Genomic DNA, 144,179 nt, shown 5'->3' on the forward strand with positions numbered 1-144,179 from the left:
GCTCCTCGGAGCCTAATAAATACTTGAGTCATAGAGTTATGTTGTGATGCCATGTTGTATTTACACATATCGAGCATATTGTGTGTATAATTGAAATGTTTGGTATGTGTGGGATCAGACAACCTAGTTGTTTATCATTGGTAGCCTCTCTTATGGGGAAATGTAGTCTTGTGCTTCCATGAGCCATAGTAGTCCGCTACAACCCGGTTCACCGGAGTCCTGCTAGCCCAGCACTACTGCTCCGGAACACTTGACTGGCCGGCATGTCATTCACTTCGTTCATGTGTCTGTCCCTTCGGGGAAATGTCACGCGGTGACATCCGGAGTCCTGCCTAGCCTGCTACAACCCGGTTCACTGGAGTCCTGTTAGCCCAGTGCTACAGCCCGGATCCACACGCTGCTGACCGACATGCTCGATGTTGATTCATGTATGCCTGTCCCTATAAGTTAGTGCCACTTTGGGTTCACGACTAGTCATGTCGGCCCGGGTTCTCTGTCATATGGATGCTAGCAACACTATCATATACTTGAGCCAAAAGGCACAAACGGTCCTGGGCCATGGTAAGGCGACACCCATGGGAATACCGTGCGTGAGGCCGCAAAGTGATATGAGGTGTTACCGGCTAGATCGATGTGACTTGGAATCGGGGTCCTGACATTTTCCCTCCCCTTCTTTGTTCTAGGTAAACCTAAAAAAATTCCATAGATATGTCCTCCCAAGGAACACTAGGTATAGGCAAAGGCATATATAAACCATGAGTATTGAGTCGTTAGTTAGCTTTTTGACGTGTAGTGCAGCGAACAACAAAACACTCAACATCCCGTCTCATCTTTGGCCAAAAGAAATGTGTAGAAAGTATATCCTCCGTTTTCTTCACGCCGAAGTGTCCAATTAATCCTCCTCCATGCACCTCCTACAACAACAAAAGACAAACGGAGCTAGCTGGAATGCATAGCTTGTTAGCACGAAACACAAATCCATCGTTAACAACGAACTTGTTCCAAGTTCTCCCTTCCTTACAATTCTGCAATACATCTTTAAATTCAGCATCATGTACATATTGATCTTTGATGGTCTCCAAACCAAATATTTTAAAGTCAAGTTGTGAAAGCATAGTATAACAACGAGACAATGCATCAACAATAACATTTTCTTTACCCTTCTTGTGTTTAATGACATAAGGTAAAGTCTCAATGAATTCAACCCGTTTAGCATGTCTATGGTTCATTTTTGCTTGACTTTTAATGTGTTTCAAAGATTCATGATCGGAATGTATAACAAATTCCTTGGGCCATAAATAATGTTGCCATGTTTCTAAGGTCCGAACAAGAGCATATAATTCTTTATCATAAGTAGAATAGTTCAGACTAGGCCCACTCAATTTTTCAGAAAAGTATGCAACATGTTTGCCATCTTGTAATAACACACCTCCTAATCCAATTCCACTAGCATCACATTCAAGCTCAAAAGTCTTATTAAAATCAGGAAGTTGGAGTAAAGGAACATGTGTCAACTTATCTTTCAATGCCGTGAAGGCTTCTTCCTGTGCGGTACCCCAAACAAAAGGTACACCCTTCTTTGTAAGCTCATTGAGAGGTGCATCAATGGTGCTGAAATCTCTCACAAAACGCCTATAGAATCCAGCGAGGCCAAGAAAACTCCTCACTTGTGTGGCCGTTTTGGGCTGCGGCCAACTCTCAATAGCTTCAATCCTGGATTTATCAACTTCAATTCCCTGTGGAGTAACAACATAGCCAAGAAAAGATACTTGGTCGGTGCAAAAGGTGCACTTCCCAAGGTTACCAAACAAACATGCATCACGTAGAGCAATAAAAACAACACGTAAATGTTCCAAATGTTCCTCCAAAGATCTGCTATAAATTAGTATATCATCAAAATAGACTACCACAAATCGTCTAATGAAAGCACGTAAAACTTTGTTCATTAATCTCGTGAAAGTACTAGGTGCAATAGTTAACCCAAAAGGCATGACTAACCACTCATATAATCCAAACTTAGTTTTAAATGTTATTTTCCATTCATCTCCTGATTTCATACGAATTTGATGGTATCCACTATGCAAATCAACTTTGGAGAAAATTGTAGAGCCACTCAATTCATTAAGCATATCATCTAGCCTAGTAATAGGATGACGATAACGAATAGTAATCTTATTAATGCCTCTACAATCAACACACATACGCGATGTACCATCCTTTTTTGGCACTAAAATGATAGGAACAACACAAGGACTAAGGGATTCGTGTATATAACCTTTGTCGAGCAGCTCCTGTACTTGACGCATAATCTCCTTCGTCTCCTTTGGATTGGTACGGTATGGCGCACGGTTGGGTAATGATGCACCAGGAATTAATTTAATTTGATGCTCAATCCCTCGAATAGGTGGTAATCCCAGTGGCACGTCTTGTGGAAAGACGTAAGCGAACTCCTGCAAAATGTTAGTGACAGCTGGAGGCAAAGAGGAAGGCATGTACTCGAATGAAAATAATGCCTATTTGCACAGAAAAGCATAGGAAACAGATTTGCTAAAATCTAGATCATCAATATCGGATTTGGTGGCAAGTAAACATTCACTTTTCAATTTAATTTCAGAAGCAACACTAGATGCTTTATTATTAGGCTTCATTTGTTGCTCAAATTCTTTTGCCACAATCTGATTTTCGCTCTTATTTTTCTCCTGCTTTGCTTTATTAGCTCTATTAATATCATCTTTCAAAATGGAATCAGGAGTCATAGGAAGCAAAGTAATATTTTTGTCCTTATGAACAAGAGTATACTGATTGTTTCTACCATGGTGTACAGAATTTTTGTCAAATTGCCATGGTCTACCAAGTAATAAGGAACATGCTTGCATAGGTACCACATCACAATCAACATAATCAGCATATGTAGAGATACTAAAATGCACACGAATGGCACGTGTTACCTTAACCTTGCCGCTGTTGTTGAACCATTGGATGTAGTAAGGATGTGGATGTGGTCTTGTGGTGAGAGAGAGCTTCTCCACCATCTCCATGCTAGCCAAGTTGTTGCAGCTCCCTCCAGCTATGATGACGTGAACAGAACGTTCCTTCACAACTCCCTTTGTATGGAACAAATTATGCCTCTGACTTTGCTCGGCTTGTGTAACCTGCACACTCAAAACACGTTGAGCAACTAGACATTCATACCTGTCAGCATCTTCAGCAGCCATGTATTGCGTCTCATGATCAGAATCATCTCCATCGTGTTCTTCATGTGTAATAAGAGCTAAAGTCTCCTCATCATAGTCACTAGCAGACTCATACCCACCATCCTCAGTAGCAATCATCACACGCTGATATTTGCATTCTCTCACAAAATGTCCTCTTCCCTTACAACGAGGACAAATAATATCACTTGTGTGACCTGTTGATGCCATGGAAGAAGAGCTTTGCGCATGCCCGGCAGTTGTGCTCTTGGAAGATAGTGGTGGTTGTGCCTGCTTTCTTGTATCACGGCTGGAGGTGGCACCTGATGGAGGTGCTGGTGCAGTGGAAGTAGAGGATGCACGTGGTGTCCATGATGAAGATCGACCTGCAGAAAAGTTAGTTTGCGCCAATGCCTGTCGATCCTGCACTTCACGTTCAGCTTTACAAGCAAGATGGAATAAACGAGTGATATTATTATACTCCTTATACTCTAGAATGGTCTGAATCTCTCTATTTAATCCACCCATAAAACGTGCAAGCATAGCTTCATTCTCCTCAACAATACCACATCTAATCATGCTAGTTTGTAATTCCTGATAATATTCTTCTGCATAATTTTTTCCTTGTCTTAAACGCTACAATTTTTGAAGTAATTCACGTTGATAATATGGTGGAACCCAACGAGTATGCATAGCAATTTTCAAAGCAGCCCAAGTAGCTGGAATAGGATATAATCCACAATGTTCAGACCACCAAACACATGCAAAACTAGTGAAAGCACAAACAGTAGCAGGAACACGTCTCTCATCGGGATATTGTAAATATGTAAAACATTGTTCAGTTTCTAACTCCCAAGTAAGATATATATTAGGAACATATCTACCCTCAAATGGTGGAATATTCAACTTCAGTTTAGGAAAAAGGTCATGATCTCATACCTCAGGTGGTGGTGTAGCCCTACCGTTGCGATGATATACCTGAGGACAACCTGGTGGTGGTGGTGCTGGTGGTTGCACGTAGTTCTGATTTTGATCAACCTCATCCTCGTAATGGTCCTCCGCCTCTGCAGTAGCAGCAGGAGCTACCGAAGCATCAACAGCGGCACCAGAATTTTTCCCAGGGTCAATGGGAACGCACTGTGCTCGTCCCACTTGATTTGGAAGGTGGCGTTGTTGTTGTTGTTGTTGTTGTTGTTGTTGTTGTTGTTGTTGTTGTTGTTGTTGTTGTTGTTTTTGTTGTTGTTGTAGAGGTGCGATAGGTGCAGCCGGCGGTGGTGGTGGAAGATGCGCTAGCAACTCATTAAACTTGTTATCGAGCTTTGTTTCGAACGTCTTCTCAATGCAATCTATCTTCTCCATGGCCTCTTCAAATCTATTTAGCACATCTTCTACCTGTCCACTCGTCATTTGCTGGAACTTATCATGTAAATCTTTGTTCGTCATGTTCTCCCAGTCAGTCTCATCGGCTTGTGATCCTGCCATGGTTAGCAATAATAGAGAGACACAAGAATATGGTCCTATAGACTACTAGGAAGTGGTGGTGTGGTGGACAGTCACAAATCCGTCAAGCGAATCTCAAATTCTTACCAGTTCTTACCAAGCAGCAAGTGGTGATCGGCAACTGTTGTAGTCAAAACTCTCAAAGCTTGGATAGAGCGATTACCAGGGGGTGTCAAACGTACAAGGTAGATGTATGTGGAGCTGGGAAGGCTTATAAGATGGTAGCAAAAAGATTAGCAATAATCAATTCAGAGATGCAAAGTTGAATAAACGCTCAACGACGATACTGTGCTGGTCCTAGGCACTAGAGACGCGAGCCTAGAACACTAACAAAATCACGACGCGAGCCTAGAACACTAACAATTCAGAGATGCAAAGTTGAATAACGTGCTAGAGACGCGAGCCTAGAACACTAACAAAATCACGACGCTACACGTAAACAAGGGAGGAGCACGCTCTGAAAAAAATCTTTGTTTTTTTCACCTTTTTCCTCTTTTTTTTGCTCCGCAACAATTTTTTTCGAAAAAGTCTACAAATGGTCTAAAAACTTCCTAGCCAGAATTTTCTAGACTTAGTTTTTTTTAGTTTGGAACTATTTTTCTACTGCGGGTAGCACGAAAGTTCGGGAGTCCTAATATGTCATGACTCGGAGTATGGCGTGATCTGGAAATCCAAAACAGAGTAACAAAATACTGGACTCGGACTTGGACTGGTGGCAGAGATGAATCTGGTGGAACTCGGACTGGTGGCGGCGAAGAATCTGGTGGAACTCGGATTGGCGTGATGGCGGCGGATAGGTGATGGCGGATATGGACTTGGATTGGCGGTGAATATGTGGTGGTGGTATATGGCAGCGGCGATGAAGTTGGTCCGGTGGTGGTATAGGGCAGCAGCGATGATGATGATGCGGTGGTGATATATATGGCAGCGGCGACGTGAAAACCTGTGAACAGAACTCGAAACTCCAAAGGACTAGACGCTAAGACTAGCAACTTGACACGACGATGCAACCACAAATTCAACAAACCAAATACAGAAAAGATTATGCAAAGGCTCAGAATGGTTCGGATAGGATGAACTAACCCTAATTTTTTTTGGGTTTTTTCATTGACTATAGGTATGAAGAACAGACTCGATCGAAACTACGAAAAAACTGTAAAATCTCACCGAGCAACCTGAAAATATGATACCACTTGATAGAGGCAAAGGTGTACCAATGTTTCGATGAGATGGTGGTTATCGTTTTCTGTGGGAGTCGACCTTGACGATCCGACTATGAACATGCGAGATGTCGCGCCTTAGCAATCGCTAAACCAACTTCCGAGGGGTTATTGACCATGCCGAAGCAAGATCAACCTGACCACGAGGGTCTGTTTCCTGCGAGCAAACGAAGAACAAGCAAAAAACTGAGATTGCAATCTGGATATTGCGAATATAAGATGAAAGCTTTATTGATCAAGGTGGGGTTCTGTGACGTCTTGGTCTGGTCGTTGAACACAAGCGAAGTACGTGAAGTTGCAGCTATGGCGAACTTTTGATCTAAAGAAAACCCAAAGTCTAAACGATGCCCTAAGGGCTGTATATATGGGGGAGAGAGGGGGGATTTCGTGGCCCTTCGAGGAGGGGTCCGAAACCAACCCTAACTCTTGTTTCCCCACACATACAGACTCTAAAAACTGCCTATAATCAAGTATTTCGAAATTACATGGGCCTGGCCCAAAAATAAGGTGACGTGGCACCTAGAATTGCCTCTGGACGAAATTTACAAAGTGGCATCTTGTATATTACGTCCAAAGCTTCATGCACTCATTATGGAGGCTTCAAAGCCCTGGAATCATCACTTGTAACTCCGTTCTTGTTCCCCTTGCGCATGCCATCATCTCCATGCTTGAACTTGCTCCAAGGTTCATCTTTCCTGTCCAAGCTAGGCCCTTCATTTGTAAGCAAAACAAATGTATCCAATTTAGGAAGCATAATATTCTAATGAACATTAGAATCGTTACCAAGAAACGAAAGTACGTGATAATTCAATTGGCATGCGCGAGCTCTAGTAATTGGTCCAGTATGTATAGCAGCAGGGGTTGTGAGTGTAACAATGGTACTGATGCCCTCACCATCACCTCACCAGGTCCTCAATTCCTTCATCTTCTTGTGGAATGATCAGCGGCAGGACAACAAGCGTGGTCATGTGTCATGTTCTCCTCCCTGGAGTAACTCGCAGGTAACCATGGAGCTCAACTATGGGCATGCCGCCGGCCATCCCTTTTTTACACAAATCGCTTGCACATTACAAGGGGAGCTCCACAACATCGCACCTCGGGAGCCCCTACTGGCTCTCGAACCTCACCCCTGGCCTTGACCACGGCAGTGCAACTTGGCATACCAGCGGCAGCTGAGCCTCGCTCGAGGGCCGGGACCCGAGGATGTAGAGCAATAAGATGAGTGTGGAAAAGGGAAGGTCGGCATGAGCTGTACCTAGAGGCGTCACCACTGAGGCACGATCGGACGTCATAAAAGGAAGTCACCGCAGGTTCACTAAGATAAGTCACCCATGCATATCAGCATGAACCTCATGATCCAACCTCTCATCCCTAGCAACCTCGCTCGGGCAAGGTCGCTTCCCTTTCCGGCCTTCAGGGAGCTGCTTGCATGCCAAAGCGGGCCTCTTGAGCATCGCACCTCAGGATCTCTCACCGGACCTCGGGCCGCTCACTTCCTGACCTCGACCATGACATCACGACCTGGGCATACCACCGATGACTGAAGCCTGCCTGGGGATTGGGTCCTGTCGGCATAGAGCGCTAAGCTACCACGAGTATAGAAAGCGGGGGGGCCGAGCTGGCGTAAGATACGCAATTTCAATATTATACTAGGGAGGATAGCATTGAAGCAAAAGAACAACCATTTTTACAAGCCCCCGTGGGGCCCGTCATAATTTCGCGCGGGGAAACAAAAAGAAGATCTTGAAGGACCCCGGCTGCTGGGTATCACCGACGACACCGAGTGAACGCCGCAGCCGTGCTCTGGGCACGGCAAGAGCTCGGTGGCACGTAGCTGTCGTCGCTGGACTCCGGGGACTCGCTGGGCTCGGCGGAGTTGCTGGATTCCATGAAGTCGTCGCTGCTGTTGGAGGAGCTGTTGGCAATGCTAGGAGCAAGCCCTACACCCGCAGCCGCACCACGTGAACTGCTCCCCCAGGGCAGCACTCTAGGCGTCGGACGTCCTTGTTGAAGACCTTCAAGAACAATGTGGAGGCGCCATCATACTCGAAGTGGATGGCGAGGGCCCCTTCTGTACGGCAGGCGCGGGTGACCTCGCCCCATCCTCGGGTCATGAAGATGCCACCCGGGGGGACGACCTCGAGCTCTACCCCCGTGGCTAGGCTGCAGCATCTGGTGTGTTGCAGCGACAACTCGAGCGGCCCCCTCAGCGGCATCTCCTCGGCAAATAACCCCAGGAACCGGATCCACGTGCGCGGCGGCATTGCTATGAAATTATATCCTACTTATGGTGCATTATTCGGTGTTATTTATGCTTAATTAAAGGGAGGTGATATTCTTGGTTTCGTCCCGCTTCGTTTGGTCCCGTTTCAATTAATTTCACATACGCTATTTGGTTTCATTACTTGCCACCCGTTTTGGCCCAACGGAGGAAGCACATCCGGCGGCGCACTGTTGCGCAGTTCCAGTGAGCTGGCAAAAATAAAATTGCTGATGGGAGGGGTCGATCTCATAGCCTGCCAATCGGCCACACACAGTTTGTCCAACTGACCCAGCTAAAGATATGAGAGAATTTTTTTCTCCCGTTGCAACGCACGGGCCTTTTTTGCTAGTTTATGCTTAATGCTTTCTTATGAGATTGTTCGTTTCTTAGTTGGTCGCTTCCCAATCTTTTGCTAGCCTTCATTTTGCACTAAGTATGATCACTAGTTGTGCATCCAAAATACTTTAACCTAGTTTTGCCACATGAGTCCACTATATCTACCTATATGCGGTATTCTTTGCCATTCTAAGCAAATTTGCATGTGCGATCTCTAATTTTCAAAATAAACTTCTCTTTTGTGTGTTTGTTTTGCTCACGGAGCGGTGAGGGGTGGCTAATATTTTCCATGCTAGATGTGTTATTCTCAAGATGGGTGTTTATTCACTTGTTATTGCACGAGAATAAGTCAAAGGTATTAGGGATGCACAGTCCCGAAATGCAAAAAATGAATTTACTTTATGTTGTCAAATAAAAAATTCCTTGGAAAGTGTTGGTATGGAGGGCACCCGTGGATACGGTTAGCCATGGCAAGTGAAAGTATGGTGGAAAAAGGAATAAACTTTATTTTCTGTTTGGGAACCGCCTATGATATATCTATTCATGGAAAGTATTGGGAACTCTAAGTCATTTTCGTTGGTGGGATGGATACACCTCTCAAAATGTTTTCATCTCTAAGTTTTTCGCTTTGAGCTCTAGCACCTCTACAAATTCCTACTTCCCTCTGCGAAGGGCCTTTCTTTTGCATTATGCAATTTTTATTTTGAGTCTCCATCTTCTCTTATAAAAGCACCAACTAGGAGGCAAAATGATCGTACTTAAGCATTGGGTGTAGCTAATATTCAAGTGTCTTTCATGAATGGATCATTGTTTGAGCATGATGGGCTAGGGATAACTTATTTTAGCATTGATATTTTGAAAGGCATGGTTGCTTGTTGATATGCTTGAGTATCTAAATTATCATGTCCAAACTAGACTATTTCTTTGAACAACTAAAAGTCCAATTGTCCATGCTATAAAGAAAATAATATGATATAACATGATAGGCAGCATTCCACATCAAAAGTTCTGTTTTTATCACTTACCTACTCGAGGACGAGTAGGAGTTAAGCTTGGGGATGCTGATACGTCTCCAACGTATCTATAATTTTTGATTGTTCCATGATGTTATATTATCAATCTTCGATGTTTTATAATCATTTTATAGTCATTTTATATCATTTTTGGTACTAACCTATTGACATAGTGCCAAGTGTCAGTTCCTGTTTTTTTTCATGTTTTTTACATCGCAGAAAATCAATATCAGACGGAGTCCAAATGCCATGAAACTTTATGGAGATTTTTTATGGACCAGAAGGAACATGTTGGGCCTTGATTGCACCTGGGGGAGTCCAAAGGAGGGGACAACCCACCAAGGCGCGCCAGGAGGCCCAGGCATGCCCTGGTGGGTTGTGCCCACCTTGGGTGCCCCCTGGACCACCTCTTTGCTCTATAAATACCCCAAAAATCCCAGAACCCTAGGGGAATCGATGAAATATTCATCCAGTCGCCGTAGAGTCTAGAACCACAAGATCCAATCTAGACACCATCTCGGATGGGGTTCACCACCTCCATTGGTGCCTCTCTGATGATGCATGAGTAGTTCTTTGTAGACCTTCGGGTCCGTAGTTGCTACATCTTGAGCACTTGCATTGGTTTTCCCTTGAAGAGGAAAGGGTGGTGCAGCAAAGTAGCGTAAGTATTTCCCTCAGTTTTTGAGAACCAAGGTATCAATCCAGTAGGAGGCTACGCGGGAGTCCCTCGCACCTACACAAACCAAATAAATCCTCGCAACCAACGCGATAAGGGGTTGTCAATCCCTACACGGTCACTCACGAGAGTGAGATCTGATAGATATGATAAGATAATATTTTTGGTATTTTTATGATAAAGATGCAAAGTAAAATAAAAGCAAAGGAAATAACTAAGTATTGGAAGATTAATATGATGAAGATAGACTCGGGGGCCATAGGTTTCACTAGTGGCTTCTCTCAAGAGCATAAGTATTTTACGGTGGGTGAACAAATTACTGTTGAGCAATTGACAGAATTGAGCATAATTATGAGAATATCTAGGTATGATAATGTATATAGGCATCACATCCGAGACAAGTAGACCGATTCCTGCCTGCATCTACTACTATTACTCCACACATCGACCACTATCCAACATGCATCTAGAGTATTAAGTTCAAGAGAACAGAGTAACGCTTTAAGCAAGATGACATGATGTAGAGGGATAAACTCATGCAATATGATGAAAACCCCATCTTGTTATCCTCGATGGCAACAATACAATACGTGCCTTGCTGCCCCTACTGTCACTTGGAAAGGACACCGCAAGATTGAACCCAAAGCTAAGAACTTCTCCCATTGCAAGAAAGATCAATATAGTAGGCCAAACCAAACTGATAATTCGAAGGGACTTGCAAAGATAACCAATCATACATAAAAGAATTCAGAGAAGATTCAAATATTGTTCATAGATAAACTTGATCATAAACCCACAATTCATCAGTCTCAACAAACACACCGCAAAAAGAAGATTACATCGAATAGATCTCCACAAGAGAGGGGGAGAACTTCGTATTGAGATCCAAAAAGAGAGAAGAAGCCATCTAGCTAATAACTTTGGACCCGAAGGTCTGAGGTAAACTACTCACACTTCATCAAAGAGGCTATGGTGTTGAGGTAGAAGCCCTCCGTGATCGATGCCCCCTCCGACGGAGCTCCGGAACAGGCCCCGAGATGGGATCTCGTGGATACAGAAAGTTACAACGATGGTATTAGGGTTTTGGCTCCGTATCTGATCATTTGGGGGTACATTGTATATATAGGAGGAAGAAGTACGTCGGTGGAGCAACAGGGGGCCCATGAGGGTGGAGGGCGCGCCTGGGGGGGTAGGCGCGCCCCCTACCTCGTGGCCTACCTGTTGGTTGCTTGACGTAGGGTTCAAGTCTCCTGGATCTTGTTTGTTCCAAAAATCATGTTCCCGAAGGTTTCATTCCGTTGGGACTCCGTTTGATATTCCTTTTCTTCGAAACCCTAAAATAGGCAAAAAAAACAGCAATTCTGGGCTGGGCCTCCAGTTAGTAGGTTAGTCCCAAAAATAATATAAAAGTGGATAATAAAGCCCAATAATGTCCAAAACATAAGATAATATAGCATGGAGCAGTAAAAAATTATAGATACATTGGAGACGTATCAAGCATCCCCAAGCTTAATTCCTGCTCATCCTCGAGTAGGTAAATGATAAAAACAGAATTTTTGACGTGGAATGCTACTTGGCATAATTTCAATGTAATTCTTCTTAATTGTGATACGAATATTCAGATCTGAAAGATTCAAGACAAAAGTTTAATATTGACATAAAAATAATAATACTTCAAGCATACTAACTAAGCAATTATGTCTTCTCAAAATAACATGGCCAAAGAAAGTTATCCCTACAAAATCATATAGTCTGGCTATGCTCTATCTTCACCACACAAAGTATTTAAATCATGCACAACCCCGATGACAAGACAAGCAATTGTTTCATACTTTTGACATTCTCAAAACTTTTTCAATCTTCACGCAATACATGAGCGTGAGCCATGGACATAGCACTTTAGGTGGAATAGAATGGTGGTTGTGGAAGAGACAAAATGGAGAAGATAGTCTCACATCAACTAGGCGTATGAACGGGCTATGGAGATGCCCATCAATAGATATCAATGTGAGTGAGTAGGGATTGCCATGCAACGGATGCACTAGAGCTATAAGTATATGAAAGCTCAAAAAGAAACTAAGTGGGTGTGCATCCAACTTGCTTGCTCACGAAGACCTAGGGCATTTTGAGGAAGCCCATCATTGGAATATGCAAGCCAAGTTCTATAATGAAAAATTCCCACTAGTATATGAAAGTGATAACAAAGGAGACTCTCTATCATGAAGATCATGGTGCTACTTTGAAGCACAAGTGTGGTAAAAGGATACTAGCATTGCCCCTTCTCTCTTTTTCTCTCATTTTTTTATTTGGGCCTTTTCCTGTTTTATGGCCTCTTTATTATTATTATTATTATTCGTCTGGAGTCTCATCCCGACTTGTGGGGGAATCATAGTCTTCATCATCCTTTCCTCACTGGGACAATGCTCTAATGATGATCATCACACTTTTGTTTACTTACAACTCAACGATTAAAACTCAATACTTAGAACAAGATATGACTCTATATGAATGCCTCCGGCGGTGTACCAGGATATGCAATGACTCATGAGTGACATGTATGAAAGAATTATGAATGGTAGCTTTGCCACAAATACAATGTGAACTACATGATCTTGCAAAGCAATATGAGAATGATGGAGTGTGTCATAGTAAACGGAACGGTGGAAAGTTGCATGGAAATATATCTCAGAATGGCTATGGAAATGCCATGATAGGTAGGTATGGTGGCTGTTTTGAGGAAGGTATATGGTGGGTGTATGATACCGGCGAAAGGTGCACGGTATTAGAGAGGCTAGCAATGGTGGAAGGGTGAGAGTGCGTATAATCCATGGACTCAACATTAGTCATAAAGAACTCATATAATTATTGCAAAAATCTATAGGTTATCAAAGCAAAGTATTACACGCATGCTCCTAGGGGGATATATTGGTAGGAAAATACCATCGCTCGTCCCCGACCGCCACTCATAAGGAAGACAATCAATAAATAAATCATGCTCCGACTTCATCACATAACGGTTCACCATACGTGCATGCTACGGGAATCACAAACTTTAACACAAGTATTTCTCAAATTCACAACTAATCAACTAGCATGACTCTAATATCATCATCTCCATATCTCGAAACGATCATCAAGTATCAAACTTCTCATAGTATTCAACACACTCATAAGAGAATTTTATTATTAATCTTGTATACCTAGCATATTATGATTATTTAAGCAAATTACCATGCTATTTGAGACTCTCAAAATAATCTAAGTGAAGCATGAGAGATCAATAGTTTCTATAAAACAAATCCACCACCGTTCTCTAAAAGATGTAAGTGAAGTACTAGAGCAAAACTTTATAACTCAAAAGATATAATTGAAGCACATAGAGCATTCTAATAATTTCCAAATCATGAGTGTCTCTCTCAAAAGGTGTGTATAGCAAGGATGATTTTGGTAAACTAAAAATCAAAGACTCAAATCAGACAAGACGCTCCAAGCAAAACACATATCATGTGGTGAATAAAAATATAGCTCCAAGTAAAGTTACCGATAGAAGTAGACGAAAGAGGGGATGCCTTCCGACGCATCCCCAAGCTTTGGATTTTAGGTGTCCTTAGATTATCTTGGGGGTTCCATGGTCATCCCCAAGCTTAGGCTCTTGCCAATCCTTGTTCCATAATCCATCAAATCTTTACCCAAAACTTGAAAACTTCACAACACAAAACTTAAAGTAGAAAATCTCGTGAGCTCCGTTAGCGAAAGAAAACAAAAGACCACTTCAAGGTACTGTAATGAACTCATTATTTATTTATATTTGTGTTAAACCTATTGTATTCCAACTTCTCTGTGGTTTATAAACTATTTTACTAGCCATAGATTCATCAAAATAAGCAAACAACACATGAAAAACAGAATCTGTCAAAAACAGAACAGTCTGTAGTAATCTGTAGCTAGCGCAAGATGTGGAACCCCAAAAATTCTAAAATAAATTTCTGGACGTGAGTAATTTATATATTAATCATGTGAAAAATGAATTAACTAAATATCACTTTCCAAATAAAAATGGCAACAGTTCTCGTGAGCGCTAAAGTTTCTGTTCTTTACAGCAAGATTAACAAGACTTTCCCCAAGTCTTCCCAACGGTTCTACTTGGCACAAACACTAACTAAACACAACCAAAACACAACCAAAACAGAGGCTAGATAAATTATTTATTAAATAACAGCAAGGAAAAATATTGGGTTGTCTCCCAACAAGCGCTTTTCTTTAAAGCCTTATAGCTAGGCATAATATTTCAATGATGCTCACATGAAAGACAAGAATTGAAGCACAAACAGAGCATCATAAAACATGTGACAAACACATCTAAGTCTAACATACTCCCTATGCATAGGCATCTTATAGGCAAACAAATTATCAAGGCAAGCAAAAACTAGCATATGCAAGGAAGCGGAAAGAAACAATAGCAATCTCAACATAACGAGAGGTAATTTAGTAACATGAAAATTTCTACCACCATATTTTCCTCTCTCATAATAATTACATGTAGGATCATAAGCAAATTCAACAAAATAGCGATCACATAAAATATTTTCAACATGATCCACATGCATGCAAAGTTGACACTCTTCCAAAATAGTGGGATTAATATTAACTAAAGTCATGACCTTTCCAAACCCACTTTTAATAATATTGCAAACACTATTATCAATCTCATATTCATCATGGGGCTTAAATAAATTTTCATACCATAAGAAGAATCACCCCAATCATGATCATTGCAAGAAGTAGAGGACATAGCAAAACTAGCATCCCCAAGCTTAGGGTTTTGCATAGTATTAGCACAATTTACATAAATTGAATTTATAATAAAATCATTGCAATCATGCTTTTTATTCAAAGATCTATTGTGAATCGCTCCATAAAGTAATTCATCACACTTTTCAGATTCACGAATTTCAAGCAAAACCTCATAAAGATAATCTAGTGCACAAAACTCACTAGCAATTGGTTCATCATAATTGGATCTCTTAAAAAGATTAGCAAGCGGATGAGGATCCATAGATCTTAGGTTCTCTATTTACTAATAAATAAACAACTATTCCAACCAAACAAGCAAACGAGCCAAGTAAGACATAAAAGCAAACAAAAAGACAGACAAAAGAAGGGCGAATAAAACAGCAAGGGTGAAGTGGGGGAGAGGAAAACGAGAGGCAAATGGAAAATAATGTAATGCGGGAGATAAGGGTTTGTGATGGGTACTTGGTATGTTGACTTTTGCGTAGACCTCCCTGGCAACGGTGCCAGAAATCCTTCTTGCTACCTCTTGAGCACTTGCATTGGTTTTCCCTTGAAGAGGAAAGGGTGGTGCAACAAAGTAGCGTAAGTATTTCCCTCAGTTTTTGAGAACCAAGGTATCAATCCAGTAGGAGGCTACGCGCGAGTCCCTCGCACCTACACAAAACAAATAAATCCTTGCAACCAACGCGATAAGGGGTTGTCAATCCCTACATGGTCACTTATGAGAGTGAGATCTAATAGATATGATAAGATAATATTTTTGGTATTTTTATGATAAAGATGCAAAGTAAAATAAAAGCAAAGGAAATAACAAGTATTGGAAGATTAATATGATGAAGATAGACCCGGGGGCCATAGGTTTCACTAGTGACTTCTCTCAAGAGCATAAGTATTTTATGGTGGGTGAACAAATTACTGTTGAGCAATTGACAGAATTGAGCATAGTTATGAGAATATCTAGGTATGATAATGTATTTAGGCATCACGTCCGAGACAAGTAGAACGAGTACTACCTGCATCTACTACTATTACTCCACACATCGACCGCTATCCAGCATGCATCTAGAGTATTAAGTTCAAGAGAACAGAGTAACGCTTTAAGAAAGATGACATGATGTAGAGGGATAAACTCATGCAATATGATGAAAACCCCATCTTGTTATCCTCAATGGCAACAATACAACAGGGGGGCATCTGGCTAATAACTATGGACCCGAAGGTCTGAGGTAAACTACTCATACTTCATCGGAGAGGCTATGGTGTTGATGTAGAAGCCCTCCGTGATTGATGCCCCCTCTGGCGGAGCTCCGGAACGAGCCCCAAGATGGGATCTCATGGATACAGAAAGTTACGGCGGTGGTATTAGGGTTTTGGCTCCGTATCTGATCGTTTGGGGGTACGTAGGTATATATAGGAGGAAGAAGTATGTCGGTGGAGCAACAGGGGGCCCATGAGGGTGGAGGGCGCGCCTGGGGGGGTAGGCGCTCCCCCTACCTCGTGGCCTCCCTGTTGGTTGCTTGACGTAGGGTCCAAGTCTCCTGGATCTTGTTCTTTCCAAAAATCACGTTCCTGAAGGTTTCATTCCGTTTGGACTCCGTTTGATATTCCTTTTCTTCGAAACCCTAAAATAGGCAAAAAAAACAACAATTCTGGGCTGGGCCTCCGGTTAGTAGGTTAGTCCCAAAAATAATATAAAAGTGGATAATAAAGCCCAATAATGTCCAAAACAGAAGATAATATAGCATGGAGCAATAAAAAATTATAGATATGTTGGAGATGTATTAGTAGTTAGTAGCTAGATGGCTTCATCTCTCTCTCTCTCTCTCTCTCTTGATCCTTAATACTATGGTCTCTTGGAGATCCATATGATGTAACTCTTTTGCGGTGTGTTTGTTGGGATCGATGAACTTTGAGTTTATGATCAGATCTATCTTTTTATATCCATGAAAGTTGTTTGAGTTTCTATGATCTCTTATATGCATGATTGCTTATAGCCCTGTATTTATTCGCTGATATTTTTGTTTTGCTTGGACAACTTGATCTATTTATCTTGCAATGGGAAGAAGTGCTTTGTAGTGGGTTCGATCTGACGGTGCTTGATCCCAGTGACAGAAAGGGAAACGACACGTATGTATTGTTGCTACTAAGGATAAAAGGATGGGGTCTATCTCTACATAGATAGATCTTGTCTACATCATGTCATCGTTCTTACTGCATTACTTCATTTCTCCATGAATTTAATACACTAGATGCATGCTGGATAGCGGTCGATGTGTGGAGTAATAGTAGTAGATGTAGGCAGGAGTCGGTCTACTAATATTAGATGTGATGCCTATATAATGATCATTGACTGGATATCGTCATAATTATTTGAGGTTCTATCAATTTCCCAACAGTAATTTGTTTACCCACCATTTGCTATTTTTCTCGAGAGAAGCCACTAGTGAAACCTACGGCCCCCGGGTCTTCTTTCTCATATATTTGCCTTTGTGATCTACTTTTCTCTTGCATTTATTTCCAAATCTGTTAATCCAAAAACCCAAAAAAAAAATTGCTGCACTTCATTTTATTTACGATCAATTTATTTAATCTATTACAACTTTCTCCTGTCACGCACCAATTTCTGGCACCGTTACCCGAAAGGGATTGACAACCCCTTTAACACGTTGGGTTGCAAGGATTTGTTACCTGTGTGCAGGGGTTGTTTACGTTGTCTTGCTTGGTTCTCCTACTGGTTCGATAACCTTGGTTTCATATCTAAGGGAAACACCTACCGTCGTTGTGCTGCATCATCCCTTCCTCTTTGGGGAAATACCGACATAGCTTCAAGCGACACCAAAAGGAATTTTTGGCGCTGTTGCCGGGGAGGATCTTCAACATATACCAGGTTCCTAATCACAAATCTCATCTCCTCGCAATTTACATTATTTGCCATTTTCCTCTTGTTTTCCTCTCCCCCCACTTCACAAAAATTTGCTATTTTATTCGCCTCTCTTTTTCCGTTCGCCGTTTTCTTGTGAGATCTATCCTTTGCTTGCAATCATGAGTGATTTCAGTATGGCACCAACAGATGATGGCCTAACTCCCAAAATAGGACGTACAGGCAATCTGGATGCTAAAACTTTTATCTTGGGGCAAGGGAATGTTATGGGAAAAGAACGTATCCAAGAATTTTTCAATTGTGTTGGGAAGCTAAGTCTTGTTGATGCTCCTATACTCAAAACTACTAGATCTTATGCGGATGCTATTTCAGCACTAGTTCTGAAACTTGAATGTAAATTTATTCGTACCCATCCTATCTTGCAAGGATTGTTTTTTTAGCTCCCCGTTAAAAAGAATCCTAGAGCTAAAAAGTTGGCCACTCTCGTTCTTATGAATGAGTTTGACTACATAATACGGGAAGCTAGGGAAATCTTTGACTTTTATGGTATGAATCGTGAAAAACCTGTGATAGATGAAATTCTTTACAATAGCAACTATGCTTTAGGACATTTGCTTGGGGATAATAAAATCTTTGATGAGAATCTTAAAAAGGAAGTCCCTATTTTAGATATAATCCAACAGGTTTTCAATAATGTTAATCAACATTATTCTTAGATTGTTGCGGGGAATCAAAAGGGTTCTGATGAACACCAACTTAGGAATGCTAAGGTTTACATGGAAAATATGTTTTATGTTGTATTCACAAAACCCCATGATGGAAATACCTCTAAGAAAGTTAAGAACAAGGATGACAAAACTTAGATCCTTGCTTTACGCCTAGCTAAGGGCGTAAAACTATAGCGCTTGTTGGGAGGCAACCCAATGAATAAAATTTATTTTTGCTTTTTGCTTTCTGTTCTTGTGTGTTAGCACAATTATGCTACTTTTATGATTGTGTTTTTTATGTTTTAGTTAGTGTTTGTGCCAAGTAAAGCCTTTAGGATCTTCTTGGGTGATAGTTGCTTGATCTTGCTGAAAAAATAGAATCTTTTATGCTCACGAAATTAAATTTCATTTTCTACCAGAGAGCGATAAAAATACACCATTCCACTTGCAGTAGATCAATATACAAATTGCTCAAGTCATCCTAATTTTTAGAATTTTTGGAGTTACAAAAGTATTCGAAATAGTCAGATTGCTACAGACTATTCTGTTTTGACAGATTCTGTTTTCTTTGTGTTGTGTGCTTATTTTGATTGCTCTATGGTTTTCTTTGATGAGTTTTTGCCATAGAAAAGTTGGAATACAGTAGATATAGTACAAAAACAAAATATGAATTGGTTTGATACAGTACTTATAGTAGTGATTTATTATTTTCTTACACTAACGGATCTCACGATGGTTTTGTTGAGTTTTGTGTGATTGAAGTTTTCAAGTTTTGGTTTATCTTACAATGGATGAAGGAAGGATGGAAGAGCCTAAGCTTGGGGATGCCCTGGCATCCCAAGCTTGTATCCAAAAATGAGGAACGAACTAAGCTTGGGGATGCCCCCGAGTGGCATCCCCGCTTTCTTCCAAAGATCATTGGTATTTTACACGAAACTATATTTTTATTCGTCACATGATATGTGTTTTGATTGGAGCGTCTTGTATGATATCATTCTTTGCTTGTTTTCCTTTTGTGTTTTAAGTTATCAATCCTTGATGAACACATCTATTTGAGAGAGCCAAAATTATGTCATGACTTGTTAGAATTGCTCTCTATGCTTCACTTAAAATTTTATGAGCAATGGACTTGCTATAAGTTTGGTTGTCGCACCAATATATACAACACTCCTTCCATGTAGGTTTTGTCGCTGAAGTCAAAATTAGACACAAAACACGATGGTGACGGACTAGTCTACCTCCGTCCTGGTTTATTGCTCCCCGTCGTAATCGGTGCCAAATTTTGACCATAAATTTGACTAACAAAAGGTTCATGCATGTTATCATTGAAAACTATGTTCAAATACAAATCAAATGATATAATTTTTGTTGACATGCACTAACATTTTGTCAGTTAAAACTTTGGTCAAAATTTAGCACAAATTACAAAAGGGACTAATAAACTAGGACCTACTAGGTAGTACACCAGGTCAAAGACAGTGATACTACATATAATTAATGCTAAATAAGAGCAAGGGGTCACACATGTCATTTACGACCGACTATATGCGTGCTCCAAGACTCCGAACCACGCCCCACCCCTACACAAAGACTGCCACACGAGCGTTCTGAACTGCCACGTTCGGGTTTCACCTGGCTCTTCATCTCTTCGAGAATACGAACAATGATGTTACTACTTCTATAGTATCGAATCAACTGTTGCATGTCCATCCACCACATGTAGGAGGGATATCTTGTTGTAGTAAGCAAAAGCCTGTCCATGTCTGTGAGCCACTGCACGCATGGGCGAGGGAGAGGGTGTGTAGTGTAGTAAAATCAAGTTTCTCCTCATTGTATGAGTTGACGCGACACATCATAGCACTGGTGATACGTCTCCGTCGTATCTATAATTTTTGATTGTTTCATGCCAATATTATTCAACTTTTACATACTTTTGGCAACCTTTTATATGATTTATTTGGATTAACTTACATATCCAGTGCCCAGTGCCAGTTCCTGTTTGTTGCATGTTTTTCTTTCGCAGAAAATCCATATGAAACAAAGTCCAAACACAATAAAAATTTATGGAGAATTATTTTGGAATATATGTGATTTTTAGGAGGTGGAATCAACGCAAATGGGGCCCCACAGTGCCCACAACCCACCAGGGTGCGCCAGGCACCCCCTGGCGCACCCAGGTGTCTTTTGCCCTTCTCGAAGGTCGGTTGGGACTCTTCTTCTGGCACAAGAAAGATAATTTATGGAAAAAATCGTGTAAAAATTTCAGCGCAATCGGAGTTACGGATCTCTGGGAATTTAAGAAACCGTGAAGGGCCAGATCTGGGGAGCGCGAAATAGAAGAGAACAAAGAGGGAGATCCAATCTCGGAGGGGCTCTCGCCCCTCCACTGCCATGGAGGCCATGGACCATAGGGGGAACTCTCCTCCCATCTAGGGGGAGGCCAAGGAAGAAGAAGAAGGAGGGGGGCTCTCTCCCCTCCACTTCCAGTGGCGCCGGAGTGCCACCGGGGCAACGATCGGGGCGGCGATCTACATCAAGAATCTTGCTACCGTCAACACCATCTCTCTCCCCCTCTAAGAAGCGGTGTAACACCTCTTCTCCTTGATGTAATCTCTACTTAAACATGGTGCTCAACTCCATATATTATTTCCCAATGATCTATGGTTATCCTATGATGTTTGAGTAGATTCATTTTGTCCTGTGGGTTAATCGTGATCTTGGTTGATATGATTGTATATTTTATTTATGGTGTTGTCCTATGGTGCCCTCCGTTCTCGCGTAAATGTGTGGGGCCCCTGCTGTAGGGTGTTGTGATTCACTTATGGTGGGTTGCGAGAATGATAGAAGCTTAAACCCGAGTAGGTGGGTTGTTGCGTATGGGATAAAGAGGACTTGATACTTAATGTTATGGTTGGGTTTCACGACCTTAATGATCTTTTGTAGTTGTGGATGCTTGCTAGAGTTCCAATCATAAGTGCATGTGATCTAAGTAGCGAAAGTATGTTAGCTCATGCCTCTCCCTCATATAGAATTGCAAGAATGATTACCGATACTTGCTATCGATTGCCTAGGGACAAATAACTTTCTTGTCGACACAAACCCTTTTACTAAACACCTAACTTTTATTATCTTGCAAAGTACTTCCAATTTTATTCTTGCAAAGTAGTTCTAGCATCACTCCTACAAACTAGTTTCATACTTGTTTCCGGTAATGCAAACGTCAAGTGTGCGTAGCGTTGTATTGGTGGTCGATAAAACTTGAGGGAATATTTGTTCTGCCTTTAGCTCCTCATTGGTTTCGACACTCTTATTTATCGAAGAAGGCTACAAACGATCCCCTATACTTGTGGGTTATCAAGACCCTTTTTGGCGTCGTTGCCGGGGAGTTATAGCGTGGGGTGAATATTCTCGTGTGTGCTTGTTTGCTTTATCACCAAGTAGTTTTTATTTCCTATTCTAAGTTGTTCTCTATATTTAGTTATGGATATGGAACACGAAACACCAAAAAAATTAGTTGTACCTTCTACTCATGGAGATGGGGAACCTCCTAAAACCCTCGATGCTTGTTATGTTAAAGATATTATGCACTACTTTGATAATCCTGAGAAAACCCCATTCAACTGTATAATGGGAGTAACGTTGGATCAACATGAAAACTTTAGGGATTATCGCTTGACACAAAAAGGGAAACTTTTATGGGCTCAAATTTATATGTTGCGTTGGTATGCTCGGGATCTATGCTTGAGACATGATTATACTTGTTGCTCTAGAATGAATGCTCCACATCTTCCCTTTTCTTGCAAATTTAATGATAATGAAACCTCAACTTCTTATGCTAATTGTATATATGATTACTATGGTGTGGAATGAATAGAAGAATTTGTTGCTTTTAAGGGTGCATATGAAATTGAATCTTTGTTTGAAAAGTTTGAAGATTTTGATGATTTAGTTTATAGACCTGAAAATCTTGCCATCCTTCAATATTTCTATGACAATTATAAATACAATTACGATATTGATGTATTTATTTTGAATAACTCCGTTGTCCAAGAAGAGACTAATATTTTGCAGGAGTCTATGGAAGAAGAAATTGATGAAACAGCGAGCTCATTGGATGAAAAAGATGATGAGGAGAGTGAAGAACCAACGGAGGAAGAGCGGATTAGCTACTCGTGCCCACCTTCTAATGAGATTAACTCTTCAACTCATACATTATTTAACGCCCCTTCCTTCTTACCGAAGGATGAATGCTATGATAATTGCTATGACCCCATTGATTCATTTGAAATATCCATTTTTGATGAACCGGATTCTTGTTATGCTTGTGGCCAAGATGCCAATATGAATTATGCTTATGGAGATGAACTTTTTATAGTTCCTTATGTTAATAATGACATTGTTGCTATTGCACCCACACATGATAGTCCTATTATCTCTTTGAATTCTCCAAACTACACTATATCAGAGAAGTTTGCACTTAATAAGGATTATATTAATGGGTTGCCTTTTACCCTTGCACATGATGATTTTGATGAATATAATATGCATGTGCTTTCTGATCCTACTTGCAATTATTATGAGAGAGGAACTATGTCTCCGCCTTTCTATGTTTCCAACAGGATAAAATTGCAAGAAACTGCTTATGCTATGTATAGGCCTTTACTTGATGTGCATGAATTGTTCTTGTATGACATGACGATGCATAGGAAGAGAGTTAGACTTAGTCATTGCATGATATATGTTGCTTTGTGCTCACTCCTAAATACCAAATCATTGATAATTAAAATTGGCCTTCATATACCTTAGGATCCGCGTGGATCCATTACTTTATGCCTAGCTTAATGGCTTTAAAGAAAGCGCTGCCAAGGAGACAACCCGGAAGTTTTAGAGAGTCATTTATTTCTTTTGAGTGCTTTTATAAAGTTTAAAAACAAAAAAATATAGAGGGGAACAGAAAACTTTTCAAAAAGGAAAGTCAAAGTGAGAGAGACAAGCATTGTTGAAGTGGGGGAGCTCCTTGAACTTTGTTCATGCTCAGGGAAACTTTGTGAATCTTAATTACAGAAACTTTTCAACAAAAATAATTATCCCCTTGTACAATTCCATTGTATTATAAAAATAATGTGCCAAGGTTTGCCTTTAGGATGATTAAATTGCTTGTTGGTTTGTGCGGTGCAAAATAGAAACTTTGGCTGTAGTGCTCGATTTTATATATTTTACAGGAACGTCAAACGGTTCTGAAACTTTTTGCAATGTATTTCTATACAAAAAAATTATTTGTCCTAATTTTTCAGAATTTTTTGAGTTACATGAGTATGGTGGATGTTCAAATCTTTACAGACTTTCCTGTTTTCACAGATTGCTGTTATAGCTTCATTATTTGCGTATGTTTGAATTCTTGTTGAAGCCTCCTTGACTTGGGGCCATAGAATTGTGATAGCATACAGTGTGTAATGTTTGTTTACAATTATACAATAATGTTACAGGAGTACATGATGGGATTTCATTGCCATGTTCACTAACCCCGCTACTAAAAGTTTGGTTAAGTTTTGTGTGGATTTAGTGTTCGAAGATTGAGGAGGTCTCAATGCGAGGAGAAGGAGGAGAGGTAAGAGCTCAAGCTTGGGGATGCCCAAGGCACCCCAAGTAAACATTCAAGGATACTCAAGCGTCTAAGCTTGGGGATGCCCCAGAAGACATCCCATCTTTCTTCAACAAGTATCAGTATGTTTTCGGATTCGTTTCATTCATATGATATGTGCAAATCTTAGAGCGTCTTTTGTGATTATTTTTCACTTTTCTTTTATGCACCATGCTGGTATGAGGTAGTCCATGGTTGATTTATAGAATGCTCATTTTACTTCACTTATATCTTTTGAGTATGGCTTTATAGAGTGCTTCATGTGCTTCACTTATCATTTGAAGTTTGGATTGCCTGTTTCTCTTCACATAGAAAACCGTTGTTCGTAGAATGCTCTTTTGCTTTACTTATATTTATTAGAGAATGGTCCTTTGTATAAAGAATTAAACTCTCATGATTCACTTAGATCTATTTAGAGAGCCAACAGGAATTGGTCAATTGCATGGTTAGTCATAAAATCCTACATAAAACTTATGGATCACTAAATATGATATGTTTAATTCCTTGCAATAGTTTTGTGATATAGAGATGGAATATGTGGGAGGTACTAGTAAACGGTTGTGGTTAGTAAGAATATTGGTGTTAAGGTTTGTGATTCCCGAAGCATGCACATATAGTCTCTCGTTATGCTATGAAGTTGGAGCATGATTTATTATTGATTGTCTTCCTTATGAGTGGCGGTCGAGGACGAGCGATGGTCTTTTCCTACCAATCTATCCCCCTAGGGTCATGCATAGTAGTACTTTGCTTCGATGGCTAATAAACTTTTGCAATAATTATATGAGTTCTTTATGACTAATGTGAGTCCATGGATTATACGCACTCTTACCTTTCCGCAATTTGCTAGCCTCTATGGTACCGTGCATTGCCCTTTCTCACATCGAGACGTGGTGCAAACTTTGTAGGTGCATCCAAACCCCATGATATAATACACTCTATCACACATAAGCTATAACGCCCTCTATGCGGCTATATCTCCCACGTGTCGAAGCACGACTTAGAGGCATAACCGCATTGAAAGCAATGTCGCAAGTGAGGTAATCTTCACACAACCCATGTAATACATAAGGGAAAGAGATACATAGTTGGCTAACAATCGCCACTTCACACAATTACATGAATAAAGCATTACATCAACCAGATACAATCAAGGTCCGACTACGGAACCAAAATAAAAGAAGACTACCCCAAAAGCTACACAGATCCCCGATCGACCCCAACTGGGCTCCACTACTGATCAACTAGAACGAAACAACTCAAAGGACAAGATCTTCATCGAGCTCCTCCTTGAGCTTGGTTGCATCATCTGCACGATATCATCGGCACCTACAAGCTGGTTTTGGAAGTATCTGTGAGTCACGGGGACTCATCAATCTCACACCCTCGTGATCAAGACTATTTAAGCTTATGGGAAGGGTAAAAGGTATGAGGTGGAGCTGCAGCAAGCGACTAGCATATATGGTGGCTAACATACGCAAATGAGAGCGAGAAGAGAAGGCAAAGCACGTTCGAGAATCTATGATCAAGAAGTGATCCTAGAACAACCTATGTCAAGCATAACTCCAACACCGTGTTCACTTCCAGGACTCTGCCGATAAGAGACCATCACGGTTACACACGCGGTTGGTGCATTTTAATTAAGGTCAACTTCAGGTTTTCTACAACCGGACATTAACAAATTCCCATCTACCCATAACCGCGGGCACGGCTTTCGAAAGTTCAATCCCTGCAGGGGTGTCCCAACTTAGCCCATCACAAGCTCTCACGGTCAACGAAGGATACTCCTAGCGGGAAGACCCGACCAGACTCGGAATCCTGGTTACAAGACATTTCGACAATGGTAAAACAAGACCAGCAAAGCCACCCAGATGTGCCGACAAATCCCGATAGGAGCTGCACATATCTCGTTCTCAGGGCACACCGGATGAGCCAGACGTCGGGTGGGCTAGCCTAGAGTTGCCCCTGGTAGCTCTAGACATCGCTTAGTTGGACCAACACTTAGAGAAGCACTGGCCCGGGGGGGTTAAAATAAAGATGACCCCTGAGTCTGCAGAACCCAAGGGAAAGAAAAGGCTAGGTGGCTAATGGTAAAACCAATGTTGGGCCTTGCTGGAGGAGTTTTATTCAAGGCGAACTGTCAAGGGGTTCCCATTATAACCCAACCGCGTAAGGAACGCAAAATCTGGGAACATAACACTGATATGACGGAAACTAGGGCGGCAAGAGTGGAACAAAACACCAGGCATAAGGCCGAGCCTTCCACCCTTTACCAAGTATATAGATGCATTAATTAAATAAGAGATATTGTGATATCCCAACAAAATATCCATGTTCCAACAAGGAACAAACTCCAAATCTTCACCTGCAACTAACAACGCTATAAGAGGGGATGAGCAAAGCGGTAACATAGCCAAACAACGGTTTGCTAGGACAAGTTTGGTTAGAGGCTTTGCTCAACCATATGGGAGGCATGATAAGCAAGTGGTAGGTATCACAGCATAGGCATAGCAAAAGAGCGAGCAACTAGCAAGCAAAGATAGAAGTGATTTCGAGGGTATGTTCATCTTGCCTAAAATCCCGCAAGGAAGAAGAACGAGTCCATGAAGAAGACAAACGAACGTAGCCAACGGATCCTCACAAACGCAATGTTACCGGATTACTGAGAAGAAGTACACCGGAAAGAAAGCAAACAACATAGTAAACAACCACCACATAAACATGGCATGATGCACAATCAAGTATGATGCATGTCCGGTTTAATGAAGCATGGCATGGCAAAATGCACAAACAATCCTACAAATTAAGTGGAGCTCAACATGCAACTCCATTGCATATTGACGAAACACCACATTCGAGTTATTTAGTTCGATCTCGTTTATGTACCCAACAATATTCAATGTTGTTAGCATGGCAAGAGGTGAATCATGATGAAACTATCTATCTAGGCAAGTTTAAATGAGGCCGGAACAACAAAACAACAAGTCCGGAAAAATCCTCATGAGCATATTATAGATTTGGTACTATTCTGCCCTAAACAATATTTTAGAGTTGTTAAACATGCAAAGTAAAGCCACCATGTTAAACTAGCATTTTTCCACCCCATTTACATATAAAGTTTATTAAGTTCGGAGCTACGGTTAATTAATTATGAATTAAAGCATTTTAGCATGACATAGGAGCAAATTTAAACAAACAACAATTTAAACATCTCAAACATGCATGAAAGTTGGATATTTTGAAACTATATGAAATTCTAAACAAGTTACATATATAAATTATTTAGATCCGGTGCACGGTTGTGAAGTTATTAAATGAATGATCATGAAGGGGTTTTCTGCAAAACAGAAAAGCACTGGATAAAGACTAAATCGCAGACAGGGAAAAAAACACTGTATGGGCCGAAACTGGGACAAGCCCAACAGGAAAAAAACAAAAGATGGGGCGCTGGGGTGTGGCCTCACCCAGTGGCCCTTGGCCCATTTCAGTGGACTGCAGCAGGCCTTGCTGGAGGAGCGCATGCAGGCCTGGCGGGCGAGCAGGGAAAAAGGCCGGCTCGGGTCGTGGTCGATTGCAGCTGGACGCGGTCAACGCACCCGGGCGAGCGCTCATCCTCCTGCGGGCGAAGCAGAGGACGGCGTCGAGGATCACTGGCGGGGCTCCTGCGGGTCGCCGGCGAGGTGCAAGTGCGGCTGGCCTTGGACAACGGTGACATGGCTGACGAAGAGGTAGGGGACCGGCTGGAGATGGCTGTGCTCTCGGTCAACGGGCAAACGAGCGGCGTCCCAAGCGCGCGGATGCACGAGGCCGAGGTTGTCGCTGGAGGTCTCCGGTGGTGTGGAGCTTGATGGCAGGGATGGCGCAGAACGGCTAGAACCGGGCGAGGCGACGGAAGGGAGCTACAAGGCATGGCGTGCTGACGGAGGGTCGAGAAGACCACGCGAGGTGACGGCGAGCACAGGGGGCTTGGCATCCTCGTCCTCTTCATATCGGGGAAGGGCAAGGTGGCGGCGCTTGCCATCAGGAGGTGCGAGGAAGGCCGGGGCGGTCCTGATCTGGGCGGACCCAAGGCGAAGGAGCGGTTCCCGGTGATGATTTGGGCATCGGGCGGCCACGGAGCTCCATGTGTTGTTGTGTTCCCTGCGAGAGAGAGGAAGCAAGGAGATGATAGGGAGAGAGAGAAAGGGAAGGGAGAAGAGACACGGGCGCAGGGTGAGGGGGCCAGCCTGATGCAGCGGGCGGTGGCTCCGGCGAGGTCGAGGTGGTTGGATCGAGAGGAGGGGATCAGGGGATGGCCTGGTAGGATCTGGATCGCTCCCGACGAAGGAGGAGACTTGTTCGAGTGCTTCTTTTCGGCTGGTGGGGAGACCGAGGAGAAGTTGGAGGCTCTGGTTAGTTTGCTGGTGATCCCGAGGGGAACCAGAGAGAGTGGCGGTGGAGGGATTCGGAGGATGGGACAGGATAGGCTAGGGTTTGATCTGATATTTATATCAGATGAGTTTAGGTTTGGGGCTAACTCGTCCCTTCGATCAAAATCGGACGGTCGGGAAAAATAGGCTAGGGAGCCCAGATAAGAAAACGGTGATGTTTTGTAGATGTTTGGGGATGATCCGGACACAACGGTGGCAACAGTCCGGGTCGGGTCCGGGAGAGCTTTTCGGACGCGCGCGCGAGGAGGTCCGCGGACTGACGAGAGAGCCTAGGTTGGGCCTGATGGTAGGTAGTGGGCTGTGCGGAAGTCCTCAGGCTGAGAGAAGAGAAGACAGAGGCCCGGCGACTGTTTCCGGAGACCGAAAACGTCCGACGATAGACCGACTATAATGTCACTATAGTTATCCGTCTGGGCATCAAACGAACTCCGATTGCGATGAAACTTGGTAGGCGGTCTACCTACACTATAACAAGACCGCACGCCAACTCTCATACCATTCCGAGAACATTTTTCAGCCACTTATAAAATAATATTTCGGACATGCCGAGGGGGCGTGCAAGGGTGTCTGGACTCAGAATGGACAACGGAAGGAACAAGGAGACCGGGACGGATGCAAGTTTTGAAAACATGATGATGCTATGAACATGATGACATGAAGAAATGCAACACGCAAGCAAATGACATGGCAATGACAGCGAATAACTGGACGACACCTGGCACATCGGCCTCGGGGCGTGACGTAAGCCTTATTATATCTTCCTCAAACAGCCACCATACCTACCTATTATCGCTTTTCCATGGCCATTCCGAGATATATTGACATGCAACTTCCACCGCTTCGGTTTGATGACTTGAGCATTCATTGTCATATTGCTTTGCATGATCATATAGCTGACATAGTAGTTGTGGCTCAGCCACAGTTCATCATTTTTCATACAAGTTACACTAGATCATTTCACATTCTGGTACATTGCTAGAGGCATTCATATAGAGTCATAGTTTGTCATAGTTATCGAGTTGTAATTCTTTTTGAGTTATAAATAAATAGAAGTGTGATGATCATCATTTTCATTTTTAGAGCAGTGTCCCAGTGAGGAAAGGATGATGGAGACTATGATTCCCCCACAAGTCGGGATGAGACTACGGACAATGAGAGAGAGAGAGAAAAAGAAAAGGAAAAAGGAAAAAATAAATAAAGAGAGAAGGGGCATTGTTAGTATCCTTTACCACACTTGTGCTTCAAAGTAGCACCATGTTTTTCATATGGAGAGTTTCCTATGTTGTCACTTTCATATACTAGTGGGAATTTTTCATTATAGGATTAGATGCACACCTACTTAGTTTTCATACTGAGCTTTCATACACTTATAGCCCTTAGTGCATTTGTTGCATGGCAATCCCTACTCCTCACATTGATATCAATTGATGGGCATCTCGATAGCCCGTTGGTTAGCCGCGTCGATGTGATACTTTCTTACTTTTTTCTTCTCTATATTTACCCCTACCATCATACTCTATTCCACCCGTAGTGCTATATCAATGGCTCGCGCTCATGTATTGCCTGAGGGTTGAAAAAGCTGAAGCGCGTTAAAAAGTATGAAACAATTGCTCGGCTTGTCATCGGGGTTGTGCATGATAAATAGTTTGTGTTAAGAAGACAAAGCATGACAAGACTATATGATTTTGTAGGGATAGCTTTCTTTAGCGTTGATATTTTGGAAGACATGATTGTTTGTTGGGATGCATGAGTATTGATGTCTTTATGTCAAATTATAGAATATTGCTTTGAATCATTTATGCCTTAATATTCATGCCATGATTAGATATATGATCAAGTTTATGCTAGGTAGCATTCCACATCAAAAATTAATTTTTTATCATTTACCTACTCGAGGACGAGAAGGAATTAAGCTTGGGGATGCTGATATGTCTCTGTCGTATCTATAATTTTTGATTGTTTCATGCCAATATTATTCAACTTTTACATACTTTTGGCAACTTTTTATATGATTTATTTGGACTAACTTACTTATCCAGTGCCCAGTGCCAGTTCCTGTTTGTTGCATGTTTTTGTTTCACAGAAAATCCATATCAAACGCAGTCCAAACGCGATAAAAATTTACGAATAATTATTTTGGAATATATGTGATTTTTAGGAGGTGGAATCAACGCAAATGGGAGCCCACGGTGCCCACAACCCACCAGGGCGCGCCAGGCACCCCCTGGCGCGCCCAGGTGTCTTCTGCCCTTCTCGAAGGTCGGTTGGGGCCCTTCTTCTGGTGCAAGAAAGATAATTTATGGAAAAAATCATGTAAAAATTTCAGCGCAATCGAATTTATGGATCTCCTGGAATTTAAGAAACCGTGAAGGGCCAGATCAGTGGAGCGCGGAACGGAAGAGAACAGAGAGGGATATCCAATCTCGGAGGGGTTCCCTCCCCTCCACCGCCATGGAGGCCATGGGCCATAGGGGGAACTCTCCTACCATCTATGGGGGAGGCCAAGGAAGAAGAAGATGGCGGGGGCTCCCCCCCCCCGCTTCCGGTGGCGCCGGAGTGCCAACGAGGCAATGGTCCGGACGGCAATCTACATCAACAATCTTGCTACCGTCAACACCAACTCTCCCCCTCTATGCAGCAGTGTAATAGCTCTTCTCCCTGCTGTAATCTCTACTTAAACATGGTGCTCAACTCCATATATTATTTCCCAATGATCTATGGTTATCCTATGATGTTTGAGTAGATCCGTTTTGTCATGTGGGTTAATCGTGATCTTGGTTGGTATGATTGTATATTTTATTTCTGGTGTTGTCCTACGGTGCCCTCCCTTCTCGCGCAAACGTGAGGGCCCCCCCCCCCCGCTGTAGGGTGTTGTGATTCGCTTATGGTGGGCTGCGAGAATGATAGAAGCTTAAACCCGAGTAGGTGGGTTGTTGCGTATGGGATAAAGAGGACTTCATACTTAATGCTATGGTTGGGTTTCACGACCTTAATGATCTTTAGTAGTTGCAGATGCTTGCTAGAGTTTCAATCATAAGTGCATATGATCCAAGTAGAGAAAGTATGTTAGGTCATGCCTGTCACTCATATAGATTTGCAAGAATGATTACCGGTACTTGCTATCGATTGCCTAGGGACAAATAACTTTCTTGTTGACACAAACCCGTTTGCTAAACACCTAACTTTTATTATATTGCAAATTACTTCTAGTTTTATTCTTTCAAAGTAGTTCTAGCATCACTCCTACAAACTAGTTTCATACTTGTTTCTAGTAAAGCAAACATCAAGTCTGCGTAGAGTTGTATCGGTGGTCGATAAAACTTGAGGGAATATTTGTTCTGCCTTTAGCTCCTCGTTGGGTTTGACACTCTTATTTATTGAAGAAGGCTACAAACGATCCCCTATACTTGTGGGTTATCAACTGTCCCCACATGCTTGCCTCTAAACTTGGCTAAAAGACCCGCAGTGTACAATATATTTGCTGCAACCTCTAACATTTACCCCACCACAAATTAAAATATATGTTCCTGGGTTGACCAGATGACCATGCAAACTACAATCACCAGGATGATAGGTAGGGCCAGCAGATTATTATAATCAATAAATGCTTTGAGATGGCCTCATAGCATAGAGCCGACCCTACCGATTTTAAGCTTAGAGGCACGGTACCCGCTATCCTAGACTATGTCACTATACCTCCCCTACAAATGAAACTGTCACACAAGTGTCTGTGTTGCGCTTGGCTCTTTGCATCTTCGGGAAGTCGAATAATGATGGTACTACTGCAGTGGAGTACTATAGTATGCTTTTGACCATCTGACACCGAATGAACTGCTGCATGTCCATCGTGTGCGGGAGGGAGAGCGTGTAGCGAAAGCTTCTCCTAGTCCTGCCAGCCACCACGCTCATGGGCGAGGGAGAGGGCATTGTAATCAAACTTCACCTTGTTGAACGAGTTGACGCGACACATCAAAGCAGTGCACTCAATATATTTCAATAATTTGCATTTACTGATGCATTAATTACAACGCATGCATGCATGCCGTGACTTTCCTTTTGATACTTGCATGTCTTGATAATTAATGCACCTTGAAGTAGTATGAATATGTGATGGTAAAGCTTTGTAATGCCTCGACCCTAAAGCAAGAGATGGTTGTGCACGAGGAGGGTGAGATCATGCCGATGGAACATGACCCGACGATGGAGCTCTCTATGGTCTCTATGGACCTCACCTTGCTCTGCTGCCCCTTGTGCCTCTGCCCCTTGAAGCCTCCAATGTATTAGTTTTGAATACACCTCGTCCGTTGAGCTAATCGAGCAAGGTGCAGGTTTCTTGATTGACGTGCTATTTGATTGATTTTTGCAATGCAAGGGAGGGCACCTGGCCTGCATGTGTCAGCTCGTGCCCTGCAAATGCCCCGTGCCTGTCTGCGGCTACGAAGGCCTGCCCCCGGCGCTCTCCCACCACATCAGCACCGTGCATACCATGCCCATGCACAGGATCTAGTATGGCAAGGTGCTCCAGCTGCAAGCAAGGTTGTCAGAATCGTGATTTTGAATTGGATCGGAGCTCTGATGGTAGGATCACAAATCATAGAATCTTCACTATCAGGATCATAGGAACGTAGATTATATGAACTAAAGTCATAGAATTAGAGGGGTTAGTTTGGATCGTAAAGTTGTAGAATCGTATAACAGAATCGCAATTCTGACAACCTTGGCTGCAAGTGCCACTGTCAGAGCCACAGCTCTTGCTGTTCACGGAGAAGGATGGCCGCGCGTTTTTCTTGGTCGGCAGCGTGCTCGACATCGGCGCACAAATCGTCGTGTCGGTCGTGTGCATCAGAGCGGGGGCGTCCCCACTTCCACACTACGCGGCCAAGCCGTGGGCGAACAGCCCGCCCGGGGAGCCCAAAGGCAGGACCGACGCCATCAAGGTGGAAATGGAGGTGACAAGCAGCAAGGATCCCGATGACGTCGCCGTGCAGGAGATGACCTTCTTCACAGTTCCGCCCAAGCTGCTGGCCGGGGCTAAGCTGGTGTCCCTCCACATTCAGATTGACAAGCTCACGTCCTAAATGATTCTACAGTTCATTATGTTTATATTAGTAATATGCTAATATAGGGGTTAGCTCGATCTACTTTAGCTTAAGAGATGGTGGGTTTTGGTAGCGATGCAGCAATTACTTCGACATCAGATCAGAAGTTAAAGTAATATCCAACAGTCGAACGGATATTTTGTGTCTATTGGATATAAAGATCCTTTGGGTAAGAAGTACTCCTTCCATTTACTTATACAAGGCCACTATAAAAAAAATACATTTTGCATCTATATAAGGCCACCAACAGTAATCGAGACAAAAGATAATGACATTTCTCGTACTAGCAACCCATTTAACACTTGCATGCATGCAAACATAATGAGAGTCCAATCAGCTTCCTATTCGTTCCTTGTGTGCATGCGGCGTATTAATTATCCCAATAAACAAAAATAAAAGCCGGTTTACAAAGCAAGACATTAAATTTTACCTTCGTACCTGTAATCTGAGTTTCTAGCCACTGAAGGGAGTATAACAGCTTATATGCTTGTTTGTTCAGGAAGTGTTGCATACTTGTGTGAGTTGACGCGACACATCAAAGTAGTAGTAGTAGTAGTAGTAGTAGTAGTAGTAGTAGTAGTAGTAGTAGTAGTAGTAGTAGTAGTAGTAGTAGTAGTAGTAGTAGTACTAGTAGTAGTAGTACTCCCTCCGATCCTAATTTCTCTGCGGATAAGTCGAGGTGCAGATACCAAGGAGGGCCTGGTTGTGTCTATACTTGGACAACTCACCCGACTGCGCACCAGGCAGACGAAGCTCGTGTCGTGTTGGTGCCGTGTGCAGCCCGCACATTAACCAAAACCTCACGCCTCCAGCTTAGCCTCCGTGCTTTAAACTTCTCAATCTCAAGGCCAAGGAGCAACGAGAAACCTATGATAGAGCCAATCGGATGGTTGAGACCACTACAATTCGTAGCTATAGATGCGTGTGTGAGAGAGGACGAGTGCATGCGTGCACCTCTTCTCTTCTTGTATAACGTACTCCCTACCAAACACGACATGCAGTGGTTAGGTCATTGCATGCAATGCCAATATTAATTGGAAAATAAACATTAAGTTCTCTCGTTTTCCCCTCCTTCTTGGTCACGGTGCAAATTAAGTATCGAAAACTCTTCAAACCTGCTCACACCGATCACAACCTAAAAGGTTTCCCAATTAGTAGCATATTAGTACTCGGTTATAAATACTATTATGACAAGATGACTGCACATTCCTCCTCAACTCCTCATCCACAAAAACAAACAAGTCATTCAACATCCTTCCCTTGTGTCTGCCATGGCCAGCGTGAGTTCTGGGTCGAGAGATTACCACTAGGGAGAGGCGAGCATGGAAGCAGAAGCACATGACATGTGTCGCCTGATACATCTCCAACGTATCTATAATTTTCGATTGTTCCATGCTATATTATATTCTGTTTTGGACATTATTGGGCTTTATTATACACTTTTATATTAATTTTGGGACTAACCTATTAAACGAAGGCCCAACCCAGAATTGCTATTTTTTGCCTATTTCAGAGTTTCACGGAAAAAATATCAAATGGAGTCCAAACGGAATGAAACCTTCGGGAACGTGATTTCGGAACGAACGTGATCCAGAGGACTTGGACCCTACGTCAAGACATCAACCAGGAGGCCATGAGGTAGGGGGCACGCCTACCCCCCTGGGCGCGCCCTACACCCTCGTGGGCCTCCTGTTGCTCCACCGACGTACTCCTTCCTCCTATATATACCTACGTACCTCCAAACTAACGGATACAGAGCCAAAACCCTAATTCCACCACCGTAACTTTATGTATCCACGAGATCCCATCTTGGGGCCTTTTCTGGAGCTCCGCCGGAGGGGGCATCGAGCACGGAGGGCTTCTACATAACACCATAGCCCCTCCAATGAAGTGTGAGTAGTTTACCTCAGACCTTCAGGTCCATAGTTACTAGGTAGATGGCTTCTTCTCTCTTTTTGGATCTCAATACGAAGTTCTCCCCCTCTCTTGTGGAGATCTATTCGATGTAATCTTCTTTTGCGGTGTGTTTGTTGAGACCGATGAATTGTGGGTTTATGATCAAGTTTATCTATGAACAATATTTGAATCTTCTCTGAATTCTTTTATGTATGATTGGTTATCTTTGCAAGTATCTTCAAATTATCAGTTTGGTTTGGCCTACTAGATTGATCTTTCTTGCAATGGGAGAAGTGCTTAGCTTTGGGTTCAATCTTGCGGTGTCCTTTCCCAGTGACAGTAGGGGAAGCAAGGCACGTACTGTATTGTTGCCATCGAGGATAACAAGATGGGGTTTATATCATATTGCATGAGTTTATCCCTCTACATCATGTCATCTTGCTTAAAGCGTTACTCTATTCTTATGAACTTAATACTCTAGATGCATGGTGGATAGCGGTCGATGTGTGGAGTAATTGTAGTAGATGCAGGCAGGAGTCAGTCTACTTGTCTTGGACGTGATGCCTATATACATGATCATACCTAGATATTCTCATAACTATGTTTAATTCTGTCAATTGCTCAACATAAATTTGTTTACCCACCATGAATACTTATGCTCTTGAGAGAAGCCACTAGTGAAACCTATGGCCCCCGGGTCTATTTTCCATCATATTAATCTAACAACACTTAGTTATTTTTATTGCCTTTTATTTTACTTTGCATTTTTATCACAAAAAATACCAAAAATATTATCTTATCATATCTATCAGATCTCACTCTCGTAAGTGACCGTATAGGGATTGACAACCCATTATCGTGTTGCTTGCGAGGATTTATTTGTTTGTGTAGGTGCGAGGGACTCGTGCGTGGCCTCCTACTGGATTGATACCTTGGTTCTCAAAAACTGAGGGAAATACTTACGCTACTTTGATGCATCACCCTTTCCTCTTCAAGGGAAAACCAACGCAGTGCTCAAGAGGTAGCAAGAAGGATTTCTGGCGCCGTTGCCGGGGAGGTCTACGCAAAAGTCAACACACCAAGTACCCATCACAAACCCTTATATCCCGCATTACATTATTTGCCATTTGCATCTCGTTTTCCTCTCCCCCACTTCACCCTTGCCGTTTTATTCGCCCTCTCTTTTCCGTTTGCCTCTTTTTGCCTGTCTCTCATTTGCTAGTGTGTTGGATTGCTTGCTTGTCACGATGGCTCAAGATAATACTAAATTGTGTGACTTTACCAATACCAACAACAATGATTTGCTTAGCACTCCGATTGCTCCTCTTACCGATACTGAATCTTGTGAAATCAATGCTGCTTTGTTGAATCTTGTCATGAAAGATCAATTCGCCGGCATTCCTAGTGAAGATGCCTCTACCCATCTAAATAGCTTCGTTTATTTCTGTGATATGCAAAAGAAGAAAGATGTGGATAATGATATTGTTAAATTGAAGTTATTTCCTTTTTCGCTTAGAGATCGTGTTAAAGCTTGGTTTTTGTCTTTGGCTAAAAATAGTATTGATTCTTCGAATAAGTGCAAAGGTGCTTTTATCTCTAAGTATTTTCCTCCCGCTAAGATTATCTCTCTTAGAAGGTATTATGAATTTTAAGAAACTTGATCATGAACTTGTTGCACAAGCTTGGGAGAGGATGAAATTAATGATACGTAATTGCCCTACGCATGGTTTGAATTTGTGGATGATTATACAAAAAATTTATGCCAGATTGAATTTTGCTTCTAGAAATCTTTTAGATTCGGCCGCGGGAGGCACTTTTATGGAAATCACTTTAGGAGAAGCTACTAAACTCCTAGATAATATTATGGTTAATTATTGACAATGGCACACTGAAAGATCTACTAATAAAAAAGTGCATGCGATAGAAGAAATTAATGTTTTTCGTGGAAAGATGGATGAAATTATGAAATTATTTGCTAATAAAAGTGTTTCTTCTGATCCTAATGATATGCCTTTGTCTACTTTGATTGAGAATAATAATGAATCTATGGATGTGAATTTTGTTGGTAGGAATAATTTTGGTAACAACGCATATAGAGGAAACTTTAATCCTAGGCCGTATCCTAGTAATTCCTCTAATAATTATGGTAATTCCTACAACAATTCTTATAGAAATTATAATAAGATGTCCTCTGATTTTGAATCTAATATTAAGGAATTTATTACTTCGCAAAAGAATTTCAATGCTTTGATTGAAGAAAAATTGCGTAAGATTGATGAGTTGGCTAGGAGCGTTGATAGAATTTTTCTTGATGTTGATTCTTTGAAACTTAGATCTATTCCACCTAAGCATGATATCAATGAGTCTCTCAAGGCCATGAGAATTTCCATTGATGAGTGCAAAGAAAGAACCGCTAGGATGCGTGCTAAGAAAGATTGCTTTATAAAAGTGAGTTCTTCTAGTTTCCATGATAATAAAGATGAAGATCTAAAAGTTATTGATGTGTCCCCTATTAAATCTTTGTTTTGCAATATGAATCTTGATAACGATGGGACTGAATATGATCCACCTTTACCTAGATGGCGTTCCGAAAATTCTGAGTCTTTAGATCTTGATGCTAAAATTGTTAAAAGTGGGATTGAAGAAGTCAAAACTTTAAATATTAATGAACCCACTATTTTGGATTTCAAGGAATTTAATTATGATAATTCCTCTTTGATAGATTGTATTTCCTTGTTGCAATCCGTGCTAAATTCTCCACATGCTTATAGTCAAAATAAAGCTTTCACTAAACATATCGTTGATGCTTTGATGCCATCTTATGAAGAAAAACTTGAGTTGGAAGTTTCTATCCCTAGAAAACTTTATGATGAGTGGGAACCTACTAATAAAATTAAAATTAAAGATCATGAATGCTATGCTTTATGTGATTTGGGTGCTGGTGTTTCGATGATTCCAAAGACTTTGTGTGATTTGCTAGGTTTCTGTGATTTTGATGATTGCTCTTTAAACTCGGATGTTGCGGATTCCACTATTAAGAAACCTATGGGAAGAATTAATGATGTTCTTATTGTTGAAAATAGGAATTATGTGCCCGTAGATTTTGTTGTTCTTGACATAGATTGCAATCCTTCATGTCCTATTATTCTTGGTAGACCTTTCCTTAGAACGATCGGTGCAATTATTGATATGAAGGAAGGAAATATTAGATTCCAATTTCCGTTAAGAAAAGGCATGTAACACTTTCCTAGAAAGAAATTAAAATCACCATATGAATCTATCATGAGAGCCACTTATGGATTGCCTACCAAAGATGGCAATACCTAGATCTATCCTTGCCTTTTATGCCTAGCTAGGGGCGTTAAACGATAGCACTTGTTGGGAGGCAACCCAATTTTATTTTTATTACTTGATTTTTGCTCCTGTTTAGTAATAAATAATTTATCTAGCCTCTGTTTTGGTTGTGTTTTTGTGTTTAATTAGTGTTTGTGCCAAGTAGAACCGTTGGGAAGACTTGGGGAAAGTCTTTTTAATCTTGCTGTAAAAAACAGAAACTTTAGCGCTCACGAGAATTGCTGAAATTTGTATTTGGAAAGTGATATTTAGTTAATTCTTTTTTAAGATGATTAATAGATAAATTCCTCACGTCCAGAAATTTATTTTAGAATTTTTGGGGTTCCAGAGCTTGCGTTAGCTACAGATTACTACAGACTGTTCTGTTTTTGACAGATTCTGTTTTTCGTGTGTTGTTTGCTTATTTTAATGAGTCTATGGCTAGTAAAATACTTTGTAAACCATAGAGACGTTGGAATACAGTAGGTTTAACACCAACATAAATAAATAATGAGTTCATTATAGTACCTTGAAGTGGTGTTTTGTTTTCTTTCGCTAACGGAGCTCACGAGATTTTCTACTTTAAGTTTTGTGTTGTGAAGTTTTCAAGTTTTGGGTGAAAGATTTGACGGAATATGGAACAAGGAGTGGAAAGATCCTAAGCTTGGGGATGCCCATGGACCCCCAAGATAATCTAAGGACACATAAAAGCCAAAGCTTGGGGATTCCCCGGAAGGCATCCCCTCTTTCGTCTACTTCCATCAGTAACTTTACTTGGAGCTATATTTTTATTCACCACATGATATGTGTTTTGCTGGAGCGTCTTGTATGATTTGAGTCTATGCCTTTTATTTTACCACAATCATCCTTTCTGTACACACCTTTTGAGAGAGACACACGTGATTCGGAAATTATTAAAATACTCTATGTGCTTCACTTATATCTTTTGATATATATAGTTTTTTGCTCTAGTACTTCACTTATATCTTTTAGAGCGCGGTGGTGGTTTTGTTTTATAGAGACTATTATTCTCTCATTCTTCACTTAAATTATTTGAGAGTCTTAAATAGCATGGTAATTTACTTAAATAATCCTAATATGCTAGGTATCCAAGACTAGTAAAAACTTTCTTATGAGTGTGTTGAATACTAAGAGAAGTTTGATGCTTGATGATTGTTTTGAGACATGGAGGTAGTGATATCAAAGTTGTGCTAGTTGAGTAGTTGTGAATTTGAAAAATACTTGTGTTAAAGTTTGCAAGTCCCATAGCATGCACGTATGGTAAACGTTATGTAACAAATTTGAAACATGAGGTGTTCTTTGATTGTCCTCCTTATGAGTGGCGGTCGGGGACAAGCGATGGTCTTTTCCTACCAATCTATCCCCCTAGGAGGATGCGCTTAGTGCTTGGTTTTTGATGACTTGTAGATTTTTGCAATAAGTATGTGAATTCTTTATGACTAATGTTGAGTCCATCGATTATATGCACTCTCACCTTTCCATCATTGCTAGCCTCTTCGGTACCATGCATTGCCCTTTCTCACATTGAGAGTTGGTGCAAACTTCGCCGGTGCATCCAAACCCCGTGATATGATACGCTCTTTCACACATAAACCTCCTTATATCTTGCTCCAAACAGCCACCATACCTACCCATTATGGCATTCCCATAGCCATTCCGAGATATATTGCCATGCAACTTTCCACCATTCCGTTTATCATGACACGTTCATCATTGTCATATTGCTTTGCATGATCATGTAGTTGACATAGTATTTGCGGCAAAGCCACCATTCATAATCCTTTCATACATGTCACTCTTGGTTCATTGCATATCCCGGTACACCGCCGGAGGCATTCATATAGAGTCATACTTTGTTCTAGTATCAAGTTGTAATCATTGAGTTGTAAATAAATAGAAGTGTGATGATCATCATTTTCTAGAGCATTGTCCCAAGTGAGGAAAAAAATAAAAAAGGAGAAAGGCCATAAAAAAGGGAGAAGGCCCAAAAAATGAGAGAAAAAGAGAGAAGGGACAATGTTACTATCCTTTTACCACACTTGTGCTTCAAAGTAGCACCATAATTGTAGCAACCCGACCCGAATGGATCAAGTCTCTGTGCTTAAGTGTCATCCCTGGATCGGTATGCTGACACACACAGTACTCAAGGATTTATAACAGAGGTAAATCACATGTGTAAAGTAAAGTAAATACTATTACCTCAATCCAAAATAGCGGAAGTAACAAGGTTGTGGATTCCCATCAACACCAACGGCAAAGTTGAGTGTAGAAATCGTAACCCTAACGTATCACTTACTCGTCGTAAGATTCCTGCAACATGAGACGTTGCAGCCACAGAGGGTCGGTACATCGAATGTACTGGCAAATTCACACCATGGAGAATGATGAACAATGGCTATCACTACATGCATATTTGGCTGGTGGAAAAGCTCTATGGTTATAGTTTTTGCGAAAAGCCAGTTTTTCCCTATTGCAAAGGAATATATTTTATTTAACTATCATGGTGGTTGTTGAACATTGAGAATGGTTGACAGCATTCTCAATCCCAATTAAGTAGCATCAATAAACCCAATAAAATTAATTTAAAGTAACGTGATGAGATCAATAGGATAATCCAAGAACTAGATACTCAAGACGTCCATAACCGGGGACACGGCTAATCATGATTAGTTTATACACTCTGCAGAGGTTTGCGCACTTTCCCCACAAGACTCGATCGCCTCCGTTTGGTTTCTCGCACTACATGGTGTTTGAGAAGACAGATGACCGAGACATAGTCTTTCAGAAGCACTAGCACCTTACGATCGGGTAGACCGTACCACCTACATCCCCTACATCTGCTAGTCTACCACTGTAAGAGTTCGCATGACTTAGTCAACTATGCTAGAGCCCATAATAGCTTGTGGCTGCACACGGAAGTTTCTAGCATGAATAATCTCATGATCCCTTTGAGCCTGGGTGGCGGTCCATAAAAAAACAGGCAATCCTGATCTACCCAGGTGCCTAGACAAGCAATCCTGGAATAACCCGGTGCCTTAATCCACCCAGATGCGTGTTTAAGTTGCCACCTTAGATAAACCATTAATTAACAATATCACATCTGTCATGGATATCACTCACCCAATCCACGTCTACTAGCATAGCATGGCATAATAAGCAAACGCAGAGGTAACTCCCAAAGGTTTGATAATAACAGGTAATAGGTACTACCTCATCTACTTCCCATCCCACAATTTAATTAGATCCTAATCATGCAATGTGTGAGGATTGATCTAATGCAATAAAACTGGGTATGAAAGGGGATATGATCAAAGTGTGAACTTGCCTGCAATGTTGATGAAGATGATTCGCACTCAAAACTCTTGATAGATCTACTCGTCTCACTCCGGTCAATCTATCGTAAGCAAGCAATAGTAACCACACATAAGCAATCACTCAAAGATCAGAAAGATCAAAGAAGACAATTCGGAAAACAACAAAACCAAGCAAATAACTCTTGCAACATAAAACAATTTCTAACAGTACCAAAATTATATGAATTTGGCCTTATTAGAATGTTTAGGTCAAGAGCTTCGATTTGCAAAAAGAATCAACTCAAACGGAGCTGCGAAACTCAAGTTATGATCAAACGAAGTTTGAATTCAAATCTGATCTAATTCAAATTTAAACTTTTCAAAAACATGTTTGAGTTGGATTACTGGATAGAGGAGATCATAACGAAGACGTTGGCGTTGGTTTCACTGGATTTGGACTAACGGGTAAAAAGTTATGAGTGTTTGAAGTTCAGGGACTAAACTATAAAGAAAAATCTTCACATATATGTCCCTGGCCGAAATTAAAATAGAAAAAGAAAAAGACTAAATTACAAACGTTCGTTACCAAACGCTAACGGATGGATTCGTTCGCTCCGAAGGGATAGACAACGAACGTTCTTTGTATAAGACTAACCACAAAAAAACGATTTAAAAGAAAAACCGGATCGGGTTTTTTTTTTGCGGGTTTTACCGGTTTGCGACGGGTTTGCGGTTTTTGGAGAGAAATCCGATGGCGCGAGGGCGTTCCCCGGCGAGACAGGACGGCGGCGGTGGCTCGGGTCCGGCCGGGGCGGCGGCTCCGGTCGTCCAGGAGGGCGGCGAAAGGGTCGGGGAGGGGCGGCGCGGCGAGGCGAGGCGAATGGCGGTGTCGGCGGCGGTCAACGGTGATGGGATGGAGCGGGGTGGCGGCGGCGGATCTCGCCGGGGGCGGCGGAACGCGGCGCAAGGGCGGCGGCGAAGAGAGGAACGGGGCCCGGGGCTCCGGATTTATAGGGAGGGGAGGAGGTGGCGTGGAGGAGGGGGTAGAAGGAGGCCGAGCGGCGCACGGCGTCCATGGCACGGCGTCGGACACGGCAGGACCCCCGGTCGGGGACGGAGGCGATGAGGAGCTGGGCTGGGCCGCGGCCTGGCCTGGGAGCTGGGCCGGCCCAGTCGGCGAGGGATATTTTTTTTTACATTTGACCAGACAAGCTAAAATAAAAAAAATAAGAAAAAACAAAAATATTATATAGGCATATAATATATCAAAGTTTTCAGAAAAAGATTGTCTACAACATGAACATTTTCCTAGCATTAAATAAAATTCACACAAATTCTAATAATTCAAAGAGTGCTACTGGTCTAATAAAATCCAATAAAAATCATTTTAAAAAATACCAAAATGATTTCAAATTAATTTTTCTCCAATTTTCTGTTGTAGGGAATCATGTTACCCTATTTTCCATATATTTTATTTTTGGAGAAAAATTATTTGAATAAAACTCAATTAACTCCAAATTGAAAATAAATTCAAAAGAACTTTGAATTTAATTATTTGAAACTCCCAACTCATATTTCATATAATTTGAAGAAGTCATTTTATCTTCTCTCGTGAAAATCATTGAGTTGCTTGAACTTTCTAAGTTGCAAATATTTCCCAATGGAATTCAAATATTTTTCAAACACCCTTTTCATTTATTTAAATGGAAGAAGTCATGTCATCTTCTCTCTAGGGTTTTGTATTTGAAAAGAATTTGAATTCACGAAGATCAGAAAGCAAATATGAAAGTTTGGGAAAGTCCTTTTATTCCCTCTCATTTAACTTTCAAAAAGTTTCAAATTCACTCACTTTCAGACAATCAATCAAACAGTCAATCAAATCTATCTATTTATTATTACATTCCAAAATTTAGAATTTTGGGATGTTACAAACCTACCACCCTTAAAAGGAATCTCGTCCTCGAGATTCGCAGAGGCTAGAAAGAAATAGGTTAGGTTCGGGGTCTCTTCAAAATTTCATCAATCGTGTCCGGGGTCTGGGTGCTACCACCCTTAGAAGCATGGTTACGGTTCCCTCAAAACTCATATACTTCATCCATATTGTTAACAGTGTCGGTCTTCTTAGATCTTCAGGATAATTCCTTATCCGGGCTCTTCCGGTAACAGCATAACCTTTTCCTCAATTCTTTTGTCCTTTCATCTTGGTAAGGTTCTTCCGAGACTGGGTCTTCTTAGCTGACGGGTCTGGCGCCACTACTAAACAACTATCGATATCTCATGGTGGTCAACCATTTATGGTTTCTCCTGCGGGAAATGGGTCTGGATTGATCCTCATGGTATAACCTATGGTTGGCAAAAAGCTGCCGTGTATAAGGGAAAAATTCTTATACCATTCTAAAGTTTAACAAGGTTTAATATCGTCGTCTCTCTACTATAGGCAAGTCACTCAGATTTACCATCCCATATAGCAAGGCGAACAATAAGAGTAAGTCGGTATGGTGATCAATCCATCCCGCACCCAAATCATTACCTTGTACATGGTTTAGTGAATCTCGCATTCTAACACTCGGTCATCCTCACAAGCATTGCAAAATTTCTCTTGTCGACGAACTAAGTTCGGATAATTCCATGGATTCTGCAAGCCAAACAAACATCTATCGTTTCTTCACAACTCTCAGGTTTTGCGTTACTCCTATAAAATTGTCTGCCGATAAACGTCGTATCTTCCTCCAGGGTTCTTCCTTCAGCAAGAATGTGCTTGCTTCTTGGCAGGTCTTGGGGCATGTGGGTTATGGCCCATCTCACCACTTGTAAACCTTAGAAGAGTGTCGACACGTCAAGCCATAAAACCATAGAATGGTAGGATGATGGAACCCTTTACAGGCAACTGTTGCCAATCGTAGGATATACAGTGAGATTCAACCCCGGCCATTTTTCCTGCAGGAGAAGCCATAAATTGTTGACCGCCAGGAGGTTCCGATAGTTTCTTAGTATTGACGACAGACATGTCAGCTATGAAGACCCACTCTTCGGAAGAACCTCACCAGGATTGAGAGGACACAAGATTTTGAGAAAAAGTTCATGCCCCGACCGGTAGAGCACCAGTGAAAGAGCTATTCCAGAGTATATGAGAAGACCAACACTGTCAACCCAAAGGATGGAGTACATGAATTTTGTCAGAACCATAACCCTGATATTAAGTCTGGCAGCACACTAGGGTTTTCGATCAATGGATTTGCTGGAAGACCCCAAACCCTAACCCCTTTCTTGTTAGCCTCTTCGAATCTCGAGGACGAGATTCATTTTAAGTGTGGTAGGTTTGAAACATCCCAAAATTCTAAATTTTGGAATGTTATATTTAATAAATAGTTTTGATTGTTTGTTTGATTGTAGTGTGGTTGCTTCTGTGAAATTGAGTGGAATTTGAAACCTTTTTGAAAGTTGAATGACAGGGAATAAAAGGACTTTCCCCAAAATTTTCTATTTGAATCCCTATGTAATTTTTAAGTTTAAATCTATTCGACATTCTCTAACAGAAAAGTGAGAGGAGGAAAATGACACTCCAAAATCAGAGACAAGGTTCGACAATTTGTTGGAAACTTAAATTACATTTCTATTTTAGAGTTATTGCAAAAAAAATCTAAAGTACTTTATTTGATCTTGAAAATGTTCATGTTTTAGGATTTTTTTATTCTAAATTTTTTGGTATATAATATGCCTATATAGAATATTTTTATTCAGTTTATTTTGTTTTGTCGTTGTTTTCTAAAAAAACAAAGCCGCGCTTGCCAGGCCAGGTCGCGGCCCAGCAGCAGGCCAAGGCCGAGCCGAGTGCTAGCTGGCGCTCGAGGCCACCTGCCTCAGGCGCATGAGGCCAAGGAGGCCAGCGCCCGCACACGAGGAGGGTACACCCGCGTTGCCCGATCTCTGCTCTCTCTCGTTGTTTTTCTGCCTGGCGCGTGGACCCCACCCCGCTCTTTTTTTCTTTCCCACGTACGTAGAGAACAGGATCCTACCCGTATACACACCCACCGCCGCCGCATCCGATCCTCTTCAAAACCCTACACGAGTCCACCCCTTCCCCAAGCAAATTGTGTTATAAATAGCCACGACCATCCTCTCCTGACCCCCCCTCGAAAACCCTCGCCAAAACCCACCGTTTCACGCGACCTCATCGTTTGGATCTCGCCGGAGTTTACGCGGTTCACCGGTCGATTCCGACGCGTGTAAGCATCATCGAAACTTTTCCTTCCATAGACTACTATCTCTCGTCGTTGTGATCCTCTTTGACATGTTTCGGACGTCCAGGAAGCATCGGAGCCATTACCTCGAGCTCACAACGCCGCCGGAGTTCATGAAGTTCACCTCAACGCTACGCTCGACCCTGACGTTCCCTCGCCTCAGTATCCATAGAAAATCGGACCCCCTCGGAGTTCTCCATCCGCTAGACATCGCCGTCTCCGCCACTGGTCACTGGAGCCGTAGCCCCCCCTCCCCCGCCGATCTCCACTTCCCTGCCCTCCTCTGTAAGCAACGAGCACCTCCCTCTGTTTGTTTAGTTTTTGAAGCGTTAAGTGCAAATAAGATTAGATCGGTTCTATTAGTCGGTTTACGCGGTTTAGATCAAATCGGTTCGTCGGTTTCTTTTCATTAAATGTGTGTGCATGTTTTTGTTAACTTTCGGCCAAGCGCTGTTTAGATATAGATCGCCCACCTCGTTAGCCCAATAGCAGTAGCCCTATTTGTTTATTTTAATTATTTTCGTTTTTGTTAAAAAAACAAAAAAGTTCCAATCTTGAAAATTTTATATCTCTTAGGTTATTTAATATTTTTAGTTGATTCTTTTTGCTCTAGTTTGAAAATTTCCTCTAGTTTCCGTATAAAATAATTTAGGCCATGTTTGTAGTTTTAAAAATTGTGTTATTTAAGTTTTAGTCAGATTAGTATTTCTGCTATAAAGTGAGCTAGGATTAATTTTTTTAGTGTTTATTTTTTTACTGCTTTGTTTTGACCTTGCCTAGCAGTAGGATTAATTTGGGTATTTATAGATTTTATTAAAATTAGTTTATCACGAAAACAAGCCTGTTTTAGTTTATTTCATTTTGTTGCTGTTTTCTATTGTTTTTATTACTTTAAATATTGTTTCCGCCTCTGTTTCATTTTATTTCTGATTAGTTTCTGTTGTTATAGATGGTGAACTTTTATTTACAGAAAAATATAATGTTTATTTCTTTTTGTTTTTCTGTTTAATCATAACTAGAGTTTTATAGTTTTTTTAGGTGTTTCTTTTTGCTAGTAAAAGTTTATGAAAAATACCTTCTGTTATTTTAATAAACACTATATTTCCTTTCCGTTAATTACTTTAGTGTTTTAATTGCTATTAAGTTTTACTTAGGGCAAAACTATATTAGTTGTTTGTAGTAAAGTCTTAGACTTTCCCTAGTAGTTTTCTTTGTAGTTTTATTCGAGGGTTGTTTGGAATTTGTTTGAGTTTTATTACTGAGTTTCCTTGTTGTTTTGATTGTTATTTTGAGTGGTAGAATGATTTCTTATGTGAATGCCATGTTTATTATTATAGATTTCATCGGAGAGTTGTAGTCTTATCAAGTTTCTGAGAGCGTTATTATTCTTCATCAACTTACCAGGCAAGTTCACTTTGACCATGTTTGTCATACCTATGTTTTGTTTGCATGTAGTAGCACCCTTTCAATAATCCCTCCAGTAGTGATATTGATTTCTTGTAGTTGAGTAGAATGCATGAGGTAGGAACCCATCTCCCTGTTATCAAGCCCGGGACGTTATATAGTTTTAATGCTATGCTATAGTAGACGGGGTTTGGTATGAGTGCATGAGAGTGGTGTGAAGAAGTAGGACTCTACTTCAATGGCGACAACTTCATGATGGCATTGGCAAGGGCTGCATCTTCAGGACTCCTCAAGATTTTGAGACTCGAGACAAGAATTCAATACACACTACTGGGTGAAGGATGGTTGACGGGCACCCTGGAGAAACCAGTGGATGGCCGGGATGCCTGGAGAAGCGCCATGACATCTTGTGGAAAGCTTCACCCAGGCTCAAAGAGACGGAAGAATACTTCATGCCTGGAAGCTTACTTGTGCAACCGCAAGTCACTATGGGCTCTGGCTTGGTTGACCTTAGTGGTGACTCTGGCTGGGATGGTGCTAGCAGATGTAGAACTACGGTAGGATTGGATGAGCACCGGACAATGGTCAGAGGAACTCTTCGGAAGACCATGTTTTGGTCATCTTGTTCTCAAACACCCTGAAGTGCGAGAACATAAAAAGAGGGATCGAATCTTGCGGGTAAAGTGTACAAACCTCTGCAGAGGGTTAAAACCTAATCAATTAGTCGTGCCCCCAGTTACGAACAACTTGAGCCTCTAGACTTGGATCTATCTCGGAACTCTCAACACCGGACTGATAACTTAATTATGGGCAACTTATGATGATTTGGGCTATGAGACATCGGTTGGCGGAACCATGTCATGATAGAAAACTCCGTAGTAGAGACTCCATATAATTCCTTTGTTGTAGGGAAAATAAAATCAGCTTTTACGCAAACAAAACTCGGACCCAGAGCCACAAAGCCATATTGCATATAGAATAGTTTTATCAATCTGCTTTCTCTTATTGTGATCTTGCCGGTACATTCATTGTACTGACCTACACGGCTGCAACATATCATGTTGCAGGAATTTTCTCCGACGAGTAAGAGTTACGTCATAGGGTTACGATCTACACTCAACCTACCGATGGCGTTGATGGGACTCCACACCCGTTTGTTTGTTTCCGCTGTTACTGCTGAGGTATATATCAGTTTTATGTTATGTTTACATGTGATTGCACTTTGATATATACATTGATGTACTGTGTGTGCCAGCATACTGATCCTGGAATGGCACAGATACACAGAGGCTTGACCGTTTGAGGTCGGGTCGCTACACTTATTTACCACCTGAGGTGTTTGCTCTAACCTGGCATGCAGATGTTGGTCATATCATTCATATGGCACCTTGCATTGCTTACATTATACATCTTATATGTCATTAGCTTAGTTTAGATTTGCTTTGTGTGAATGCCACCTGTTTGGTTTCTATATCATATATGGGAATTATGCAATGCCATCTTCTTTAGCTAAGCATCATATACGTGAATCATGCAATGCCATCCTGTTTAGCCAGTCATCATATATGTGAATTGTATTGTGCCATATTTTTTTCATAATGTATTCCATTTGTCAACAATGTTTATACATTCATCTATTCTTTCTGTGCATCAGCCATTTGAGTCGGTCATGGGAAAATCTGGAGTGAAAACAAGCTCTTCTGAGTAGTCAGTGCTACCTGTCGATGCAAATTTCTTGCTGGTTACAGATAGTTCTTTATAGGAGGATTCAGAGACAGATGACAGTCGTATTCCCCCCCCCCCCCGAGGTGCATGCTCTAACTTGGCAGGGTTATATTGCTCATATCATGCATATGGTGTCTTGCATTGCCATGCCATCTGCTTAGATTAGACATGCTTTGTGTGAATGCCTCCTATTTGCTTTCTATATCAGATATGTGAATTATGCAATGCCATGTTTTTCAGCCAGTTATCATATATGTGAATTAAGCACCTCCATGTGGTAAGGCATCATATATGTGAATTATCTCATGCCATCTTTTTTCATTACGTATTCCATTTGTCGACAATCTGTGTATATTGAACTACTCTTCATGTGTATCGGCGATTTGAGCCGGTTATGGAAAAATCAGGAGTGAAACAAGGTCTTCAGAGCAGGCAATGGTACCTGTTGAAGCATATATCTCGATGGTTACAGGTAGCTCCTCAGAGGAGGATTCGGAGACAGATGACCAGTCCTATATCCCACCTAAGGTGTATGCTCTAAGATACAATTTTTATATTTCTCATATCATGCATATGGTGTCTTGCATCGCTTAGTTTAGACATCATATGCATAATATTGAATTCCATCTGCTTAGTTTAGAGATCATACATGCGAGTGCCAGCTGCTTAGTATATGAATCAATTATGTCAATTATATCATGCCATCCTATATACTTAGACAACATGTATGTGAATTATTTCATCCCAACCTATTTTAGAAAGACATCATATAGTTTTGTCATGTCATCCTGTTTAGATACTCGTCATATGTTGAATTATGCCATTCTATCCTGTTAAGTTATCCATCATATATCTAAAATGGTGCCATGCTATCCTGTTTAGTTAGGCATCATATATGTGAAATTCTGTCATGATGTCTGTTTGGTTAGACAACATATATGTGAATTACCACATCTGTCTATCATACAATGTCTATAAGTTCAATTTCTTTTCTTGTTTATCAGCCATTTGAATTGGAGGGGTGATGGCAGTATCTAAGGGAGCAAAAACCAGTTCTTCACAAATACGGTGCTACTCATCGATGCAAATAGAACCATGGTCGTACTGGCCCACGAACTAGCCCCACCACACATAATTGAGACTCTTCCAGATTGCACACTTACACTGTTGGACAGAGAACCAGCTACAACCCATCTAATCCCAACCCCGGCAGATAGTAACCCACTTCTAGTTGACACATCACCATGTCCACCACGGAGTACCCCCACATGAGAAGTTTGGAAAAATATTGCAGTGCCGAAAGCACGAAGACCACCACAGCGAACCCAAACTCCACGTCTAAAGCAGAAGAGAAACTGTTCTCAGGTCAAATTCCGTAGCTATGGTCCATACTCCTTTGCTGTTAAATCACTGTATTTACTCATACCAACTACTTTCGAATTTGAAGGATCCAATTGAAACTCCAATGGTGCAACAGGTATGTTTTAAACCTATTTATTTAACTGGATTGTTGTTCTAACTTCTTCTCTTTTTTTGCGAGGGGTTGTTCTAACTTCTTCCTCTATGTTGATTTCAGTTTTAGTTGTATAAACAGTTATCTTCTCATATGATGCACATTACAAGTGTTGCCAATGTTGTGTAGTTTCTCACACTTATATTCTGTCTATGTTGTTGTGTCTTACATAGATATATGTTTGCTTCATGCTGTTATCCTATCCACCTTACTACTGAACCAGTTTACCAAAATGAGTTTCGTATACTACATGCTAAACCTGTGATGTGTCTGCTTGTTTCTCTTGTAGTATGCGAACAGAATTTTGGAGAAGAGCACCCCACTATGCAATGGTAGAGAAAGTAATGCAAATAAGGTTCGAGATAGTGAGACAACCTTGTTGGTCTCCAAGAAAGGTGATGAAAATGATCTTGTAGACAGTGAGAAAACCCCACAGTCCTGCGTTGATGTACTGTTCGAGTTACTGGCCAGTACCGCTGGCACAAGCTCTTCGAACTCACTGCCTGAATCACTTCGGCTTATTCAGTCTCACCTACAAGCTGAAAGGCATCAGTCAGCTATGCTGCGGCAAGAAGCCAAAGGGCTGAGGAAGTCCCTACATAATTCAAATGCATACTTTCTTGTGCAACAGCAAGCACTGGAGGATTTAAGAGCCAAACAAGAGAAAGTTAATAAGCTATCTAAGCATCTTGCCAGCATTATGGGTACCTAGGATATTGTTTCTTGAGCTCTTTTGAAGTGGTTTCAGTTCTGGACTTGTTTTGCTGTAGTGTTTATTTGCACTAGTCGCCAACTTTAACAACAAGTGTATTTGATATGCTGCTTTGTTCCCTAAATTTGCACTGGTGGCGAACTTTGATGCCCAGTGGATGTAATATGTGTAATAGTCGTGATAGCCTAGCATAAGTTGCTTGCTTATTTATTTCCTTGCTGTCTTATTTATTCGCTTGCTTGTAGTCAGTGCAGTTCTTTTTCCGTGGTTTGCTAGTGGCTGCAATAACCTATTTTTTAAAGCTACGCTACATTAACCATGGGCTACATATTTACTGTAGTGACCTTGGGCCTCCTATGGGCCGTAGAAACAATGGGCCTTCTACGGGCCGTAGAAACAATGGGCCTTCTATAGGGAGTAATATTAATGGGCCTTCTATGGGCCGTATGATTGATTGGCCAAACATGGGCTAATAAGGGACCGCATTATGGGTCGTAAACGGGCTGGAGTTGGAATCGTCCGTTCATGGGCCAACCATAACGGGACGTCGTTAATCGACCGTATTTGAGGACACTACGAAAACGGCCCAATGGATTAACGGGCCACAAACATGCCGACTATAACCACGGGCTGAATTTGGCCCACAAGGAGAAAGGCCATTAACATGCCATAAGTAAGCGAATGCTGGAAATGAGACCAAGAATAAATGGGCCCTGAGAAGGCCGAAATATAACATGGGCTTGAAATGGCCCAATGGAATAATGGACCGTTAATGGTTATAAAGCGATATACTGTTCATTACGGGCCAGTTTCACCATGGGCCGTTAATGGGCCAAGAGTTACAAAGTGCCTCATATGGGCCGAAAGACGTCATGGGCCATACATGGGCTGGAAGTTACAACGGGCTAGAATCATATTGGACGTCCCAAATGACGCTACTGGTCCTAATTCGGATAGGCTGTAACGGGCCCTGGGTTAGCGGGCTGTAAATGGGCTATGTGCGAACAAGCCGTTAACAGGCTTTCCGTGGGCCGGCCCGCTATCTTTTGGCCAAGTCAAACAGGCCGGCCTTCTCACATGAATGGGCCTCTGTTGGGCCGTGCCACATGTCGACATATCATTGGTGCCTTCTGTCCAATGAGTGGATGACATCTGTCTGAACGATGCGCCGACACGTGTTTCCTCCAGCCAATGATGATTTTACACGTGGAAAATCCCCATTGGTCTGAGTTGTTAATGGGTTATCGGGTCCAAATCGGAACTCGATAGCTTAACGGTGGCCCGTTACGGTGGATGCCATGTGTCGGTTACCCTTGATGAAAGCACTTCCATGACGCGTCATTTATCATCATGGAAGTGGACGCTTCCGTGATGATAATTTTGGTATTGTCATGGAGCACTTCTACGACAGCCCAGGTATGACTATCTTGATTCTGTCATAAAATCATCATGGATGTACATGCATGACAAAAAATGTGACCTACTGTGACAAACACGTATCATCATGGAAGTGTATTTTTTTGTAGTGCCAGTTAGCAATTATGACGCGGCGACTGCAGTTCAGTTTGTTAAAATGCTAATATTCTGTTTTGGTTATCCCCATAGTATCATCACTGATAACAGCACTAATCTGCCTAAGGGTGCTATGAAAGAGTTCTGTGATAACCCACAAGTATAGGGGATCGTAACAGTTTTCGAGGGTACAGTATTCAACCCAAATTTATTGATTCGACACAAGGGGAGCCAAAGAAAATTCTCAAGTATTAGCAGCTGAGTTGGCAATTTAACCACACCTGAAAGACTTAATATCTGCAGCAAAGTATTTAATAGCAAAGTAATATGGAAGTAACGGCAACGGTGGAAAAAGCGACAGTAGCAGTTTTGTAGTGGTTGTAACAGTAGTAGCAACGAAAGTAACTTAGCAAATATCAATATGTGAAAAGCTCTGTAACATCCCAAAATTCTAAATTTTGGAATTTTATAATAAATAGATAGATTTGATTGTTTGTTTAATTGTTGTGTGATTGATTGACTAAAAGTGAGTGAAATTTGAAATTTTTGAAAGTTAAATGAGAGGGAATAAAAGGACTTTCCCAAACTTTCATTTTGCATTTATGATCTTTGTGAATTCAAATTCTTTTCAAAAACAAAACCCTATAGAAAAGATGACATGACTTCTTCCATTTAAATAAATGAAAAGGGTGTTTTGAAAAATATTTGAATTCCATTTGGAAATATTTTTCCAATTCAGAAAATTTAAGCAACTCAATAATTTTCACGAGAGAAGATAATATGACTTCTTCAAAATATATGAAATATGAGTTGGAAGTTTTAAAATAATTAAATTCAAAGTCCATTTGAAATTATTTTCAATTTGGAGTTATTTGGATTTTATTCAAATTATTTTTCTCCAAAATAAAAATATATGGAAAATAGGGTAACATGATTCCCTACAATAGAAAATTGGAGACAAATTAGTTTGAAATCATTTTGGTATTTTTAAAATGATTTTTAGTGGGTTTTATTGCACTAGAAGCACTCTTTGCTTTACTTGAATTTTTGAGGATTTTATTTGACGCTAGAAAAATGTTCATCTTGTAGAAAATGTTTTTCTGAAAATTTTGATATATTATATGCCTATATAATATTTTTATTTGTTTTGTTTTGTTTATTTTTGTTTGTCTGAAAAAAATGTTTATTAAAAAAAAGTTTCTGACTGGGCCGGCCCAGCCAACCGGGCCAGGCCACAGCCCAACCACGCCGCACCACCCCCAAGCTCGGGATAGAGTCCCGAGCTTCGCCGCCACTAGCCGGAGTCCGACCGGACTCCGCGTCGACCACGCGCCCCCTCCTCCATGCCACCTCCTCCCCTCGCCCTTAAAAGGCGAGATCCGCTGCCCCGCCCCTCTCTTCTTGCCGCATCTCGCCGCCTGCCGCCGCCCGCATCTCGCCGCCGCTGCTCACTGCCGCACGCCGCCGCTCGCGCCTCTGCTCGCCCACGCCGCTAGCCTCCGCCCGCGTAGTCGCCTCCGCCCGCCACAAGTCGCCACCACCGCCGCCGTTTTCGCCACCTGCAGCCGCGCCCGAAGCTGCCGCCGATCCAAGTCGCCGCCGCCGCCATCTCACCGGAAACCACCACCTCCGGTTTATTCTCTCCGAACCGGTATAACCGCTAGTTTCGCTCGGTTTTTCAATTTAGTTTGGTTTTTATTTAAAACCCTAGACCGTATATGTTTTTTTAGGTTTTATTAAACAGTGAACGTCTGTTGTTTAGTTTCAGAAACTAAACGTTCATTATTTAGCCTTTTCATTTTCTGTTTAGTTACGTCAAGGACCTATTCATAATTATCTTTCTTGCAGACTAGTCCTTCGGTTTCAAACTACCACAAATTTTTGCTCGTTAGTGCAAATCCAACGAAACCAACACCCACTTCTTCGGTATGATCCCCTCTATCCAGTAATCCAATTCAAACATGTTTTTGAAAGTTTAAAATTTGAATTAGACCAGATTTGAATTCAAACTTCATTTGTTCGTAACTTGAGTTTCGTAACTCCGTTTGAGTTGACTCTTTTTGCAAATTGAATCTCTTGACCTAAAATTTCTGATAAGGCCAAACACACATAATTTTGGTATGGTTAGAAATTGTTTTATGTTGCAAGAGTTATTTGCTCGGTTTTGATGCTTTCCGAATTGTTCTTCGTTCTTTCGGACCTTTTGAGTGATTGCTTATGTGTGGTTACTATTGCTTACCTATGATAGATTGAACGGAGTGTGACGAGTATAATTATCAAGAGTTATGAGTGCGAATCATCTTCATCAACATTGCAGGCAAGTTCACACTTTGATCATATCCCTTTCGTACCAAGTTTTTATGCATTAGTTTCACCCTCAAACATTGCATGGTTAGGAATTGATAATATGTGGGTATCGGGAAGTAGTTGATGAGGTAGGAACCTACTTCCCTACATTCAAACCTTGGGAGTTACTTTTACATTATGCTCATATTGCTATGCTATTCTCGTAGACGTGGATTGGTTTGAGAGAATTCATGACAAATGTGAGAGTTATTATTTAATGGTTAACTTAAGGTGGCTACTTTAATACACATCTGGGTGGAATGGTTGGGGCACTCTGGAGCACCCAGTGGTTTGCCCAGGCACCTGGAGAACCCAATGTTTGCCCAAGGGGATCCCGGAGGACTCGTGTGATCACCCTATGGAATGCCACCCAGGCTCAAAGGGGTCATAAGATTATTCATGCTAGAAACTTCCATGTGCAGCCACAAGCTATTATGGGCTCTAGCATAGTTGAGTAAGTTGTGTGAAGCTCTTGAAGAGATATACTAGCAGATGTAGTGGGTTGTAGGTGGTATAGTCTATCCGGAGTAGAGAGTTAATGCTTCTGAAACACTGTGTCTTGGTCATCCATTTCTCAAACACCATGTAGTGCGAGAAAACCAACAGAGGAGATCGGGTCTTGTGGGGAAAAGTGCACAAACCTCTGCAGAGTGTACAAACTAATCATGGTTAGCCATGTCCCCAGTTATGGACATCTTGAGTATCTGGTTCTTAGATTATCATATTGATCTCATCACGTTACTTAAATAATTTGTTGGGTTATTGATGTTAATTTGGGATTTAGTTGGAGGAACCTTCTCAATATTTTCAACCAACTTTGTAGTTAAATAAAATATATTCCTTTGTAGTAGGGAAAAATTGGCTTTTCGCAAAAACATTATAACCATATAGGTTTTCCACCAGCCAAATATGCATGTAGTGATAGCCTTTATTCATCATTACCCTATGGTGTGAATTTGCCAGTACATTCAATGTACCGACCTTTTGTGGCTGCAACGTCTCATGTTGCAGATTCTTACGACGAGTAAGTGATACGTTAGGGTTACGATTTCTACACTCAACTTTGCCATTGGTTTTGATGGGAATCCACAACCTTGCTACTTCCGCTATTTGGATTGAGGTAATAATATTTTCTGTTACTTTATACATGTGATTTACCTCTGTTATAAATCCTCGAGTATTGTGTGTGTCAGCATACCGATCCAGGGATGACACTTAAGCACAAAGACTTGACCGCCTGAGGTCGGGTCGCTACAAGATGGTATCAGAGCACATGTTGACTGTAGGACGTGACCCCTAGAAACTGGCAAGCCCATAGGAAAGATTTTCTCTAAAACTTTTTTTCAAAAAGATCTTTTACCTCTCTTCTCTTCTGAGCTTATTCAAATATTCCCTTTTAGTGAGACCATACCCTTTTTCTCTTTTGACCACACGAAGATTCAGCTGATGAGATCACTCCAAGAAGTACAAGATATTGGACAACTAAGACCACTTTGGAATGAAGAGGATTTTACTATGCTTTATAAAATGGAAACTACAACAGTTGAAGACTCCAAAGACTAGGAGAATTTGAAGGCTTTGAGGAATTTCCAGATTTAGTATGACCTAGGAAGGCTACCCTTATGTAATTTGGTAGACTATTGAAGCTGCCAATATCGAGATCAAGGTGTATCGGAGAAAGACTGGAACATGGAGCATATAACTCAAAGTTTTGTCAAGAAAACTCCAAGGCAGGAGATATCAATTATGGAATGATAGCTCATGGCAATGACACAGGCATAAACACAAGATATCCAAGATGTTATCGCCCATAGAGGACCCAATAGAGGATGAATGGAGATGAACCCATATTTTTCTGGAACAATAAGTCAATTGGAGACAGACCGATGGATCCAGAACATGGAAGGTCATATGGAGTATAACACGATAGCCGGAAAGGATATGGACTAGCATGCTCTTCAGTGCTTTCTAAGAGTTGCTGCTACTTGGTGGAGGATGTACCAAACCATCAATGGATGGAAAAGAGTAACCACTTGGGAAGAATTTAAGTTGACTCTGCAAAGATCTTGTCTTGTGTCCCAGAAGTTGAGGCCTTATGGAAAGGATATGAAGAAACCTTGTGCCTTCAACCTTTGTGGAGAAATAGGATACAACCATAAAGAAAACAAGGACGAATACCCTCATAAGAGGAGGATTACCAAAGGAGTTAGCCGAGGATCTCAGGGAACTTTGGTTGGAGATTGTTCCCAAAGGTTTTGTTGCAGCAATGGAAGTTCAATCTACATTGTTGGGAAAGATCTGTGAAGCACAGAAGGATGACAAAGAGATTGTTGAGGTAAAAGAGAGGATGAGTAAAGGAAAGGCCAAAGGTTTTTGTAAGGATGAGCACGACACCTTATGGTTCGAGGACCGTGTATATGTGCCCAATAATGCAAAGATCAGGAAGTAAATATTTCAGGAGGCTCATGACTCACCATACTCGATTCGCCCTGGAAACACCAAGATGTATTTGGATTTGAAGGGGCGTTTCTGGTGGACTGGTATGAAGAAGAATATTGCGGAGTATGTAGTCGTAGGTGATGTATGCCAGAGAGAGTAAAAGCAAACCACCAGAAGCCAACAGGATTACTGCAGCCTATGCGGATACCCGAATGGAAGTGGGATAAGCTTGGCATGGATTTCATTACCGGATTTCCCAGAACCCGCTCGGGATATGATTCTATCTGGGTAATAGTTGATTCGCTTGACCAAAGTGGCTCACTTTATCCCAGTGAAAACCACCTATACAAGTGCGAAGTTGGCCAAGATATATTTGACCAGGATCGTGTGTCTGCATGGAGTTCCAAGGACCATCGTATCAGATAGAGGAACACAGTTTACCTCAAGGTTTTGAATCAGCTGCACCAGACTTTGGGTACTAGGCTAGAGTTCAGTACAGCCTTTCATCCGCAGACAGATGGATAGACCGAGAGAGTCAATCAGACTTTGGAGGATATGTTGAGAGCGTGTGCGCTAGATCATGGATTAGGGATGATAATCTACTTTACACAGAGTTCTCATACAACAACAGTTACCAAGCCAGTTTGAAGATGGCCCCTTTTGAAGCTTTATATGGGAGAATGAGCCAGACACCGTTGATGTGGGATGAAGTTGGAGACCGTCAGTTGTTTGGACCAAATGTGATCAAGGAGTCAGAGGAGAATGTTAAGTTGATTCGAGATAGACTGAAGGTAGCTCAGTCTAGGTAGAAGAGTTATGCATACTCAAAAACACATGGAGGTAGTCTATGAAATTGGAGACAGAGCATGTCCTTGTGTGTCCCCTCTGCGAGGAGTTCAACAATTTGTAGTTAAGGGAAAGTTAGCCCCGAGATTTGTAGGACCATACCGAGTTTTGGAGCGTGTGGGAAAAGTGGCCAACAAGTTGGAGTCACCCGAAGGACTGTCAGGAGTTCATGATGTGTTTCACATTTGCCAGTTGAAGAAGTGCCATACAGAGATGGCCAATATTCCCCTGTAAGGACGCTTGACCCTAGAAAGGATAATGATGTTCCACGAAGTGGAGTATGGACTTCATAAGTATAAGTTTTTATCTCGGTATGTGGGATAACCCACGAGGATGAAGAGATGAATTAATATTTGATATAAAGGAGGTATGATGTTGGTATTATGGAACGATTATAACTCCATGATGAGTTTGAGTAATCACGTCTTAGTTTGGAACCAATAGAAGGAAGAAGGACCGTACAATTGGATGGATTTAAGCATGCTAGAAAGCTGGATGTTGGAATAATGACTAGTTGCCCAGAGGATGAGTTCAAGGATTTCAAGTGATGAGATGGGCCATAACCCACAGGCCCCAGGACCTGCCAAGAGGCAAGCACACTCTTGCTGAAGGAAAAACCCTGGAAGGAGTTACGACTTTATCAACCGACGATTTTATAGGAGTTTACGCAAAACCCGAGAGTTGTGAAGGAACGATAGATGTTTGTTTGGCTTGTAGAATCAATGGATTTATCCGAACCTTGGTTCGTCGACAAGAGAAATTCTACAATGCTTGTGAGGATGACCGAGTGTTAGAATGCGAGATTCACTAAACCGTATAGAGGGTAATGATTTGGGTGCGGGATGGATTGATCACCATAACTATTTTTTTGGATTTTCTCAAAGTTTTTCAAACACAAGAAGAAAGCATGAAAAATAAACTAACATGGATAATACAAGGAAAATGTATGAACGCCGACAATTGAAATGAGTGTGTGAACACAAATGTAATGTCGGTGAGAAATACATACTGCCCCAAGCTTAGGCTTTTGGCCTAAGTTGGTCTAGGGCCACGGCTCAAAATAAGCCTCTCCTTGATACTCCGAAGGGTCCTAAAGTTTCCATTGGTTGGCGAGCTCCTGTGGCTCCCACTGAAAAACAGGCTCCTGATACGGATCAGGAACTGGTGCTGGCTTAGGTACTAGGGGTTGTGGAAGACATCAAAATATGTAGATGTCCTCGGGCATAATAGTGTACCTGCCTGAACGAATATCGAACAAAGAAGAAGGAGGCAGCATAATAGTGTCACAAGTATCCTGGCTAAATACTAGGTTGTAGAGGAGTCTCTTGTCCTTATCTTTCTTAATAAAGTAGTGCGCTACCATATTGTTATAGTTCAAATATCTAGTGGGAAGCAGCATCTCTTCCTACTCATCATGCCTAATAGGTATCTCAAAGCGTCTAGCGAGGTGGGAGGCGTATATACCTCCAAAGATGGGGCCCTTCACTACTGCAGGATGTTGCTAACGCGACACTACGATCAGAGACCCTTCGACGAAACTGTGTGCGATGCAATAATCGCAAACGGTGGTGTAAAAAACCGTCAAAAAAGGTGCAAAATGTTTGTGATGACGGATGCATCAAACACGGTTCGGATTTTAGTTGCGTGTGCGATGTAGGGCATATGTTTCAGTTCAATTAACTGTTTGTGATGAGGAGGAACAAACGAACGGGCAGCCAAATGAAGGTGTGTGCGATATACATCATACGGTTCACTCGGATGAACTGTTTGTGATTAGGCAACACAAAAGAAACGGTCAGCCAGATCAAGGTGTGTGCAATATACGGCATGTGGTTCACTTGGCCTTGTCATCAGTGTGTGACCTCTGTGGCAACCGTTCGCTCCCCACTAGCCTCTTCTTGTACCGTGGCAATCGTCCACCACCTCTTCGCCTTTCCCTCTCGATTTGGAACTGCTGTCGCACGCTCTTCCTCCCTCCATTTTCCTTCACCCTTCCTTCTACCATTGTTCGATCGTCTTCTCCATGGAGGGAACAGACTGGAAATGACCCAGTTATTCTTGCCCCGATCTAAAAGATGACGTGGTGGAGGAACTCATTGAGCGGTGCGACGTCATCACCTTGGCTAGCATGGCAGGTTCGTTCAAGTCCATTCTCGACTCAAGAAATAACATCATTGCAAAGAACCCAAGGGTTCAGGAGAGGTTTGATCTCCCTTATCTTCTTCGCCATGACGTTGGTCGCTACTGTGGGGACGACGGAAGCATCGCCTTGTGCAAGTTGATGTCGCTTGATAATGATACATGTGATGCTAAGATGCCATCGCTTGAGGGTAAGGCTTGGGCACGTGCAAATGGAGATTGGGTTGTTTATATTGGGTATAACTACGAGTGGGAACTTATGAATGTGTACACTCGTCACTGGGTTCCACTTCCAAAAATCACATACTGCGCTGAGGTTGAGCACACAGATGATCTACGTATGTTCAAATACGATCATGGTGACCGTCGTCTATGGAAGATAGCAATTTGTAGAGTCCCCAAACACTCTTGGGATTACAAGAACTATGAAGTTGTTGCTATCTTCAACAAGCTTGTTGCCGTCCTTACTTCCAAGCCTCGATGGATATTGTTCAAAAATCAAATTTTGTACACGGATGGGTATTGTGATGCAATTCAGTATGAGGGTCTTGTGTTTGCTGCCACCACTCGTGGCACTATTTCTGCATGGAATCCTTATGGTTTCGGTACGTTTGTCTTCCATCGTAATTATAATTGTTTCATCCACATGCATGCAGGTTAGCTAGTTTCCCTTTACTAATTAACCTTCTTGCGTTTCCAAGGTCCTGTGAACATTCCACCACCTATACTTGAAAATGTTTATAACCAAGGGGGAGATGACGATGGTGATGATCACGAGCATGAGGACGAGCAGGACCTATATACTCAGTGGTGCCTGACAACTTATTCCGATGGATCACCTCTTCTTGTATATATACAGGGCACTACTGATGTTACTAACGAAGCAGGTGTTGTCTCCCATGGTCTCACTCTCCGGACCTATTCCAACATCCATTATAGGGTATTCAGGATGGATACTGGTGTGCTAGCGCCAACACCTTCTCCCTGGTTCAGTATTGATAGTCTTGGAGAAAACTCGCTCTTCCTTGGACAAAACTATCCAATGATAGTGAAAGGCGATCCAGCTGTTGTTTACACAACGTTACTACCATTTATGAGAAGCAATTGTATCTATACCTCGGACATTGCTATGGTTCCCTACCCTGGCTATCACAATATGCGTCATGATATAGGCCGCTTCAGCCTGGATGATCAATCCTGCATTGGTCTCGAGATTGACAATAGCTGGCCCTTCCCAAAGAATTAGTTATGGTTCAAAGCAAGCATTTCCAACGCCGAGGATTGGTTGAGCTGAAGTTCATTCCATCGCTTTGTTATTTGTTGTGTGAGAAAAACTTTACTTTACTAGAATGTTTTGTTGGAAATAATCTATAATCTAACATGTATCCTCGTTGTCGTTGTGTGTTTATGACTTGTTGTATGTAATGAATGGTACATTTGCATATGCGTCCCGTCCACTCATGCCTGCTCGCATGGCACACGGGTCGTGTGGCGGCCCGTATATTATTTTTCTATTTGGATGATTAATGTTGCCGCTTTATTGCTTAACCGAAGCATGGCACGTACCCATTGTTGGTCTAACGCTCACGGTTCGAATAAATAATCCGTTTGCGATATTGGTTCCCAATTATTAATAATCTCCCATATGTAATTAGATAAAGATTACATCAAAACTGGTCTCAAATTTGACAAAAAGAAGTACAATGCCACTTTGTATTGGTGTCCATATGAACAGTGCTAGTGATTTTAGTTGCAAAAATTAGATAGTGCTAGTGATTTTTAGCTGCATATTTTGACAAATCGCAGTGTTACAAGGTTGAAAAATGGCAATGTTACTAGATAAACAAATGTCAATCTTTCAAGTTTGACAAATGGCAACATACCCAATATGATAGATGCAAATCTTACCCAACTGTTTCTACCTGGTTGCACACGGGTCATCCAAAACAACTGTTTGCGTTGAAGGGATGCACAAATCCTGCGTTGTGAATTTTTCCTTGACTTAAGGGGGAAGACCATAGCTCTCACTTTGCATATGGGTGTCTAAAACATTTGCGATCAAGAGCTACACAAATCCTGCTAGGCACATTTTCACTTGGCTTCCTGGGGAAGCTATCGGTTTGCATATGGGTGTTCTAACTAAAACGTTTGTGATGAGTGTTTTATATTTAAAAACCATTGACGTTATTTTCAAAAGAAAATCATTTGATAAGTCTGTACATTAAGAGAGAAAAACGCAAGTTCATTCAAACCATGTCTTTCATTCAGTCACACTGCGAATTTATATTCATATGATCGAGAATTCGAGATACAGTATTAAACCCCAAAAAAACTATTTCCGGCGGCGGCGGAGGCGGCGTGCCGCGTCGTCGTAGTCGTTGTCGTCCTCCGGGACGCTGTTGTTGAATTCTTCAAGGCAGCACAGAATGTTCTTCAGTTGTAACTCAAACATCATGTCGTCGCACGATCGACGAGCGGGGTGCGGGAGGACGGCAACTAGCGCCGCTGAGAGGTAGCGGTCGACGGCAGTGTCCCATGCCGCTGAGGGGGGAGCGCACATGGGCATGGGCGCAGTGGGTGCAGCCAAACGCACGGGGACTAGCCCCGCGGTGGGTGGAGGGGCACGCACGGGCACGGGCATGGGCGCGGAGGGTGCATCCAAACGCACGAGGACCGGCGCCGCGGTGGGTGGAGGGGCGCGCATGGGCTCGGGGGCTAGCGCTGGCATGTACATGAGCTCACGCGGGTCCATGAAGGCCTCGCTGACGCCCGCGACTTCCACCTCTGCGATAGTGCTCAGCGACTAGCCCGTCAATGCTATGGGGATTGTCGCTGGTGCGGTCGCGGGGATGGGAGCTGGGATGGGAGCGGGGCAGCAACCATCGCGGCTAGCTCGTTCAGGGCCATGTCCATGAGGCCCCATTCCTCCTTATTTTCTATCTCCTCCGACTCGTAGTCGACTTCACCAAACTTGAAGACTAGTGGGAGATGATCATTCTCCACCATGACGTTGGTGGAGGTCTGCGGGAGGGAGGGGAATGGGAGGCGAACAGTAAGGCCACCCGTATTAAACAGCAGCTCGGGCGCCATTAATGCAGAGGAAGGCGGGCAGCCATGGAAGTTAAAGGGCTCGCTTCCCAGTGAGCCTGCGCAGTGTACAGCTCACACGCTTCCTGGTGAGCCTGCGCATTAGAGGACAGCTTGCACGCCTCTCGGTCAGCCCGCGCACCGGACTCCGCTCGCACGCCCCCTGTTCAGCTAAGCAGTCATGCACACGGCACCTCCCATAGCCATTAAAACCAAGCCACATGGCGTCACGTGAATGGTTAACAGAACGCACACGATTTTAATTATACAAACGTTTGAGATATTAAAGTGGTAGCTATTTTTTCAAAATGCCTTTTGTAACGCCCCAAGTCCGATGCGCCAGGTGTCTTCCAGTTATTCGTTGTTGTTGCCTTGTGGTTTGCTTGCGTGTTGCATCTTGCCATGTCATCATGTGCATTGCATCATCATGTTTTCAAACTTGCAACCGTCAGGGTCTCCCCATTTTTTCCGTTGTCCGTTCTAAGCCCAGACACACTTGCACGCGCCCACGGCATGTCCGAAATAGTATTTTATAAGTGGCCGGAAAATATTGTCGGAATGGGTTGAAAGTTGGCATGCGGTGTAGTTATAGTGTAGATAGGCCGCCTGCCAAGTTTCATCGCATTCGGATCTCGTTTGATAGCCTAACGGTTAAACTATAGCGGCAATATAGCCGGTCAAACGTCGGACGTTTTCGGTCTCCGAAAATAGTCGCCGGGCCTCTCCTTCTCTTCTCTCTTTTCTAGGCCCATCAAACCCCCTTGCCTCCGTGGCCTTTTGTCAGACCTCCCCTCCTTGCACAGTGCATCGACTAACCTCGAGTGCACGTCCGAAAGTTGTCCCGAACCCAACCTAGACAGTCGGCTCCGTTGGGTCCGGATCATCCCCAAATATCCCCAAAATATCATCGTTTTATTTATTGGACTCCCTAGCATTTTATTCTCGTCCATCGGATGATAAAAAAACCCTTCTTCCATTATACATAGTCTATCCCTAGTCTATTTTGGACCTAACCCTATTTCCTAGGGATCCTCTCAGCCGCCGCCACTACTCCCCATCACATCACCAAGATCCGTCGACACCCACCTCCTCTGTTTCCGTGCCTGTCCAACCCCACTCCTCCTCCCGATCCCCATGAATGTTTCTTCCTCGTCGGCCCGCGTAGCAGCCAGCCGCAACGCCTCCCCTCGTTTTCAACCCGAGCCCAACCGGTGGCCGAGGAGCCAGCGTGCCGAGCTCCCTCGCCGGAGCACACTACAAGAAATATGTCAACTTGTGACCCTCACTATTGGCCGCTGAAAGGTCATAGTTTTTCATTTGCGACCTTTTTATGACCAAAAATAGAAGGTCAAAAGCTGGCGGTCGTAAACTGAAATTAACGACCTTCTCTGTGAGAAGGTCATAGATGTTTACGACCAAAATAGAAGGTCGTTGAACCCATGACCTTTTGTTTTAGTCACTGACTGTCTGCCCAGGCCACGTCGGATCCGACGTGGCAATCTAACGTGGCAGAATTACGACCAATTGAAAAGGTCACTGACAACATTCAGCCCGGTCCGATTAGGTGTTTTACATGGGCCGAGCCCAACAATTCAACCCATTTGTTGTTTACTTTTATGTTTTGGGCCAAAACCTTTTACAATGCAATTTTTTGGTGCCTCGGCCTTTTTTCAGCCCACTTGTCAGTTTTCTTTTGTTTCTTTTCTATTTTAAAGTAGGTCCCACTCGTCAAATGGGAACCAATTACCAGGTTTGCTTTTCGGGTACCACACACCAGTTCTATATTTGTGCAATTAGATAATTTGATTCAAAAAGAGCCAATAAGGCATAATATTTCATATAACAGCCAAGCATAGTACAATTCTGGTATTCAGCTATAAAATACAACTAAATATACACATAACTAGCTGCAAGCATAACTATCTCTAGTGAGCTAAAACGCATTGTTGGGTGTGGTTTTTCTTCAGGATTCTTCTTCCTAGAGGTCATGTACACCCAACTTTGGAAGAATGAAAGCCAGCATCTGCAAATAATAAATTATGAAAAGTTAGAAACATAATCAAGTGAATCCATGAATATAAAATTCTCATAACGATGAAAATTTGCTGCAAAACTTTAGATTTAACAGGAAACCATGCATATAACATTCTCATTACAGCGAAAACCGAGATATATTTTGCAAATGATCAAGTAACATATGGACAGTACAACAGGTCAGAGAGCAGCAAGACACAAGCCGTATGCAAAGCAGTCAAATAGTCCAGGGAACGGCAAACATGCATGCATGCAATTGAAGTATGCAACAGGAAACCATGCATATAACATTCTCATTACACTGTTCAAGTATACTATATGCACCTGAATGTAATCAGGTGCATATGTTGCCAGACAAAGATGGCATCTGTATATACCTGGAATCAAATCAATCACAAGGTATAGGGAGGGAATTAGTCACATATATTCTTACTAGTACTGCTAGGTTGCTAGCTAGCTACATGTATCCATGTAGTAAGCAGTCACAAGTCAGAACACACATCTGATGCCACCATCTTATCTTACACTTAAGGAACTAGTAGAACATGATAGGATGACATGTGATGCTACCATCTTATCTTAGAAGAAGAAAAACAACAACACATCTAGCAAGAACGGATTGACAATCACCTAGTTGCCGATCCATGATTTTATAGTACGGTGCAAGATAGCTATCATCATTGAACAATTCAAGATTGAAGAATTCAAAACATCTGAATTGCAGCAAATTGTAATTCTTATTCTGCATAACTCATAAATGGGGATGCATAGAAGCATACTATCAACTCTATAGTCCTACTGAGAACCCACTACCAAGAGGGCCCAAGAACTACACAAATTGGTGGTGCGGCCAATATGTACCTCAAGTACTTATAGATCCTGATGAAATATCATAGACAATTAGTGAAGGTGAATTCTTAGTTCTTATCATATGCCCATTCACAAAAATGACTACTTGAGAGCGTATTCATACATGGGAGGGAAGGAGGTTGGGACATGTACATCTCACCCCTATTCTCTGCTGATTTAGACCTCCACTTGTAACAGTAATCAAATACTGATCTAGTTGTGTGGTAGCACTAGAATCTACAAGATTTTAAAAAGGTTTCGACAGGATGCAGTGAAGTTGTCATAACACAAAAATGAACAATTCCTAAATGTAGCATGGAACAAGCAGTGACACACCCAGGCATTCATCAACCAACATATATTACACAAGTGCATACAGTACTCAACATTCACTCAAAGTATGTTGTGCAGGATGGAACCATTCCATTTTTACCCAAAGTACTACAGAAGTTAACTAAGCTTTTTATGTGAGTCAGAAAATAAGCTTGCAAGCAAGTTTATGTAAGTAATGCACCCTGGAGTACAATACTTCTATGGTTTTCTGCAAATAATTCATGATTTTCTAACTACTCCAAGATGTCCAGTTAATTAACTGGAAAAGTAAGTAAACTTGCAAACTGAGAAAATCTGGTCAGACCACTTGAAATATCTTCGGTGACAGTAGATGTTTAGATAAAACACTTGCAATATCTACCGCAAGAACTTGTTTACTCTTGCAGATTTGCTTGCATGTTCAAAATCTAGAAATATTTAGAAGCATGTTCAGAATACTTACTGAAAATACTGTTGAATGTTGACAAGTTAAATCTTGTTCAATCTTGTTAAATACTCCCAGCAAAATTACTCCACACATGTACAGTTCAATCTTGTTAAATACTCTAAGCAAAATTACTGGAGTACTGGAGTACTAGAAGTTAAATGTAATCCAAGCAAATTGAGAAGTTAATAGTATTGCTGCTAACTTGGAGTAGCTTTGACTATGTACAGAGCAAGATGGAGGGTCTAGCTTACTGCTGCTACTCCACATATCAAATTTTACTTAACAAAGCAAGATGGAGTAACCCAAAAAAATTAACAGAGCAAGAAAATGTACTCGAAATGGCAGTTCACCAGAGATTTTCAAGTTAAAAATACTCCCAGGGGTAAATAACAATGACATGGACGGAGTAAAGGATGGATATTTTAAATTAATCAAGTAATTCTTTTTTTGTTCTCATATTTTCACCCTCTAGACACTGCCTAGAGTGCTTACAAGATGACAAAGTTAATTTTGCGTAACACATATGGATTCTTATCTTCTTCAGTAAGGGAGGCACATTTATAGCTAATTAAGCACGATGAAAGAGACCATCCAATTAAATTACATTTGTATTATCTTCTTCTTCTTCCATAAGGGGGCACATTTACAGCTAATTAAGCATGATGAGAAATTAATTGATTAAGAAGGATCAAGTTCATCATCCAAAACAGTGGAAGGAAGGGGATGGTTAGAAACGGAGGAGTCATCTTCAGATACTCTTGTGCGGCTGCGGCTCCTCTTCAGCAACCTTGGGTCACCTGGCACAAACAACAACCAGAGGAAGTAGGGATCAGTTCAGGAATTTCCTCGCAATTATCTGAACCAAAAAAGATGGTTCCTCTGTTTTTGGAACAGAGATGGAAGTAACAACAAGCTGCAGGGCGCTTCTCTTCTGGATATGCAAAATTACTTTTCTTGGAAGATGCATCATTTTGTGTTGTTAAGAATACGACGGACTATATCTGTTTAGTTTCTTCATACAGTAAAAATTGCTTTTGTAAATTCTGCAGAGGACTGTACTGAACAGAAAATAACAGGGAAACATGACAAGTTCCCCCAAGGCGCATCGGTGAATGCATACCTAGAGGCAGCCAGAGGTGAGGAGCCCCTCCAGCACCTACTTAGTGATGACCCAGACGGCGTAGATGATGCCAGGGAGGTAGCCGAAGAAGGTGAGCAGCAAGCAGATTCAGAACTCGATCTGCAAAAGCACGTTCAACACCAACAGTCAGTTAACCCAACTCTCGACGGAATCACGCTCAGGAGAGAACCTACTGTGAAGTTTAAACATGCAGCTAGCACGGGACCGGGACAAAGCTCGGGAAACTCACCCCACAGGCGAACTTGAGGATGACGCCGAGCGGCGGCAGGATGATGGCGAGGATGATGTCGATGCAATTGGCCATCCCCTCGTCCGCCATCTTCCTTCTCTCTCTCCAAGTGTCCAAGGGAAAGCAAAGGGAGGTGATGTGAACAAGGAGGGCGAGACGGTTCTCCACCTCCTGGTCCACCACGCACATCGGTCGTCCCCTTGCCGTTGTCGTTCCGTGAACACAAGGAAGGAAGGATGGGGGGTCAGATCTGCAGTACGCAAGCCACGCATGAGAGGAGATGGAAGAGTTGGCAAGAACGGCGTACGTACCTTGGGCGTCTAGGTCCCGTCGGAGTTGCGTCGTTGTCGACGACCAGCACAGCATCAAGCTCCGGTGTGGTGTGCCGCGCCACACCGATCCGGCCGGCCTCCATCGCGCAGGTGGATCTTGATGCGGCTGACCTCCATCGCACAGGTGGGTGCGGGTCCGGCACTGCCATCGCAAGAACTGGTGCGCCCCATCCATCGCTAGAACTGGTGCGCCCCATCCATCGCCAGAACTGGTGGGCGTGGGTGGGTGGATCTGTGGAAGAGGGGGTTTCCATGGGTGGATGGACGAGATGAGGAGGGAGGTCGGTCGGAGGTGGGGGTGGGGATGGGGGGGACGGGGAGACGAGGTCGCCGACGGGAGTGGGGATCAACGGCGACAGCAGAGATTGGAGAGGAATCGGGGGTTGGGGAAGAGGAGCAGTTTGTGGGCAGCTCCGCGGGGCTTCACTCGTGAGTCTGGGCTTGGGCTCGATCTTGGGTCAGCCTCGACCTCCTCTACGGTGAGGGTCGTCGACGGTGGCGGTGGGGCTAGGTTGGGGGGCGGCGGCGGCGGATCGAGATCGGAGCGAGGGAGATGGTTGGGGGCGGCGGCTGTGAGTGCGTAGGAGAGAGGGTGAGGGGGTGAGACGGGTTGTGTTAGGGTTAAGTGGGTGAGACGTAAGGGGGTGAAGGCAGCCGTTGGATCCTGGACAATCGGACGCTGTTTGATGAATGATCCGCGTGAGATGTCTATATACCAATCAGAACACAGCAAACAATTTAAAGACCTTATGACCATCTAAATTAGTCGTAATCAAAGATAAGTTTTTCATGAAAAAATCATTTTTCATTTTTCAATGCTCAAAATGAGTTTTTTTAGACAGACCTACCAAATATTTGTTCAAATGATATCATATTTTGCACAAGTTTACATCGTGGATTTGCAAACAATATTGATAAAGGGAGTTTTCATTTCCTTTGCACGAAAAATCAATTTTTCATTTTCTGAGTGCCCAAAATAATTTTTTTTGTGAAAAAGCTACCATATATTTGTTGCAAAATTGGACCAAATCATTTTTCTAAAATACTAGGCCATATTTAATGCACAATTGACCAAATGGTTGGGTGTAAAAAGTTTTGATCCACCTCTCGTGAAAAAGACAAATTCCCGCCGATTCAGCAGGAAGCGGGTCAAATTTGAACTGCAGCTGCCTCATAGTTTGCTCTTTATTTTTTTCAAAAATCATTTCTAGGTACATAAGTATCTATTTCATCGGAGAAACGTCAAAACTTTTCCAAGATTCAACCACTAGCTAGGAACGGTCAAGCCCGCCGTTTTGACTGCATTTTGAAACGGGCATAAAAAATTCAACAAAATCAAAAAATTGGAAAATCTTCGCATTGTGTCATCATATGTGACCAAGTTTCCAGAACAAATAATAAACTTGTAATACGGCAATTATTTTTAAAAAAGTGTTCTCAAAAATGAGCTATCATGCGTGAAGATTCATGGCTTTCAAGCCAAATGATCAATCTTATGACCACATTCATGGCATACTTTGTTCAAATGATCTCATATTGTGCATAAGGGTGCATCTTGGAATTCCAAACAATGTTGCCTAAGGGAGTTTTCATTTTCTTTGGATGGAAAATTCATTTTCCATTTTCTGAGTGCCCGAAATGAGTTTTTTTTTGTGAATGACCTACCATATATTTGTGGCAAAATTGGGCCAAATCAATTTTCTAAAATACTAGGCCATATTTAATGCATAATTGACAAAATGGTTGGGTGTCAAAAGTTTTGATCCACCTCTCGTGAAAAAGACAAATTCCCGCCGATTCAGTAGGAAGCGGGTCAAATTTGAACTACAGTTGCCTCATAGTTTGCTCTTTATTTTTTCCAAAAATCATTTCTAGTTACATAAGTACCTATTTCATCAGAGAAGCGTCAAAAGTTTTCCAAGATTCAACCATTAGCTAGGAACAATCAAGCCTGCTGTTTTGACCGCATTTTGAAACGGGCATAAAAAATTCAATAAAAAGTTAAAAAATTGGAAAACCTTCGCATTGTGTCATCATATGTGACCAAGTTTCCAGGAAAAATAATAAACTTGTAATACGGCAATTATTTTAAAAAAGTGTTCTCAGAAATGAGCTATCACGCGTGAAGATTCATGGTATACTTTATTCAAATGATCTCATATTGTGCACAAGGGTGCATCTTGGAATTCCAAATAATGTTGCCCAAGGGAGTTTTCATTTTCTTTGCACGGAAAATTCATTTTCCATTTTCTGAGTGCCCGAAATGAGTTTTTTTGTGAAGGACCTACCATATATTTGTTGAAAAATTGGGCCAAATAAATTTTATAAAATACTAGGCCATATTTAATGCATGATTGACAAAATAGTTCAGTGTCAAAAGTTTTGATCCACCTCTCGTGAAAAAGACAAATTCCCGCTGATTTAGTAGGAAGCGGGTCAAATTTGAACTGCAGCTGCCTCATAGTTTCCTCTTTATTTCTTCTAAAAATAATTTCTAGTTACATAAGTACCTATTTAATTATAAATACATGGTTTGGTGGCGATACGTCGAGGTTTCGACGGTGGCCGAGGGCCCCAACTCTAGAGCACGTAAACTCACATGCCCGCTGCGTGGTCACCGCGTGACCGTGGCGTTGCCATGTGTTCTAGCGGCCTAGGCATGTCTAGTGGGTTGGGCACTCCCCAAGTAGGTGCTAGGAACAAAATCACAACATAAGATTCTCATGAGGAGACCGATCGATGCTCAAACATGAATAAGCAACCAAGTGTTTGATTAGCGGTACAGGAAATGCACATGGCTAATGGGTATGAGTTTTGGCTGAGGATGATCAGTTACTAAGAAGACCGTATTCACAAATTTCAGCTCAAAAGGAGGAGCCTAGGTGGTACTTGCTTTGCAAAGTACCACACTGGACATAAATACGAATATTGAAGCTGGGCTCAAAATAATGAATGGATTGAGCTGGCATTTGGTGGAGGATGGTTATTTGGGCATAGGAAAGCACTGTAGAAAATGGATACCATTTGGACATGCCAAAGTGGTACTTCCTTCACAAAGTGTTTTTCTGAACAAAATAGAAAAATGAATATTTTTGAATTATTTTTGAACTAGGAAAGGAAGCTTTTTTTACATATTTGACGAAGATATGACCCAAAGAATTTATGAGATTTTTTTGGGAATTTTGGGAATGACAGAAATATAGGTTGCTTCACAGCCTGGGGCAAAAATTGCCACATGGACATGACACATAGGCAACACTAATGAGGTGGCGCCTAGTCATAGCAACCCACCACAATTTACAAGGTTATGACCATCTATATTGGTCGTGATCAGCTAGAAATAAGGCAGCGGACTAGTTCTATCTGCTTTATGACCATTTCGTGTAAGGAAATTACGACCTTCCCGACCAAAATGGTCGTTATAATTTAGGGTTGGAGCCCCCCGAACAGCTGTTGACCAATTGGTTTGAAATGGTCATAGATCTATGACCAATTCTTCCAGGGTCACTGACAGAAGGTCACCAGTTGACATATTTCTTGTAGTGGCAGTAGCTCCCACCTTCCCCAGCCTCCTTTGCTCCCATGGCGCCCGAGCCCTATGTCCGCTCCTCCTGCGTCCTTGTCTCGGTGTAAACCCAGGCTGTGCTGTGCCTACCTCCTCCTCTTAATCCTCGTGCCCCTCCCCTTTCTTTTTCCCCGTATCTCTCAACTCGCCTCCCTGTAGGAACCGTATAGCTTTGCCGCCCTTGGAACTCCTCCGCCATGGACGCCAGGTCCCAAGGTCCCCGCACCCCTCGCTGCCGGCCTCTGCTTCCCCTGCATCCTCTGCTTCGAGCAGGAGGATGAGACGCGCCCGACCCCCTGCCTCGCTTGGTTCTCGTCATCTCACCGCCGGATCCTGTCGTCCCCGCCACCCACTTGTCGCCGGTGGTCGCCTCCGCGCCAAGACCGCCGCTGTCGTCCTGCTTCGCGAGGATGGGCATGAGCCCCTGCCTCCTCATGCGCTTCATCCAGCCGCCCGCGGCGCGCCCCTGCTTCCATCCCCGTCACCGCGTTCCTGCCTCACCGGCTCACCACCGCTCTGCTCGTTCTGCATCGAGCGAGCACGACGACTGCTCCTGTGACCCCGTTGTCGCCTGGGCCACCTCCCCTTCGTCTGTTGACCCGATGCCACCGCTTTGCGTCCGCGAGCCCAGCGCGTCCAAGGCTCGGCCAGATCCGGCTTCTCCAGCCTGCATCCCCCACCGACCGGGCCAGGCCCAGCTCGCGCCAGCCCAGTGGCCACGCTGGTGAGTAGCCGCCCAGATCCCTGTGCTTTTCCGGGCCTGCCAGATTAGGCCCGTCTCTATTTTTTCCAGATCTGCGATTTTTCTAATTTTCCAGAGACTCCTGTTTTGCAGAAAACTCTCCAAGTTCTTGCTTATCATAACTCACCAATCGTGCATCGGATTAAAACAAACTATATATGTAAAATGCTTAGAATTTTGTCTAGTTTCATAATTTCCAACTTTCATGCATGTTTGAAATGTTTAAAATGTTGTTTGGTCAAATTTGCTCATATGCCATGCTAAAATGCTTTATTTCACAACTTAATAACCATAGCTCCAAACTTAACAAACTTTATATGTAAATGGGGTAGAAAATGCCTAGTTTAACATGGTGTACTTGCTTTGCATGTTTAACAACTCTAAAATTGTGTGTAGGACAGAATAGTACCAAATCTAATATATATACTCATGAGGTTTTTCCGGACTTGTTGTTTGTTGTTTCGGCCTCATTTAAATTTGCCTAGATAGGTATAGTTTTCATATGCTTCACCCCTTGCCATGATAACCAACATTTAATTTTGTTGAGTACTTAAATGGGAGAGAACTAAATAATTGTTGTGGTGTTTCATCAATATGCAACTCGTTGCATATTGAGCTCCACTTAATTTGTAGTATCATTTGTCATATTGCCATGCCATGCTTCATTAAATCGGACATGCATCATACTTGCTTGTGCATCATGCCATGTTTATGTGATGGTTGTTTTACTATATTGTTTGCTTCTTTCCGGTGTTGCTTCTTCGGGTTAGTTCCGATAATGTCGTGTTTGTAAGTATCCGTTCGACTACGTACGCTTATCTTCTTCATGGACTCGTTCTTCTTCCTTGCGGGATTTCAGGCAAGATGACCATACCCTAGAAATCACTTCTATCTTTGCTTCCTAGTTGTTCGCTCTTTTGCTATGCCGTGATACCTACCACTTGCTATATCATGCCTCCCATATTGCCATGTCAAGCCTCTAACCCACCTTTCCTAGCAAACCGTTGTTTGGCTATGTTACCACTTTTGCTCAGCCCCTCTTATAATGTTGCTAGTTGCAGGTGAAGCTGAAGTTTGTTCCATGTTGGAACATGGATATTGTATGGATATCACTATATATACATTGTTTAATTAATGCATCTATATACTTGGTAAAGGGTGGAAGGCTCGGCCTTATGCCTGGTGTTTTGTTCCACTCTTGCCGCCCTAGTTTCCGTCATACCGGTGTTTTGTTCCTTGATTTTGCGTTCCTTACGCGGTTGGGTTATAATGGGAACCCCTTGACAGTTCGCCTTGAATAAAACTCCTCCAGCAAGGCCCAACCTTGGTTTTACCATTTGCCACCTAAGCCTTTTTCCCTCGGGTTTCCGGAGCCCGAGGGTCATCTTTATTTTAACCCCCTGGGCCAGTGCTCCTCTGAGTGTTGGTCCAAACTAGAGCCCCTTGTAGCGCCACCTCGAGGAAACTTGAGGGTTGGTTTTAGTTGTACGGATTGCTCATCTGGTGTGCCCTGAGAACGAGATATGTGCAGCTCCTATCAGGATTTGTCGGCACATTCGGGCAGCTTTGCTGGTCTTATTTTACCATTGTCGAAATGTCGTGTAACCGGGATTCCGAGTCTGATCGGATCTTCCTGGGAGAAGGAATATCCTTCTTGACCGTGAGAGCTTGTGATGGGCTAAGTTGGGACACCCCTGCAGGGTTTGAACTTTCGAAAGCCGTGCCCATGGTTATGGGCAGATGGGAATTTGTTAATGACTGGTTGTAGAGAACTTGAAACTTAACCTAATTAAAATGCATCAACCACGTGTGTAGCCGTGATGGTCTCTTTCCGGCGGAGTCCGAGAAGTGAACACGGTTCTTGTGTTATGCTTGAACGTAGGTAGTTGCAGGATCACTTCTTGATCACTTCTAGTTCACGACCGTTGCTTTGCTTCTCTTCTCGCACTTATTTGCGTATGTTAGCCACCATATATGCTTAGTGTTTGCTGCAGCTCCACCTCACTACTCCTTTCCTACCCATAAGCTTAAATAGTCTTGATCTCGCGGGTGTGAGATTGCTGAGTCCTCGTGACTCACAAATACTTCCAAAACTAGTTGCAAGTCCCGATGATATCAGTGCAGTTGATGCAACCCAGCTCAAGTGGGAGCTCGATGAAGATCGTGTTCGTTGTGTTGTTTTATTTACAGTTGATCAGTAGTGGAGCCCAGTCGGGGCGATCGGGGATCTAGCATTAGGGGTTGTCTTTCTTTATTTGGTTCCGTAGTCAGACCTTGGTTGTAATCCTAGATGATGTAATGCTATATTTTTATATTGTGTGTGGTGGTGATTGCAAGTCAACTCTGCATCCCTTTCTTATTCAGTACATGGGATGTGTAAAGATTACCCCTCTTGCGACATGCCTACCATGCGGTTATGCCTCTAAGTCGTGCTCCGATACGTGGGAGATATAGCCGCATCGTGGGTGTTACAAGTTGGTAATCAGAGCCTTCCCCGACTTAGGAGCCCCCTGCTTGATCGAATCGCTGACGTTCTTGAGTCTAGAATAATGTTTGTGTCTTATAGGATTATATATATCAGAGAGTAGGATTCTTTTTACTCCTCGGTCCCTTCGTCTCTCTGGTGAGGCCTCCTGCGTAGAGTTTTGACTCTTCTCTTCTCAAATTTCACTAAAAAAAATTAAGATCACACGGTTGTCTTGAAATTGTTCTGATGGTTTTGTGACGAGAACATTGTTCTTGGTGCCTCCTGACTTTTAGGGGTTATGGCAGTGTCCCGGGGAGTTGAGCTCCGAGGTGTTGTCGTCACAATTTTATCTTTGCAGTTCTGGAATACCTGAGTTTCGCGGACATCAAAAATCTCTTTTATGCAGTTGTTGGTGAGATAACCTTGACGCCACCCAGTACCAGGGCGGGAGTTCGAGAGTATTGCCATAACTCATATAACGGATGCTTTTCCAAGGTTGAGGTAAATGATTTCCGAAAGTTTTTTGGTTATGTGTTGAGGGATGGATACAACTGGATGTAGGATTTGCTAGTTTTGGGTGAGATATTATGCTTCCCCTGTATCCTCAACACCTGATTGCATGACCAGAAAGTTTCGGGAGTTGATAAGTGGGAATTCAAGTAGCTCGTAGGAATTCTTTCCAACAGACACATGATACGATATGGGATCTATCATATGTTTGTTTCTGGCTTATTTAGCAAGCCAATCCTCTATTTTGTTTTTAAGTTGTGGTATTCAAGTTGCTTTGAAGTCAAATGTTGATTCCATACCTTTACTAAGTGGTGTTATCACACTTCTATGTGAATACCAATCCTTCTTGATCATCGAATTTGTCATCTCAATTTCTTCTCAACCAGCGTGCTTCTCTTCAAGTTAAGCCGATCCATTCAACATTGCAAGATCAATTATCAATTCTTCTCAATGGTGCTCATTTCATCTGTTCCAAGCTGCCTTTGTTTTCCCGCCCTCCCACCCTTTTCCTTCAAGGATTCAAATTTCTTAATCAACTATCATGTTATTGATATCTCGAAGATTCGTGTTTCCACTCTGCTTTCGTTCAAGCTCTTTCGAGGATGTTATCTCATTCAAGCCATTTAATTGAACCGGCGCAATCTATCTTTTAAATCGTTCAACGGTGTATCTTTTGAGCGGGCCCTAACCCATAGGTCTTTTCCCAGGATCTTATCTGACTCTTCTAATTTTTTCGGAGTTATTCTCAAATTCATTTCAAAGTTGTCGTAAGAATGAATTATCATCAGTCATATGTATTTTCTCCAAGATCTGTCAAATTCTTTTCACCGTTGGCTCAACCTTTCTATTCGTCATCCTGGAGTGTCTAAACAATTCTTGATGGTGTTTCTCGTCGTCATTCTCATATTTGAAGACCGAAAAAGAGTTTCTCTTCAATCATATCTATTCTCTTGAAGATTCATGGCTCTAGCTTGATGCCATCCTCTCATAATTGTTTTCGTTTGTGAAAATTCTTTTCACCCATCCGGAGCAATTCGGGAGTCTTTTCAGTTTGATTCTCCGGAGCCCATCATCTCAGAATTATTCATTCTCAGCTTTCGGTTCTCATTCTCCAAATCTTACCGGTGCATCATTCAAATGTTCTCTAATCAGCTCGTGATCTCTTCATTCTCATGTATCTAAATTCCCTCAAGTATCTTCATTCGTTCTCTAATTCATCCCAGTGTTTCTTTATCTTTTCTTTGTTTATTTTCAATTTTTATGGCGGTTCGTTCAAGACTTCTCTTCCTTCGTTATCATACAGATTCATCTGTTCTTTCCAATCCTACCAGTGGCTCGTTGAGGACCTTTCTAAGTTTGCGCCATATCTATCTTAATCTTTTTCTACGAGAATAAGTAGTATGCCAAATCCGTTGCTTGTCATCAATCCAAATTGATGAGGGATTCGCATAACGTAATTCTTATTATTGTTTCATCCAAGTGTTTAAGTCCTTATTCCGGAGGTTCATCAAAATTCTTGATTTCACTTGTTTATCTTTCTTTCCAAAGTTCCAAGTTTTTCTTGGTTATATCATCACGAAACTCCATTTAATCAATGCAAGGATTCATCTTATTCTTTTCAAGCTTCTTTTCTTGCGACCTTCTTTTATCTATCCGGAGTTCTTCATGGAGGCTCTACATCGTGGTTCGTCAAGGATTTTTTTTTCATTCTTCAATTGTCCTCAAGATTTCTCTCTGAGTTAAGATCCGCCAAGCTATACTCTAGAAGAAACAAGTTGCTCAACACATGTTTTGTCTTGAGGAGTTTAAGTATTCTTAATCTTGCATTTCAAAGTTCAATCCCTTCTCCCTTATCTTTTGAGGTGGTGTTATGTTATTCTTGATAATTTCCCTCCGTGTTTCACGATTCACAAGTTATCAAGAATGAGTTATTTTAAATCCATTAATCTCTTCATTGGAGTTATCTTGGGTTATATTTCACCTAAAGCGTTCCCTAAGGATTGTTGCTATTTATGGTGCTCATAAATGATCCAAGTTCTTCATTTATCCTTCCGGTGAAATAGGTTTCTCGTCTCCTTGTTGATATCAATCCAATCTATTGTTTCCATTAGTGGCAGAATTTCACCTCATAGTTTTGAGAAGCTTTCCATAAGCCCACTACAAGCTTATTCATTTCGTTGTTGGTTTTCCAACAACTCAGTTATAACCTTCTTGGAAGAGTGCTTTTCAAGCTCATTTGTGGCAGAAGTTGGCATTTTATTCTCCATTCTTTTATTCCAATGATCTATCTTTTATTATTTCTTCCGGAGGCATTGTGATGTTGCTCTTTTCACTCATCATCTCGAATTGTGAAGATCATGTTCTTTCCTTTTGCTTATCCATTCAACCGGAGCGTCGTGTCCTCTTTTCAAGTATCTTCTCATCTTGTCAAGTTCATGATTCTTATTCTTTCCATTACAGTTGGAGTGTTTTCCAAATTATATCATTCTTATTCCTTCTCTATCTTGTTTTAACCGGGGTGTTGTGTCTTTCATTCCTCTTCTAACCAGACTCTCATCCAAGTGCTTTCATGTTGCTAAGTTCATATTCTATGCCTTCCATTTCCAACCGGAGTGTTGTCGTATTTGATCTTTATCGTTTCTTGTACATCTCGTTTCAAGCGGAGTGCTTGCATGTACTTCTTGTCCATTTAAACACTTTTCTTATGTCTTTCAACCTACAAGGTTCTAGTAATGTTCCTTGTTCCTCTTGTCTAACAGAGTGTTTGCAACTTTGTTCATCTTCATTGTTTTCTTTCTTTCAATTTGTTCAACATCTCAAGGTTCTTTGGTTTCACTCGTTTGTCAAAGAAGCAACTTTGTTTTACCTCTTCATCTTTCGTTTTCTCTCTGGTGCCATCCTAGATCTCGGGACGAGATCCTCTCGTAGTGGTGGAGTGTTGTAATGCCCCGATTCCGATGCGCCAGGTGCCTTCCAGTTATTCGCTGTTGTTGCCTTGTCATTTGCTTGCGTGTTGCATCTTTCCATGTCATCATGCGCATTGCATCATCATGTTTTCAAACTTGCATCCGTCCGGGTCTCCCCGTTCTTTCCTTTCTCCGTTCTGAGCCCAAACACACTTCACGCGCCCGCGGCATGTCTGAAATAGTATTTTATAAGTGGACGGAAAATGTTCTCGGAATGGGTTGAAAGTTGGCATGCGGTGTTGTTATAGTGTAGATTGGCCGCCTGCCAAGTTTCATCGCATTCGGAGCTCATTTGATAGCCCAAGGTTAAACTATATCGGCAATATAGCCGGTCAAACGTCGGACGTTTTCGGTCTCCGAAAATAGTCGTCGGGCCTCTCCTTCTCTTCTCTCTCTTTTCTGAGCCCATCAAACCCCCTTGCCTCCGTGGCCTTTTGTCAGACCTCCCTTCCTTGCACAGTGCACCGACTATCCCCGAGTGCGCCTCCAAAAGTTGTCCCGAACCCAACCCGGACAGTCGGCTCCGTTGGGTCCGGATCATCCCCAAATATCCCCAAAATATCATCGTTTTATTTATTGGACTCCCTAGTATTTTATTCTCGTCCACCGGATGATCAAAAAAACCCCTTCTTCCCTTATATATAGTCTATCCCTAGTCCATTTTGGACCTAACCCTATTTCCTAAGGATCCTCTCAGCTGTCGCCACTACTCCCCATCACATCACCCAGATCCGTCAACACCCACCTCCTCTATTTCCGTGCCTGTCCAACCCCGCTCCTCCTCCCGATCCCCATGAATGTTTCTTCCTCATTGGCCCGCGTAGTAGCCAGCCGCAGCGCCTCCCCTCGTTTTCAACCCGAGCCCAACCGGTGGCCGAGGAGCAGTAGCTCCCACCTTCCCGAGCCTCCTTTGCTCCCATGGCGCCCGAGCCCTATGTCCACTCCTCCTGCGTCCTCATCTCGGTGTAAACCCAGGCTGTGTCGCGCCTACCTCCTCCTCTTAATCCTCATGCCCCTCCCTTTTCCCGATATCTCTCACCTTGCCTCTCTGCAGGAACCGTACAGCGCCGCCGCCCTTGGAACTCCTCTGCCATGGACGCTAGGTCCCAAGGTCCCCGCACCCCTCGCTGCCGGCCTCTGCTTCCCCTGCATCCTCTGCTTCGAGCAGGAGTATGAGACGCGCCCGACCCCCTGCGTCGCTTGGTTCTCGCCGTCTCACCACCGGATCTCGTCGTCCCTTCCACCCACTTGTCGCTGGTGGTCGCCTCCGCGCCAAGACCGCCGCCGCCGTCCTGCTTCACAAGGATAGGCACGAGCCCCTGCCTCCTTGTGCGCTTCGTCCAGCCGCCCACGGTGCGCCCCTGCTTCCATCCCCGCCACCGCGTTCCTGCCTCACCGGCTCACCACCGCTCTGCTCGTTCTGCATCGAGTGAGCACAACGACTACTCGTGTGACCCCGTTGTCGCCTGGGCCACCTCCCCATCGTCTGTTGACCCGATTCCACCGCTTTGCATCCGCGAGCCCAGCGCGTCCAAGGCCAGGCCATGCCTGTCCAGCCTGCATCCCCCATCGACTGGGCCAGGCCCAGCTCGCGCCGGCCCAGTGGCCGCGCTGGTGAGCAGCCGCCCAGATCCCTGTGCTTTTCTAGGCCTGCCAGATTCGGCCCGTCTCTGTTTTTTTTTTCAGATCTGCGATTTTTCTAATTTTCCAGAGAATGCTGTTTTGCAGAAAAACCCTCCAAGTTCTTCCATATCATAACTCACCAACCATGCATCGGATTAAAACAAACTATATATGTAAAATGCTTAGAATTTTGTCTAGTTTCATAATTTCCAACTTTCATGCATGTTTGAAATGTTTAAAAATGCTGTTTGGTCAAATTTGGTCCTATGCCATGCTAAAATGCTTTATTTCATAACTTAATAATCGTAGTTCCAAACTCAACAAACTTTATATGTAAATGGGGTAGAAAAATGCCTAAGTGTACTTGCTTTGCATGTTTAAAAACTCTAAAATTGTGTTTAGGGTAGAACAGTACCAAATCCAATATATATATGCTCATGAGGTTTTTCCGGACTTGTTTGTTGTTCCTGCCTCATTTAAATTTTCCTAGATAGGTAGTTTTCATATGCTTCACCCCTTGCCATGATAACCAACATTTAATTTTGTTGATTACTTAAATGGAAGAGAACTAAATAATTGTTGTGGTGTTTCATCAATATGCAACTCGTTGCATATTGAGCTCCACTTAATTTGTAGTATCGTTTGTGCATATTGCCATGCCATGCTTCATTAAACCGGACATGCATCATACTTGCTTGTGCATCATGCCATGTTTATGTTATGGTTGTTTTACTATATTGTTTGCTTCTTTCCGGTGTTGCTTCTTCGGGTTAGTTCCGATAACGTCGTGTTTGTGAGGATCCGTTCGACTACGTCCGTTTGTCTTCTTCATGGACTCGTTCTTCTTCCTTGCGGGATTTCAGCCAAGATGACCATACCCTCGAAATCACTTATATCTTTGATTGCTAGTTGTTTGCTCTTTTGCTATGCCGTGATACCTACCACTTGCTATATCATGCCTCCATTACCATGTCAAGCCTCTAACCCACCTTTCCTAGCAAACCGTTGTTTGGCTATGTTACCGCTTTTGCTCAGCCCCTCTTATAGCGTTGCTAGTTGCAGGTGAAGCTGAAGTTTGTTCCATGTTGGAACATGGATATTGTTGGGATATCACTACATATACATTGTTTAATTAATGCATCTATATACTTGGTAAAGGGTGGAAGGCTCGGCCTTATTCCTGGTGTTTTGTTCCACTCTTGCCGCCCTAGTTTCCGTCATACCGGTGTTTTGTTCCTTGATTTTGCGTTCCTTACACGGTTGGGTTATAATGGGAACCCCTTGACAGTTCGCCTTGAATAAAACTCCTCCAGCAAGGCCCAACCTTGGTTTTACCATTTGCCACCTAAGCCTTTTTCCCTCGGGTTTCCCGAGCCCGGGGGTCATCTTTATTTTAACCCCCCGGGCCAGTGCTCCTCTGAGTGTTGATCGAAACTAGAGCCCCTTGCAGCGCCACCTCGGGGAAACTTGAGGGTTTGTTTTAGTTGTACGAATTGCTCATCCGGTGTGCTCTATCGGGATTTGTCGGCACATTCGGGCGGCTTTGCTGGTCTTGTTTTACCATTGTCGAAATGTCTTGTAACCGGGATTCCGAGTCTGATCGGGTCTTCCTGGGAGAAGGAATATCCTTCGTTGACCGTGGGAGCTTGTGATGGGCTAAGTTGGGACACCCCTGCAGGGTTTGAACTTCCGAAAGCCGTGCCCGCGGTTATGGGCAGATGGGAATTTGTTAGTGTCCGGTTGTAGAGAACTTGAAACTTAACCTAATTAAAATGCATCAACCGCGTGTGTAGCCGTGATGGTCTCTTTCCGGTGGAGTCCGGGAAGTGAACACGGTTCTTGTGTTATGCTTGAATGTAGGTAGTTTCAGGATCACTTCTTGATCTCTTCTAGTTCACGACCGTCGCTTTGCTTCTCTTCTCTCTCTTATTTACGTATGTTAGCCACCATATATGCTTAGTGTTTGCTGCAGCTCCACCTCACTACTCCTTTCCTACCCATAAGCTTAAATAGTCTTGATATAGCGGGTGTGAGATTGCTGAGTCCTCGTGACTCACAGATACTTCCAAAACCAGTTGCAGGTCCCGATGATATCAGTGCAGGTGACGCAACCCATCTCAAGTGGGAGCTCGATGACGATTGTGTTCGTTCTGTTGTTTCATTTCTAGTTGATCAGTAGTGGAGCCCAGTCGAGGCGATCAGGGATCTAGCATTAGGGGTTGTCTTTCTTTATTTGGTTCCGTAGTCGGACCTTGATTGTATTCTGGATGATGTAATGCTATATTTATATATTGCGTGAAGTGGCGATTGTAAGCCAACTGTGCGTCCCTTTCTTATTCAGTACATGGGATGTGTAAAGATTGCCCCTCTTGCGACATGCCTACCATGCGGTTATGCCTCTAAGTCATGCTCCGACACGTGGGAGATATAGCCGCATCGTGGGTATTACACCTTTGTTGGTTGTTATTCGAGTGCGCCTTCTCTCAAAATGGACACAAAAAACACCGCAACATATCGGGTGCCATTCCATGATAGCATGCCAAGTATCATGAATTTCAGACGAGTTTTGGATTTACTATAATTTAAAAACAAAGCATCTCAAGGTTTTGCCGGCAATCAACAGTGCTCTAGTGTTTGAAATTCATTCACATTTGTTGCATGGAACCTAAGCATGCACCCAAGGACACTGATTTAATTTTTCAACCAGTTTATATGCACTGGAGCATGTGCATGTAGTTCAAATTTGAATTATGCACATAAAATGCCTAGAAAACCCAATTAATGTATAAAAATGTCCAAACGGACCCCAAAAAATTCCAAAATTTAACACGACACTCTTCTTGTTCTATGTTGACACTAGAAATTTTTTGAAAGCAATAAGAGGCAACGGATATCGTTTTGTCCCCAGAGGTAGCAAGTTCCCTATCGAAACCATCACGCTTGTTGTGAGAAGCTCTGGTTTGTGAGAAGCTTATACCCCAAACCTGCTCCAAATGGGACAATTTTTTTTACCACGGCATGTTGATGCCACTCCATGACAGCATGCCATGTTTCATGAATTTCGGACGAGTTTTGGATTTACTAGAATTTAAAAACAAAGTATCTCAATGTTTTGCCGGCAACCAACAGTGCCCTAGTGTTTGAAATTCATTCCCATTTCTTGCATGGGACCTAAGCATGCACCCAAGGACATAGATGTGATTTTTCAACCAATTTATTTGCACTTGAGCATGTGCATGTAGTTCAAATTTGAATTATGTACATAAAATGCCTAGAAAACCCAGTTAATGTATAAAAATGTCCAAACGAACCGCGAAAAATTCCAAAATTTAACACAACACTCATGTTATTCTATGTTGACACTAGAAAATTTTGAAAGCAATAAATGGCAACGGATATCGTTTCATCCCCAAAGGTGGCACGTTCCCTACCGAAACCATCAAGCTTGTTGCGAGAAGCTTATACCCAAACCCGCCCCTAATGGGACAAAAAAATTACCACGACATGTTGATGCCGCTCCATGATAGCATGCCAAGTTTCATGAATTCAGACGCGTTTCCGATTTACTAGAATTTAAAAACCATTTATCTCAATGTTAGCGGCCGAGTGATGGTGGCAAGGTGTTTGACATTTATTCTCATTTCTTGCATGGGACTTAAGCATGTAACCAAGGACACACATTCCTATTTTGAACCAATTTATATGCACTGGAGCATGTGCATGTAGTTCAAATTTGAATTGTGCACATGAATGCATAGAAACTCAGTTAATGTATAAAAATGTCCAAGTGAAGCCCGAAAAATCTCAAAAATTGACACAACACTCGTGTTGTTCTATGTTGACACGAGAAAAAAATGTAACATCCCAAATTTTCAATTTGGAATGTTATACATAGGTCATCATATGCATACCATATTTTATTTGCATTTTGGTTTTCATCCTAGAAATTCTAAGAAACTCAAGGACCCACAGAAGAGAGTTGGGGATTTCATAATTTTCATATTTGAAATTTTCCCAAACATTGAAAAGAGGATCATTTTTGTTTTAATTATTTTTCTCTCCAAAATATTTTCGATATCAAAATAAAGAGCGGAGATAAAATGACTTCTCCAAAATAAAAGAAAATATTGGAGGAAAAATATTAAAATCAAACACATATTTTTTATTTGGATTTTTATTGCTATTTTATTCGAATTAGAAAAATATGCATTTTTCAAAAATTGCATTTTAGGCCAAGAAAATGTTCACTATGTTCTAAATATTTTGTTTAGACGGTGAAAATTGTTTTTGGCATTTTAGATTTTTTAATATTTATTTAGGATTTTTTCTTTTCGGCGGAATTGTTTAAAAACAACTTCTTCCGGACCTAACTGGGCCACAGCCTAGCCGGCCCGCTCGCGCCGACGCCGTGCCCGCAGCGGACTCCTCTCGGAGTCCGGCCCCGAGCCGCCCCCGTCGCCCCCGCCCCAAGCCACGCCCCCGGGCCTTTAAAGCCCGAGCCGCCGCCGCCCCTCGACCCCACACCGCCCCGCTCCACCATCCCGCTGCCGCAGCCCGCCGCCCCGCTGCTGCTGCCTCGTAGCCGCCGCCACACGCCGCCGTCACCTCGCCGAGCCGCCGCCCCATGCTGATGCCACCGCCGCCGTTGACCCGTCGTCCGCCGCCGGGTCTCGCGCCGGTTTTTTTGGTGTTTAGGTAAAACCAATCGGTTTATTTTTAAACCCCAGTTTTTGTTTTTTAAATCGGTTCAATTTTTTTCGATTTTCTTGGTTTAGGTTATTTAACAAACGTTCGTTCGTCAGTTCGTTTTAACAAACACTTTTCGCCCTTTTGCCTCTCTTAGCGAACGTTCGCGCCGTAGTATTTTTCTTTTTATTTTATTTTCGGTCAAGGACCTATCCATGATTATTTTATCACAGATTAGCCCCTGATCTTCAAACCCTCGCAACTTTTTAACCGTTCTTCCAAATCTAGTGAAACCAACACCAAAATCTTCGTCTCGAGCCCCTCTTTCTGGTTAAGCAACTTGAACATGGTTTTGACAATTTAGAATTTGGTTTCAAGAAGATTTGAATTCAAAGTTCTTTTGACCGTAGTTTCGGTTCTGTAGCTCCGATTCAATTGATTCTTTTTGCAAATCAAATCTTTTCAGTTGAACTTTCAGATTGGGATCTTCTTATTTGAGTTTTATCCTTGCATCTATGCTTGAGTGCTTATGTATGCTATTGTTTGTTTGCGATAGAATTCCCGGAGTGCGAAGCGTGCTACTACGAGTCTCTAGGGTTTGTAGATCATCAGCAAGGCAAGTAACACATTGATCATATCCCTTTATTACCCAGTTTTTATGCATTAGTTACAATCATCAAACACTGCATGATTAGGATGTGATTAACTTGTGGGTATGGGAAGAAGATGTTGAGGTAGAACTTATTGCCCTTTTATTATCAAACCCTTGGCTTACTTCTACGTGATGCTTATATTACCATGCTATGCTCATAGACGTGGATTGGGTTTGAGTGTATCCACGACAGATGTGAGATTATTATTAATGGTTAACTTAAGGTGGCTACTTAAACACACATCTGGGTGGATTGGTTGAGGGCACCTGGGGATATACCAGTGTTGTCTTTTGGTTCGCCACCCAGGCTCAAAGGGATCATAAGATTATTCATGCTAGAAACTTCCATGTGCAGCCACAAGCTATTATGGGCTTTAGCATAGTTGAGTATGTTACATGACCTCTTTCAGTGGTGGGCTAGCAGATGTAGGGGAAAGTAGGTGTAACTGTCCACCCAGAGTAAAGAGTTAATGTTTCTAAAAGACTGTGTCTCTGTCATCCATTTCTTGAACACCATGTAGTGCGAGAAATCCAACGGAGGAGATCGAGTCTTGTGGGGAAAAGTGCGCAAACCTCTGCAGAGTGTACAAACTAATCATGGTTAGTCATGTCCCCGGTTATGGACATCTTGAGTATCTGGTTCTTGGATTATCATGTGGATCTCATCACTCTAAATTAATTTGTTTGGTTATTAATTACTTTTTTAATTGGGATTGAGATGGGGGTACCATTCTCAATGGTTATTAACTACCATGACACTTAAACAAAATATATTCCTTTGTTGTAGGGAAAAATTGGCTTTTCGCAAAACATTATAGCCATAGAGCCTCCACCAGCCATATATGCATGTAGTGATAGCATTTATTCTGTTCATTGCTCTACTGTGTTATATTGCCAGCATATTCCATGTGCTAGCCTGTTTCGGGCTGCAACATATCATGTTGCAGACTTTTCAGACGAAGAGTAAGGTGCGCTAAGTCATTGTCGTGCACTCGGCTATGCCGTTGGAGTTGATGGACTCAATTTATCTTCCAAGCCTTCCGCCGTTATCGTATTTAGATGGCCTTAAGCCATATTTATTGTAGTTAGTTCTCTTTTGAGAATTTCGATGTAATAAGTGTGTGATTGCCACTCTGTTATAAATCCTTCAAGTATTGTGTGTGTCAGCATTACCGGTCCAGGGATGACACTTATACACAGAGATTTGACCGTTTGAGGTTGGATCGTTACAAGATGGTATCAGAGCAGACGCTGCTTGTAGGACATGACCACTAAGATAAGCCATAGGTCACTCTTCTCTATTCATTTCTGACTCCTTCCATTTTCCACTCTATAGGATGGCGGACTCAAGGAACAAGTTTGCACAACCGGATGAAGACACACCTTTTGGGAGACACCTGAAGGAAGTCACTAGGTACCTGAACATTGGAATACCAAGCTTCACCGGGACCTACACCGCAACATTACCAGAAGAGGAGCGTTGGATGATTGAGTTCAAGTTCCAGGAAGGACATTCACGCCAATTACTGAGCCCATAGAGTTTTCCTTTGATGCACGAACCTGGAGTCTAGGAAAGAGCATGGCATCTCACATCGCCATGGGACGCATCGGCAAAGTTTATCACAAGGATCTTAAGGACACCATCTACCAGATATGTGGGTGCCGAGGCGAGCAATGAGAGATGATTAGCACCAAGAGAGACATGTTCATTGCAGCTTTCATCCAGGAGTTAAACCAGCACATTCGTCGCCAGGAGAACCAGATGTGCACAAGCATGATAGATCTGAAGAAGTTGATGACTAGGAACATGGAGCTTGAAGAGGAACTCAAGTATACACATGACGGATACGAGGAGGAAATTGCAATACTAGTGAAGAAGAATGACAACCTGATAAGGAAGCTAGGAGTATTCATGGGAGACCCCGCGCCAGGAGGAGATGACAACCATCCCAAGGGCTACATCATCATCGACGACACCGACTCCGACCCCGATAGTAGTGATGATGACTATGAAGATGAAGCTGGAGCGGATATCATGGAGTCTTCCACCGATCAAAATTTCTAGTAGACCACCATATTATTAGTAGTATTCCCCCATGTATATAGTAGTAGTCTGAGCACTTTTGTAATGATAGATAGATCGATTGTATGCCCTTGTTTGAATTGATTGGTGTAATATGATTGTGTTTGTCTCATGTGCATATGGGTAGTGCCTTCTCATTAGACCTCATTCTATTCTAACCTCTCCCCTCTAAACCCGTTAGATGCCTCCGAGACGTGACCCCAGATTTGTCTTCCCACCGGAGCTCACTCAGTTGATCCAACAGCAGAATGCCTTGATGCAGCTATTAGTCCAGAACCAAGGCAACAACAACAATAATAACAACAACCCACCGCCACCACCTCCAGTTGACAACTTAGCCCATTTTCTGAGGTTGCAGCCGCCGGTGTTTTCCAGTAGCACCAAGCCGATAATTGCTGATGACTGGCTACGCAGGATTGGAAGCGAGTTGACCACCGTAGGTTGCACAGATGCTGAGAAGGTGTGTTTTGCCGAACACCAATTTGATGGACCCGCAGCCTCATGGTGGGAGAATTACACAACCACTTTCCCCATAGCCAATGTCACCTGGGAGCAGTTTCAGCAAGCATTCTGCACTGCACATGTCTCAACTGGAGCTATGAGCATGAAGAAGCGTGAGTTTCGCAACTTACGCCAGGGAAACCGTACTGTGGGAAGTACGTGGATGAGTTTAGCAAGTTAGCCAGCTATGCCCCAGATGATGTGGCCATAGATGCCGCGAAGTAGGAGAAGTTTATGGAAGGGATAAATGATGAGATGAGTATGCAGTTAATGGTGGCAACATTTAACAACTACCAAGAGTTGGTAGACAAGGCTCTTATGATTGAATGGAATCAGCAGCAGATTGAGAGCCGCAAAAGGAAGTATGGACAAGGGAATAATAATTCAGGAGCTCAACAGAAACCTCGTTTACCCCGAACTCGGGAGGATATACCCATAACCATGGAGGCCACATGCACAATGGAGGAAGTTCACATAACCACAGTGGCTCCAAGAATGGAAATGGGAATGGAGCAGGTAGCACTCAGAACCGCTCTAACCCAGCCACACCCGCCAAGAAGGACCAAAGTCACATTACTTCTTTCAAGTGCGGGAATACTGGACACTATGCCAATGAGTGTCCTGAACCAAAGAATGGAAATGGCAATGGAAGCTCTAGGAAGAAGCCTAACCCTTTCAACAGGGTACAAGTGAACCACGTGAACGTGGAGGAGGTTGAAGAGCAGCCGTATGCAGTTCTAGGTAAGTTTTTCGTTAAGTCATTTACTGCAATCATTCTTTTTGATACTGGTGCATCGCATTCATACATATCAAGGGAATTTGTGGATAAGTATAAGTTGCCCACTAAAGTTCTTAGGACACCTATGTTAATAAGCTCGCCAGGAGCAGAGTATATGGCAAGCCAAGGATGTTTTCAGGTGCCATTGACCATAGGTAGGCATGTTTTCCCCTCAGACTTAATAATTCTGGAGTCGCGAAGATTGGATGTGATACTAGGAATGGATTGGCTATCGATGTATGGAGGAAACATCAATTGCGCCAATAAGTCAATTCTGCTCACCACCCTGGAGGGTAAAAAGGATTAAGTATGTATCTAGGCATGCACCTAGGAGGACCCAAGTAAAATCTCTCAGGGGAATTGTTCAGGAGGAAGTGCCTGTAGTGAAGGATTACCCGAATGTATTTCCAGAGGAGCTACCAGGAATGCTGCCGGACCGAGACATTTAATTTTTGATAGAGCTATTGCCCGGCACCGGTCCGATATCAAAGAGACCATACCAGATGCTCTCAAATGATCTAGAGGAGATAAAGAAGCAGATTAAAGAGTTATTGGAGAAAGGGTACATTCGACGAAGTTCGTCACCGTGGGGAGCTCCAGTGCTCTTGGTTGAGAAGAAGGATGGATCATTGAGAATGGTTGTTGATTATCGCGCGTTGAATGAAGTGATGATCAAGAACAAGTACCCACTGCCGATGATCAATGATTTATTTGATCAGTTACAAGGAGCTAAGGTATTTTCCAAGATCGATCTGCGATCAGGATACCAACCAGCTAAAGATCCGAGAACAGGATATACCTAAGACAACATTCACCACAAGGTACGGGCTATATGAGTATACGGTCATGTCTTGGATTGACAAATGCCCCTGCCTATTTCATAAGTATGATGAATAAGGTGTTCATGGAGTTCTTGGATAAGTTTGTTGTGGTGTTCATTGATGATATCTTGGTGTACTTGAAGAATAAAGAGGAGCACAAGGAGGATTTGCGTCTAGTTGTCGAGAAGCTCAGGGAACATCAGTTGTATGCCAAGTTCAGTAAATGTGAGTTTTGGTTGAAGAAACTTGGATTTCTTGGACATGTTATATCAGGAGAAGGTATAGCAGTAGATCCCACCAAGGTTTAGTCAGTCACTAATTGGCTAGCACCCACCTCAGTAGGAGAGATCCGCAGTTTTCTTGGACTCACGGGATATTATCGGAGATTCATTGAGAATTTTTCTAAGATTGTGAAGCCCATGACGGAGTTGTTGAAAAAGGACATCAAGTTCAAATGGAAAGATGAATGTGAGGCAAGTTTTCAGGAGCTCAAGAAACGTCTGGTTACAGCCCCAATGCTGATTCTGTCGGATATACGCAAGGAGTTCCAAGTGTATTGCGATGCTTCTCGCTTAGGACTTGGAGGTGTACCTATGCAAGACAGAAGAGTTGTTTCATATGCCTCACGTCAGCTTCGACCGCATGAGTTGAATTATGCCACGCATGATTTGGAGTTAGGAGCTGTAGTGCATGCGCTCAAGAGCTGGAGACATTTTCTTATTGGAAACCGTTGTGATGTGTACACGGATCATAAGAGTTTGAAGTACATTTTCACACAGAAGGAGCTAAACCTCAGGCAAAGGAGATGGTTGGAGCTTATAAAGGATTAGGATATGAAGTTGCACTATCATCCAGGCAAGGCCAATGTCGTAGCAGACACTTTGAGCCGGAAGAGTTATGCCAATACCCTCGTACAAGGAGGATTACCAAAGGAGTTAGCCGAAGATCTCAGGGTGCTTCGTTTGGAGATAGTCCCTGGAGGTTTTGTTGCAGCATTGGAAGTTCGGTCAACATTATTCAGAAAGATTCGAGAAGCCCAGAAGGATGATAAGGAGATTGCTGAGATAAAGGAGAAAATGAGCAAGGGAAAAGCCAAGGGTTTTCGTGAGGATGAGTACGACACCTTGTGGTTTGAGGACCGTGTTTATGTACCCAATAATACAGAGATTGGGAAGTTAATACTAAAGGAAGCTCATGACTCGCCATACTCGATACACCCTGGAAACACCAAGATGTATTTGGAGTTGAACGAGCGTTTCTGGTGGACTGGTATGAAGAAGGATATTGCCGAGTATGTAGCCGTATGTGATGTATGTTAGAGAGTGAAGGCAGAACATCAGAAGCCAGCAGGATTACTGTAGTCTATGCCGATACCCGAATGGAAGTTGGATAAGCTTGGTATGGATTTCATCACCGGATTACCCAGGACCCAATCGGGATATGATTCTATCTGGATAGTAGTGGATCGTTTAACCAAAGTGGCTCACTTTATCCCAGTGAAAACCACCTATACAAGTGCGAAGTTTGCCAAGATATATATGACCAGGATCTTATGTCTGCATGGAGTTCTGAGGACCATCGTATCAGATAGAGGAACACAGTTTACTTCAAAGTTCTGGCACCAGCTGCATCAAACTTTGGGTACTAGGCTGGAGTTCAGTACAGCATTTCATCCGCAGACAGACGGACAGACCAAGAGAGTCAGTCAGATTCTGGAGGACATGTTGAGAGCTTGTGCGCTAGATTATGGATCTAGTTGGGATGATATTTTTCCCTACGCAGAGTTCTCATACAACAACAGTTATCAAGCCAGTTTGAAGATGGCCCCTTTCGAAGCTTTGTGTGGAAGAAGGTGTAGGACACCGTTGATGTGGGATGAAGTTGAAGACCGTCAGTTGTTTGGACCAGACTTGATCAAAGAGTTCGAAGAGAAGGTTAAGGTGATTTGCGATAGACTGAAGGTAGCCCAGTCCAGGCAGAAGAGTTATGCAGACTCAAAACGCAAGGAGGTAGTCTATGAAATCGGAGACAGAGCATATCTTCGTGTGTCACCCCTGTGAGGAGTTAAACGTTTTGGAGTCAAGGGAAAGTTAGCCCCGAGATTTGTAGGACCGTACCGAGTTTTGGAACGTATGGGTGAAGTGGCCTAGAAGTTGGAGTTACCCAAAGGACTGTCAGGAGTTCACGATGTGTTTCATGTTTCCCAGTTGAAGAAGTGCCATGCTGAGATGGCCGATATCCCTCTGAGAGATATAGTGCCCCTGGAAGCAATTCAGTTGGATAGTGATCTAATCTACAAGGAGAGACCCATCAAGATTCTTGAGTTTCCCGGTAGAGTCACTCGCAGCAAGGTTATCAAATTTTGCAAAGTTTAGTGGAGCCACCATACCGAGGAGGAAGCCACCTGGGAACGAGAGGAAGGCCTACGGATAGACCACCCACACCTATTTTCTAGACAACCCGAATCTCAAGGGCGAGATTCACCTTAAGGGGGGTAGGTTTGTAACATCCCAAATTTTCAATTTGGAATGTTATACATAGGTCACCATATGCATACCATATTTTATTTGCATTTTGGTTTTGATCCTAGAAATTCTAAGCAACTCAAGGACCCATGGAGAGAGTTGGGGATTTCATAATTTTCATATTTGAAATTTTCCCAAATATTGAAAAGAGGATCATTTTCGTTTTAATTATGTTTCTCTCCAAAATATTTTCGATATCAAAATAAAGAGCGAAGATAAAATGACTTCTCCAAAATAAAAGAAAATATTGTAGGAAAAATATTAAAATCAAATACAAATTTCTATTTGGATTTTTATTGCTATTTTATTCGAATTAGAAAAATATGCATTTAAAAAAAAATGCATTTAGACCAAGAAAATGTTCACTATGTTCTAAATATTTTATTTAGACGATGAAAATTGTTTTTGGCATTTATATATATATTTTTATATTTTTTTAGGATTTTTTTCTTTTCGGCAGAATTGTTTAAAAAAACTTCTTCCGAACCGAACTGGGCCGCAGCCCAGCCGACCCGCTCGCGTCGCCGCCTTTCCCACCGAGCACCGCCATGCCCGTGGCGGACTCCTCTCGGAGTCCGGCTCCGAGCCTCCCCCGTCGCCCCTGCCCCAAGCCACGCCCCCGGGCCTTTAAAGCCCGAGCCGCCGCCGCCCCTCGACCCCGCACCGCCCCGCTCCATCACCCTGCCGCCTGCGCCCTGCCGCTACCGCAACCCGCGCGCGCCGCCGTAGCCCGCCGCCCCGCATCGCTGCTGCTGCCTCGCTGCCACCGCCGCCGCGCAGCCGCCTCCCCGTGTCGCCATCGTCGCCTCGCCGTCGCCCCGCGCCGATGCCGCCGCCGTTGTGGACCCATCGTCCTCCACCGGATCTCGCGCCAGTTTTTGTGTTTTCAGGTAAAATCGATTGGTTTATTTTTAAACCCTAGTTTTGGTTTTTTAGATTGGTTCGGTTTTTTTGGTTTTCTCGGTTTAGGTTATTTAACGAACGTTCGTTCGTTAGTTCGTTTTAACGAACAGTTTTCGCCCGTTTGCCTCTGTTAGCGAACGTTCGCGCCGTAGTCTTTTCCTTTTTATTTTATTTTCAGCCAGGGACCTATCTGTGATTATTTTATCGCACATTAGCCCCTGATCTTCAAACCCTCACAACTTTTTATCCGTTCGTCCAAATCCAGTGAAACCAACGCCAGAATCTTTGTCTCGAGCCCCTCTTTCTGGTTAATCAACTTGAACATGGTTTTGACAATTTAAAATTTGGTTTCAACCAAATTTGAATTCGAAGTTCTTTTGACCGTAGTTTCAGTTACGTAGCTTAGATTCGATTGATTCTTTTTACAAATCGAATCTTTTCAGTTGAACTTTCAGATTGGGATCTTCTTATTTGAGTTTTACCCTTGCATCTATGCTTGAGTACTTATGTATGATATTGTTTGTTTGCGATAGAATTCCCGAAGTGCGAAGCGTGCTACTACGAGTCTCTAGGGTTTGTAGATCATCAGAAGGTAAGTAACACATTGATCATATACCTTTATTACCTAGTTTTTATGCATTAGTTACAATCCTCAAACATTGCATGATTAGGATGTGATTAACTTGTGGGTATGGGAAGTAGATGTTGAGGTAGAACCTATTGCCCTATTATTATCAAACCCTTGGGAGTTACTTCTATGTGATGCTTATATTACCATGCTATGCTCGTAGACGTGGATTGGGTTTGAGTGTATCCATGACAGATGTGAGATTATTATTAATGGTTAACTTAAGGTGGATACTTAAACACACATCTGGGGATTGGTTGCGGGCACCTGGGGATATACTAGTGGTGTCTTTTGGTTCGCCACCCAGGCTCAAAGGGATCATAAGATTATTCATGCTAGAAACTTCCATGTGCAGCCACAAGCTATTATGGGCTCTAGCATTGTTGAGTATGTTACATGACCTCTTTCAGTGGTGGGCTAGCAAATGTAGGGGAAAGTAGGTGTAACTGTCCACCCAGAGTAAAGAGTTAATGTTTCTGAAAGACTGTGTCTCGGTCATCCGTTTCTCAAACACCATGTAGTGCGAGAAATCCAACGGAGGAGATCGAGTCTTGTGGGGAAAAGTGCGCAAACCTCTGTAGAGTGTACAAACTAATCATGGTTAGCCGTGTCCCCGGTTATGGACATCTTGAGTATCTTGTTCTTGGATTATCATGTGGATCTCCTCACTCTAAATTAATTTGTTAGGTTATTAATTACTTTTTAATTGGGATTGAGATGGGGGTACCATTCTCAATGTTTATCAACTACCATGATAGTTAAACAAAATATATTCCTTTGTTGTAGGAAAAAATTGGCTTTCCACAAAATATTGTAACCATAGAGCCTCCACCAGCCATATATGCATGTGGTGATAACATTTATTCTGTTCATTGCTCTACTATGTTACATTGTCAGCATATTCCATGTGCTAACACATTTCAGGCTACAACATATCATGTTGCAGACTTTTCAGACGAAGAGTAAGGTGCGCTAGGTCATTGTCGTGCACTCAGCTATGCCGTTGGAGTTGATGGACTCACTTTATCTTCCAAGCCTTCCGTTGTTATCGTATTTAGATGGCCTTAAGCCATATTTATTGTAATAAGTTCTCTTTTGAGACATCCGATGTAATAAGTGTGTGATTGCCACTCTGTTATAAATCCTTCAAGTAATGTGTGTGTCAACATTACCGATCTAGGGATGACACTTATACACAGAGATTTGACCGTTTGAGGTCGGATCACTACAAAAAAATTGAAAGTAAGAAGAGGCAACATATATCATTTCGTCCCCCAAGGTGGCAAGTTCCCTACCGAAACCATCAGGCTTGTTGTGAGAGAAGCTCTGGTTTGCAGGAAACTTATACCCAAACCTGCCCCAAATGGTACAATATTTTTACCACGGCATGTCGATGTCGTTCCATGATATCATGTCAAGTTTCATCATTTTTAGGCGAGTTTTCGTTTTACTAGAATTTTAAAACCATGTATCTCAATGTTAGCGGTCGAGCGACAATGTCAAGGTGTTTGACATTCATTGTCATTTCTTGCATGTGACCTAAGCTAGCAACCAAGGACAAACATTTGATTTTGCAACCCATTTTTATGGACTGGAGCATGTGCATGTAGTTCAATTTTGAATTATACACATAAATGCCTAGAAAACTCAGTTAACGTATAAAAATGTCTAAAGGATCCCCAAAATTCATCCCCATTTCTTGCATGGGACATAAGCACAAACCCATGGACACATATATGATTTTACAACCCATGTTGTTGCACCGGAGCACGTGTGTATAGTTTATTTTTGAATTGTGCACCTGAAATGGCTAGAAAACCAATTTAATGTATAAAATGTCCAAACGAACCCTAAATAATTCCAATTATTTTACGACACACATATAGTTGCATGTTCACTACAGATAAAAGTTCTAGCAATTCAAATACCGTCCATAGCCATTGTGACCCCATTATGTAATTCAAATCAAGATGAAAAATCGTGTAGATCCCACACAGTTTACTATCACCAACCGTGTGAGATGAAGTACAAAATATCATGGAGCACCGTCTGATGACACTTTGAGCGCCAGTTTTTTCGCTCAAGAGATTCAAATTTTTCGGCTTCCGTGGAAATATCTACCTCCCCGCCCCGTCCCCCTTACCAAAAGCCACTTTTCCCCTATTTCCTCGTTCCTTTCCAAGTTGAAACCTTCACTTCTTGCTTGCAGCGCCGCCTCCTTGCCTGCAACCCTCTTTCACGTTGCTCGGCCTCGCCTATCCATGCAGGTAATCCACACCTGACCCCTATCCTCCTCCTCCTTCCACATCCCACATGCCCCGACCGTCCGCGTGACACCTTCCACCCAACTCACCGACCCCTCCGCCAAATAAGGGCCGCCCTAACCCATGGTCGCCCTAAGCCATGGTGCACGCAATATAGCTTGGATCTCAAGGAGCATTTGGCAGCGGAGAAGCACATCACGGCCGCACGCGCGGATGAGGTCACGATGGCTGCCATTCGTGCCGACCCCCGGATCTTGGAGGAGCACCTCGCCGTCGAGGCCACCGTCGACGCCTCGACGCCGCGACGCGGTTGGCTGCTTTAAACGATAGTTCATGGCATTTTCTTGAGGCCACCCTCGGTGCCTTCGACGAAGACTACGAGGTGTTTTCTCAGCGTGCACGTGCCTACCTCATCTCGAGAGCGGCATGTTGGTGCCTGGAGCAGCTCAGGCAACTCACCACTATGACAAGGGCACCCACGATGCGGAGGCCTCGCCCGCTTCCATGTCCAAGCAGCCAATCGTCATCGATATCTCTGACAATGAGGAGTAGCTTGTCTTATTAGCTCACTATAAGGACCGATGTTTAGTTTGCTAGCTACTGCCTTTCCTTAACAAATTCTAGTGAATTGTGCTATCTACTTTTACCATGCAATCTGTTGCTCTAGTGTATATGTTCTATATGTCATGCAATATGGTGCTCACTTATTAACTGTTGGTTAATTAGTTGTCGTGTTCAATTAACTGTTTGGTTCAATTATGCAAATGTGATGTTCAATTCTTCAGGGTGCAATTTTGTATTGTCTTCCATGTGAGAAATAAATCGATTTTTTTCATTACAAAATACATGAGAAACAAATACAATTGCTATATTTCCAAGTTGTCAAGCATGCTTGGTTTGGTTAACTGTCTGATCTTCTAGTATGTTATACATTGTGCAATGTGGTGCTTAGTTAACATTTGGTTCATTTGTTGTGGTGTTTAGTTAATTGTTTGGTTCAATTCTGCAATGAGATGTTCAATTGTTGTGGGTGCATTCTGTTATTGTATACCATGTGAGAAATAAATAGAATTTGGTTGTACTAAATACATGAGAAACAAATACAATTGCTATATTTCCAAGTTGTTAAGCATGCTTGGTTTGGTTAACTGTCTGATCTTCTATTAGGAGTATGTTATATTGTGCAATGTGGTGCTCAGTTAACGTTTGGTTCATTTGTTGTGGTGTTTAGTTAACTGCTTAGTTTAATTCTTCAATGCAATGTTCAATTGTTTGGGTGCATACTGTTATTGTATACCATGTGAGAAATAAATCGAATTTGGCTGTACTACGTACATGAGAAACAAATTCAATTGCTATATTTTCGAGTTGTTAAGCATGGTTGGTTTGGTTAACTATCTGATCTTCTATTAGAAGTATGTTATATTGTGCAATGTGGTGCTTAGTTAATGTTTGGTTCATTTGTTGTGGTGTTTAGTTAACTGCTTGGTTCAATTCTGCAATGCGATGTCCAATTGTCGTGGGTGGAATTTTGTATTGTTGTGCATGTGAGGAATACATCAAATTTGGCTGCACTTAATACATGAGAAACATATACAGTTGCTATATTTCCTAGTTCTTAATCATGCTTGGTTTGGATAAATGGGTTTTCCATGTGGCTTGAATTAATCTAATGAATCTGCAATGTGCTTATTTCTCATTAATATATTTTACTGATAGCATGCTAACCCTTACTTAACCTGATGACTAACTACCTTATATGTGTTGCAGTGAAACAACAGGAACCACAGAGGTTTACAATCGAGGTTAGCACGTGCATGGTCCGTTGTCTAATAGCACATTATTGTGCAATTGCAGGAACCATTCTAATATTTAGTTTTTTGACAATTTGGTCTTGCACATGTAGGTCCTGCTATCAGAGGTTTTGACCCACTGTTCGACCCTTTTTGCATATGGGGAAATGACTTGTCCATGAATATCAGTCAAATCAAGAAACTCATAAGATTTTTAGGATAAAGAAATTAGCGACAAAAAACAACAAGATCTTTGTCTATGCAATGAAGAAGACATCAGTTAACTACAAGATGGTACTAACTATTATACCTTGCCTTTTTTTATTCCTTTGCCCCATTTCCAATATAGAGAAGATATTTATGCACATCCTTGTTTTCAGGCCTTTCCAAAGCAGTTCACTAATGATTACCTCTCAAACCACCTCTATCGTGAGGAGGCGAGCAAGATTTTCATACAACACCCACGGTTCAATATTGAAGTGTTCCTGAAGAGGACAAAATATGGGAGGTCGATCATCCACAGGCATTGGCCTAGAGTTGCAAAGACCTTTAACATGAATGAAGGCTCAATATCCGCCTTCCGCTTCAGCAGTTTTCCAGATGAGATGCATCTTTCTATGTACCGTCTATGATGCTAATTTCGAAAGGTTCTAGATATTGCATGTCAAACATGGTGCTGGTGCAGTTGTGTAATGGGGTAGCTGAGTGCTGAAGCTATATCATGTTGTACTCTGATGTATTTCAATTATGAAATCATGCTTCCTTAATATGGAAATGAAATATATTATCTGCTTAATATGAATGTCAATTAGATTAATGAATGGATTATTAATAATAGGGTAATTAGCCTGCTAACTTGTTTTTTCTATTGCAAACGGTTATTCAGAAAACACCGTGGGCGATGACTTAAAGCAACACACACAGTTTTTAGGAATAAACCGTGTTGGTTCAATGAAAAATCACACACGACATTCTCTTGAAAACTGTTTGCATTAGGCCACCTTGCGCAAAAGTTTACCACATAAAAACTGTGTGTGATGGACAGCCTTTGCCACACAGTTTCTTCTACACACTGTGATGCATTCAATAACGCAAAAGTTAAAATTGTTAATATCATGTGCAATGGCAACGCTATCACAAACGATTTAACGGGGTAAATTGTGTGTGTTGTACATGCGAAGGGAAACATTTTCCTTGGAGCGACTGTGTGGGATGTTCATACGAACTGAAACGTTTAGCAGGGTCTGACTGTGTGGGATGTACTTACGACCGGGAACGATTTCGCCTGTATAATTGTATTTTTTAGCATTACTGTACGTATAGCCGTATTTGAGCGCTCGCCGAGCGTGTGTGCTAGGAGGGCATATCCCCGACGGTCTCTAGGTCATGTGGGAAGGACCCCCCTATCGCCCACACTCACTTGGCGACGGTATCAAATGTCGTCGCGTGAAGGGGTTAAAAATTGTTTGTATAGCACCACGTTGTACCAGTGCTTCGTGCGGTTTGTGTTTAACCGACAAGCAACAATAGCGCCCAAACTAAAACTCCTATCACAATATAAGGCATGGCACAAAATAGCAAGGTCTGGGGCACTAAGGTCTCCGCTCTCCCAAGACCAATCAAACATCTCCCAACAAATAGTGAATAATAGCGTAAAATGGGAAAAATGCAAGATAGCGACTCTCGCTTCTGACACCCCTCTCTCTTCCCCTACAGTAGTTTCATCAATAAAGTCTTCCAAGTCCCTAGGACGTGGTTCACTGACGCCGCCCTCATAAGGTAATTGGCAAACTTCGCAAAAATCATAAAGCGTCATCTCCTTATGCTCATCATATAAATAAAACTCTACCATGGGTGGTGACCTCCTAGAATGGAAATGAGAATTTTTCATGAAGGTGTTAGTGAGCAAAAGGTATTGTTCACACTTATCTTGGAGGAAGTCGGTGATGCCTGCATTCTCCGCCAAATAATAGAAATGATCATAAATTTCGGCCGCCCTTAAGAATGCATCGCTTGGCCACTCACATGGCTGAACCTCCATCGTACGAGGAAGGTTGTACTTGGGCTTATTCTTCTCCTCATTTTCATTTTCATTTGAATTCTGGCTTGAAGAACCCCTTAACCATCTCCTCATCATTTCCTTTCTTTTCTCTGAAATTTTCTGAAATTTTTAGTGACTCGAAATAAAAGTGAACCAAACTCAACAAGATTGGTAGCCACTACTCCCACAAGTGCCTAGAGGCTATATCATTCATCAAAACTACCTTGGACCATATAAATTTTACATGCAAGCTCAAGAACAAGGTCACCACAGCAGCAAAAATTTGCAATATATAAAGCACTAGGACAAAAACTAATTGTACCATTGGAGGGGTCATATACCGATGAACAAATCCCCGAAACAGTTTCGGAAACTGGGTTCCGAGCAAGGAGATCGAAATGGCAGCAAAATGAACAAGAACACGGGTTTGAGCAATGGTGGGATTTTTCTGGAGGAAGACGAAGTGAATGGGTGCGGGAATAAATGAAGGGGACCCACAAGCCCTCTAGGCGCGCCCAGGGGGTGGGCGCGCCCTATGGGCTAGTGGCCCACTCATGCTGCCCCCTGGTGTTTTCAGTGCCAAAAATTCTCAAATATTCTATAAAAAATCATACTAAAATTTCAGGGCATTTGGAGAGCTTTTATTTTCGGGAAACAAACAAATAATAGCATTTTTTCTTTATTTATTCTAAATAACAGTAAGTGAAAAGTGGGTACAGAAAGTTGTGTTTACTAAATTCATCCATCTCATGCCCATCAAAAGGAATCCATTAACAAGGTTGATGAAATCTTATTAACAAACTTCTTCTGAATGACATGAAATTGGAGAATCTTCGTATAACACTAGGTTACCTCAACGGGGATATGCATGTCCCCAACAATAAGAATATCATATTTCTTTTTTACTGTAGGAATAGGGAATTCAAAACCTCCAATAGCAATAGTTGAAAATTTTCCAATAGAATTGATGCTATTAACTTGAGGTTGTTTCTTTGAAAAGTGTACCGTATGCTCGTTACCATTAACATGGAAAGTGACATTGCCCTTGTTGCAATCAATAACAGCCCTTGCAGTATTAAAAAAGGGCCTACCAAGGATGATCAACATACTTTCGTCCTCAGGAATATCAAGAATAACAAAGTCCGTTAAGATAGTAACATTTGCAACTACGATAGGTATGTCCTCACAAATACCGATGGGTATAGTAGTTGATTTATCGGCCATTTGCAAAGAGATTTTAGTTGGTATCAACTTATTCAAATCAAGTATACAATATAAAGAGAAAGGCATAACACTAACACCGTCTCCCAAATCACATAAAGCAATTTTAACATAGTTTCTTTTAATGGAGCATGGTATAGTTGGTATTCTTGGATCTCCTAGTTTTTTCATATTCCACCCTTAAAAGTTTAATTAGCAAGCATAGTTGAAATTTCTGCTTCCGATATCTTTCTTCTATTTGTAACAATATCTTTCATATAGTTAGCATAAGGAGACATTTTCAGAATATCAGTCAAATGCATACGCAAAAAGATAGGTCTAAGAATTTCAAAATAGCACTCAAAATCCTCATCATCCTTTTTCTTGGATGTTTTAGGAGGAAAGGGCATGGGTTTCTAAACCCATGGTTCTCTTTCTTTACAATGTTTCCTAGGAATGAAGTCTCTCTTATCATATCTGTTATTCTTAGGTTGTGGGTTATCAAGATCAACAACAGGTTCTATCTCCACATCATTATCATTACTAGGTTGACCATCAACATGAACATCATCATTTTATCACTAGATTCATGTTCATCACCAGATTGTGTTTCAGCATCACAAATAGAAATATCATTTGGATTCTCAGGTGTGTTTATAGCAGGTTCACTAGAAGCATGCAAAGTCCTATCACCTTTCTTTTTCTTTTTAGAAGGACTAGGTGCATCAGTATTAACTCTCTGAGAGACTTGTTCTACTCTCTTAGGATGACCCTCAGGATACAAAGGTTCCTGAGTCATTTTACCTCCTCTATTCATAACTCTAACAACATGATCATTGATCTTATTCGTCAACTCATTCAACAAATCATTTTGTGCCTTGAGAACTTGTTCTACTTGAGTTTTTACCATGGAAGCATGCTTACTAATAATATTGATATCATTAACAATTCTACACATGTATTCACCCAAGCAGTCAAGCATATAAGCATTACGTTTCAATTGTCTACTAACATATGCATTGAAGTTTTCTTGTTTAACAATAAAATTATCAAATCCATCCAAGCATTGACTAGCAGAGTTATTACGAGGAATATCACCTTCATCAAATCTATAGAGAGAATTTACCTCTACTACCTGTGTCGAATTATCAAGACCATGTATTTCTTCAATAGGTGGTAAATTCTTAACACCTTCAGCTTTAATACCTTGTTCTTTCATAGATTTCGTTGCCTCTTGCATATCTTCAAGACTGAGAAATAGAATACCTCTCTTCTCCAGAGTTGGCTTAGGAGGTGGTTCGGGAAGAGTCCAATCATTATCATTACTTGATATATTATTAAATAGCACTTCAGCTTGTTCAACAGTTCGTCCCCTAAAAACACAACCAGCACAACTATCTAGGTGGTCCCTAGAAGCATCGGTTAGCCCATTATAAAAGATATCAAGTATTTCATTTTCTTGAGAGGGTGATCAGGCAAAGCATTAAGTAATTGGGGAAGCCTCCCAAGCTTGTGGGAGACTCTCTTCTTCAAATTGCACAAAGTTAAATATTTCCTGTAAAGCAGCTTGTTTCTTATGAGCAGGGAAATATTTTTTAGAGAAGTACTAAATCATATCCTGGGGACTACACACACAACTAGGAGCAAGAGAATTAATACCATATCTTAGCATCACACTTTAACGAGAAAGGAAACAACTTAAGAATATAGTAATAGAGAATTTTTTCCTTGTGAGAAAATAGGTTGGCTATATCATTCAATTTAGTAAGATGTGCCACAATGGTTTCACATTCATAACCATGAAAAGGATAAGATTCAACCAAAGTAATTAACTCAGGATCAACAGAGAATTCATAATCCGTATCAGTAACAAAGATAGGTGAAGTAGCAAACTTAGGATCATATTGCATTCTAGCATTCAAAGTTTTTTCTTTCCACTTGCTTAATAATTTCTTAAGATCATCTCTATCCTTACAAGCAAGAAAGTCCCTAGCTACCTCTACATCCATAACATAACCCTCAAGCATAATAGGCAATACATATCTAGGAGAGCTAGGTCTAACAGGTGTTTTGAAGTGTTCAATTTCAATAATTTCATCAGTTTCAGAAATCTCATCATCTTCAGCATACTCAATAGTTCTAGCTCCAGCAAGTTGTTCATCAAGCAATTCACCCAGTGGCACAGTTTTATCAAGCAAATTAGTAGCATCATAAGCATCATTCATAGCAAAAGTAGCATCATCAATAACATGTGACATATCGGTATCAATAGCAGGTGTAGGTGTTGCAAGTTTACTCAAAATAGAAGGTGAATCAAGTGCGGAGCTAGATTGCAGTTCCTTACCTCACCTCATAGTAGAGGAAAAAAATCTTGGTTCTAGTATCTTTCAAATTCCTCATAGTGATCAACAGATATAAATCCCGTGACTCAGAGAATAGAGCTATGCTCCCCGACAACAGCGCGAGAAAAAGGTCTTGATAACCCATAAGTATACGAGATGGCAATAGTTTTTGAGGATAGAGTATTCAACCCAAATTTATTGATTCGACACAAGGGGAGCCAAATAATTCTTGTAAGTGCATCTAGTGCCCCTTAGTGATTTTGGCGTATTGAAGACATATAGGTTAAGGGACTAATGCGTTTGTGAGTGTACATAGGTCTACAAGTCTATGAGGAGTTTGATATTTACAGAGAAAGTCGACCCCTAAAAATGGATGTCTTCAACGGAAGACTTTGGATTTCTGAAGACTTTCAAAGTGAAGAAATTGGTGTGATCGTGAAGACTTGATATTCATGCGAGGAACATGAAGAGTGAAGACTTTTGTTTTCGTAGTTCTTTTTCTCTTTCTTGAGTCATAGGAAACACCGTACTGTTAAAGGGGGTCGAGGTAAAAATAAGGAAAAGTTTCCAGGTGATGGTCAACTCAAAATCCTACACCTACCAATCCATTTGAGTGAAGCCATTGGAAATCTCATATAGTTCAGTTAATTTCTTCAGTGACAGAGACGAAGTTCTTCTATTCTCTAAGAAATTTGTTCTGACCGAGGAGTTAGGAATTCGCCAGTGCGGATTGCCTACAAGTGAGGAACATGATAGCCCTGAGGACTTTGATACCTCAGATTTCCGACCATTGTTGTGCTATGCGCCAGCTGTCCTAAAATATCTTATCCACCTAACGGTCATATCATTGAAGGGCATTTATGTCTTATCATGTCGGGCTGCTCCCTAGGCTACAAATAGCTGCCCCCTACAACCACTAGCTGGTTGGCTGCTCCATGAGAAACTGACCTTGTCATTGAGAGCATCCCATCCTCCGAGGACTTTGAGCGAAAATCATCAAGTGAGGAAAAACCCAAAACCCAATCCCAAACACCTAAAACCCCAAAGTAATTGAGCATCATTGAAGAGATTGTTCCTGTGTGGAACCGACGCTTGTTACTTTTGAGGATTGTGCATCCTCAGGCGTCATGGTCTAGAGCATCCAAGAGAAAATTGTGGATCGCTGAGTGACGAGTTTGTGAAGGTTTGGAAGTCACCTGAAGACTTACCAAGAGTGATTGGACGAGGTCTATGTGACCTTAGTTCAAGGAGAATACGGTGAGGACTGTGTGTGTCCGGGACTGTGTGTCCTGAGGTTTAAATACCTAGCCGCTCTAACTAGACGTACAACTATCACAGCAGTTGGAACTGGTCTACCAAATCATTGTCTTCACCGAGCTAACTGGTTCTATTTCCTCAACCCTTCCATTTCCTCATTACTGTGTTGTGTACCTATGCATATCTGTTTGAAGACTTTGACTGAAGACTTTCTCAATTTCCTCATTTCAATTTTTTAGTCTGTTTGTCTTCATCCTGTTTTATCATGTGCTTACGCTTTCTGTACTTTGTGTTTGTTTCCTATTCATCATGATGTCCATGCTTATGTTATGTTATGTCATGTCTGCATCTGAGTACTTATCCCGCTGCCAGTAGTTCTTCGCTCAGGAATTTCCTCACCCTGAAATTCCTTAGTGAAGAATTCATAAAAATTGCCTATTCACCCCCTCTAGTCGACTTAATGCACTTCCAATTGGTATCAGAGCAAGGTACTCCCTTGTTTTGTGTGATTTTGGTTTAACCACCTAGAGTTTTAGTTATGTCGACCATATGTATGGTCAAGGTCTCTGTTGGGTGTCCTACCTTCGATGGGATTGACTACCCCTACTAGAAGAATAAGATGCAAATGCATCTTGAGGCAATTGACAACAATCTCTGGTATGTTGTGGAAAATGGCGTTCCCTCCGTCACTCCTACCATCAACGCTGCTGATGTGAAGAGATTCAAGCAAATCGACTCTCAAGTCAAGAACATCATATCTGGCCATCTGAGCAAAGGGCAGTATGGCAGAGTGAGTGATTTGGAGACAGCAAAGCTTATCTGGGACAGGCTGTCGAAGGTCAATGAAGGAGTGTCAACACAGCGTGGCTCTCGAGTTGATGTTCTTCACAATCTCTTTAACCGCTTCAAAAGACTCGAGAATGAAAATGTTCAGCAAACCTTCGATCGCCTCACTGACATTTCAAATGAGCATCAAGCACTTGGTGCCTCTGACATCACCAACCACGAGGTGGTGAAGAAATTGCTTCGATCGCTTGATTCGTCATTTGACACCCTTGCACTGATGATACAAGAATGTGGAGACTACAAGTCACTTGATGCCGCTGATAGCCTCGAGAGGCAAAACACTCATGAGTTCTAGCTTCCTGAGAAGAGAGATCTCTATGGACCGAGCTATGGCAAAACACGAGCTTTGAAGGCCAAGGTAGTGTCTGAATCTGAAGGTGAAGATTCTGGTAGCAGCCTTGGTGATCCTGAAGAACTAAGCCGGGAGCTAGCAATGCTCGTGAGGAAATTCCAAAAGTTCTCAAGACGTGGTCGTTTTGGAAAATCCTCAATAAGTGATGACTTAAGATCAGATTCCTCATCCCGTGATTACAAGAAGAGACTTTGCCACAAATGCAAGAAACTTGGTCACTACATACAAGATTGTCCTTGGTGGGAAAATATATCAAAGAAGAAGAAGTACAAGGACTATAGTTCTAATGATTCAAAGAAGAAGAAGAAATCTTCAAAGTCCTTTTCATCAAAACCTTCAAGGTCTTCATCTCACAAGAAGAGCAGCTCCAAGAAGGCTCGGGCATTCATTGGCAAGGAAATGAACTCTAAGGCTGAATCTGAGGAAAATGAGGAAGAGGAGGCATCTGAGGAGTCAGACTCTGGTGTGGCAAGCCTAGCCCTCGCTACTGCGTTCATCAGCAAGTCCATCTTGAACTCTGAGGAAAAGGACCTCCCCAACACTACTGACAACGGTGATGATGACTATGCTCCCACCTATTGCTTCATGGCAAAAGGTGCAAAGGTACTCAAATATCCCTCGTCTGAATCAAGTGAGCAAGAATCTGATGAAAACCTCAAGTCTAGCTATTATAAACTTGCTAAGATTGTTGCGAAACAACAAAAGGCTCTTGAAAAGGTTCAAAATATGCTAGACAAAAGCGATGATATGTTGGGTGAAGAAATGGATCACACTAAAACTTTGACTGAAAATCTTCAGAGACTTTAGACTAAGTTTGAGAACCTTTAGAGTCATCATAACACTCTCTTATCTGATCATGAGAAGCTTTCTTAGGAATTTCTTCAAAGAAAGCAAGATCTTGAGAAGCTAATGGGGAGTTATGAAGATCTTCAGAAGGAGCGTGATTCATTACTTACTCAACAAATCAGTGCTACTCAGGAAGAATTTGATCGTCCATGTTTGAAGTGCATTGAACGTGAATCTGCTAATTTTTCACCTAAAAGTTCAAATGCTTCTATTGCTGCAAATTCTTCAACTGTTGTTGGGGATATTACTACTAAGTATAAACCGGACATGAGGGGCCGGGTTATGCCCACAATGAGTTAGTCATGTCTGAAGCCCTTGAAGACAAGAAGTATGACGCTTTACAGAGGAGATCTAACATGAAGGCCCAAGGTCCAAAGGCGGATTAGGGCCCGTAGACATAAACCGCCATATGATATGTAACTTATGTTGTAAGGCAAGGAAAGGTAGAAACCGAGTCGGGCACGTTTATGAGCCAGCCTCAGGATTCTGTAAACCGTCGGGTGTCAACCTGTGTATATAAAGGGACGACCCGGCGGCGGTTTAGGGACAAAAAACAATAACTTGAGAGCCAGACAAAGTAGATTCGCTCCCTGGTCATCGAAACCCTAGCAATTCCATCACAACTGGAGTAGGCTTTTACCTTCATCGTAAGGGGCCGAACCAGTATAATTCCTTGCGTCCCTTGTCCGATTTAACCCCTTTAAGCTAACCCATCGTGATGGCTCCCCGACTAAGTCCTTTCACTAGGACATCTGCCGTGACAAAACCACGACAGTTGGCGCCCACCGTGGGGCTATCGCACGACGGTTTCGAGTTCTTGAAGGGCAGCTTCGAAGGACTCAAGGGATACGCTGTGGGCCGGATGACCAAGAGTCGTCGCGGCAAGCTCTACATCGACGACGCAGGATGGGGCCTCGAGGCTGGCTCGATTGAGTACGGGTACCGGGTCCCCTTTGGTGGAATACACGTTTTCATTGGCAAGATCGGCGAACCGGGCCCTGAGCCGGACATCTGCACCGACATCGTCGAGACGGCTCAGCGTGGAAGACCTGCCCGAGTTCAGCCTGCCATAAGGCGTGCCTTCGTGGGAGTCATCCATGGAGCGGAATCTATGGATAGATCGGTATCTGGTGGCGAAACCGCCATTTACTCTGATGACGAGTCTTCAACCGGAGAGACCGAGTCGCTGTATCAACTGCATGATGGCCGGATTAGTGGCGGTTCCGATGGCGACAGTATTCCGGACCTCTCTTATCCGCCGAGCCGAGTTGCGATTTTCATGGCCGGTACACAGTCGGTGCAGCATTCTTCTACCGTAGTAGTAATGATTTCCGGTTCAGTAGCTGCAACACCCACTGAGGCAGGAGGCCTCGCGCCGGTGCCGGTTTAAGTTTTGTCTAATTTATCCGACACTTTGGCAACGTTGCTGGCGGCTGAGGTTAATCCGGCGGATCAGGATCATCATAATGCGGAAATTGCAAAGCTGAAGGATCAGATAGCTCAAGCTAAGATAGATCTGGCAGTAGAGAACACCAGGGTGGCCGTAGAGCGGGCCGAGTTAGAGGCACAGGCTTATCGGCTTATGCTGGATCAGAGCGCATCAAATGATGTCATGAGGAGAAGGTACCAGTCTTACCTGCCTCCGTTTTACGTGGGAAGGGATCTCTTCAACACGCCAGGGGTGGGAACCAGCAACCAGCCAGTGGTAAACTGGGTGGAGGCACCTGGAACGGGGGCGCCGGTTCAGCTGTGTGCGACGGATCCGCCTCGTCCGAACAATGTCCCATCACAGCACGTCTCAACGCCTCTGGGTCATTACTCTAACCCGTTGGATAACATCGTCGCCGCCGCTTCACGATTGGCAGCTCTCCTGATCGAGGGCGAGTCTCCAGTAGCAGTGGAAACACGATGGGCTAGAGAGCTCCTTTAGACAGCTTTGACCCAACCGCAGGCTTATTCATACAGTCGCGAGAGGATTCATTCCACCCCCCTCCCAAGTCGGAGCTACAGCAGGCATTTTGATGAACCGGCTGTATCAAGTAGTGCGCGAAACCGTAACCCGCCGCGAGGGCATAACCCGACGGGTGGCGGTGCTAATGCCCAGGATGTGGTGGATCACGGTCGAGCATGTCGAGAAGCCGAGTTAGCAGTGCAATACGCGGCTCGTCAGTGTACTCCGGTTCGACCAACCACTTCAGTGGAGCCAGGTGTGGTTTTTAGTTCTTTCGGGGTGCCGTGTCTCACCCCGGCCTTACGTAATGTACGGCTGCCCAAGGATTTCAAGGGTCCTCATAAGGTGCCCAATTACACGGCTGATTTACCCCCCAAATCCTGGGTCGAGAGCTATGAGATGGCGATGGAGAAGTTTACTAGCTAACTCCATTGGGTCATGGGCTGAGTTAAAAAGCCGGTTTATCCAGAATTTCAAACATACGTGCAAGCAGCCCATGTCAATCGTGGACTTAGCCGCCTGTGTTCATGAGGAGGGGGAGTCTACAACCCATTGGGTAAAGCGAGTCTCCGCTATTTTGCATTCATCAGACCGCATCAATGTTAATACGGCAATCTTGACGTTGGAAGGCAATTGCCAGTTTACGCCTTTGAAACTGAAGTTGGGAAGGCTCAAGCGTCACTGCAATGACATGGCAATGCTTATGGCAGCTCTGGTTAAGTATGCCGATTCGGATAGTACCAAGGGCCCTGAGTCTGAGGATGAAAGGCCGGGCAAGGGAAAGAAGAATGGCAGTGTCAAGGGGCAGCAACATAACTCGGCGGGTCATGGGAACAACGGTAAGCTCAAGGTGGATAATATCTTAGACTTTGTGGCTAACACCAACACCCAGGATAATGGTCAGCGCCGTCAGGGTAAACCGCCCCAGCGGGGTGGAGGATCAGGTCCCAATCTTGAGCGCCTGTTAAACCAGCCTTGCCCAAAGCACGGGTCGAAAGAAAGGCCAGCTACGCACCTTTGGAAAGACTGCTTTATTATGCGGGAATTTAAGAATTCTAATCTGTTCCAATACGACCATGGACCGCCCGACGGTTTAGGTGGCGGTTCTCATGGGCTGGGTTATGGTGGTGGCAACTCTGGGTCAGGATTTCAAGGCAACCAGACCGGACATGGCAATCAAGGCAGTTAGGGCAACCAGGGCGGTTATAATCATCAGGGGAGTCAACAAAAACAACAATCGGGTTATCAGAGTATTCCGAGAAGTTGAATAGTGGGAAGTACCATGTCTTCACCACTATCTTATGTAAGCACGACCAGAAGCTTCATAAAAGGGCAGTGAACTCCGTTGAACCGGCGGTGCCCCGTTACTTGCGCTGGTCTGAGCAGCCCATTTTGTGGAGTCGAGAGGATCATCCACCCCGGGTTGATAATCCGGGTCATCTGGCCTTAGTGGTTGTCGGCATCCTGGGAACGTGGGTCCCCAGACCTGCCTGCCTGCGGCCCGCAGCGTGGCTAAGCCTGCAGGCCGTACGACCCATCTTCACCAACAAAGCATCCAAGACCCTCGCGAGGGTCCAAGCCTCGCGAGGCGGACGACGGAAGACCTCCTCGGGAGTAGCCTAGCTAGTCAGGCTCACGAGGAGCAGAGATATCAAGGTGAGGCAAACCTCATGAGACCCTCGTGACGTGAGCCATGACGCACGACACCAGGCGGGCACCAGGCAGGCGCCAGCGCGTGAAGCGTCCTTGTTTCCTCTTTGGTGCTAAGGAGGCCAGCGTAGGCGAAGAGTACCGAGGCATCAGGCAAAGGTTTCTATATTGGTGCAACAAGACCAAGACCAGGAGGACGGCAAGACGAAGGTCATCGTGGAGCCCAAGACAGCATCACCAGCAGAGCCTTTGGCAGGCGAAGACCAGTTTTGTCACGATAGCTTGTACTAGTTGTCCCCCTTCGAATTAGCCCACCATTGTTGGCTCCCTTCCCGCTCGATATTTGGGAAGAGGACCAGGGCCAATATAAATAGGGCTAGCCACCACCTTAGCAAAGGAGGGGGAGAGTACGGATCACGAAGGCATAGATCATTCGGGGACAGATCATTCAGACCACCCCCACACACACACACACAAGCTCACCGAGCTCAAGAACACCTCAACCTCAGGAGGCCGTTCTTCCTTTGTACTGTTCATCATCAGCCCTAGAGGCAATCCACCACCACCACGCTGGAGTAGGGTATTACACCACAATGATGGCCCGAACCACTATAAATCTTGCGTCTTTCTGCGTTGCGAGTTCGTCGAGTTCGTCCGTGAGATCTTAGTGAGCTAGGGCGTAGATTGGTAGGAAGGAAGACTTCGCGCGCACCCTAGTGTCTGGACCATAAGGGTTTGCTGGAACCCCACATCCGACATTTGGCGCGCCAGGTAGGGGTGCGCCGTAGCCTCCCTTCCATCAGTTCGTCACTCTGTTGCTCCATTGTCTCTATGGCGGACGCTCGCTGTGCTCGAGCTGAGCGTCGGGCTGCCCTCACCGCCCGCATCGCTCAGACGGCTCCTGTCGGCGGGCCACATCGCCGTTCTCCATCCCCCACCGCCAACGCTGCCACTAGCCCGGTGGGGAACGAGCAACAGGCGTCCCTGCTGCATCCTTCGGTGCGGCAGGACGGCCGCACCGCCACTCCATTGCTGACCCCTGCCGGTTCTTCGTCTCACGCGCACCACGCTCCCATGGAGGCACGGGCCGCGCTCGTCGCAACGAACGAGTTTCTGTGCTACCGCCCAATTGATGACCTCTATGAGGAGTGGCTCGAACGCGTCACTGAGCTCGTCCGCACCGCAGGGGGCTCTCCGGCGCCGTCCCACTCTCTGCCTTCCCCTCAACCAGCTGCGTGCGACGGGGCTCATGGCGCGCCTCCACCACCTCAGCCCCAAGACGTCTCCTTAGCAACAAGGCACGCGGCTCCGCAACGTGATCCGCCATGCCCGGCGCCCGTGTGTGAAGAGAGAAGCTGCCAAGAAATTCTGCGGCCGCGAGAAGCTACACCTGCGCTCCCCGCACCACCTCATCAAGACCGCGCACCTCCCGCAGCGGTGTAGCACGCACCTCGTTAAGACCAAGCTCCACCTCCGAGGCGGGCCCGGGTAACCACGGCTGGCTGCCGCGCCTTCACTCTCGAGCTGCGTAGCATTGCCTGGCCGGGCAAGTTCAAGTCGGATCTGCCTCCTCGCTACAATGGTATCGCCGACCCCGCGGAGTTCCTGCAGCTCTATGAGGTGAGCATCAAAGCGGCCAACGGCGACGAAAAGGTCATGGCAAACTGGTTTCCCATGGCTCTCAAGGATGGAGATCGCTCCTGGCTCCTGAACCTGCAGCACGGCTCGATCTTCTCCTGGGACGAGATGCGCGACCGCTTCGTCACCAACTTCCAGGGCACGCGCGACCGTCCACCGGCCACGGGTGACCTGTGCCACATCAGGCAGCAGCCAGGAGAGACCCTCCAGAAGTACATCTAGCGCTTCAACAACACCCGCCTCAAGATCCCCAAGGTCACGAACGAGGCCATCATCTCCGCTTCTCCGACGGCGTCCGTGATGTCAAGATGAGGGAAGAGCTCGCCATCCACGAGGAGCTCTGCACATCTCAGGAGTTGTTCAACCTGGCGAATAGGTGCACAAGAGCTGAGGAGGGGCGCCTCTCTCTCCTTGAGCCACCAGCCGTGGGCGCGGAGGAGAAGAAGGCCAAGGCCAAGGATGTAAAGTGCAAGGAGGTAGTTGTGCTCGCAGCGGAGCCCGACATCAAGCGGGGCAGAGATCAACCCGAGTCATCCAAGAACGGCCGACCATTCTGCGCCTTCCACAACCTGAACACCCACAACACCAGTGACTGTCAAGAGCTCAAAGCCATATGAGAAGGGCGCTACGGTCGACGCCCCGAGCGCAACGACCGGGGCTACGACCGCGGAGGAGGACGTGGAGGAGGACGCTGGGACGACCGTGGCCTGCGCCAGCAGTGGCGCGACCGACCTCATGAGGACCACTGGCAGGACCAGCCTCGTGAGGGCACCTAGAGGGACCCGCCTCATGAGGATCGCCCCCAGGGAAACACCGGTCTTCCCCCACTGTCGCCACTAAGAAGGAACGACGACCACCACCAGGACGAGGGGGCTGGGGGCTTCCAGGAGCCGCGTGCGATCGCCTGCATCTTGGGCAGCGCCCATGCCCCAGCCTCTCAGCGTGTCTTCAAGCAGTTTGCTCGCGAGGTGAACGCGGCGCTCCCCAAGATCGAGGCCACGCGCCCGCTCAGGTGGTCCCAATGCGCCATCACTTTCAGCTCGGCGGATCAGCTCAAGTGCGCAGCCACCGCTGGCACCCTCCCTATGTTGTGTTCCCCAGTCATCAGCAATGTGCAGGTCACCAAGACTCTCATCGACGGCGGCACAGGGCTCAACGTCCTGTCCGTCGACACGTTCGACAACCTCCAAGTGCCATATGAGCAGCTCCAGCCCACCAAGCCTTTCTCAGGAGTGACCGATGGCTCCACCACGCCGATAGGGCAGGTCCGCCTGCCTGTCACCTTCGGGGAGCGCAAGAACTACCGCACCAAGCTCATCGACTTCGACGTCGCGCACATCTACCTGCCGTACAATGCCAACCTCGGGTATCCATCCCTGGCCAAGTTCATGGCAGTCACTCATCACGGCTACAACGTTCTCAAGATGCCAGGAAGCGGAGGAATCATCACGGTCCTGTGTGAAGAGAGAGATGCGGTGTGCTCCCTTGAGCGCACCTTTCAAGCCGCTGCAATCGACGACCCCGACAGCAGAAATGAAGGCCCTCTGGAGACCATCCCCAAGAAGAAGCAGCCGCGCCGCGCAGGACCTCAGGAGGACGGCATCGCGGTAGAAGTCACGTCAGTATCGGCGCCCGCTCTAGGGGCGCCTCCCTCCGTCGCATAGGAAGGCGCGCCCGGCGCCCTCCTCAGGCAGGGTTCGAGGGCTCTTTTCTGGAGGGCCTCAGACCTTGCCAACCTCACGAGGGAGGCGCTTGGGCACCACTTGGAAGCGTGCTTCGCGGCACGTGACCCTCAAGAGAGCACAAGGCAAGGAGTGCCCACCACTCAGGAGTTCATCACCAAGACCATCCAGGAACTGCAGGAAGCAAGAGCCATGCACGGTGATGGTCGCCCAGAAGGCACAGCTTCGCATCCTGGCGAGGATGCTGGGCTGCGTGTCTGCATCGACGTCCCAGGGCTCAACAGGGCCGCATCTCAGGAGCATTTCTGGCCTTCGTGTGTGGGCCGCTGCGAGGGCCCGCCGCACAGCTATGTTCGTATGCCCTTTGGCTTGCCGAGCGTGGCGTCGGCCTATCAGCGCAACATGCGACGTGTCCTGGCGGCTTAGGAAGCCAGGTACCACGCCGTTCTGGAGGAGATGGAGACGGTCTTCAGGGAACCTCCTGAGCCCCCAGAGCCTCCCGAGGCTCAGGGTCCTGACGGCTCATGAGGAGTCATTTCTCCAACACACGCCTTCAGCTGCACCAACTCTGCTTCGTCTACAGAACCAGATGACATTTTCCAAGCTCGTTTAGCTGGGAGCGCCCCTCGGGCTGCATTATTCCCAGGCCATGTGGGTCCGTCCCTGCGGCATGTATCCCTTTTGCTTATGTCTTTATCTTACCTTGTTGGGGGCGCCCCTCGGGCTGCATCATCCCCAAGCTGCCCAGGCCAGACCCGGTGGCATGTACCTTCCTCCATTTATCCAAGCTGATCTGCTCTCCATGCTTAACCTGCCAATTGCTGTCACCTGCTCGATTGCTGCCCACCACGGGTCTGTTCATCCTATGCAATCCACTTGCACGTTAAAGGGGGCCTCCTGAGCATCATGACTCAGGAGCTCTTACTGGCTCTCCAGCCCTCACCCCCTGGCCTTGACCACGGCATCGCGACATGGGATACCAGCGGCGGCTGAGCTCGCTCGAGGGCCGGGACCTGAGGACGTAGAGTGCTTGCATCTAACCGCCTTGCAGGGACATACAGTCACCAAGACTCAAGACCAGGCGCACCCCGCCTTGAGGTAGGGCCTCGTGAGTCCCGCGCTGGCTCACGAGTGCCCAGATACACCTTGCAGCCCGGCCGTGCAAGCCACGTGTCAGGGAGGGGCTGTACACGCCCCGGGGCTTCTCCCGGAGGGGGCCCCCATCCCACGCCCAAGTGGAAGCACCATGCTCCGCGCTGGCTGACGACACTGCCGAGGAGCGGCTATGCCCGTGCACAAGTGGAAGCACTATGCTCCGCGCTGGTGATAAACAACTGAGGGCGGCCCCACGATCGTCCAACCTCATGGAGCCCAGAGCTCAGCGCCCAGCCTTGCCACAACGCCTCCCCTCGGAAGAGCCGCATGAGGGGGCTAGGCACAGGGGCCGCGCTCGGGTCACGCCCAAGCGCATGCCACCCAACAAGGTCCCCCAGAACTGGGCGTCGCGCGCCCCTCCCGAGGCATCGGCGAGGGCAGGTATGGAAATTGTTTGCACGTCAAGGGGGACTCCTAAGCACTGCGACTCAGGAGCCTAACTGGTCACGTAGCCCCTCACTCCTTGGTCCGTCCTGGTCTCCGGTCGGCCCAATGGCGGTTGAGGTATGCGCGGGGCCGGGCTCTGCCAACGTAGAACATTAATCTATCCTCATGAAGTCTCCCTATATGCTGTTTGCGCGTCAAGGGGGACTCTTGAGCATCGCGACTGAAGAGCCTAACTGGTCACGTAGCCCCTCACTCCTTGGTCCATCCTGGTCTCCGGTCGGCCTAATGGCGGTTGAGGTATGCGCGGGGCCGGGCTCTGCCAACGCAGAATGCAAAGCAAATAGGAAGGAAATCACCAAATCTCGAAGCAAATATTACAAGCATATTGTTCTCACAACACCAAATGAAAAGTCTAAACGCCTCCACGAGGCCTGATACATGTCGCAGGAACGAAACGGGAAGAGTAGCCGCAGGTCACCCCTGGATATCGCCATCGCCTGCGGAAGGTGTTCTCCCGTGGGCGACGATGTTCTCACCTTCAGCTGCAGGATCCACGGCGTCGCCAGACAAAGGATCAGAGACAAAGCCGTGGAACTTCCCCAACAAAGCCTCCACTTGACCTTCAACAGCTGCAGCGGCGGCTTCGCAGTGATATTCAGCCACAGATGGCTGAGGACGCGAGTCAGTGCGGCTGAAGACAGGACGCGAGCTTCTGCTTCCGCCATGGGACTGAGACCATCGACGACCTCCTCAAGCGCCTTCACCATGAGAGGAAGCAGCTGGGTGGGGCCGTCCTCGTCGGTGTCCAGTGGCCTCTCCAGGCCGTGCTCGTAGAGTGTCTTCAGCGCCTTCCGAGACCTCTTCTCGAGATCGGCGAAGGCCACGCGGTCTTCGGCCAGGACTCGTGCCTTGGCATTCAGATCGGCCTCCCACGTCCCCATCTTCTGCTCCAACTCTTCCAACCGGTTGCGCTCGGCGGCCTGCTTCCTCCCCAGCTCTGCCAGCTCAGCATCACGGTTCTTGACGGCTTCCTCATGGGCCTTCATCCCCTCCTCCTTCGCCTGGCGGCAGCATACCTCTTCGGCGTGCTTGTCGTGCAGGCTCTGCAACTCGCCCTCCAGCACTTGGCAGTGGTCACGGGCGGCCTTGGCATCTTTCAGTGCCGCCTCACGATCGGCTGCAGCACTGGCGGCTCCTCGCTTCTCCTCCTCAGATGCCACAGTAGCCTGGCTCAGCGCTGCGCAAACCGCTAGGTCTGAGTGAAGCCAGCCAGAGGCCAGCTCTAGACGCCCGGCCACCAGGCACGGGTCCGCGCTCAGGAGATCTGCCTACAGCCGGGTCATCTCCGAAAGGGCACGCCCCAAGACAGCAGCAGGAGCAGAGGAACCAGGGAGTGGAGGTGCTGCGGAGGGAGGAAGCGGCACCGTCACCAGGGCTCGGGAGACCACGGGTTCCAGAGCAGCCGGGATCTCGTTAGCCGCGCCAAGCGTCGGCGCCTCCAGAACCAGCGGGGCCATGGGGGCTGACTCCACGCGACGATGTTCTTCTTGGCCTCGCGAGGATGACTCGGCTGGGGAGATGCGGGCACTGCTGCCTCCTTTCTCTGCGAAGGGAGGCACGGCTGCCGTACCCTCCTTCCTCTTCTTTGCCGAAGATGCCGGCCTGATCAACCAAGGGCGAGCGTCAGCAAATAACAAGTACCGGCAGGGATAAAGAGAAGCTCGAAACACCTACCGGTCCACCACGAAGTACTCCACCTTACGCTTGTGATGCTTGAGGCCCGACGGCATCGGGACCTGAGGGACAGGCATTTGGGCTCCGGCGGTGCCAGGCGGTGCGGAGGCGGAACCGGATCCATCCCCAGGAGGTGCCGGGGTGGAGGCGGCACCACGGACCACCAGCGATGACCTATCCTTCATCGGGATGAGGGGTTGCTCCCTCTCCCCATGGTAGGCGTCAGCTTCGGCATCATCAGGAAGGGTGCAGACAATCTCGGCCTTGCTCACAGGGGTCTCCCCCACCTCTTCTGGGGTCTTCTCCGAGTCCACCTCCTCCTCCTCCTCTCCGCGGGACTCGCCGGAAGACACCTCCACCGGTTTCTGTGCCATAGGAGCTACCAAAAACACCAGCGGCACCAGCCCGCGCGCATCAAAGGTCGGCCTGGAGGCGATGAATTCCTCCCAGTCCCTGCGTTGGAACATGGGAATGAAGGCGCTAGGCGGGTACTCCTGGTTGTCTGCGACTATGAGACGTAGGACGGTGTCCAGTTCTTCGTCAGGCAGGTCCCCCGGCCTCAGGCAGGCCTTGTTTTCCCCTCCTTCCAGCTCCCAGAAGGGGCGCGTGCGCGCCTGGAGTGGGGCAACCCGCAGCGTCAAGAACTCCCTCAGGAGCATCGCTCCCGTTATCTTGGCCGCCCTCGCATTGCCTGGCTTCAGGTCAGTCATCATCTGTCCCAACACTGACGATGCCCGCTCGTCGACAAGCTCTGCCCTGGGCCACTCCTTGCCCTGCCGGGGCGCTTCCGTTAGCAACATCAGGCGCGGATGGGCGAGCTTGGCATCCATCATGACCCATTTGGACCGAATATTATCGGCCCTCTTCCTAGGGCTCGAGATCGAGTTGGCCTTGCCGAACGCAACGAAGTTGGTGCATCCGAAGATGTGACCCTCGCTGATGCGGAGGAAGAAGAAATGGTGTAGAAGCGCTACAGACTGCATCACGCCCAGGTACGCCTTACAGTAGTAGGCGAAGATGGACATGAGGAGGACACAGTTGGGATGGAGGTGCAACGCCTGCAGCCCGTAGTGGTCGAGGACGTCATAAAAGAAATCAGAGAAGGGAAGAACCAACCCAACAGTGACACTGCTCGAGAAGAAGGGGAAGAAGGTGCTCCCCTCAGGCTCTGACTCATCGGACGCAAGCCGGAGCTCCGTCTTCCCCCACTCGTTGCTCTCCCCCGCTGTCAGCAGGCGCACGGAGGTGAGGCTCTTCTCCGTGACGGTGAGCGCCTCGAGAGCGGGCTCGTACCAAGCCGGTGCCGAGGAAGTCTTGACCTTGCACGGCGGATGCTGAGCAAGGCTAGGGCAGATCTGGAGGTAGTGGCGGTGAAGAGCAAGAAAGCGGATCTAGTGCGAGACAAGGAAGAAGCAACGAAGGCAAGTGCTGCCTACGCCAGCCTTTTTGTCAGGTCAGGCAGTTGCTGAGGCAGCATGGGAAGCGGAGGCGCCCACGTCCAATCAACCGCCATGCGTCCATCGAGGCCGCATGCTTTGGGGCCCCCTCCGCTCTGTACTTGGCTCTTGGCTTCGCTGCGAAGCCAAGCCCGAGCGCACCTTGGGCCCGGGGGCTACTATCGGCGTCCTGGGAACGGGGGTCCCCAGACTTGCCTAGCTGCGGCCCGCGGCGTGGCTAAGCCTGCAGGCCATATGGCCCATCTTCGCCAACAAAGCATCCAAGACCCTCACAAGGGTCCAAGCCTCGCGAGGCGGACGATGCAAGACCTCCTCGGGAGTAGCCTAGCTAGGCAGGCTCACGAGGAGCGGAGATATTAAGGCGAGGCAAACCTGACGAGACCCTCGTGATGCGAGCCATGACGCACGACACCAGGCGGGCGCCAGGCAGGCGCCAGTGCGCGCAGCGTCCTTGTTTCCTCTTTGGTGCTAAGGAGGCCAGGGCAGGCAAAGAGTACCGAGGCATTAGGCAAAGGTTGCTATATTGGTGCAACGAGACCAAGACTAGGAGGACGGCAAGACGGAGGTCATCGTGGAGCCCAAGACGGTGTCACCACCAGAACCTTTGGCAGGAGAAGACCACTTTTGTCAGGATAGCTTGTACTAGCTGTCCCCCTTCGAATTAGACCGCCATTGTTGGCTCCCTTCCCGCTCAATATTTGGGAAGAGGACCAGGGCCAATATAAATAGAGCTAGCCACCACCTTAGCAAAGGAGGAGGAGAGGATGGATCGTGAAGGCACAGATCATTTGGGGATAGATCATTCAGACCACCCACACACACACAAGCTCACCGAGCTCAAGAACACCTCAACCTCTGGAGGCTGTTCTTCCTTTGTACTGTTCATCATCAGCCCTAGAGGCAATCCACCACCACCACACTGGAGTAGCGTATTACGCCACAATGGTGGCCCGGACCAGTATAAATCTTGCGTCTTTCTGCGTTGCGAGTTTGGCGAGTTCGTCCACGAGATCTTAGTGAGCTAGGGCATAGATTGGTAGGAAGGAAAGACCTCGCGCACACCCTAGTGTTCGAACCTTAAGGGTTTGTCGGAACCCCACATCCGACAGTGGTGGCACCTCAGGTTGGGGGGTATAAGTTCACCAAGGTACTCATGGATGGAGGGAGCAGTATCAATATCATTTACTATGAAACCTTCCATTGCATGGGGCTGACAGATAAAAATCTTAAGCCGTCGAACACTGTTTTTCATGGTGTGGTGCCTGGTAAGTCAGCGTACCTAGTTGGCAAGATAGCTCTAGAGGTTGCTTTTGGAAATGATCATGATTCAAGATCAGAGACATTGACTTTTGAAGTGGTGAAAATCAAGAGTCCATATCATGCCCTGGTTGGACGGGCGGCTTATGCTAAGTTCATGGCAAGGCCCTGTTATGTTTATCCGCAGCTTAAGATGCCAGGTCATAAGAGGACAATCACAGTACATGGGAGCAGGAAGATTTCTTTGGAATGTGAAGAAGGTGATGCGGCCTATGCTGAGTCGGTTTGTGCAATGGAGGAGCTGAAGTTCTATAAGGACAATGTTGATCCGGCAGATATGACTTCTCTGAAAAAGCCAACTACAGAGCATGATCCAGCTTTGAAGTTTAAATCGGCTGAGGACACTAAGCAGGTTGACTTTGTTCCTGGCGCTTCATCCCGGCAGTTCAGTATCAGCACTAACCTGGATCTGAAATAGGAAGGCGTGCTCATCGAGTTCATCTGTGAGAACCAGGACATCTTTGCATGGAAGCCTTCTAACATGCCAGGTGTATCGAGGGAACTCGCTGAGCACACTCTTAATATAGATCCTAAGTTTAAACCGGTCAAGCAGTTTCTCCACCGCTTCAATGAATAAAGGCGCAAGGCTATTGGTGAGGAGGTAGCCCGGCTTTTCGCAGTAGGGTTTATTGTGGAGGTCTTTCACCCTGAGTGGCTAGCTAATCTGGTGCTGGTACTTAAGAAGAATGGCGCTTGGCATATGTGTGTGGACTACATAGATTTGAACAAAGTCTATCCAGCTGATCCCTTTGCTCTCCCTCGTATTGATCAAATCATTGATGCTACGGCGGGTTGTGACCGTTTGTGTTTTCTGGACGCTTATTCTGGTTATCAGCAGATCAAAATGGAAGTTAAGGACCAGGAGGAGACAGCTTTTATAACTCCCTTTGAAGCCTTCTGCTATGTATCTATTCCTTTTGGGTTCAAGAGTGCCCAGGCGACTTATCAGCGCTATGTACAGAATTGTCTTCATAATCAGATTGGGCGCAATGTTCATGCTTATGTGGATGATATTGCGGTAAAGTCCAAAAAGGAGGAAACATTGATAGATGACTTGAAGGAGACTTTTGATAACCTCCAGGTTTGTAAGATGATGCTTAATCCAACCAAATGTGTCTTTGGTGTACCGGCAGGCAAGGTCTTGGGTTTTCTGGTGTCTAACAAGGGCATTGAAGCTAATCCGGAGAAGATCAAAGCTATTACGCCCCTGGCTAAACCGGCGTTTATTAACGATGTTCAACGTCTGGCGGGTCATGTTGCAGCATTGAGCCGGTTTATCAGCCGTTTGGGAGAAAAGGAAATCCCTCTGTATCAGATGATCAAGAAGACAGACCATTTTGTCTGGAGTGATGCTGCCAATGAAGCCTTTGAGAGTTTAAAGCGGCTGCTAGCTGAGCTGCCTATCCTTGTTGCTCCTGTTGATAAAGAGCCCTTGTTGTTATATGTGGCTGCTAATGCCCGGGCTCTTAGTGTGGCTATTGTTGTGGAGCGCAAGCAGGCCGGAAAGGAATATCCGGTTCAACGGCCGGTTTATTATATCAGTGAGGTGCTTATTGAGTCCAAGCAGAGGTACCCACATTGGTAGAAACTGGTGTATGGAGTTTTCATGGCAAGCCAGAAGCTAAAGCACTATTTTCAGGGTCATCCTATCACTGTGATCAGTTCTGCCCCCTTGGGGGATTTCATCCCAAATAGGGAAGCAACTGGCCGGGTTGCCAAATGGGCCATTGAGCTTGGATGATGAGGACATCAATACCATTGTTACACCCACAGCCCCTACTGTTACATATACTGGACCAATTACTAGAGCTCGCGCACGCCAATTAAATTACCAGGTACTTTCGTTTCTTGGTAATGATTCTAATGTTCATGAGATTATGATGCTGCCTAAATTGGATACATTTGTTTTGCTTACAAACGAAGGGCCTAGCTTGGAGAAGGATGAACATTGGAGCAAGAACACACATGGAGTTGATGGCATGCGCAAGGGGATCAAGAACGGAGTTACAAGTGATGATTTCAGGACTTTAAAGCCGCCATAAGGAGTGCATGAAGCCTTGGACGAAATATACAAGATGCCACTTCATAATATTCGTCCATAGGCTATTCTAGGTGCTGTGTCACCTTATTAATGGGCCATGCCCATGTAATTTCGAAATACTTAAGTATAGGCTATTTTTAGAGTCCGTATGTGTGGGGAAACAAGAGTTAGGGTTGGTTTCGGACCCCACCCTCAAGGGCCACGAAATTCCCCCCTCTTCCTCCATATATACAGCCCTTAGGGCGTCGTTTAGACTTTGGGGTTTTGTTTAGATCAAAAGTTCGCCATAGCTGCAACTTCGCGTACTTCGTTTGTGTCCAACGACCAGACCAAGACGTCATAGAACCCCACCTTGATCAATAAAGCTTTCATCTTATATTCGTAATATCCAGATTGCAATCTCAGTTTCTTGCTTGTTCTTCGTTTGCTCGCAGGAAACAGACCCTCGTGGTCAGGTTGATCGTGCTCCGGCGTGGTCAATAACCCTCGGAAGTTGGTTTAGCGATTGCTAAGGCGCGATGTCTCGCACGTTCGTAGTCGGATCGTCAAAGTCGACTCCCACAGAAAACGATAGCCACCATCTCATCGAAACATCGGGACCCTCGCCTCTATCAAGTGGTATCAGATTTCCAGGTTGCTCGGTGAGATTTTACAGTTTTTCGTAGATTAGATCGAGTCTGTTCTTCATACCTACAGTCCACGAAAAAGCCACAAATTTTTTTTAGGGTTAGTTCATCATATCGGAACCAATCTGAGCCTTTGCATAATCTTTTTAGGGTTTTTGCTTTGTTGAATTTGCGGTTGCATCGTCGTGTCAAGTTGCTGGTCTTAGAGTCTAGTCTTTTAGAGTTTCGAGTTCTGGTCATAAGTTGTCACGCCGCCGCCGCACCATCATCATCGCCCATCTACCAATTTTGCTTATCCGCCACCGCTCTGAATCCATATCCATATACCACCACCAATCCGTATCCATATACCACCACCAATCTGTATCCATATACCACCCATATACCACCACCGCTGCCATATACCACAACCATATATCCACCACCAATCCGAGTTCTTCTCATATTAGTTTGTTCTTGAGATCAATCTAAATTCTGATTCGTGTTTCCTTGCCTGCGTTGGTCTCGAAAAAAAAAGAGTCTGGAGACCCCCGGGCAGTTTTTAGGCCAAAATTTTCACGGGCAATTTTTTTTCTCTATCCTATTGTTAGGCTTTTCTGAGTCTTTTGAGCCACGTGCCATCATAGTGATTTTTTGTCGCACTTTTTCGTCGTTGCTGCCCTGATTTCCGAAAAAGTGAAAAAAAAATTCGTGCCCATCCTATCAGTTTGACGAGGGAAGAGTTTTGAGACACTCGCCATTATAGTGATTTTTTCACAAAAAAAAGAGGAGCGCAAAAAAAGGAGCGCAAAAAAAAGAGCGAAAAAAAAGTAGTTCCAGAGTGTGATTTTCCCTTATTTACGTGCAGCGCCGTGATTTTGTTAGTGTTCTAGGCTCGCGTCTCTAGCACGGTCTAGCCTAGGACTAGCACAGTACCGTCGTTGAGCGTTTATTCAACTTTGCACCTCTGAATTGATTATTGCTGACCCTTTTTGCTACCATACTATAAGCCTTCCCAACTCCACATACATCTACGTCGTGCGTTTGACTCTCCCTGGCAATCACTCTATCCAAGCTTTTGAGAGTTTTGACTATAACGATTGCCGATCACCGCCTGCTGCTAGGTAAGAACTGGTAAGAATTTGAGATTTGCTTGACGGATTTGTGACAACCGCCACCACCACCACTTGTTAGTAGTCTGTAGGATCATATTCTTGTGTGTTTCTATTGCTGCTAACCATGCCAGGATCACAATCCGACGAGACTGACTGGGAGAACTTGACGAACAAGGAGCTTCATGATACGTTTCAGCAAATGATGAGTGTACAGGTGCAAGATGTGATAAACAGATTTGAAGAGGCCATGGAGAAGATAGATGGCATGGAGAAGATGTTTGAAACAAAGCTCGATAACAAGTTTGCTGAATTGCTTTCGCGTTTTCCACCACCACCACCGGTTGCTCCTGCCGCACCTCTGCAACAACAGCAACAACACCGACTACCTCCACGTCGGGAAACAGCCCTCCGCCGAGCGAGCCGTGTCCCTCTTCAGTCGGGCCAAACTGCTGGTGCTGCTGTTGATACTTCTGTGGCTCCTACTGCTGATGTGGAGGAGGATGATTATGTGGGAGATTATGGGGATGAGGTTGATCAAAATCAGAACTACGTGCCACCACCAGCACAGCAACCACCAGGTCGTCCACATGCAAATCATGGCAATGGTAGGGCTCACCCTCAGGTACGAGATCATGACCATCTCCCTAAACTAAAATTGAATATTCCACCATTTGAGGGTAGATATGTTCCTGATATATATCTTACTTGGGAGTTAGAAACTGAACAACGATTTACATGTTTACAATATCCCGAGGAGAGACGTGTTCCTGCTGCTGTTTGTGCATTCACTAGTTTTGCATGTGTTTGGTGGTCTGAGCATTGTAGATTATTTCCTATTCCGGCTACTTGGGCTGCATTGAAAACTGCTATGCGTACTCGTTGGGTTCCACCATATTATCAACGTGAATTACTTCAAAAATTGCAGCGCTTAAGACAGGGAAAAAATTCTGTAGAAGAATATTATCAGGAATTACAAACTAGCATGATTAGATGTGGTATTGTTGAGGAGAATGAAGCTATGCTTGCACGTTTTATGGGTGGATTAAATAGAGATATTCAGACGATTCTAGAGTATAAGGAGTATACTAATATCACTCGTTTATTCCATCTTGCTTGTAAAGCTGAATGTGAAGTTCTGGATCGACAGGCATTGGCGCGGACTAACTTTTCTGCAGGTCGACCTTCATCATGGACACCACGTGCATCATCTACTTCCACACGTTCTGCTACACCGGCGCCTCCGTCGGCTGCCACCTCCAACCGTGATACAATAAAGCAGGCACAATCACCACTATCTGCCAAGAGCACACCTTCTGGGCCTGCAAAGAGCTCTTCTTCATCAATGGCATCAACAGGGCAAACACATGATATTATTTATCGACGTTGCAAGGGTGGAGGTCATTATGCGAGAGAATGCCCATCTAAGCGTGTGATGATTGTTACTGAGGATGGTGGGTATGAGTCTGCTAGTGACTATGATGAGGAGACTTTGGCTCTTATTACACGTGACGAACACGGTGGAGACGATTCTGATCATGAGACGCAATACATGGCTCCTGAAGATGCTGACAGGTATGAATGTTTAGTTGCTCAACGTGTTTTGAGTGTGCAGGTTACACAAGCTGAGCAAAATCAGAGGCATAATTTGTTCCATACAAAGGGAGTTGTGAAGGAACGTTCTGTTCGCGTGATCATAGATGGAGGGAGCTGCAATAACTTGGCTAGCATGGAGATGGTGGAGAAGCTATCTCTCACCACAAGACCACATCCACATCCTTACTACATCCAATGGTTCAACAACAGCGGCAAGGTTAAGGTAACACGTACTGTTCGTGTGCATTTTAGTATCTCTACATATGCTGATTATGTTGATTGTGATGTGGTACCCATGCAAGCATGTTCCTTATTACTTGGTAGACCATGGCAATTTGATAAAAATTCTGTACACCATGGTAGAACCAATCAGTATACTCTTGTTCATAATGATAAAAATATTACTTTGCTTCCTATGACTCCTGATTCCATTTTGAAAGATGATATTAATAGAGCTAATAAAGCAAAACAGGAGACAAATAAGAGTGAAAATCAGATTGTGGCAAAACAATTTGAGCACCAAATGAAGTCTAATAATAAACCATCTACTGTTGTTTCTGAAATTAAATTGAAAAGTGCATGTTTACTTGCCACCAAATCTGATATTGATGAGCTAGATTTCAGCAAATCTGTTTGCTATGCCTTTGTGTGCAAAGAGGCATTATTTTCATTCGAGGACGTGCCTTCCTTTTTGCCCCTGCTGTCACTAACATTTTGCAGGAGTTCGCTGACGTCTTTCCACAAGACGTGCCACCGGGATTACCACCTATTCGAGGGATTGAGCATCAAATTGACTTAATTCCCGGTGCTTCGCTACCCAACCGTGCACCATACCGTACCAATCCAGAGGAGACGAAGGAGATTATGCATCAAGTACAAGAACTGCTCGACAAAGGTTATATACGCGAATCCCTTAGTCCTTGTGCTGTTCCTATCATTTTAGTGCCGAAAAAGGATGGTACGTCGCGTATGTGCGTTGATTGTAGAGGCATAAATAATATTACTATTCGTTATCGTCATCCTATTCCTAGGCTAGATGATATGCTTGATGAATTGAGTGGCTCTACAATATTCTCCAAAGTTGATTTGCGTAGTGGATACCATCAAATTCGTATGAAATTGGGAGATGAATGGAAAACAGCATTTAAAACTAAGTTTGGATTATATGAGTGGTTAGTCATGCCTTTTGGGTTAACTAATGCACCAAGTACTTTCATGAGGTTAATGAACGAAGTTTTACGTGCTTTCATTGGACGATTTGTGGTAGTTTACTTTGATGACATATTGATTTATAGCAAATCTTTGGAGGAACATTTGGAACATTTACGTGCTGTTTTTATTGCTCTACATGATGCACATTTGTTTGGAAACCTTGGAAAGTGCACCTTTTGCACCGACCGAGTATCTTTTCTTGGCTATGTTGTTACTCCACAGGGAATTGAAGTTGATAAAGCCAAGATTGAAGCTATTGAGAGTTGGCCGCAGCCCAAAACGGTCACACAAGTGAGGAGTTTCCTTGGCCTCGCTGGTTTCTATAGGCGTTTTGTGAGAGATTTCAGCACCATTGCTGCACCTCTCAACGAGCTTACAAAGAAGGATGTGCCTTTTGTTTGGGGTATCGCACAGGAAGAAGCCTTCACGGTATTGAAAGATAAGTTGACACGTGCTCCTTTAGTCCAACTTCCTAATTTCAATAAGACTTTTGAGCTTGAATGTGATGCTAGTGGAATTGGATTAGGAGGTGTGTTATTACAAGATGGAAAACCTGTTGCATACTTTTCTGAAAAATTGAGTGGGCCTAGTCTGAACTATTCTACTTATGATAAAGAATTATATGCTCTTGTTCGGACCTTAGAAACATGGCAACATTATTTATGGCCCAAGGAATTTGTTATACATTCTGATCATGAATCTTTGAAACACATTAAAAGTCAAGCAAAACTGAACCGTAGACATGCTAAATGGGTTGAATTCATTGAGACTTTCCCTTATGTCATTAAACACAAGAAGGGTAAAGAAAATGTTATTGCTGATGCCTTGTCTCGTCGTTATACTATGCTTTCGCAACTTGACTTTAAAATATTTGGTTTGGAGACCATCAAAGATCAATATGTTCATGATGCTGAATTTAAAGATGTATTGCAGAATTGTAAGGAAGGGAGAACTTGGAACAAGTTCGTTCTTAACGATGGATTTGTGTTTCGTGCTAATAAGCTATGCATTCCAGCTAGCTCCGTTCGTCTTTTGTTGTTGCAGGAGGCGCATGGAGGAGGATTAATGGGACACTTTGGCATCAAGAAGACGGAGGATATACTTGCTACACATTTCTTTTGGCCAAAGATGAGACGGGATGTTGAGCGTTTTGTTGCTCGCTGCACTACATGTCAAAGAGCTAAGTCACGACTCAATCCTCATGGTTTATATATGCCTTTGCCTGTACCTAGTGTTCCTTGGGAGGATATATCTATGGACTTTGTTTTAGGTTTACCTCGAACAAAGAAGGGGAGGGATAGCATATTTGTTGTCGTGGATAGGTTCTCGAAAATGGCACACTTTATACCATGTCATAAAAGCGATGATGTTGTTAATGTTGCTGATTTGTTCTTTCGTGAAATTATTCGCTTACATGGTGTGCCAAATACTATTGTTTCAGATTGTGATACTAAATTTCTTAGCCACTTTTGGAGATGTTTATGGGCTAAGTTGGGGACTAAGCTGCTTTTTAGTACTACTTGTCACCCCCAAATTGATGGACAAACTGAAGTAGTCAATAGAACATTGTCTACTATGCTTAGGGCTGTTTTGAAGAATAACAAGAAAATGTGGGAAGAATGCTTGCCTCATATTGAATTTGCTTATAATCATTCATTGCATTCTACTACTAAGATGTGCCCTTTTGAAATTGTTTATGGTTTCCTACCTCGTGCACCTATTGATTTGTTGCCTCTTCCATCTTCAGAGAAGGTTAATTTTGATGCTAAAGAACGTTCTGAATTGATTTTAAAAATGCATGAGTTAACTAAGGAAAACATTGAGCGTATGAATGCTAAATATAAACTTGCTGGAGATAAGGGTAGAAAACATGTTGTGTTTGCGCCTGGAGATCTTGTTTGGTTACATTTGCGTAAAGATAGATTTCCTAATCTGCGCAAATCAAAGCTAATGCCACGTGTTGATGGTCCTTTTAAGGTGTTAGAGAAAATAAATGATAATGCATATAAACTTGAGCTACCTGTAGATTTTGGGGTTAGTCCCACTTTTAACATTGCAGATTTGAAGCCTTATTTGGGTGAGGAAGATGCGCTTCCGTCGAGGACGACTTCATTTCAAGAAGGGGAGGATGATGAGGACATCAATACCATTGTTACACCCACAGCCCCTACTGTTACATATACTGGACCAATTACTAGAGCTCGCGCACGCCAATTAAATTACCAGGTACTTTCGTTTCTTGGTAATGATTCTAATGTTCATGAGATTATGATGCTGCCTAAATTGGATACATTTGTTTTGCTTACAAATGAAGGGCCTAGCTTGGAGAAGGATGAACATTGGAGCAAGAACACACATGGAGTTGATGGCATGTGCAAGGGGATCAAGAACGGAGTTACAAGTGATGATTTCAGGACTTTAAAGCCGCCATAAGGAGTGCATGAAGCCTTGGACGAAATATACAAGATGCCACTTCATAATATTTGTCCATAGGCTATTCTAGGTGCTGCGTCACCTTATTAATGGGCCAGGCCCATGTAATTTCGAAATACTTAAGTATAGGCTATTTTTAGAGTCCGTATGTGTGGGGAAACAAGAGTTAGGGTTGGTTTCGGACCCCACCCTCAAGGGCCACGAAATTCCCCCCTCTTCCTCCATATATACAGCCCTTAGGGCGTCGTTTAGACTTTGGGGTTTTGTTTAGATCAAAAGTTCGCCATAGCTGCAACTTCGCGTACTTCGTTTGTGTCCAACGACCAGACCAAGACGTCACAGAACCCCACCTTGATCAATAAAGCTTTCATCTTATATTCGCAATATCCAGATTGCAATCTCAGTTTCTTGCTTGTTCTTCATTTGCTCGCAGGAAACAGACCCTCGTGGTCAGGTTCATCGTGCTCCGGCGTGGTCAATAACCCTCGGAAGTTGGTTTAGCGATTGCTAAGGCGCGATGTCTCGCACGTTCGTAGTCGGATCGTCAAAGTCGACTCCCACAGAAAACGATAGCCGCCATCTCATCGAAACATCGGGACCCTCACGGGTTAAAATATACGCCTCGCACAACAATCAAGTCCCAAGCACTTGTGGACTTCATCAATGACTAGACAGAGTTGCAGGCGTCGGAGGAAAAGCCAGATAACACTTATTGGACTATTCATTTTGATGGGTCCAGACAATTGGAGGGCTCGGGGGCTAGAGTCGTATTAACTTCCCCATGAGGTGATAAATTTTGTTATGTTCTCCGTTTAATGTTCCCTTGCACTAACAATGCAGCTGAATACGAGGCCTTGCTCCATGGTCTTCGAATGGCTAAGGAGATGAATTTAAGCCGGGTTAAGTGCTTTTGTGACTCGGACCTGGTCGCTCAACAAGTGTCTGGCACTTGGGATTCCAAGGATCCACTCATGGCAGCATATCATCGAGAAGTAGATATTGTTGCAGGCCATTTCAAAGGTTATCAAGTCGATCATGTGGACTGGCGAAAGAATGAAGCGGCAGACGCTTTAAGTCATTTGGGTTACCAACGTAAACCGGTTCCACCCAATGTTTTCTGGATGTTTTGCATATCCCGTCGGTCAAGCTACCTACGGAGGAGGATTTGGCTGTTCCTGACCCGGAGGCTCAGTTAGTGGCAGCTCTTCATGTTATCCCGGATTGGACGGTCCCATACTTGGCGTATATGAACCGGGGCGAGTTACCAGAGGACGAAACTTTGGCCAGATAGATAACCCGGCGATCCAAGTCAATGACCATTATCAATGGGGAACTGCATCATTGCCGTGTAACAGGGGCATTTCAGCGTTGCGTGTCTCCTCAAGAAGGCCGTGAGATTTTGCGTGAGATCCACGAAGGAGATTGTGGTCACCACGCCGGTTCAAAATCCTTGGTAGCCAAAGCTTTTTGTCACGGCTTCTATTGGTTGATGGCTCATGCTGATGCTGAGGATTTGGTAAAGAGGTGTGATGGTTGTCAGAAGTTTTCATGCCACACTCATGTTCCGGCTCAAGAGTTAAGGATGATTCCAATCACTTGGCCGTTTGCAACTTGGGGGCTGGATATGGTTGGGCCCTTCAAGAGGACCAAGGACAAGAAGACCCATCTTCTTGTAGTGGTTGATAAGTTCACCAAGTGGGTGGAGGCAGAACCAGTCAATAAGTGTGATGCAGCTATGGTGGTTCAATTCATCAAAAGGGTGATATTCCATTTTGGTTTTCCACACAGCATCATAACTAATAATGGTACTAATCTGTCCAAAGGTGCTATGGAAGAATTTTGTCAACGGGAGCACATCCGACTTGACGTGTCATCAGTGGCTCACACCCAATCTAATGGTCAAGCAGAGAGAGCCAATCAAGAGATTTTGAGAGGCATCAAGCCCCGGCTTATGGTTCCTTTAAAGCGGATGTCGGGTTGTTGGGTGGAGGAGTTACCTTCTATGTTATGGAGTATCAATACCACACCGAATAGATCTATGGGTTACACACCTTTCTTCATGGTTTATGGAGCAGAGGCGGTTCTCCCTAGTGACATCCGTCATGACTCGCCCCGTATGGCGGCTTATGTGGAAGCTGATAATGAGAAAGCACGTCAGGATTCACTGGACCTGTTAGATGAGGAGCGTGATATTGCAGCGGCTCGTTCAGCGATTTACCAGCAAGACCTGTGTCATTATCACAGCCGCTGGGTTAAAACCAGAACTTTTCAGGAAGGCGATCTGGTGCTCCGGCTCATCCAGGATCAGACTGATATGCACAAGTTGTCCCCACCTTCAGAAGGACCTTTTTTGGTCAGCAAAAATCCGCACAACGGATCATACTACCTTATCGATGTTCGAGAGCACAAAGACTCGCGTAAATCGAAGGAGGAGACCCAACGGCCATGGAATATAGCTCATCTTCGGCCTTACTATACTTGAGCCACAGGCTCTTCTTATGTACATATTTATGACAATGTATATATTATGATCAATATAATAAACCGGAGCCTCAGCTAAAGCGGGGTCTTTGTTGTTTTTCTTACATCATGTGCGGTTACATGGGGGCTTCTATTTATAAAGCGGAGTTCTGTTTCCCATTGATCCGGCTTATAAAGCCATATTTATAAAAAGTCACTTGGGGGGTTGGTCGTATTCGAACCATAGCTACACCTCTTGATCGGCATAAGGCCACCAGGAAAATCACTTGGGGGCTTGGTCGTATTTGAACCATAGCTACACCTCTTGACCGGCTTAAGGCCAAAAGGAAATCACGTGGGGCCAAAGGGAGTGTTGCAAAAGCACAACTCAAACATAGGCACCCATTGAGCACAACTCAAAATATTGCTCGGGGGCTCTTTGCTTCTCAAAGAACAAACAAGTCTACACCCTTGTAATAGGCTATCAAGCCAGGTTTGGAAGCCAGGTGTATTCACCTAAAACCCCGGGTTATCCTGCCTTTTTAAGTAAGCCACTCCGTCCAGGTAATCCTTGCATGACCCACCGAACGTTTGACAAGTCAATCTCATAGACCCTGAACTTGTCAAAGTTAAAACGACGATAGGTTAATGTGAGGTACATCTTAAAAGGCTTCGAAAAATGGTTTAACTCAGTGGCCTGTCAGCCCATGAAAAGCCTCGATTTTGGGCTTGGCAGCCCATGAAAAGCCTTGCATATTCTTTTTATATTTTTATTGGCCAAGTTTTTCTTCTTTGGTGAGATTCATAATATCTTATGATAAACCGGTGTTTATTGACCCGGGTTGGCTTTCAACGATAAGTTGTAAGTACATGATAAATTATAATCTGGTGTTTACTGACCCAGTATGGTTTCGACTACAAGTCACCAGCATTATATATGGATATACAGGTGTTTATTATAACCCGGTACGGTTTTATCATAAACCGGCAAAATGGAAATTCTCAATACTCAAGGTTGGGGTTATCACCCTGGCTATACAAAAAGTTGGTCAACTAACGATATGATTCAATACCACAGGTATCATCTTTTTCATCTTTGATTATTTTCAAAGCACAACCTTGGTTATAAACCCTGGCTATATATTTGGGTATCATGACCCGTCCTGCGGTAAACCGCCAGGACACTTTCAACTTCTTGTATGCAGCAACAGTTTTGAATAAACACCACTACGGATTATGAACATAATATATCCTAAAGCATGGTGGATTAACAGTATCAAGCAAAATAAATATGCGCGATGGCATAGCAAACCAAGTATTTTGAACTAGCCTATTACAAGGTGCTTTAATGCCCAAAAAGAATAATTGTTTTCAGCAAGTGTGGCAGTACGCAGAAGACTAAACCAGCCTCCGGATTATGACTCTTCACCAGGCTGACTTGAAGGCTGTGGATCATCTTGCGCCGGTGCATCTTCCTCCTCTCTACCCAGTGGCTGGAAGTCAATGGTTGCCCAATCGATTCCAGTTAAGGCTTGGAACACAGCTTCATCGCTTATACAGTTGGAGGGGTCAACATCAGGGGCATAGGTGTGCTTACGGATTGGCGGAATAAGATCTTCTACATCATGTGTCGGCGCAGGAAGTCTTTTATGATCAGAATCATAAACCAGCTGATAGTGAGAGAGATCTGTTTCTTCAGCCAATTTGCTCGCTAAGGGGCGCATTTCCTTTGTCAACCTTTGAAGACCATCATTGTTAAACTCTGAACCATCCTCCTTTATGCCAGGATAGCCGTTGCCTATACCCGACGGGTCAAGATCTGGTATCCATTCCTTAGCCCAGATTAGAGCAATCAGCGCACCTGACCTTGCAGCTGATCTTTTTAAACATTGACAGCTTCTCAAGGGTTTCCTTCATCAAAGTCGAAGGCAGTTTGTTATGAGCAGCAGTGCAAATGGCCCGTTGGGCTCTGGAATATAACTGCTCTATAAGAGTATAGGCAGCCTTCAGCTTCATCCGCATGTCAGAGCCCAGATGGGTAATGCGAGTTCCTGTGTCATTGCGAGCGTCAGTAAATCGGTAACTGATGAGATAATGTATGTTCAAAACTTCAGGTGAGGATACTTACCAAAAACAGCAGCGGTCGTGGCATTTATCTGTCGCTTTAAACCGGTCAGCTCTTCGGCCACCGGTTTAAGGGTTGCTTCTGCATCCTCAGCTCTCTTTTGCAATGCAGTCTTCTCTATGCCCCAATCCGCCCGCTCCTTCTTAAAAGTTTCCTTCAGCTGCTCCATGGCTGCTAAGGCACTGGTCAGTTCCTCTTTGGCTTTGGAGGTTTCTGCTTGCTAGGATTTGATATTATCTTGAAGATCAGCGGTTTGGGCCTCCTTTTTGCTCAGCTCAGCCTATACGAGAAGTACCAAGCACATAACAAGTTATACACTTGGCACTTGGGGGCTAATGCCTATACTGCTTGACTATCAGAATTTTTGTACAAGTCCCAAGCGCAATACAAGTATTATTCTTGGCACTTGGGGGCTAATGTACATTTGCTCAAAGTAACATTGGCTAAAGTCCCGGTTCAGCTTGGAAAGATAAACCGGCCCTTGGGGACTACATAGGCGAAAGTTAAAAGATTACAATTCTAAAGTACCGGTTTATCTTAAATAGATCAATCGGCCCTTGGAGGCTAAGCATCCAAAGTTGAGATATTACAAAGTCCCAGTTTAGATTGGCATCATAAATCGGCCCTTGGGGGCTACTAGAGTTAGTACTTGAAATTGGACATCAGAGAGAAACAGTTATGTAGTTACCTCATATCGCTCCTTCATCAGATTCACTAAATCGGCTTCGTAGTCGCGGTTTGTGTACAGACGGTTTAAAAAACCAGAATGAAGTTCTTGGGCATTGAGGTGGGCGTAGCTTGACAAGTCTGTGCTCCACTTGCCATTGCCCATAGCAGAAAGTTCTTCCTTGGCACTATGCTTTGATAACGCAACAGGATTGCCAGGGGTGGTGTGGCCAACGCCAGTAATTATAATGTCATCTTCCTTGTCACCAGCAGCTTTTACTGGAGTTGACGATTTATCAGCAGCCTTACCTGGACTTGATGGTTTATCATTAGTTCGGACCGGGCTTGCTGTTTTATCAGCATGTCCTGTTGCATCAACTTCTACTTGTTCAACAAATTCATCGTCTTGAGGGGGCGGATCATCAAGCATGGCGTTAGCATTTGTTCCTTCCGATTCTGGAGTGCTCTCCGGTTCAATAACCACATGGTCATTAGACGGTTTATTTACCTGAGCTTTCTTGCTGGGTCTGGCCTTGGCTCTGAAAGAAAAATATATAAAGGTCAGTATAACACGCAAGTATAAAGCGTCAAAAGAATTAAGTTTAAAGTGTTTACCCAGGAACAGTCTTAAGAGGAGGGAGCTGTGTGGCCATTGACTCACCAGATGATGAATGAGGCGTTCCCTGATAATTTGAATCGGACAGATTAAGAGGTTGTCGGAAATAACCTACCTTGGGATAAGAAGGATCGGAAGTGGGTGAGACCTCAGATTGACGTTTCCGAACCAGAGTGTTCGGTAAACCGGCCGAGGTGAGTACTTGAAAGTGCGTTATATCGACTAGAGGGGGTGAATAGGCGATTTTTATGAATTCTTCACTAAGGAATTTGCAGGTGAGGAAACTCCTTAGCAAAGAACTACTAGCAGCAGAATAAGTACTCAAAAGTAAACATAATAGAACACAAGCATAGTCATCATGATGAAATGAAGACAAGCACAGAGTATAGAAAGCATAAACACAGGATAACACAGGATGAAGACAAACAGACTGAAGAAATTGAACTGAGGAAATTAAGAAAGTCTTCAGTCAAAGTCTTCAAACACAGATACGAACAAGCACTCAACACAGTTATGAGGAAATGGAAGAGTTGAGGAAATAGAACCAGTGAGCTTGGTGAAGACAACGATTTGGTAGACCAGTTCCAACTGTTGTCTCAGTTGTACGTCTGGTTGGAGCGGCTAGGTATTTAAACCTGAGGACACACAGTCCCAGACACACAGTCCTGACCATATTCTCCTTGAGCTAAGGTCACACAGACCTTGCCCAATCACTTGTGGTAAGTCTCCAGGTGACTTCCGAACCTTCACAAACTTGGTCACTCGGTGATCCACAATTCATCTTGGATGCTCTAGAACTTGACGCCTAACTGTCTGGAAGAAGCACAATCTTCAAAGGTAACAAGTGTCGGATCCACATAGGATCAATCTCTTCAATGATGCTCAATCACTTGGGGTTTGTAGGTGTTTGGGTTTGCGTTTTCCTCACTTGATGATTTTCGCTCAAAGTCCTCGGAGGATGGGATGCTCTCAAATGACAAGTGTCAGTTTCTCTCGGAGCAGCCAACCAGCTAGTGGTTGTAGGGGGCGGCTATTTATAGCCTAGGGAGCAGCCCGACATGATAAGACATAAATGCCCTTCAATGATATGACCGTTAGGTGGGTAGATATTTTGGGACAGCTGGCGCATAGCACAGCAACGGTCGGAAATTTGAGTATCAAATCCTCAGGGCTATCATGTTCCTCACTGTGTAGGCAATCCGCACTGGCGAATTCCTAACTCCTCAGTCAGAACAAATTCCTCAGAGACCAGAAGAACTTCGTCTCTGTCACTGAAGAATATGACTGAACTGTATGAGATTTCCAATGGCTTCACTCGAAGGGATTGGTAGGTGTAGGATTTTGAGTTGAGCATCAATGGAAATTTTTCCTTAGTATTTCCTCGACCCCCTTTAACAGTACGGTGTTTCCTATGACTCAAGAAAGAGAAAATGAAACTACGAAAACAAAAGTCTTCACGCTTCATGTTCCTCGAATGAATACCAAGTCTTCAGGATTGCACCAATTTCTTCACTTTCAAAGTCTTCAGAAAGTCTTCAGAAATCCAAAGTCTTCAGTCGAAGAACCTCATTTTTAGGGGTCGACTTTCTCTGTAAATATCAAACTCCTCATAGACTTATAGACCTGTGTACACTCAAAAACACATTAGTCCCTTAACCTATAAGTCTTCAATACACCAAAATCACTAAGGGGCACTAGATGCACTTACAATCTCCCCCTTTTTGGTGATTGATGACAATATAGGTTAAGTTTTCAACGGGGATAAACATATGAAGTGTAAATACTGATATTGAGGAATTTGATTGCAAGATATAGAAGAACTCCCCCTGAAGATGTGCATGATGAGGAATTTGCTTTTGAAGCATTGCACACTTGAAGAGTAGAATCATGGAGATCTCCCCCTATATCTTGTAATTCATACACGCATTTGACATATCATAATGAGGAATTTGAAATGCATGATGAAATATGGTGACTGATGTAATTCAGCATGCGTGCATTAACATATATGAGGAATAAGCATGCAGAAAAACACATCAAACGTATCAGAGCACCATCGGGTTTAAGTTTACAACTCGATCCAATAAAGTTTCAGAAGAACGAGAGTTGTAACTTAGCAAAAAAACGCCCATATAGACAGACCCGCTTGAAGACTAACTCAAAATTCTCCCCCTTTGTCATCGAATGACCAAAAGGATCGAAAATGAGGACTAACGCCCCTGAAGAATATCAAGTTGATGAAGGAGCGCCAGCGTTGTTGGGGTCGTTTGTCGTGGAAGGGCCTGCTGCAGTGTCGTCCAAGTCTTCATACTCGTCGGTATCGCGTGATGAAGAAGATGAGCTGGACACCAAAGAAGGAACCTTGACCTTCTTGAATTTCTTCGGTGGAGGTGCAGACCAGTCAAAATCTTCCTTGAGACCCATTTTCTTGAGATCTTCTTCACCATACAGATGTGATAGAATGGCCCAGGTGCGACCGAAGACTTCATGGAGGTAGTAATGGTTTTTCTTCACTGCATTGTGTGTAGCAGTCATGTTGTGAAGAAATGAACCAAACTGACGCTTAACCCATTTATGGTTTCGATCCACCTTCTGGTGAAGACTAAGCTCACGGTCAGTCATCACACGAGGATCAGTGGCTTGAGAAGTAGACTTGGGTGCATTGGCAGCAGAGTCATGTGTGGCAGAGTCATCATTGGTGGAATAAGATGCAGCTTTGCGAAACTGACCATCCAATGGACGAATGCCTTCATCAATGACTGCAGGAGCCTTGCCCTTTTCATCAGTTGAAGTAAAAGCCTGCTTGAGGACTTCAATCGGGGGCAGATAGCTAAGGTGATTCTGAAAATCAGCCTTGTAGTTGAGTGAAGACCTTGTCCTGAGGAATCTCATAATCCAAGGTGCATAAGGTTTCAGCTCAAACGGAGAAAGTGCAGCATTTGCCAGAGTCCTCATGAAGAAATCGTGATAGTTGATAGGAATGCTATGAATGATGTTGAATAGCAGATTCTTCATGATGCCAACTATTTCCTCATCAGATGAGTCGTGGCCTTTGATGGGACTCATTGTCCTCGTCAGAATGCGATAGACGGTTCTGGGCACATAGAGTAAATCCTTCACGAGGAATTTGGTCCTTGGGGCTTGACCGGGCTTCAAAGGCTTCATTAACACTTGCATGTAATGAGCTGTGAGTTCTGGTTCATGATACAGGCAGCGAGCTCCTTCACTGGGTGGACTGATGGGCAGGGCGTGAAGCAATTCAGAGGCCGGTGCCTTATAGTGAGTATTTTCGGTCATCCAGTCCAAGACCCAGGTGTTGATATCTTCAGGATCACCTGTGATATGCAATGTAGCGTAGAACTGAAGAATAAGCTCTTCATTCCAATCAACAATGTCAGAGCAAAAGTTGAGGAGGCCTGCATCATGAAGAACACTGAGCACAGGAGAGAAGCAAGGTAATGATTCCATGTCCACGTGAGGAATATGCTCATGGTAGAAGATTTTGTGTTTGTTGAAAAGCAGTGAAGAATAGAAGTTGGCCTGGCTTGCAGTCCAGAAACACTTCCTCCTTAGACGAGCAGAGTCATAAGGATTCTAGTTAGTGAAGAACATGTGCTCGCCGAAGAAATCATCAGCCTTGAATTTCTGCTTCTTTGAGAATGGATCCATTGGCTTGGGGTGAGGAGTGTCAGTCAATTGCATCACAACCTCCGGGATCTCGATCTCAGGTTCCACGGGCTGAGGAATTTCAGGTGCTGCTTCAGTGGCAGCCTGGGACTTCAATTCTTCATTTACATGATCTTCAGCGCTAGTGGCTGGAATTTCTTCTTGGACAGATGGTGTGGCATGTGGTTCATCAGATCCCATTTGTACAGTAGTTACTGGGGACTGAGGAATTTGTTGCAATGGTGTGAAGAGTGGAGAGTTGGGGTGCTGACTTTCCCAAAATTCATCACTTAGCACAGGTGTGGTACAACCAATGTCCACATCTTCCTCTTCCATTTCTTCAACCCCGGCCTCTTCAGCAGTAAACTGAGGCATAGGCGAGGAGACAACTGGTGTTGAAGGGATTGTATCCACTTCAATTTCTTCATCCATCTTCTCTGACGAAGCAGCAGAGGGATTCTCTTCATCGGATTCACTTGGAATCACATATTCTTCATCAAAAGGAACAAGGTCCTTTGATGGCATGGTTGAGATAGGAACAACATCAATTGGGTTTGTAGACGAGCTTGTCAGTGGCTTCATCTTCTTCGGGGCTGAAGAATCTGATGAAGTTGATGCCTTCCTTTTCTTCCCTACTGCACACTCTGCAACCTTGGTCTTCTTCACATCTGATGCAAATGGAAGGATAGGAGTTGGTGTAGGTGCAGGAGGAGCAGAGGAATTGAGTTGAATTTCTTCAGGTGCAACTGATGCAGTTGCCCTGACTTCTTCATTTTCTTCGGGCACACCACTAGTGGATGCCCTGGCAATTTCTTCAGCGGCTGGAATGCAGTCATCAGCCCTGGAACTCATATTTTCTTCAGTAGCCTGATTTTCATCAGTGGTGCTGGCATGTTATTCAGTCGGCTTAGCAGATGCTTCAGCCTGAGGAATTTCCTGTTGCATTGGGGCTGCAACATTTGAGGTGAAGTTATCAGCAAGTCTCACAAAATGAACCTTGGCTCCAAGCCAATCAGCGCGGTATGCGTCAAATTCATTACTGAGTTTCTTGATCTCAGTTTGAATAGTGACAAGTTCTTCAGTTTTCATAGAGATAACGTTTTTCTTCAGATAGCGCTCCTTCTTGTACTACGCTTTCTTGATCCGCCTGGCCTTCTCAAACTTCCATTTCCCTTCTTGTATGAAGTGAGTCAACATATGACTTTGGCCAGGAGTCAGCTTGAAGTCAGGCATGGGAGTGTTGGGGTCCTTGTGCCAAACATCAATGTATTCGAGGATCAACTTTGGATCCAAAAGTAGAGGCACACTTGTGCCCTTGGCTCTAGTGGCCCTGACTTGCCTATCTCTGATGATTTCGGCAAGTTCTTCATCATCAGCTTCATAATCATCAGAGGGCACTTGGAAAGCAACTTGTTTCTTGTGAGGACTTGGTCGAGGACCTCGTCCAGCAGTAGTCTTCTTCTTTAGAAGAGAGGGAGTAGCTGAGGAACTTGCAGAGGATCCTAAGGCAATAGATATGCCTGTGGTCCTTTGGCACGTGGCGAGATGCACATGTGCTGAGGATTTGGTCAGAGCAGCTGAAGATTTTGGCGGAGGAGCTGAAGATTTTGTAGGAGCATGAGAAGCGTGAGGAATTTGTCGTGAGGGCTTTGAGGAATCAGGCCGTGAGGGCATAGCTAAGGAACTCGGCCGTGAGGGCATTGCTGGTGAAGCACTGGGCTTGTGAGCAGGCTTCTTTGGCATGGCCTTCTTCGGCTTTACAGAGGCCTCAACAGCAGCAGCGGCAGCAGAGTCTTCATTGAATTTCCTCATTGCATCTTTTGCTTATTTGGCCAACTTGGCCTGGCGCTTGGCCCATTCATCAGGATAGTCCTCACCGCGCTTGAGGCTGGTGGGATCAGCTATTTGGCCATGTGCCAACGGAGGTCTTGGGCATGGAGGATTTAGTGCAAATTTCTTCATATATTTGGGAGTGACATATCTGTACTCCCTCCACTCTCTTGCCCATCTCCTCTGAATCTTTTGAATGCGCACCTTGTGCTGATTTTTATCTTCCTCAGGGGGTGTGCAGTACCCAACATAGATGTCCTCAGGTATTTCAAAGGCAGTGTTGACTTCAGGCCTCTTTCCTCCTTTTTGTGGCTTCTTACCATCAACCATTTTCTTCAGCTGAGGAATTTGAACAATTGAATTCTCTGAAGAGGTATGCAACTTTTCTTTGAGGAACGCTGCAAATGAGTTAAGTTGATGAGAACCTAGTGATTCGGCAGCTGACATGAGTACCTGTGAACAGAGTATAGTTGCGAGGAATTTGGAGAGGTCATATGCGTTCTTAGAAGGTTTTTTTATAAAGAACAAGTTTGAGGAATTTGACCAGATGAGTCTTGAAAAATTTCACTAAGCATTCTTTGTCTTATGTTCCAGAGATGTATAGATAAAAAATCCAGACATTTGAGGAATCTTGAAGAAAAACATAGCTTAGAGAAACGAATCAAGAACAGATAACATGTGAGGTGTTTTAGTGTGTGAAGATATGAAGAAAAAACACCTTTGAGGATTTTGTAGAAATCATTTGAATCAAAGAGGGCAGTAAAAGTAACTTTCAATTACCCTGGACGAAGAACACGACGAACTGGTATGTGGAGATGTGAAGTTCGTCAGTGCAAATCTTCCACGCCCTAACTTGGCAGATGAAGACAACTAGGGCGGCGGCAGAGTGAAGATTTCCGCGGCCGGTGCGAGTACGACGGCGATGAGGTCGAGGCAGTGAAGCTTTTCCTCACCGGCGACGATGATGTAGCGGCGGCGCTAGGGTTTGAGAAGCTCGAGCTGGAGAGAGGTCGGGCGGAGTAAAGGAAGTGTGGAAGGGGAAGAGTGTATTTATAGCCACGGTGAAAAAGTGTTCGCCCGAAGAATTTGGACGAACGTGCCCCTGACCCTTCTCATTCGCTTGACATGTGTCACCCACGTACTGAGAAGTGGAGATCGTGTGCGATTGTGGGTGAATGGATAAGTATATCGTGGGATGCAGAACGGTTTGAGCGGCAAAGCCGAAAATTTAGATAAGATAGGTTTTAAAGTTCCGTTCGCAATTTCTTCAGCTGACAAGGAAACAGTGAAGATTTTGAACGAGTATCAAATAGAACGCACATGAAGAATTTGTTAACAGACTGGGTTGAGTATAGCATAGATGGGGAAGGGTCCGATCACATTCACTTAGCAGAAAAACCAACTTGAAGAAATAGCCATAAGTGAATGATGTAGAGGACATAAACTCATCTATATTATATAGCTAATGAAGAAAAACGACGAAAACAGTGAAGACAATGCAAAGTTGAAGAATTTGAACAACTGAGGAATTTCAACACAAAAAAACTCAAATTGAGGATTTTCAACTTTTGGTGGTGGCGTGACTCACCGTATAAGAATGATGATTCCAGACACCGCGTACAATTGTCGTAGGGTTCTGAGAATCAAATTCTTCGTTAATTTCTTCACACTTAGAGTGTTATTCTTCATTGATTGAAGAAAAACATTTCTTCATGTGTTGCACATCTAAGTCATCAATTTTGCATAAGTGTTAGGATGAGTGTCCTTTTCAAAGAACATTCGAAGATTCTAAGATATTTAGCTCACACCGCAACTTGCTAAATCTCTTCTCATCTAAGGGCTTTGTGAAGATATCGGCTAGCTGTTCTTCAGTCTTCACATGCTCAATAGAAATGTCGCCCTTCAACACATGATCACAAAGAAAATGATGATGAATCTCAATGTGCTTTGTCTTGGAGTGCTGAACTGGGTTGTGAGCAATCTTGATGGCACTCTCATTGTCACAAAAAATAGGCACATTCTTCATGTTGACGTCGTAGTCCTTGAGAGTTTGCTTCATCCATAGCAATTGAGCATAGCAAGAACCAGCGGCAATGTACTCAGCTTCAGCAGTAGATGGTGATACGCAGTTCTGTTTCTTCGAGGACCAACAGACCAAAGATCGTCCGAGGAAATGACATGTATCAGATGTTGACTTGCGGTCCACACGATCACCAGCATAGTCAGAGTCAAAAAATCCAATGAGATCAAAAGCCGAGCCCTTGGGGTACCATATTCCAAGTGTTGGTGTGTGAGCTAGATATCAAAGAATATGCTTCACAGCCTTATGGTGTGATTCCTTCAATGTAGCTTGAAATCGGGCACACATGCAAACACTAAGCATAATATCTGGCCTAGATGCACATAAGTACAATAAAGAACCAATCATGGAGCGGTATACCTTATGATCGAACTCGATACCATTTTCATCAGTGCATAGATGGCCATTTGTGGGCATAGGAATTTTGACGCCTTTGCAATCTTGCATTCCGAATTTCCTTAGTACATCCTTGAGGTATTTCTCTTGAGATATGAATATGCCATTTCGTTGTTGACGAATTTGAAGACCTAAGAAGAATTTCAATTCTCCCATCATACACATTTCATATTCCTCCCTCATTATATAACCAAAATCATCAGTATAACGTTGGTCAGTACAGCCAAAGATAATATCATCAACATATATTTGGCACACAAACAATTCACCATCATAAGATTTAGTGAAAAGATTAGGGTCGAGTGAACCGGGTTTGAAGCCTTTCTTCATAAGGAATTCCTTCAAAGTATCATACCATGCCCGTGGGGCCTGCTTGAGG

General features: G+C 43.9%; 1 protein-coding gene across 1 annotated transcript; it reads right to left on the bottom strand.

Annotated features, from left to right (window-relative positions):
- Window positions 1-66,037: 66,037 nt before the first annotated feature.
- LOC123154568 (uncharacterized) lies at window positions 66,038-70,205 on the bottom strand. Its single transcript, XM_044573264.1, has 4 exons — window positions 69,580-70,205; window positions 69,269-69,518; window positions 69,019-69,138; window positions 66,038-68,695 (listed from the first exon to the last, which is right to left on the bottom strand). The coding sequence occupies exons 1-3, from the start codon at window positions 69,852-69,854 to the stop codon at window positions 69,127-69,129; spliced, it is 537 nt and encodes a 178-aa protein (XP_044429199.1). The 5' UTR covers window positions 69,855-70,205; the 3' UTR covers window positions 66,038-68,695; window positions 69,019-69,126.
- Between the last annotated feature and the right edge of the window lie 73,974 nt (window positions 70,206-144,179).

This window comes from Triticum aestivum, chromosome 7A (assembly GCF_018294505.1).
Source record: "Triticum aestivum cultivar Chinese Spring chromosome 7A, IWGSC CS RefSeq v2.1, whole genome shotgun sequence".
Lineage (NCBI taxonomy): Eukaryota > Viridiplantae > Streptophyta > Magnoliopsida > Poales > Poaceae > Triticum > Triticum aestivum.

Bases quoted from the DNA above. Each gene is read 5' to 3' on its own strand.
- LOC123154568 (XM_044573264.1), bottom strand. From the start codon at position 69,854: ATGGAAACCCCCTCTTCCACAGATCCACCCACCCACGCCCACCAGTTC. The intron at 69,519-69,579 runs GTACGTACGCCG...TGCGTACTGCAG, and splicing joins ACGGGACCTAGACGCCCAAG to ATCTGACCCCCCATCCTTCC.